Source organism: Prosopis cineraria, unplaced genomic scaffold (assembly GCF_029017545.1).
Source record: "Prosopis cineraria cultivar Desert tree isolate PC_DT_omini unplaced genomic scaffold, ASM2901754v1 PC3, whole genome shotgun sequence".
Lineage (NCBI taxonomy): Eukaryota > Viridiplantae > Streptophyta > Magnoliopsida > Fabales > Fabaceae > Prosopis > Prosopis cineraria.
In genome coordinates this window covers 2318-140296 of record NW_026555334.1, presented here as the reverse complement: position 1 = coordinate 140296, position 137979 = coordinate 2318, and the positions used below count along the sequence as shown (strand labels likewise).

At 31.3% G+C, this 137979-nt stretch overlaps 4 protein-coding genes and 2 long non-coding RNA genes across 8 annotated transcripts in view; 4 read left to right on the top strand and 2 right to left on the bottom strand.

The window, feature by feature from the left end:
* The first annotated feature begins 35170 nt into the window (after positions 1-35170).
* Positions 35171-47140, top strand: LOC129306632 (exocyst complex component EXO84C-like). Its single transcript, XM_054947313.1, has 7 exons — positions 35171-35411; positions 37714-37808; positions 38973-40014; positions 41261-41779; positions 42410-42598; positions 45957-46093; positions 46719-47140. The coding sequence occupies exons 1-7, from the start codon at positions 35316-35318 to the stop codon at positions 46966-46968; spliced, it is 2328 nt and encodes a 775-aa protein (XP_054803288.1). The 5' UTR covers positions 35171-35315; the 3' UTR covers positions 46969-47140.
* Positions 47141-50495: 3355 nt separating this feature from the next.
* Positions 50496-55671, top strand: LOC129305202 (uncharacterized). Its single transcript, XR_008591920.1, has 2 exons — positions 50496-51863; positions 54535-55671. It is a non-coding gene; the product is annotated as an uncharacterized LOC129305202 (long non-coding RNA).
* Positions 55672-68998: 13327 nt separating this feature from the next.
* LOC129306974 (protein PHLOEM PROTEIN 2-LIKE A9-like) lies at positions 68999-70830 on the top strand. Its single transcript, XM_054947809.1, has 3 exons — positions 68999-69188; positions 69555-69634; positions 70222-70830. The coding sequence occupies exons 1-3, from the start codon at positions 69144-69146 to the stop codon at positions 70574-70576; spliced, it is 480 nt and encodes a 159-aa protein (XP_054803784.1). The 5' UTR covers positions 68999-69143; the 3' UTR covers positions 70577-70830.
* Positions 70831-71653: 823 nt separating this feature from the next.
* On the bottom strand, positions 71654-87837 carry LOC129306973 (lecithin-cholesterol acyltransferase-like 4). The gene is made up of 11 exons (XM_054947808.1): positions 87382-87837; positions 86668-86759; positions 85725-85843; positions 84570-84705; positions 84342-84393; positions 76116-76216; positions 74464-74664; positions 73863-74020; positions 73728-73782; positions 72963-73016; positions 71654-72338 (listed from the first exon to the last, which is right to left on the bottom strand). The coding sequence occupies exons 1-11, from the start codon at positions 87620-87622 to the stop codon at positions 71925-71927; spliced, it is 1623 nt and encodes a 540-aa protein (XP_054803783.1). The 5' UTR covers positions 87623-87837; the 3' UTR covers positions 71654-71924.
* Positions 87838-98779: 10942 nt separating this feature from the next.
* Positions 98780-116475, bottom strand: LOC129306584 (uncharacterized). Of its 3 annotated transcripts, XR_008592232.1 has the most exons (4): positions 116111-116475; positions 115299-115410; positions 113272-113425; positions 112406-112835 (listed from the first exon to the last, which is right to left on the bottom strand). It is a non-coding gene; the product is annotated as an uncharacterized LOC129306584 (long non-coding RNA). The 3 variants fall into 3 exon arrangements; XR_008592233.1 differs by lacking the exon at positions 112406-112835 and adding an exon at positions 98780-98977 and having other exon boundaries at positions 115299-116475; XR_008592231.1 differs by having other exon boundaries at positions 115299-116475.
* Positions 116476-137792: 21317 nt separating this feature from the next.
* The window catches only part of LOC129304636 (uncharacterized), a 631-nt gene continuing 444 nt past the window's right edge, over positions 137793-137979 (top strand). The window contains 1 exon segment of the mRNA XM_054944359.1: positions 137793-137979. This exon segment is cut by the window's right edge and continues 88 nt beyond it. Within this exon segment, the coding sequence (XP_054800334.1) occupies positions 137902-137979 (78 nt within the window). The 5' untranslated portion in view covers positions 137793-137901.

The window sequence follows — 137979 nt, the reverse complement described above, 5'->3', positions numbered from 1 at the left end:
AATTTTAATTTATTACATAACCTTATTATCTACTAGTTTATTAGCTTTATTAGACTCTAGTAAATCTAAATGGACCATTAATCACTAATAAAATATTACGTTACTTAATTCCCACGTAGAGTTTGCTCAATTAATAAAATTTTGGATAAAATATCCAAATAATTCATATCCACTGTTTTAGCAATAAAAATTACTTCCAACAACTCAATTCATCTATCTATAACATCCAGAACTTCCCTCACTATCGAAATAACTAAAATTTGAATTTATGAAACACCTCAGATCTTTCACTGTCAAAAATTTAAAATAAAATCGAGAAATAAACTCAAAAAACCATCTAAAAAATTTATCTAGTTTTAGAGAATCTTAACTCACAGCAAAAATATCACATAATATGACCCAACCTTAAAATTGTCTCTGCCCCAGCGGACGTTTCGCGAACGCTCTGCCTCTTTTCTCTCAGGAACGCCGAACGAAATGGAACGGGGAAGGGCTAAAGACCACCACTTAAAAACATATCTGATCCCCGGCCTTTTTTTTTATACATAGCTAAATTGTGTTTATATATATAGATATAATATATATATTCAAAACCGATTAATTTATATTCAATTTTGTCCCCTTAATCCCATCCATATACACCCACATATGTATTCCTAAAGTTTCTAAAATTAAAAATTGAATTAATTAAATTTATATATTCTATGCAAATAATTTTTTGTCAAACATTAACATATTTATAATATTTTAAGCAGGAACAATATCTTAAAGAATTTAATTTAATTCTTTTAACCTCATTTATTTCTTCTTCTTTTTCTAAAAATATGACTTAAAATATAGTCCCTAAAATTAACCCCACATTAATCTCAATAAATTTCTAATTTATTTTAATGTGTTAGTTTAAATTTTTAGGATGTTATACCTACTATGGTCAAGACAATTTAAAAAATATCTAAAATCAAAGTTTAAGGCTACTATTATAAGTGAACTTCAAAAAACATAAGTCAATATAAAAAACCCTCTAGTATTGAAAAATAATTTCAATTACACATAAATTAACTAGAGAGTTTGAGAAGATAAGCTTAGTTTTATAGCGTCGACGCCTTCCCCTTTTCCGTAGTCATATCGTCTCCTGTAATGATATTAACAAACGAGAGTTAAATTAAATATCTTAGTAACCAAGAAACTTAATTTAAGCTTATTAAAGTATGGCATATATAAGCGAATAGGCAATTTATATCACATAGGTCAAATCACACATTAATCACATTAAACACAAGATAGTACGCCACATGATCAATGCAACTACATTACATCCTTTCTTATATCTTCTAAAGAACTTATGAGCTAACAACTTATATAGGTCTAGTTTGTACAACTAGATTAGCCTCGCTCTCCAATTGTGAGGGTCGTCCGACCAAAAGCTCTTGTACTCACTCTTAACCATAAGTTTCCCTTACTCAAATTTTAGGATATCATAAATTCCTGACCCATACCGTTCAATTCAGGATTAGTGATATTGAGCATCGTGCCTAACCCATGCCATACCTATAGGTTATTGACAATGCTAAGTATACATAATAATGAAATATGCCAACCACTGTGCCCAAACATAGTGGAGGCCACACCACGTGGATTTACTATCCTAATCTTCTACTATTTTAGGGTGAACTCCCACCCATCATGTACAAATATATATTCATGTGTAATATCTTAAGTTTTTTCATTAGTAATTATCAGTATTTTCAAGGGTAATTTAGTTAATTTAGATAAATTGTTGATTTTGTGTGATTTAGTAAGGGTCACGGGAGACTAATATGATTTTTGAATCCTTAGACAGCCTTAAAAGAGGGCTAGGTCGATATTCAAGCGGGCTATGGCACGGAAGGGAGTTTAAAATTTTGTGGGATGTTCTATGCCATGCACCGCGGCTGGCGTGTTGACGCCCCGCGCGCATGTGCAAAATCTGTACTTATCAAATCGTAAATCAGACTTAAAAAACAGAAGAGAGAAAGAAGGAACTCGAGAGTAGCGATGAATAGAGACTTGGGGCTGCTAGGGCTTGCTTCCAACGTGATTTTGGAGGCCTTTCAAGCTTCATATACATTGGGTAAGCCTTCCTTTTTTCTCCCTCTCCCTCATTGTGAGAAAATCTAGATTGGTGAGGGCAATGGAGGGCTTTGATTTCGGTTCTCTTATGTTTAAACTGAACACATTAGTTTATTTAAGGTCTTTGGGAGTTAAATCAAGTCTCTAACCCTAAGTTTATGAGTTTTCTGGTGATTAAGAATTTTTCGTAAGGGTTTGGACGAACCCTAAGTATAATTTGAAGATTTTGAGATAATGTGGGACATTGATTAGTGAATTTGGTGTGTCGGGATATTTAATAGGAAGTTTAAAGTGTTTTAAGAATGGTTGATGTTGTTAGAAAAGGAATTTGAATATTTTAGACACTTAAAACCTAAAGAATTCTGAGTTATTCAGTGTGATAATTGATTATTTTCATTTATCAGTGTAGATTGAGTATTACTCGAGCCATATTGTGCATGTAAAGCATGTGGGGCTAATGTTAAACCCACGGTAACCCTTTTGTGTGTGACAAAGGGTTGAGATAACAAAATAATTTACACTGATTAATTATATTGCCTAACTATTTGTGAGTAAATATGTTGATTTAAACTTGAGATTTGGTAATCTTGCATATTGCGAAATGTGATTTTTGGTACATGAAGAATCTATTTGCAAATTATGAAGTATGATAAAAATTATGTATATGAATGAGTTGAGAAATTCGTATTGTATATGTGACATATATGTTGAGTGCGGGCATGATTATTTTAGGGGGTAGGAGTTCACCCATAGAAAGGAATAGTGGAAGTCCATGGCATGTATCTTCTTAGTGTCTAGTGAGGCATGATATTAGAGATTTTCTCTTTAATATCTATGCGGGATACGGTGCTGAGAGTAACGATCCTTAGCATCAATGATACAGTATTAGAGTAACGACACCCCGATTCATGTGCGATGGGGGAAATTGTAGTTCAAAAGTGGGATAGGACACCTTTGATGGGGTGATTCTACCACTGAAGGTGAGCTCGAATCATTATGAATGTGTACTTGGTCCAGGAGCCTATAGGTTCGGTCTAGGTGATACGGAGGCTCAGATGGTAGAATGATCATACTAGTAGTAAAAGATAGATGCTGATGAAAAGAGTATGTGGTGATACGCTAATTGTATATTTTGGAAGTTTCTTAGTTTTACTCTCTTATAGTTGTGCATGTTGATCATTAATAGTGAATTATTCTGTTACTGAGATGTTTATCTCACCCTGTGGTTATATTTTATAGGTGAGGGCTCCAGTAAGGGCAAGGGAAAGGAAGGGGCAATTGAAGAGTGAAAAGTGTGTAGTATAGATCTTCCCCTTTTCTCTTTTGAGTTTGTAATGAATATTGCCACTATATATTGCCAACTTAGGAAACATGACATTATTTTTGGAAATCATTTGTATGAATTTATGATAAATGTGGGTATCTTGGGTCCAAGATTGATGTTGTGGATTAAGTGTGTGCTTGACCAAGTTACACTTACATGTGATATATATCTCAAGTATTTTGAGTGCCAAAATGACCAATTGATCTGTGTGTTAGAATTTATCCACCCCTTTATGTTGTTGTGAATTGGGGTTTCAATGGTCATTTTAAATGAAATGCTTAATTATATGTTATGATAGGACTTTTATGTGGCGTGTGGTCCATTTGAGGTAGTCAATGTGTCTTTGAGGCTAATGGCATTTAGTATTATGAGTTGGACACCTTGGTGTGTGTTTTGTGTGTGAAAACAAATCATTTTGGGTTCAGGTGTTCATCTTTCAAATTGATGATTATTTGAGTGTGAAACTAGTGCCATTGGCTAGAGGGTTTAAAGAGCTTCGTGTGAACACTTGAACCGATCAAATCAAATGTCGGATGGTGAAATGGCACACTCCGAAAGTTTAGAGGGCTGTCATCCGCCGAGGCAGGTGCGACTTGCTCTACGATGGACGGACCAGTATTTACTGGAAAATGGCGTTTTCAACCTAATTTTGACGTGGTTTATTTCCCATGCTTCCGTACTTATTCTAAATTGATTTTTAACCATGGTTTGAGCTCAAATAATATTTTTAAAAAGGATTTTCTTTGGATCCCAATGATTTAAACTAATTATCTTTAAATCTTTAAGTTGTGGTAACTTCTTTAGGGGATTTTATTTAATCCTAATTATTACAAGGATGTGCGAGTGTTGTCTTAGTAACGTTAAGGCGAACATTACATCACGCATATCTCAATAACTCAACACATTCATAAACAAAACTTGTAGGTTATCACATAGCCATAAAGCATTTTTATCACTATTAGGCTTGTTTATCACATAACATTAATTCAAAGTCAATATATTAACTAACATGTCTATATTACCTATCTCAAGCCAATGATGACTTAGTATAACTTACAATTGCAAACACCATGATATACAATAATTAAATTTTTCGATTACCTCAACTCTTAGTTTACTAACAAGAGTACCCATGAGGTCTTAGCCACGGCTTAAAGATTGTTGGCTACAGCTAAAGGGTGGTTGAGAGCATTTGACCACAGCCAAAAAGGAATTGGTTACAACCAAGTCTTTATTAGAAGTGTTGGCTATGGCTTATTATGCTTTAGCCATAACTAAGTATCCCTATTAAGCAAAAATAATACATTTTACTTCATTTTGACTTATTTTCAACTCTAATTAATATTCATGCTTCCTAAATACTTTTTACTCTTATTTATAATATTTAAATAACCTTTTAAACTTGGTTTTGAGATGAAATAATTAATGGGATCCTATCTCTACATGATTTTCCTTACTTAACTTTTTAAGTTTTTATATTGTCAATGTTAATCTTTTTTCTTTCCATGAGATCTTTTATTATTAATTAAATTAGTTAAAATTATTATGGAAGTTTTACCTTATGATCAAGTATATGCTAATTATGTGTTTAAGAATTAGAGGTTTTACAAAGTTCCTCTCCATGGCACATTGCTTATTTATGACAACACTGTAGCTATCATTTGGTAACAATTAGTGCGATCTTCTAACATGCCCCGTTTCTCCGTCTGACGTTCGATTGATGCGATCTAAGTATTTATAGAAAGCTTTCTCTTAACTCTAGCTAATAACACTGGTTTTATAATCAAATTATTTTTTTATTCAAAAATAGACACCCATTTCTCAACTCACTCCTTTTATAATTTACGCACAACTTGGGTATTTTAATTTCATTTCAAATATCAAAAGCCCAAATTACAATTTAGACTACACTTAATATGTAACACCTAAATTTTTTTTTAAAACAATTTAACTCAATCATGGTTGAAAAGTGTCTATCATGATAAACAAAAGTCAACTTATTTTATTTTTTTAAACAATTTTATAATTTAAAACACTACCATGGTAGAAAAGATTAAACCCCTTTTTAAATAATACAAAATAATTTTATACAACTAATATATATTTACAACTATAGTTGGGTTACAGCCACCCAACACATTTTATATCAATAAATTCAATATAAAACATTTTATAATTGGCTTAAGCTAACACAATACAATATCTCTGATAAATTTTTACTTCCCACATGTCATTAGGCTAAAACCACATTTTCCATCCTTATACTCCCAACAAGTACAAACCATAACCAATAATTAACAACTTAATCAATTCCCAAAACAAGCCAATTATTTAGCCTCATAATCATGCCATTTCAACCACCCAAAATAAATCAGAGATCAAAGTTACAGTCATCCAAAGTGTACTAAAAGTAGAAATAGTTTAAACGGTATGATTACATCATTACATTCATATAATTGTCAATAAACAAAAGCCCTAGTTGGGCAATATAACACATTCAAAATCATAAATCAAATACCCAAAAGAGATAGTGGATCTATGCCACTAAGCCTCAGGGATTCCTCCACGTGCCACTCGTGGCTCTTCTCCTAAAAATTGTTAACCACATAATGAGACTCAAAAGTCCCAGTAACCAATGTCAATTTATGATAGTATATACAAACAGTTAAATTTGTGCTTGCTAAGTAGGGAAACAACAATCATATAATTCTAACAAAAATACAAGAAATGTTACAATGCATAACAAACAATCATTCTTATTCCCCTCCATTAACCTTGAGCCGTAACCCTCACTCAATGTTAAATTATTCGACCAAAGGTAGATTAGCCCGAGCCTTTACAAGCCACCTATTGAGCTCCAATAGGGGTGTACCACGTGGTATATAAATACAAAAACAAGAAGAAGTCTCCCAACACCTTTTATAATAATCAAACAAATACATAACAATATTGTACAATTATACAATATTGCAATTTTCTTATTTTCAACAATATTACAACATAACATCCCACTTGGCAAAAATACTTCAAAATGCATATTCACAATTTCACAATTTTTCCATAAACATAACAAGGTAATTTCTCAACAACACTTCATAATTTTCTCAATAATCACCCAATTAACATGAAGCAACATTAATCACAAATTAAAACATGGTTACCTTGTGGCTTTTTCAATAAATTATTCCTTACAATTTATCTTCCACCACAATCTTTACTAATAACACAATCTACAAATAACATATTATTTATAAATATTAGTTTCAATTATTAAAACTAATAAAATAACTCTAATAATAGAATTAGAGAATATACAATAATTTTTAATCTCAATCTTAATACAAATCTAGAGTTAGTACTATTAAGTAAAATTTCTAGCTCCTCTTTTAGTCATCAAGAAACATTAATAAGCTAAAATCAACCTCTAAACCAATTTTTATTATCACAATTTTCCTTTTTATTTCATAAATTCGCACTAAAATACCCAAAAATTAGAAATTGAGTCTCAAGCTTAGAATCATCATCCTATAGCCATAATAATCTATTTCTCATACCAAATAATCATCTAAACCTCAATAAATCAACATATATTTTCATATTTAATAAAAATCTAGCCTAGGGTTTGATCTATAAGTCTCAAATTCAAAGCTCACTAATAAATTTATACTCTATAATATTTATTATACTACTAACAACCTTAATAACCACATTTATTCAATAAAAATTCATCCTTCTTTCAAACTCTAAATTTTCTACCACCACAAAATCTGAAACCAAAGAAGAAGGATGATTAACAAAAAATTTTAAAATATTTTCTTAGTCTTGAAAAGCTTAAAATCTCACCTTAAATATCTTATTAGAAAGTCTCACCTTTAAAACGTAGCTTACAGCACCGACAAATCGTGCACTGTTGCTTGTTTTGTTCGTGCGCGGAAGAGAAGGAAAATGAAAGGAAAAAAGACATTTATTGATTTAAAAATTACATTACCACGTCCCTTTTCCTCTCATTTCTTTCTTTGTTTTTTTTTTTTGTGATTTGCCTCACATACGGATACCAAATCCATTGCCACTCCCTTTTCATTCTTTTATTTTTTTTTAATATACATACACCTACACACAACCGTGGAATGAGCTACCTCCCTTTTATATTTTTTTTATTTCTATATATATATATATATTTCATTTCTCAATCTCTCTCGATTATATTTTTTTTTCTTCTTTCCTAATAATAATAATAATAATAATAATAATATAATAATAATTTCAAAAAATCTTAAAAGTATATCTTAAATTAATCCAATAATTATCTTTCAAATAATTTACTTACTTCTAAATGTGTTCCAAAATTTCTATTATCTTAAATTAACTATTAAAATTTAAATATGAATGTTATACAATAGACTATAACGGACATGTGTAGTGCACCATGCCACACCATAGCAAATCCAACACATTTTCAATACTCAATCTCTTAATCATAAAAATAGGAGAGGGAGCCTCAAATTCATAATCATTCAACAACAATCATATTTTACTCACTTCTTACTTACACTAATATTTAGGCCCTTTATAAATTTTATAATTTAATATATACACAATCTAGGGCCCAAAATACATAACTTAACTCAACATTCACATAATGCAAGTAAGTAAACATGGATTATCCAAGTTGACAATATCATGCAATTTATACATATAACATTCAAAATAAAAATGCAGCCTATAGATAGGATAGCTAACCTCTGCCTCAAATTGTTTACCTCAATTCTGACTAGTGAGCTAATTCATATAATATTAAAGAGAGAGTAGTGAGTACAACTACTTAGTAATTAAAGTATGCCTAACTTATATTAATGCATGTCAATTAATTTAGATGCAAATGGTAATTCATTATCATACTTATATCATTTTAGAATGTTCAAAACACATGTTAGCAATCATCAATGGTGTAAATTTATGAAATGACAACATGATAGCCAATTTTCCACATTACAAGGCTAGTTAATTACATGTTTTCATCACAAGGGTCATAATACAAATAATCATATGCCTTTTTAGCACAATATGTACGATTACACCTCCCTTATATCCTCTTTATGTTTTCGATATGAAACCGTGAGTTATTACACATTAAGATTTTTCATGTGATGAGGCTACTTTAGCTAATCATGCGTGAGAAGTTACCCGACCAAGGTTGCTTAACTTACTTGTGGATTGAAATTTCCTTTAAATCTCACATTATAAAGTGTTGTTCTCCCTAAACTAATTTCCTTGTTAAACAAATGAAAATTAGAGTAGGTTCAAGTTCCTTATTACACAATGGGATATTCCCTTATCATACAAGTGGGACAATAAAAATAATAATATTCAAGAAAACTCTCGAGCTCTAATTGTAGCCTCATTACATAAATTTTAACTCATTACTCCTCTTCCTAGGTGAACTTTAGCCATATATGATCATAAAATGCATAAAATACAATATTTCATAGCATGCAAAATTAGTTAATATTCAAGCATGCTTAATTTCATCATCATACTCACTTGTATATGTTTATGACATAAACACATAATAACACGTTATTGAACTTCACAACATATTACATCATTAAACTCTTTATTGTACACATTCATTGAACTCATAAAAATCACATATCATCAAACTCCACTTCACAAACATTTATGGAACCCCACATTTCACATATTCATTAAACTTCATATTACACACATATCATTGAACTTTATTTAATACATGTTTATTTCAAAACTTTCTCTTATTATCATGGGGAGATTACAAGTTCATATGCCATACTTGCATTTCAAATAATTTTCACATATTTCAATTATAGTATATAAACTAAGAAAATTAATCAACACACAAAAATATAAGAGAAGTTTTCCTTAGTTACTTCAAACCTTTGAGAGATCAAAGGTTTACCTTTAAATTATTCACTTTCAAAGTTTCACAAAGCTTGAATGGTGCCAATAAATCAAATATGCATATATCAAATAAGTATGACTTCTTTTTAATTAATAATTTATCATGCAACCTTATTTTCTTTCTAAAACTTTTCAAATTTGTAAAACATATACTAGCACATATATTATTTAGCATACTCAAAGTATCCACTTGTGAATAGCTTTACTAGCTAATAAATAATAAAAATTATCTAATTACCTCAACCTTTTTGTTAATAAAAAGGTTACCTGTGGCACATACTTACTACTATCTCTTCTTCAACTTCAACAAGATTCTCAATACCACAATCCATAATAATAAACACTGTCAATTTCTCAACTTAATATAAGTACTTTATGGTTAAAAGAAACCCAATTTTCACCAATAACAACCCATAACCTCACTACTGGAGCTCATCCAAATTACATTTGGCCCACAACATTACCTTTAATTGCCATAAAGCATGATCACAACATATCTCACTTTAACAAGCCCTAAAACCCTAAAATTAATCTAGGGCTTGAGCTAACTCCCCTCTTTAATCACTACATCTCCTAAAACCATTTGCCTTAAGTCCAAGGAACTTAGATTACTCTATTGGAATCACATGCAAGTCTTTAAGCATGAATCTCTAGCTTTTCCCACTTATATCAGAACTTCTCAATTATATGGTGTAAATGAGATAATATGGGTAGAAATAATTCAAAGGAATATGAATCAGAGTTTAATGCATATAGGTCCAATTATTCCTTAATTGCTATTAATTTTCTCTATTAAAAAACTTTTTTAATTTATTATCATCAAAACTAGGGTTCAATTTTAATCTTGAATAATTTCACTTAAACTTTGAAAGCACAAATATATATATATATATATATATCATAAGTCTAACACGTAACTTATCTAATTTTCTAAATATCAAGAAAGGTATATTAGGATTCTACATTTTCAATGAGAATATGAATAAGGGTGAAGTTGCAAATCTATTTATAAGAAATTATGTGATGAATTATTAGCATTTTTAATTAAGTATGATGCAATTTTACCCATAAACTGTAAAAAATCATGCAAAAATCCTCAATTCATAATGAAGGCTAAATGTTCTTTAAATATCACCAATTATGCCACATGCAAAGGAGTTAAGGGCAAAAATATCCATAATATATTATACTAATGTGCAATTTTTTCCATAAAACCTAAAAGATGATGTGAAAATCCCCAACTTAAAATGAAAGCATATGTTGGCAAAAATTGACAGTGAATGTCAAAATAATTAAAAATTTTTGGACCTAAAGTGTAAGTGAGAAAATACATGTATTCAAATTTATTCTAACACAAAATTAAACACAATTTTTTTATTGCTCACATATATTCTCTTATTATAGACAATTTTATTTAAGGTACAATTGAAAACTAAATATGAGCATCTTTTTCAATAGAGATTAGGCCTTGATTTGTCACACTGTCAATGACTAGCACCTTTCGCTAGACTCAACCTTCATTAGTTCTAAGCACAATATTTTATTTTGTCACACTTCACAGCCAAGAAGGAAGGGAAGGAGTTATGAGCTAACTTTAGCAACAAAGAGAAAGATGCAAAGTTTCATGTTTGCACTTTGAGTCAAATAAACTATCAATATTTTCGACATTCATAGTCAATGTTTGATAATGCGTATATTTGTTACTTATTGGCAATTTTTGTACCATTTCTAGGATTAATTGTGAAAATTGCACTATAATGTATTACTTTATAGATATTCTTACACCTTAACCATTTAGACATGGCATAATAGGTGCAAGGCTGTGTATACTACTAAGCAATTAAGGCCATTGCCTTAGGCCTCCAAAATATTCACTATATCTTGGACAACCATTCATTGTTTTTTTTTTTTAATTAAACATTAACATTAACTACATATTTTATAAAGAATTTATTGCTTGCATAAACCTTATATAACTAGCCATTATTTTTTTTCAATAAAAATTAATGTTAATTACATCTTCCCATTAAAAACTTATTGCCTCACAGTTCACTTTCACCTATTACTCTCATTCTCAATATCAGTTAACCATTCTCTAATTAGAAGGGTAATGTCCATAATACTATATTAAAAGATTAGACTCTTTTTCAATTATATATTACTTATAAAATATTATTAATAATACCAATAACAGTTGCTACTATTGAATGAAGCTTTTCAAAACTAAAATTGCTTAAATATTATTTAAAATTAACCATGTTACAAAATATACTAAATGGATTGGTTATATTATTTATTAAAAGTGAAATGTTAGAATTATTTTACTATAAAACTTCAATATTTGATTTCGTAGCTTGAAAAAAAGAAAAAAATATAAAAATAGATAAATGATGATATATTAGCCATTAGGCCTCTTAACTAATTTTGCCTTCGGCCCCAATATTTTTTCACATAGTGGGACCTACATCCTCAACGAATGTTTTGATGGGTTATCAAATGTAAGTGGACTTAACTTGGTATGGTGAAGAATCTCACATCGGGTAGAGTTGGACTAGAGAAAAGATATGTAAGTGAAAAGGACACATAAACTCAATGCCTTAAAGTTTTGGGTTAAAATGTAGTATTATTCTCACTTATATGTATTCTCTTAGAACCATTATTGGGTGGCCCAACTGTGTTCTATCATCTTCTAAGGTGCTTCTCAAGCCCAACAAGTAGTATCATCACTTGGTTCTAGGAAGGGACCCAGTGTGAAGATGGTGGAAAAAAGCCTTGGAAGCCTACAAGTATTACTGGGCTGGGCTATTGGTAGCAAGTTGGCATCTTCAATATAGGTGAATGGTGGGAGCATATTTATATGGTTAATGATGGATTCACACTTGAGGGGCAGATTGTAGAGTGGACTTGGCTTGGTGTGGAGAAAGCTCCTACATTTGATAGAGTTGAGCTAGAAAATAGGTATATAAGTGAAAAGAACTCATAAGCTCAAGGTCTTAAGGTTTTGTATTAAAATGCGGTGTCATACTCACTTATACGTCCTCTTGAAATCATTGGACAATCGAGTTGTGTTCTCTCCTGTTTCAAGATGCTCCCCTAACCCAACACGTTTGGCATCCATGACAAATTGGGAATTTTCGCACCATTTTTTAAGAATCATATGCAAAATTACACTATATTTAAGTTTTTTTTAAATAAAAGGCCCCAGTAAATGGTGCAAGGTACAACAATTAAATCATATCAAAGTTTAAATACTTTTACAACCAACAGATAGATCAACACAAATTGTAAGGTTTAAAGTTTTGCCTGAAGCCTTATGAGTAAATTAGCACATTTGTTCTCGAGCTAAGGATGACACTGTCTCGTCATTCTATAAAGATAATTCTGTTGAACTAATAGTAGCAGGTATCTTGCATTATATCCGATTCCTTAACCTGTACCAAAAACGCTGTCCAACTTATGAAGCTTATTTTAAAAAATTATATTTATACAATTTATAATCGGTTAGATAAATTACATGAGTTGCATAAATAATGACAGGTCATTTGCTAATAAACTTTTTTTTTTTTTGAATTTGGACTCGAATCCACGCGATATAGGAAATAAGTAAATGGCAACTCTTAAGAAACATTGTAAGTTAGAATTTTCGATTGTGGGTGAAACAATTTCGTTTTAATTAATTACAAATAAAACCCAAAGTAAGAAATGTTCTAGTTTTATAGTTGGTGGCTTTATTTTATTTTGAAAAATTTTCTTTTATTTAATAATAAATAAAGCTCTAAAGAATTATCATCTAGTTCTCGTTTTTTTTTTTTGGGCCACTCGCCATTCTTTACTGTTTGACAAGGGTTTCAAATGTTGGCTTTGTACTGTTTGTCAGCGAAGACGAGTGGAAGCAGCAGGTCTGGAGGGGATAAACCCGATTAATTTTGGGTCGTTTGAATTTTAATTAGGTATAATAGATTATAAAAATAATTGATTGATAAATTTTAATCATAATTGATTATGTTATAACGTAATTTGTTTGGATATTCATGCTAGTAATTTTTTTAAAGATTTAAATTTTATTAAGAAAAAAAGAGAAAAAAGTTTTGTTTTAGTTTTATTAAATTTTGTGCCTTTTTTGTGATTTTTTTCTTAAACTTTTTATGTAATTTACTCATATAATTTTGTAACAAAAACATGCAGAAGTGGAGAAGCTGAGATTTGGAGTGTTGGGAAAAAATTAATTTTTTGGGAAAAATCAATTTTGAAAAAAAGTGGATGTTTAGATAAATTATGGCTTAATCAATTTTTTTGCCCCTAAAATGGATTAAGTCCTCAGTCCAAACAGGCAGCTGGAAGACTAGAATTATTTGCGCATGTACACATCACAAAAAAGAGAAAGCCCAAAATATTGAACTCGTACCAAGACTATTGTGGGTTTGGGAAGATTAATCTATAACTCTTTTTAATTTTTTTCAATTTTAAATCAGATCTCCATGATTTATTTTATTTTAATCAAGTTCTTATAATTTGATTGATTAAATATATCAATTCCTGAAATTTAAAATTATTAATGAATGATTGATTTTTACAAAATAAAAACACTTTTAAAATTTATTAAAAAATTGATTCAATACTCACATTTTTATTTATTTTTGTGAAAATTATATATATATATATATATATTCATATAAAAGTTATTTAGAAAACATAACCTAATTATATAAATTTTGAATTACAAAAATTTTGAAATTAATTCTAAAATTATACAATCTTTTAATAAAATTATAGAAGCCCTTAATTTCATTTTTTAAATAAAGAGAAAATTAAAGGCTTTTAATAATCAATGGCTAATATATTTAATCTATCAAACTATAAGGGCTTAATTAAAATAAAATACTAGTATAAATTATGCATTTGACATGGGACTTTCTAGATGAGTTGGAAGGCAAACGATATAGAAAATTCATGCAATGGTATTTTCATATTATTTTCATATCACTATTCACTTTCTACATCAAGTGGAAAAGGACTCCATGTAAAAAGGTGTTTGTGTTTTTTTTTTTAAATGATCACTTTCTACATCTGTAACATCCTGATTTTTTATATAATAAAGAAATTGTGGAATTTAGGTTTTAAGAAAAAAAATGATAATAATAAGAATTTATATTATTTGAGGTTATTTAGAAATAATATTATGGTTAGGTATTTAATTATGAATTTAAAAATTTAAATTTAAAACCACATAAGCAATATTTAGTTAAGATATAATACATAAATAATTTTTTTTATGTATGTGTTGAAAAAAAAAGAGAAGGTAGAAGGAACAAAAAAAAAGGGGTGGAAGGTTGTTGTTTCTAAGTCCCACATTGGTTAGATGAGGGAAGAGAAGAGGTGCCTTCATGTATAAAAAGGAGGGGGTGTGTGTATTAGGAAGCATGAGAGGCTAAGATGCAATTTAGAGAAAATTGTAACTTTTGGCCCAAAGGTTTGAATAATTAAATTCAAACCTATAGTTTTTTTTAATATAATTTTGAGACTCACAATCCCATTTTTATATTATTTTTCTCTCTTCCTCTCACGTTGCTCGGCGTTTTCTCGCAAGGGGGGATTATTTTCTTTTTCTTCAGGTATATTCTAACTTTTCTGTTTAGATTAGCATTTAAAAATTTATTTAATTACAAAATTAATTTTATAGTTATTTTCTAAATAATATTAGCTTTCTAGTGATATGATTATTTTGTAGGATAGAGTAAATATTTTGATTAGGATTTTTCTATAGGATAGTTAATCTGATGATATGATAGATTAAAAATATAGGTTAAAACTCTTAGGGATATAATAAATATTATAGAATATTTTCTTGAGGTTGAAACTCATGTTTAGGAATTTTTGAGTTAAAATCTAGATCTATATGGTTGAATTTATGTGGAATCTGTGATGTAGGGATAAACCTATGATTATTAAATATTTATTTAAGTATGAATAGGTATTTTTGAGGTTATAGAAAGGTGATCTGAGGCTTTAGGATAATTTTAAAATTTAATTTATTTTAGGATGAATTTTTAGAATATAGAAGGATGAAATTGTGATACTAGAAGTGATTTGAGAATTTAAAAAAATAGTTTATTAGGGTACGAGAATTTTAGAAAAGAATTTGGGAAGTTAAATGAGGCATAAATCTTAAATTAATGTTAATATGGATTATAGATCTAAGACTTTCTAACTATTTAAATTAGAGTTATTTATTTTAATGTAAAATTAATATATAGTATTGTGAAATAATTATGTAGATTATATTGACAAAGATAGTGGTGAAAAAGGAGTTGTGAAGGGGAACTTGTTATTCAAGATACAAGGTAACAATTATTAATGTGTTGTGATGGGTGTGTTTATGAATGGTTATGTGTTGTTTTGTTGTTTGGAAAAAATTATGAATTATTGAAATAAATACTGTTATATACTTTTGTGAAATCATTGTCAAGTGGGTTAAAAATTTATTTTGTTTATCATGATGAGATATTATTGTTCGGATATATTTTTGTTTGGATATTTGAATGATGCATGACTCGTCAGGGTATTTTAATGTATGGTGTTAATGGGAATTTCTGTTCGGTTAATTATTACCACGTGGTAAGCCCTCATTGGACCCAATAAGTGGCGTGTCGCTTGGTCCAACTCACCTTTGGCCGGGTGATTTGGCGTCCGAGCATGGCGAAAGGAGGATATAAGGTGCAGTCATGCAATTAAATACTTGTTCGGTTTGTTTGAAAATATTGTTCGGTTAAATGTTTTGTGTGCCCACTTAGCAATCGCATGATTAGTTACATCCGCATGCATCATTATATATTAATTTTTAGTTACTGGGACTTTTAAGTCTCATTCCCCGTGGTTAACATTTTTACAGGAGCGAGTCCGGCCGAGAAAGCACCAGAGGTGTAACTATGGTGTATGAGACACCATCTTTTACGTTGCCGCTTATTTTAGATTATACAATGTATCTTGTGCCAACTTAGGACATATCTTCTTTGTGAAGCATGTAAACTCTAATCCTTTTTATTAAAAGTATTTATATGACCAAGAGGATTATGTCTGTCCCTCTTGATTCATGACCTGATTTGAATAACATGCTATGAGGATCCTGTCTGTCCCTCATGGTTCTAATTGCTTTTTAAGATATTTTAAGACCTGTGGTATATTGTCTTGGATGTATCATGGTAAGAAAATTTTCTACCATGATAATGGTTTTAATAATTTGCGAAAAATCGGTCTGTAAATTTGAGGGTGTTACAACATCAAGTTCATGAGTGGCAAAGGACTTGATGGATAAAGTTCTTGTATTTTTAAAAAATAAAAAAATAATTACTTTTTTATCAGGTGGGATGCATTTAATGTAGAAACTATACTTTCTACATCGGATGAGAAGGGACACTGTAAAAAGTTTTTATATGTTTTAAAAATAAAATAAATAACTATATTCTACATCAATTGAGATTCTACATTAGGTGGGCTTGATGTAGAAAGTATAGTTTTTACATCGGGTGGATCTCACGCAATTTAAAAAGATATTTTAAAAAAATTAAAAATAATCACTTTTTATATCAGGTGTTTTGATGCACCTGATCTAAAAAATATTTCAAAAATGCACTAGTTCCTTTAGTTTTTTTATTTTCAATTGTCTATACAATCGTCTCCCTCCTTCACACAATCATCTCCCTCTCCTCCTTCTTGTCATCACCCTCCTCCATCCTCCCTTAACCTCCTCCCCCTCCCTAAATAATAAACTTATAGAAGCCTTTAGTTTCATTTTATAAAAGAGAAAATTAAAGGTTTTTAACAATCAATGACTAATATATTTAATCAATCAAACTATAAGAACTTGATTAAAACATAATGAATTATAAGGACCTAATTCAAAATCATGTAACACTATGAGGGCCTGTAGATTAATATTTTCTATAAACTTTACAGAGGAACATAAACATAAAGGAAGGAAAAAAGTCACAAATGTAGGAGCCACACCATCCAAGAGGTGGCTTCTAAAGATAGCATTCTCATAACACAAATCAACAATTTTTTTTTGAAAGAAAATCTTGTTTATGCATAAATAGACCATACCATTTGTTGGATCATCAATTAAATGTAATTTCTTTTTCTTGGCAAATTAGTAGGAGTGTACGAACCTCTTCATCTAAGTTCTTTTTTTTTATAAGAGACTCTCTATCAAAGTTTTTTTGGAAAATCTCAACCAAAGAATCCTAGACAAACTTGTTCACCAATAAGGACCAATTAATTCAAATTTAGTTTTACAATCCCTAGGGTCCTAAGTAAAATTAATTATGATGGTGAAAATATATATTTTCCCTTAATATTTAAAATAAAAAAAAGTGTTGGCCCTCTTTCAATTTATAATGTCCGTTTTGACATTACCACAATTCACTACAATCAATCACCATGTTGGTAATTAAGAGTTATTAAGTCCTCCTAAACTTATCGTAATCACAGAAGAATTAAATCAATTAAATATTTAAAATACAAGTGAAAACATTTGACATTTCAAAAATCTTTTAAATATATAGTTTGAGCTTAAACTTATTGATATTTAAAAGTTAGGAAGCAAGAAATATAAATGGGAACAAATCATAGGAAAACCAGACCAAAAATGTGATTTTGCACATTCTAGCACATATGTCATTCACTTGTAAACAACTTTATACCTAATAAATAATATAGATTATCTAATTATCTCAACTCTTTTAATATAAAAAGGGTTACCCATAGCTAACGCGAGCTCTTACCACTTCCTTACCCTTAAGGAAGTCCTAACTACCAAAACCTACAATATAAAGCACTATATGATAGTTTATTAACTCAATATAAGTACTGGTTAGCTAAATTTCACTAAATTTAAGAACTTAAAACCCATAATTTCTACAACCAACTCACCCCATCTCCTCTAACTCCCTCTAAACAAAATCATGCCTTTAATTAACTTGTACGATTTTAAAACCTTAAAATTTAGTTAAGGTTTAATCAAATTCTAACCTCCAATCACTACATTTTACAAAATCATTTGCCCTAAGTTCAAGAAACTTAGATTAAGCTATTAGAATCATATGTAAACCTTTAAGCATGGATCCCTAGCTTCTCCAACTCATACAAACTCTTATCCTTCCTAAATCTCTTGAAAATGATGATGTCAAAGTGGAGAGGAGAGAGGAAAGGCTTACCAAAATGCACAACAATCTGAAGAAACTTTTGGTATCCTAACTTGTCAAGTCTTAGCAGACCCTTCCTTTTTCTTCTCATGTCCCCCAGTTTTTAACATTTTCCTTCTGATTAACCTAATACACAACTTATTAACCAAGTTAATGTATCATGCTCCATGGTGTAGTTTATACTTGTCATGGTGCATAGCAGATAGCACATAATGTGCCATAAAAGTTTCTCTTCCAATCTGACCTTAAACTGCTCCGAACTCTTTTCTAGCCTAACCTTAAAGCTGCCTAATGATTTGAAACCTCCATCAGTAATACAAAACATGATTAAACATATTAATCCACTGATTTTCTAATTAAACCCTTAATTAGCAATTAAACCCCAATATAAAACTTAGGATATTACACAATACGCGTCTCCACTCTCGACACCCACACCTATCATCTTCAACCTCACCTAACTCTTCACTTCTTCAGTCCCATTCTCCTCATTTGGTTATCAGAGTATAAATCAAATTTCCTTGCTTTTATTTTATTTTGTCCCTCCTCTTTTCTTGTTCCCATCTTTTACATTTCGTTCCTATGTTCCAAGTGATTCTAAGCCTTTTTATGGCTTCTAAATCTACACTCTACCTTTAGTGTCATTGCTGAGAGGTTTGCTTGTTTTAGAGTTTGATAACCCTCATATTTACATATATTTTCTACTCCAAAATAACTACTTTATGTATTTAATTGAGTCATTTAGCATCTCTCATGCATATTTGCCTAAGTGTAGTTTTAACTTGCATTAAGGGCATTTTAGGCATAAAATTAATTGTTTTTCTATATCTTCGTTTTAAGCATTGAGATTATATCTTTTAATATGCCAAGATGATTGGTAGAATTAATTTTCTTTCATTCAATATAGGTTGAAAATTATTTAAAAAATATTCACTTTAAGGTTGTCTCTTTAGGGGGTTTTATTTTGCTTTGACTTGGCTAAGCATGAGTGCATATTTACAGGCTTGTCTTGGTTTACATTTTAATTCACATTCCTTTAATTAATATTCACCTAACTTGAGAAACTATTCTTACCTAAGTCTATAAGGTCACCCTTGTTAAATCACAATTATCTCTCAAATCATAGGTAATGAAATGACTTAGAATTTTGATAAAAAAATAATTAATTAAAATTTAAATTGATAGTAGAGTATTTTAATGATTGATACATACATATGTATGTATGTATGTATGTATGTATGTATTTGCTAAGAGGAAAAGTTGGCTTAGTGGAGTTTATACCAATTACTCATCTTATAGGTCTCAAGTTCGGACCATCTTAGGGTAAGAGGATAATTTTTTTCCTAATAGTCAGGAAAAATTACCATTATGCCCTCCTCATTTAGTCTAACCTTTTTTCCTCTCTCCTTATATTTCTCTTTCTTTTCAAAACACACATTTAAACTAGAGAAGAAAAAAAATGGAATCCTCCATCATCTCCTCCTTCATCTTGTATCCTCAATGTTGCTAGTAGGAGAGTGTTTAGAGCTCTATCAATCGCTACTCTATCAAGCTCATGGTCTCTCTTTTCCTTCCCTGTTTCAAATCATTAAGGTCATTCTCCCTCCTCTGTCTAAGTAAATGTGTGAGCATTCAAATCTTCCTCCCCTTCACTTTTATTACTATTTGTCACCAGTGAAGACTATGAAAGCTCTGTCGATTCTTTCTTCTCCCCATAACATGTAGTAGAATTAAGTTTTCTTCCCTATTTTGCTAGTTCTACTGCCTTCTTCTACTTAGGTGTCGTGACTGCCCAAGGTGAGGAGCCTTCAATTCATCATCATCTTCTTGTTAGCTTTGTGTGTGTATGAGTGTGTGTTCTACAGTTGCTACGCTGTGTGTAAAGTTACAGCATTTTTAATATGTGTTTTGCTGTTAGCATGTGCTATTGTAGGGAGGAGAAAATTCAAATTTAAGCTAGAAATTTGTATTAAAGCTTGGTAATGGTATATATGGGTTAGAATTTTTAAGCTAAATTGATTTTTGTTTGGATTGGTTGATATTGAAGATTTGGTTAGGATATAGTTGGAAGAGAAGAGCTTAGATAGGATACTTGAGATTAGTGTCTATAAGATGTTTGTTAAAATGCTTGTCAAAAAAAAATTGAACTTGATGTTTAATATTTTGAAATTTCATTAATTTTTGTGGAAAGTATAGTTAGCTTAGATGTTATTAATCTATGAATTTAACTTGAAATTTGTAAAGGAGATTGGATTATGAAATTAATAATATGTGATTATTTGAATTCTTGGAGATGAATAATTTGTTGGGTTAAAATGATATGAGAAATTTAGAGACTTAAAAAATAATGAAGGATGAGTGATTGCGATTGTACTATTATAGTGAGAGAGTTTATTCATCTGATAGAAAATCTATTAAAATTCTATTACATTTGATAAGGTCATTAGAAGAAGAGCAAACTTGATTGCAATTGTAAGAAGGAAATTTTGGAACTTAGTGATATATCAAGTAAGTAAACAATGTTCCTTAATAAATAGAAGTGATGATATGTCTATTACTTTATTTATTTATTTACTTATTTACTTTAATTGTTCTAAACATATCTTTTTAACAATACATCATAATTGAGCTAATTATATGTAATTAGCTTATTTATTATTCAATTTTAATTATTTAGGCATTCTCATGGCATTTGATTTTTCTTAAAAATATTATACATGCATGAATCAGATAAATTATAGGTTACAAAAGTTATTTATACTTCATAATTAAAGAAAAATTTTGAACTATAAGGATTTCTAGACTCCATGCATGACAAAAATGTTTGTAGGATTGAATACAGAATGCTGCTTATTAACGATAGTTTCATTAGCCTTTAGTGTGCCATGACATACCTAGCTAGCAAGGTATATTGGAGGTACTAGCCCTATGTTACGGCCAACATATGTGGAAGGGAGGATGTAATTTCATGGATATAATCAATGCTCGTTATTTGTGAGCTTTATACTTACATTTGTTTTTTGTAGCTTTGAGCCACATTAGATGTTACTTACTCCCGTGGACTGTGTGTCTATACTTGTGATTCATTCTGTTTAGGTCCTAATAGAAAAAAAGTTTTTCAAGTTATATTTTTGCTCTTAAAAATTGTATTTTTATGATTTGTTTTGTATAAAAGATATATTTCTAAATTATTGATTATGATTCTCTATTTTCTCTTTTCTATTTTTTCTACTCAATTATCAAAGATAAAGTGTGTTGTTATTTTCTAATACCTTCTGTAATTAGATAAGTCTTTTGTTTCTTATTATATATGTTTATGATTATCATTTCTATTTATTAATATTATTTAGGGATGTTATTTACCAAAAGAATTTTTAGTCTTCAAATGGTGGAAGTGGACTTGTTCTTCAGTAGACCTTATGGGACTCCTTAAGATAAGAAGTATTTTATTACTTCAATTACATTATGGATTAATGTAAATATTTAAGCATTTTTGTTTTTATTATAGAATTTCTCCACAAATCATATAGGCAAGATCCTTAGTTACATTATATAGGATTTTATATGTATATATTGTATAACTTTGAATGCTATCTAGATGTTCTTTTTGGTAGGTTATAAAGATTTCAGGAAGTCTAGCTTAGAGCAGGGACTCTATCAAAATTTCTACAACAAGCTCACATATTTTATTCCTGTTAATAATTGTTTAATATAAAAGATAGTGTACAATAAAATTTTAATTAGTGTGTTAGATCTATTAAGAGTTTAGGCTTATGGAATATGCATTTTCTTGTATTTTAGGTAATCTATCAAAGCTTAGGTTTTTCTATAGTTTCGTGGAGCAAGTGTTCTTCAGTGGGATCTCAATTATCAATGTGAAATCGAGCATAATTATAATTGAGGCATTACTAAAGGCCTTATAGGTTTTATAATTTTATTTTGTCTTCCTTGATTTCATGTCTATATTATTTTTACATATATAAATAAGTATGTTAAATGTAATAATTTCCATGTTTTTTTGGAAGAAATATGCCCTCGAGGTCTCAAGTGCACAATAGTAGGTCCATTAAAAATGAAGCTTCTAATAGAGTACTTATTTAGTCTAATCCTTTACCCCCTGAAGGTTAAGGGCAAGGTCAAGCTCAAGGTCATGGAAAGGGAAGATGCCGGGTTGGTAGAAGTACTAGACCTCCCATAAATGTCAATCCTGAGGGTGAATCAAAAGGTTCTTAGTCTATTAAAGTTGCTACATTGTCAATTCCAACTACTAAAGAAGGACCTCAAGTGATTGTTGAAGAAAATGTTGCTAGAGTAAGCTTGATAGATTTTATTAAATTGAAACCTTTCACTTTCTCTGGATCTAATGTTGAAGAGGATGCAAAATAATTTCTTGATGATATTGAGAAGCTTTGCTAAGCATTTGGATGTCTTGATAAGCAGTATGTTGAGTTTTCTATTTTTCAATTGAAGAATATTATTGAGATATGAATCCGATCAATTCATCTAGGAAGGCAAGCAGGATATCCTCCTATGTTATGGGAGGAATTTAGAAAAAATTTTCTCAACCGATTTCTTCCACAAAGTGTTTGAGAACAACGAGTTACTATACTTGAGACATTGAAATGCAGTAATATGTCTATGCATAGTATGAGTTTCTTTACATAAAGCTTTAACGTTATGCACCTTACTTAGTTTCAATAGAGAAATAACAGATTAAAAGATTTATAAGGGGGTTACCGTTACATATATATTGGCTTATGTTTCCACAAATGAGTCAATTTACATCATATGCTGATGCAGTGAGTTGTGCATTAGGGTTAGAAATGAGAGAGATGAGAGAAAAAGAAGAGGAGTCCGCTACTTAAATAGAGATAGATGTAACATCCTAAAGGAAGAGTAATTTATTCAAGGGAGAATGACCTCAAAATCAACATCATTCAGCACCTCCACTATTAAGGCTATCTATTTTATCTTCAGCTAATACTTCAATATAGAGATCTAGCTCTAGAAATGTCAATCAGCATTCACTTGTGGATTTTATCACTACTTCTCTCCTTAGGTGAACTTTTGCTATAAATGATCATGCCACACACACATCAACACATAGTATGCAGTTCTATTGACATTAATCACATCATATCATGCTCATCACAATTTATTTCTATCATACTAAACACATATTTCAATTTGCAATTAACTCTTATGTTACTCATTTCTATATGTACACGCTTTTATTCAATAACAACAATCTTGTAAGCATACACATATGTACACATCATTTTCATTGATTTCAACACATCACAAACACTTAATCACATTGTCATATTTTGCATCAAATGTTAGTTTATAAACATCATTTGGTTTTAAAATCATTTAGTTTAACATATAATTAATCAACAAACAAATGCATAAACCAAATTTTCTTCAGTTATCTCAAACTTTTGGGAGGTTAAAGGTTTACCCCTTAATTACCAACACTTTCAAAGCTCTCCTTAAGCTTAAATAGTGCTAAAGTATGATTAAATTTAGGGAGAATTTCAATTAAGGGCCTAAAAAGACACATAATTTCTGGTGGGTCCCTAAAGAATCTAAAACTTTAGTTTAGTCCTCTAGGATTGAACTAAAAATAACTTGAATGCAAAAAAGATGAAAATATCCTTCTGTAAACAAAGAAAGAATTAGCATATAATAATGAAAGAAAGAAATGCGCATGAAAAGGAAAAGCTCAACATGCAGTTCTCTATTTCTCAGTGTTCACCTTAGGGAGGAGTGGTTGGTAAGATTCATCACCCACGAGCCCATAAGATTCATTCCCCACCTTCTTCTTGATTATGCATTCAATATAACGTGATTCTTCCTTCTCCATGTAATTTGATTCGAAACAAACAAGACTGGTGTCGACTAAGGATGTTTTTGGAGGACGGCTTGGCAGTGATGAATCATGTGGAGGTAAAATACTATCATTTATAATGATTAGAGGCATTATCTGTTAAATACATATATGGTATTGGTATGTGTATGGGTATGGGTATGGGCATGAGTGTAGGTTTAGTATGGCAAATGAGCATAGAATAGATCAATCGATTGGCATGAGAGAGTTAGTGTTTTTAGTTGATATAAAGCGTTAATGTTAAAATTTGCAAATATAAAGCTATTGGGTATTGAAAGTTCTGTTATTGTATGGTGAATTGTTAAAAGCTTTATAGTATATTGTTAACATTATAATTCTTATTATAAATTTATGATTTCGTCTAGTACTGATAAAGTAATTGGAGTTAAAATATTAATGATATACAGGTTTGTATTGTAAATTTATGTTGTTAATATTATAATTCTTATTGTTAAAAGCTTTATGTTATGTTGTTAATATTATAATTCTCATTCTCACATGAATGTACTATAGTAGTGCATAAAGCAAGCAAATTATGGCTTATGAAGGTCGACCACCCTATTATAGCAAATGAGGAACGAGTCTTCAAATTGGCATGTCATAGTTTCATTTTAATTTTCTATCAGATAAGGCATGAGTCAACTTCATGTTCATATTAGTAGATCCATGAAGATTTGTCTCATACTAGTGCTTGTCACAGTTTGTGAACAATTTGAAATTAGTTGTTAATAATGTAAATCTACTTGTAAATACAACATTGTGAAGTTGTTATTGCCTTAATGATTGTTTTTACTAATGTAAATTTGTTCCTACTTGTATATGAACATATAAATTATGATATAACACTTGTCAAATTGTTTCTCTCACTTGTCAATTTTTTGTGTGTAGACCACTGGTAGTTATGATATAAAAATATAGAAGTGTTCATGGACATGTAAAGTGATTTTGATTATAATTTAAAATTGTCTTGTTATACAATGACTTGCTTGAATATTGATAGCTAGAATGTATTAACAAAAATATTATGGCACCTATTGATTCTATTAACATGGATTGGTATGTATTCATCTTGTAGAGAATGAGTATTAAAGAAATGGATTATTTCACATGAAGAGCATTTTTTTTTGATGTAAATTATTTTGTAATATCACAGTTGCAAAATCATAGATTCTTTCATTTTCTCTCTTGTTCTTCAACTTTCTTTCTAATCTCTCTCTCACATCTCAACTAAATTACACAAGACCACTCTCATTCTTCTCCTCTCCTCATCTTCGTCCCATCCCTTATGACTTTATCAAGATTAAAGCTTCAAATTATTGTTGAAGATGAAGTGGCTCGGCCTAGTGAGGATCACCATGAATGCTTTAAAGATGAAGATTGAAGGCTAGAATCAACATGGAATCCTAGAGAATGGATGATGTGGAATATGAATCAAGAGGCTTCACTTGGCTAAGACATTTCTAGCCCCAGTTTTTCTCATTTGATTCAATATTTTGATTCTTAGTTTATAGTTGATACATTATGGGTTTGCAATTTTAGTTGGAATTCATCTCTACTTGAAATGAGAATGCTTGTCTTGGAATTTTCTTTTTCGATGAACCCATGCTACTCTTTTGGTCAATAAATGAATGCATTGTTGTGCACTTATCTTATTGATTGTCTTGGATTTTTACTACATAGTTGTGTATTTTGAATCCTTACCTGGATTAGACAAAGTTTTCATAGTCTTATAATCTCATTTAATCACTCATTTGTCATGGCTTACTAAAAGAGGAATGAAGAGATACTTTGTCAATTCTAGACTTAATAAGGAAGTTGAACTAAGACCATTAGTTAATGCAATTAGGAAAATGAACTAATTAAGTAATCTAGATTAGCTGACTTGGAGATATTTTCAGCCATGAGGGGAATTAATAAAAGCTCAATCATAATTGAAGATAATAATTCTTTCACACATCCAAACTCTAGGGTTCTACTATCATTTATAAGGAAACTTATAATCACTCATTTGCTTTATTTGTTACTTCTAGTTTTAACCATTGTCACTTAGATAAACACTTGAATCAATCTACTTGGTAACTTGTAACACTTTAAGTAACCTCACAACTAATTGGCTTAGCTCATTGGAAGATGACCTAGGTTGTGCCCCTTGCTACATTTAAGGTAAACTTACTATTTGATTTTGTGAGCATAGCAACATTGCTTGTGAGTGTCACAAATTGTAATAATAGAAGAGAGATGCCCTACATACTCTCTTTACCTTTAATTTTTAGCGTTGTTCTTTGATTAACCATAAAAAAAGATCTCTACCAAGTATTGTGTTAAACAATAAATTGACTTTTGGATTTTTTTTTGTTAAGTTGTTCGCATCAATCTTTATGCTTGAACTTTTTGTTCTACTTATTTCAAATCTTTTAGAAAATAATACAATACTTGTTATGTATTTTGAGCCTTCTAGATCTTCATGGTAAGCAATTGAAAAGGATATAGCCTCCATTTGATTTTAATAAGAATAAATTAACTTAACAAGTGCAAAAAATTAAAATGTTTATGGAGAGCAACAAGTATCTTGGTTTGGAGAACAAGTGATCATTTACAAAAAAATAAGACTCCATTCAATTTTTACAAGAATAAATTCCCTGATTAATAAGTATAAAAATTAAAATGTTCATAAATAGCAACAATTGCCTTTGTCTGGTGGACAAGTGATCATTTGCAAAAAAGCAAAGATCCATTCTATTTTAACAACAAATAATATTCTAATTAACAAGTGCATAAAATTATGGGGAGTAACAAGTGTCTTGATCTTGTGAACAAGTAACCATTTACAAAAAAACAAGGCTCTATTTGATTTTAAAAAGAATAAATTCCCTAATTAACAAGTAAAAAAATTACAATGTTCATGGAAAGCAAAAACTATCTTTGCCTAGTGAACAAGTGACCATTCATGAAAATGTAAACTCATTTCCATTTTAATAACAATCCATTCAAGTTTTAATAATTTAAAAATAGCACTTGTACAATTGAGCCTATCCTATCAGTTTTTAACTTGTTAAAACTCGAATGGATTGTTATTAATTTTAAATGTATTGTTGTTATAATTTAAATGGATGCTTGTTGATGAAGAATTAGCACCGGTATAATTAAGCTTATTTTATTAGTTTTTCTAACTTATTAAAACTCGAATTGATTGTTGTTAATTTTGAATGAGATATTAAAACGTAAATGGATACTTGTTAATGAATGATTAATACTTGTACAATTAAGCCCATCCTATTATTTTTTTTACTTGTTAAGGACTAAATGGATTGTTGTTAATTGTGAATAAGTTATTAACAAAACCTGAATGGATACTTGTTGATGAAAAAATAACATTTACATAATTAAGCTTATCCTATTAGTTTTTCTAATTTGTCAATGATCGAATAGATTGTTGTGAATTTTGAATAAGTTGTTGTCAAAACATGAACGAATACTTGTTGATAAATAGCTAACACTTGTATAATTAAGCCCATCCTATTTCTAACTTGTTAAAGTCCAAACAAATTGTTGTTAATTTTAAATGTGTTATTGTTAAAATTTGAATGGATACTTGTTAATAAAGAACTATCACTTTTTCAATTAAGTCCATCCTATCAATTTTTCTAAATTGTTAAAGCTAAAATAGATTGTTATTAATTTTGAATGAGTTATCAAAATGTGATTAGATACTTATTGATAATTGTTTAACACTTGTGCAATTAAGCTCATCTTATAAGCTTTTCTAACTTGTTAATGGTCGAATAGATTGTTAATTACAAATGAGTTGTTGTAAAAAACTGAATAGATATTTGTTGATAAAAGACTAACACTTATATAATTAAGCCCATCCTATTAGTTTTTTTAACTTGTTAAAGTTTGAATGGATTGTTGTTAATTTTGAATAAGTTATTGCCAAAATTTGAATGGATCCTTATTGATGAATGGCTAACACTTGTACAATTAAGCCAAACGTATTAGTTTTTAACTTATTAAAGCTCAAACAAATTATTGTTAATTTTGAATGTATTGTTGTTAAAAAGATTAAGGTGCAATTTTATCATTAAATTATTCTTGGAAGAGCAATGTTATCCTTAAACTATTCATTATATCAATGTTGCTCTTACACTAATCAAATCAGAACAATATTGCCTCTGCCGTTTAAACATCTGTTACTATAGTTAGTGGGACCTACTTTTTATGAGTTAAAGTACAATTTTGCACCTACATTATTTTTGAAGGAGCAATGTTGCCCTGACCATTTAAAAATTATAAAATTAAATAAAAATAAAATTATAATAATATTAAATATGTATATAAATATAAAATTATAATAATATTAAATAAAAATAATATTAAATGTATATATAAAATAAATATAAGAAAAAATTTATAGTATGTTAATAAAATATCATAAATTAAAAATATTATAAATTATAGTTTTATAACTTATCAAACATAAGTAAATTTTGATTAAATTAGATATGAATAGACTCAAAAATATCTATATTTGCTCCTATAATTATCAACCAGAGCCATCGTTAACAACTCAATTTGGACCAAAAAACTATTTTCATGATTAAGCTAGATTGGATAAAAGTTAAGTCGTTATTAAGCCATAAACTAAAGTTAAATTGGGAACCGGAGTGATTTTCAAAAAACCAAACGGTTTTAAACATAATATTAAAAAAATCTTAATTTTTTTAAAAAATAGAAAATTTTAAAAATTAAAACCTACTAAAAGCCAACTTTATTTTGGAATAATTCACATATATAAAATATAATTTAAAACTAATTTTTATAAAGATATTGATAGTTATAGGTGCAAATGCAAATATTTTTGAGTCTACTCATATCTAATTTAATCAAGATCCACTTATATTTAACAAGTTATAAAATTATAATTTATATTTTTTCTTATATTTATTTCATATATACATTTAATATTATTCTTATTTAATATTATTATAATTTTATTTTTATTTAATTTTATAATTTTTAAATCGTGAGGGCAATATTATTTTTTTGAGAATAGTTTAGAGGTAAAATTATACCTTAACTCATGAAAAGTGAGTCTCATTAGCTATAGTAACGGACTTTTAAATGGCGGGAGTAATATTACTTCGATTTGATTAATTTAGAGGCAACATTTCTATGATAAATAATTTAGGGACAACATTGCTATTATGAGAAAAGTTTAACGACAAAATTACTCCTTAATTTTTATTAAAAATTAAATAAATATTTATTAATAAAAAACTAACACTTGTAGAAACTTAGATTATAAGTTTAAGTTTATATATATATATATATAATTTTTTGTTATGTATAATTAAAACAGCCTATTGGTTCAGTGACAATTAACTTTTTTAAGTGGTTAAAAAGTTATGGGATTTGGCCGCTTTATCAATTCTACCATTTTACACTAACGGCTAATGTTGGTGGTAGTAAGGGTGATGTTTTTAAAATTATTTTTACTTTTAGAATCAATTCTATCATTTTATTTGAAAAGTTAATTTCATCTAATCGAACAATAAACTGATGTAATTTTAAAATCTATTGATATTTAAATGGTACTCTTTCTGTTTAAAAATATAAAATATTTGTAATAAAATTTTATTTCTCAATAAAATAATTACTTACTTTTAAACTAACTCTATTTTTTTATATTTATCCTTATTAAATATCTTATAATAAATATAAAGATATTTATTAATAGGGATACTTTTAAAAAAATAATAATTATATTTTAAAAAATTTAAAAAAATTTATATTTTTAAATATTTAACTTTTTAAAAATGTTATATGTTTGAATGGATGAAGTATAAATTTCCTTTAACGTTCTTTGATTGATTTTTTCGCATGATAGAATGTCTAACGTCATCACAACTTAAAAAAAAACAAATCTAATATTAAAATGATTTTGTTTTGAGCAATGATTTTAAAGCCGGACCGGACTGGACAGTCGGACTGGTCCGACCATCGGTCGGTCCACATTCTGGCTCGACCAAAAGGGAAAAACCATGTGAGACATTGAGCCGAGTTGAGCTGGCCAAAATCGTCAGTTGGGCCGCGAACCGGGTCCGATTTTTAAAAGCCGGACGGTTCTTTTTTTTTTTGCCCCATATATTTTAAAATTCAGAGCAAACCGTAGACGCAGAGGCATACCCCACACACACTCAGCTCGCAGCTTGTAGCTCGTAGGGCAGTCACGGTTTCAGATCTCTCATCTCTTTGAGCTACAAAGTCACGGTTCGGCACTGATTTTTTGGCTTCTTATTCAGACTTTCAGATCACTTTCACGGTCGGCGCATTTGGTTTAGCTTCCTGTTTCATTTCTCGGTTTCATGGTTTCAGTTCAGAGCTACGAAGTCACGAACTCATGGTCGACGCATCTGGTAAATTTCTAATTTGGGATTTGATTGAGGTTTCTGTCCTGATTGCTAAGTACTTCTCTTTAATTTTTATCTTTTTATTTTGTGTCTCCATTTTTGATTATTTATGGTTTTGGATGAAGTAGTATTATATATGATGTGACTTAGAATTCATGTATATATTGCTCAGTAAATTGCTCCAGTAACATGCTAAAATTTTGTGAGTGTGTCTGTGTGTGCATACTGCATACGAATGCTCAAATTGAAGACTGAATCTATGTTAGTTATCTCTCTGTTTTCATTGCTCTCGTAGCCTTTTCTTTTCGCAGAACTTACTCAAAATCTTGTATAGGAGTTTTAGTATTCTCTTTACTTTGCTGTGTGTTTCTCAAAGTCTTTTGATTATTGAGATGAATCCATAAATCCAATCTATCACCACGTGTTCTTTTCATGTGGTGGGAAATGAGTTGGAATTATGATTTCATGAACAGAATTACCATAGAAGCTTAATGTGTTTTGTTTTGATTTCCTAAAAAATGGAACACTAATGACTGAAAATGAATCATCAGTGTCCATTCTGCAGACACAAAAAAATAAAGTAAACCATGTTTGCATGGAGTAGTCCTTTAACAACATAAATAAAGACTGTTTATATCTTCTTCTCTTCTTCACAAACAAGTATATGGAAGAGGGCCCTATAGACAAAATATCAACCTTGCAGGAAGGTCATATGCATTAGTGACTTTAGCCATTCCTGTTCGACATACACCTTGTCAAGAATAAAGATACAAAATCAGTACATGTCGATAATAAACATATTACTTCTGGAGAACTCATCAGTCATGCCACTGAGTCTGAGACAACACTATTTATCAGAGATGTTTACCAGAAACAAATAGGATTACTAGCATGTGATAAGAATAATGTAGTTAATATTCCAACTAAAGCCTTAAACTCACAAAAGAATTCAAAAATTATATGCTGCAGTAAAAAGTATTAAACTTATTAATAAAGCCCTAAGCTCACATATTATCAACATTAAGCACATAAAGAATTTTTTTCTGAAGCAATTAAAAAGAAAATATGATTAAAAATACCAGCATCATACACCCTTCTGTAAGACCAGGTCCAGCTGTAGCATGCAACCCAGGGTTGCTATGTGCTTCGTCCAAGTTCTGTAGACCAAGAAAATAAGTGATTAAAAGAGTAAGCTATGGTAAGGTCCCATTTTATTTACTAAATGTTCAGTTCAACATGATCAATAGCAATGGCAAATACATATATTTTGGTCAGCACTCAGTAAGAACAATAAATACATACTTCTATAAATTATTATTTAATTTTTTATAACAATTTTATGATAACTAATAGAGGAATGATTAAGCACGTGAAATCAAATTTTCATTGATAACTATGTTTAAAAAATAAAATTAATTTTGCGCATCTTCATAGTTGTCGTGTCAAAGAAATATATCCATTGTCTTTCTGATTTCTATCTGCACAATTTGAGATAAATAACAGGGGCAATTGGCGATGTATAGCAACAGGGGCAATAAGAAAACCAATATATTTCATGAACAGAATTACCATGGAAGCTTGATGCGTTTTGTTTTGATTTCTTGTCAAAGCAGCTTTAATGGGGAATGTACTCAGCACATACACTTTTTCTTTGAGTTTCGATTTCAAGCTTCCCACTGTGATTTCAAGCTTTAGATTTTGCTCTTCTCCTCTCATTCTCTTTGACTTTGGCAGTGCGGCGGTGGCTTTCTATTTTTAGCTTTATGCATTTTCTTTGTCTCTTTGAGCTTTGATTTTGTCTTTTAGGCTTCAACTTTGATTTCTAGCTCTTTTGCCACTGTGACTTCACTGAATTGATTAGGTCTTTTAATGACAAATCTAAATTTTACCTTGTAGAAAATGACATCTGAAAATGCTTCAACTACTGCATCAACACAATCTGTTAGAGCAAAGATAGATCCTACATAGGAGCATTGTGCTGAGGTCAAGCTCCCAGATGGCAAAATTTGCCTAAAATATTTGAACTGTGCAAAAGAATTTGCTGGTGGAGGGATTTATAGAATGAAACAACATCTTTCTGGAAAGAAAGGGGATGCAATAAGTTGCAAAAAGGTGCTTGCTGATGTTCGCTACCGACTCTAAGAAAATTTAAAGGAGATTAGGGAGAATAAAGGCAAAAAGCAAGATAGTTATGAAGAGGACAATCCATATGGCCCTAATGTCACACCATTAGAAAGTCATGATGGAAATTCAGAATAAATTTCTACTCCTCAATCTCAAACCCTTAAGGAAATTCAATCACAAAGTCAAACTCAACTTGGAAAAAGAAAGGCTCCTATTGACAAATATTTTACACCAAGAACAACCTCAGGAGTATAGCCAGGGATACGAAGTGTGCTTGCAGGTAAAGAACCTATATGTAGGGTAGACATGGCTTTTGCTAAGTGGATGTATGATTGTTGTATTCCATTAAATGTTGTCAATTCAGCATTCTTTCAACCTATGATTGATGTTGTGATTGGCTTGGCAACACGTGCATTTACGGTGACAAAGTTTGTTTATAATCATGCCTTTTTGCTTGCTTGGCTGAGAAAAAGAGAAGGTTGGATTGAAATTATTTGCCCTGGGGTGACACGCTTTGCTACTACTTTTATTGCATCTTCATGAGCATAAACATGATTTGCAAGCCTTGGTAACTAGCAAAGTATTTTTTAAATTCTAGATACTCAAAAGGAGAAAAGGCAAAAGATGTGACTTTAATAGTGCTGGACAATCAATTTTGGAATGATTGTAAAATTATGGTCCAAATTGTTTCACCACTTATTTGGTTGTTGAGGATTGTTGATGCTGATGAGAGGCCTTTACTTGGGTATGTATATGATGGCATGTACAAGGCAAGAAGAACTATCAAGAATACATTAATGAATAAAAAGCCCTTATATAAGCCTTACATAAGGATTATCAAGAAAAGGTGGGATTCTCAACTTTGTCAGAAGCTTCATGCAGCAGCTTATTTCCTAAATCCTGTGTTCTTTTATGATAAGCAGAGCTTCTGTAAAAAGCCAGAGGTTATGGCTGGATTTCTTGATGTTTTGGATAAGACAATCACTTCTAACAAAACCAAGTTTGTGCAAGAAAATTTGTTGTATCAAGATAGAGTCGATAGCTTCGATCGTTCCTTCGCCATTTCATCTTTAAACTCATTGCAGCCAAGTAAATTTTAATGCTTTTTCATTTAACTTTAATATTTTTTAGTTTTTATAGTTCTTACTTATGTTTATCTTTGATGCTAAATTTTGCAGATGAATGGTGGAAAATGTTTGGTGATAGTGCACCAAATGTTAAAAAATTGGCAATGAGACTCTTAAGCCAAACTTCATCTTCATCTGGTTGTGAAAGAAATTGGAGTGCTTTTGAAAGAATACACTCTAAAAAAAGGAATAGATTGGAGCATAAAAGGTTAAATGATCTTGTATTTATTCATTACAATCTTCGTTTGAGAAATAGGTATATTATTTAATTATAGCTAAACTTTGTTTAACATAGGTTTAATTATAAGTTAACTTCTAAAATTTTAATACTTTGGTTATGTGTTTTAAAGTTTATAACAAGAAAAGATCTTTTGATCCTATTGATTATGAAAGTATTGGTGACATTGAGTATTGGATCATGGAAGATGAAGATTCTCCCACCCTTAATTATGATGAGATAGAAGAAGCTATGCTTTATGATGATACAATAATTCCACAAGTTTTTATCAATCAAGATGAAGGTTTGATCTTTGATATTTTTTAGTATTTAGTCATGTTATTTTTTTTCTTATAATATGTATTACTTATTAATTTTAATATTTGGTTTGTTACATTATTTAATAAAGGTAATAATGAAGGAGGAGGTAATGAGGTTCCGTCTGGGGGTGGATGTTCAATCATGGAAGGACTTGATTTGAGATCTTTTGTCCAAGAAGATGTTGAAACTTATAGTGATGATGATTTGCGGGAAACTCATGCTTGGCTTAATAAGGATTCACCAATCTTTGACAAATCATGAATAGATAAATATGATGTTATGCTTGTTTAAATTGTTGGTGTGTTGTGTTGTGCTTTGTTAGTTGTTATTTTGTCATATGTTAAAGTTGAAGTTGATTATTTATTTTGATATTTTATTTATTTAATGTTTTATTTATATTATTATATAAATATATAATTTTTAAATTTAATTATGATGTCACTGGTTTGGTTCAACTGGTTGTACCATATGAACCATGCATTGCTAGCCTCTCTGATTCAATATTCGATCCGGTTCTAAAAAAACATTGGTTTTGAGTCTTGGCCTGTGCGCTCCGCTTCATCACTTGCCTTCGTCTTGCTCTGCTGCTGCTGCTTGTGCTCGCTGACCCAGAAACGAGATCATCGTTAAGATCTGAGAAAACGGAAAACACAGCAATGGAGAGTAGCGAGGAAGAAGATGACTTTCCTTCCATTGAAGGCATAATCCCGCAGAGCAAGGTTGACTCCCTCTACCAGTCCCACACTGAAAAGGTTTGCTGTTCTTCTAACTTCTTCTCCAATATTAATCTCTTAACCGTTCATTTAGCGAGTGCATTAGCTAAGTGTTAGTTTGCGAGAACAACGAGTTGAACATTCGACGTAAAAATTAGAATTTTTGGTTGATTATTTGATTTGTCGTGTTGCTGTTCACATGGTCTGCAAACTAATGGGGGGTTTTAACTGCCTCCCAAATTTACTTTCCTGTATTGTTTTTTAGTAAAGTTATTGACTCTGGTTCTACCATTGAAATGGAATACTCATCGTTTCGGATTAAATGCTATCTCTTTGAACAACGCCTTTGATGTTTCATGTGGTTTGGCCGAAAGCATTGGGTTGTCTCTCCCTTATTATGGACAAATCCCAATATTTTTGTTTTGATATATTTGCTGGGAAATTCTGATAACCAGGCCAACCTGTAACATTTCATCTGCATATCCAGCGCCAATGCAGGTGGGCTTTGTGCTACATTCAAGCCATGGGCACATACTCCAATACCATCTTCAACACCCAGGTTGTACAGTTGCAGCTGGGATTATAGGGGAGTGCTCTGGTACCATGTGATAAGAACTTGTCTTAAAAGATTGGGTGGGATGTCTCGAGCCTTAAGTGTCATTTGTCTTGATTTTTTTGCCAATAAAGGATATATAATCGCTTACTGTTTTGAAGTTCGACCTCTGACATGACACCCCCTGGGTGGCTTCCCTTGAGATCTGTTTTTGACTATGAGCTCTAGGTAGCCCTTTCTTAGGTCATCCCTTCTATGTAAGGGTGTGAATTTTATAGCTCAGGCCAGCGATACACATGAGATTCACTACTCTATGAAAAAAAGTCCCTAGTGATCTTTATCCACAAGAGATGTCCAAGACATCCGAGAAAGAAAAATACCCCTTTCAATATAATTCACGTGGCTTTTTAATTAAGCCAACTCTCTTAAACTGCCTCACAACCTCCTATCCTTCTATTAAGGAAGGATGCAGGTTGATTTTGAGGGGTAATCCCATCAGATACTGATCTTCTTGAGAAAAAGAAAGAAACTGTTCGGAAACACCATATTGAGGACTTGAATACTCCGCTCCTACTAGAGCTCCAAAGTATACCCTTTAAAACCTGAGCATTCCTTTTCGACCACCTACACCATAATACTGCATATTTCCATAATGATTTATCTCCTTTTCCTTCCAATTTTTGATGACACATTTGTCCATTTCACCCTCAAAATTTTGGTAGTTTGCTATGGATTTAGATAAAGGCTTCATTTTAATTTTTGTTTTCATTGTTTAGCAGAGATGGATTTATACCTAAACATATGGAGGGACAAAAATGAAAGCTACATAACCTTTTCGCCTTTGGGAGGGGGTGTTTCTTGCCCCTCTCTAGAAATGTTACTTTGGTTCGGGATTTAAGCTGTAAACTTATGCTTATATGGCCCTGCTCAAGGCCTTTTCATCTGAGCAAAACCTTATTTTGGATTTGCCATAAATGATAAATGTTGTCATACACGATTGTAAATAAAATGAGTTATTATTGTTATTTTTTTTTTAAAAAGAGTTGCACTTGAGCTTCTAACCAGGCATCCCAATAACTTAATGCATGTAGAGCTGATGTACATGGTCATAAAAAGTCACTGTTCTTGCCATCAAGGAAACCTATTTTCTGATTTTTGTCTAGTTAGGTAAATACTGCGATAAAATAAATCAACTCATTTGAGAATTGTTGATATGTTTTTGATGTTTTGCATCTATACAGATGGAAACTTTTTTATGAAGAGTTGAAATTATAAAATTATAATGTCTTTCTTATAGACTACAATGAAAGTCCATCCCATTTTAAATTTGATGCCTTTAATGTGCTTTTGAAAAATTGATGTGTTTTAATGCTTTCAAATTGTGTTGTGTAGATATAAATAAAAGTAGAGATTTGTTAGAGAAATTATAGCTATGATTGTTTGTTATGTTCACTAATGACCGTTATCCTTGGATAAGTATAAACAGGGTCTAGGACTGCATACCTATGACGTTATTGCGCTTACTGACAGATTAGTCAATAAAACTCTGATTTCTCCTTCTATCTTCTCTATATTCTCTCTGTCCTACTCTTCTCTCTCTTCTTATCTTCTAACTGCATCAGTGGTATCAAATGGCTTCACCTTGTAGTCTGCATATTGTTAATCTCCCTTTAATGCTTTTTTATTATTTGTTAGGTGAGTTCATTTCTAAGGATTGAATGAAATGCATAACCATCATAATAGCATGGTGAATTTATATTTAGATGTGATGAAACTTTATCCCTGCAGGGGATTAGAAAGCTTTGCTGTGAGCTCTTAGATCTGAAGGATGCTGTGGAGAACTTATGTGGCAATATGCACTCAAAGTTCCTGTCTTTCTTGAGGTAGTATATATTATCTTCATTACATTTGTCTGAATTTCTTCCATCTATTCTTTCTAATTAGTCAGGTGGCATCATTGTGCCAACTGAATTTGATGATGTTACCCAATAAGGTATGCCAGAAATGATGTCTAAATTTTCTGCTAGATAAAATCATTTTCCTGTCACTCCTTATGTATGCACAAGACAAAATATGCAATATTCATTATGCAGTAGAAACAGAAACTGGCAATTTCAGCTTCTTGATTGGATTAGGCATGCATATGGTTCAATTTTTTAACTTTCAGAGTTTATGACATAATGTTTCCTATAGAAAGAATGAGAAACCCATTGAATAAATCATGATCTTTAATGTTTTCCCAACAAAATTAGAATGCCCATGAAAATTTTTTATATTAAACTATCATTGTCCAGAGGAAAAACCACAGTGCAGCACTTTGGTTTATTTGCTTTCACTCTTCATGATAGTTATCTTGAGGTATGGTGATGTATTTTAAAATTTAATGTTAGAGTACATATTATTTTCTGAAGCAAGAATCACAGTGCTGGCTTAGTATGTTGATAGTTGATGTAATATGGAAGCCTGATTGAAAGATGACTTACAGGCTGTTACTTTTTAATTGTTTTATTTTATTTTTATTTTTTTAAGTTTCTTTAGTTTTGTTGAGAAATAACCATTCTAAAAGCTTAATGATGCATGTGTGAAATGGAAGAGGGGGAACCTGCAGTTAAAGTAGGGGTTTTAGTGAGGAATCGTTCTATTAGTGCTAGAGTTTTTGTTTTGGGGCCGTTAACAGTCTGAGGTTAATATGGGTGATAAAGAGGGAAAAGGGATTTTACCTGGCACAAGAATTTTGTTGATGAATCAATTGGCACTGAATACAATCTGCATTCCTCTGTTCCACCAAAGCTGTTGGTAGACTTGAGAAGTGGACAAAACAAAAAGCCATGTGTACCTTTTAGTATGAAAATTGATTTTCGGGAGTGCAGTTAATGACAATTGAATTCTTGATTGCCTGATATTGCCAAAGCCATTGGAAATCTCTAGCTGTTAGAAAGGGCTCACAATCTTGAACTTCTTTATATCAATATTTCTAACAAAGCCAATGCCTGAACTGTAAAGAAAGAATTGAATTATCTTGCTCTGTTTTTTTGTGGACTTTGCAGGATATCTGAAGAGGCAGTGGAGGTAAAGCATGAATTGATTGAGCTGCGAAAGCATATTTCAGCTCAAGGTATTCTAGTACAGGATTTGATGACTGGTGTCTGCCATGAATTAGAAAAATGGAACCAGTCAAGCAATGATTTTGATCAAATTCAGCAAGAACCTGAAATATGTGAACTTCTTGAACCCTTAACAAATGAAAGACATGACCACAAAACAGTATTTTTGGAGAACATTGATGTTCTCTTGGCTGAACATAAGTTGGAAGAAGCATTGGAGGCAATGGATGCTGAAGAAAAGAATTGTGCAGAGCTAAAAGGCTCAGGGAACTTGTCAGATGAAGTTTCCTCATATAAGCTGGCTTTCTTGGAAAGAAAGGCAATGCTTGAGGACCAGCTGGTTGCAATTGCGGAACAGCCTTCCATTAGCTTTCATGAACTGAAGAAAGCCTTGTCTGTTTTAATCAGACTTGGAAAAGGACCTCTAGCAAACCAGCTACTTCTGAAATTTTATGGGTCTCGCCTCCAAAAGAGGATAGAGGCCTTGCTTCCCTCTTGTTCTCTATGTCCTGAAATGTTTTCTTCTACACTAGCTAGGCTTGTTTTTTCTGTAATCTCAATGGCAACAAAGGAATCTGCTTCAATTTTTGGAGACAATCCTGTTTATACCAATAGAGTTGTTCAGTGGGCAGAGTGGGAAATTGAATATTTTGTACGATTGGTAAAGGAGAACTCACCCCCATCTGAGACTATTTCTGCCTTACGTGCTGCAAGCAATGGCATTCAAGCTAGTCTGAACTATTGTTCAATGTTGGAGTCCCAAGGACTGAAAATGTCCAAGTTATTGTTGGTGCTTTTGCGTCCTTCTGTAGAGGAAGTTTTAGAATCTAATTTTAGACGTGCTAGAAGAGTAGTTCTTGGCTTGACAGAATCTGATGAGTGCTTCCCATTGTCACCACAATTTGCATCTTCGTTGTCTGCAATAGTATCATCATCTAGTAGCATTCTTGTTGACAGTGGAATGCGTTTTATGTACATAACCAAGGTCAGTTGATTTCATCATATAATATGGCTAATCAAATAGACAATCATTTAGTTTATATGATGTTTGAGATGATACCTGAGCCTTACTCTTTCACAGGCAAGAATATGTGAACATTGTCATAGCACCAGTAAAGCCCTTGTCTTCTGTTTTCCCCCTCTTCGTTTTGCAGTTTCCTCTTGTTATTTCTGTGAGGAAGAGGAGCTTTACAATAGACGTGATTGTCATCTCAACAGAGCATGCAGCAGCGCATTATCTGAACTCCTAAAAAAAAAAAAAATTTCTGTCATTTGCTGGAAGAATTTTTTGTCATTTAATAAAATAGAGTCTTGACATGCTAACTCAAGCTGGCATGATTATCCAGGGCTATCGTTCCTTAAATAAGTGTGGTTTGGGTTTCAATTCCCAGCCTTTATGTATTGAGCGAACCTTGTTGGGAAGGGTTATTTTGACAATATATCAGGTTTTAGTAATCCTTGATAGCCATTCTCTCTGGTGCTTATTTTGGTTCTTCCATAATGCAATAGGGATGGTTATTGTTTTATATTTTTGGATGCTTTACAAGTTACAAGTGTCAATTCTAGAATTTACGTTGTGAAAGTTAGGTTAATATTTTGTCTTTTATATACTTAATGAATAATGCATGTATGTTTTATGGATTCATTTCCTCTACTACCTTGTACAAAAACGGAAAATAGCAGTAATGATGCAATGAATTATTTTTAAGATTGTATTTCTTTATGTTGTTGCCTTCACAAACTCAACTAGTCTAGGATGAATAGTGGTGTGTATTTATTAGTGATTGGATTTGGTAGTCATATCTGTTGAGATAACTCTGGGTAAAATTCCTCATGCATTAGGAGATTATCTTTGTCTAGGGTTTATTATTATTTGAGGGTCTCAGTTATCTTTATCATAACATTTATGAGTTGTGGTTAATTTCTATCTTGAGATTATTATAAATAATAGAAGAGAGTGGCTGCCACCGTTTGTTAGAGTTCTGCATGTGTGTGAGCCTCTTCATTCATCATATTTATGATCTTTATCTTGAATTTTACTTCATAAGTTAAGAACCCCCTCAATGTGTTGGCATTTACAGTTGTCAAGTTTTAGTTTGACTGTCTGTAAGCAAGTACAGGAGTGAACCCTTAAATGGATGCCTCTGATTGAACTTGCATGGAAGCTTGCTTCACCCATTCTCAATTGAAATGTAAATGCTGTATTCATGGACCTATGGTGCAATTTACAGGAGATAGTGGGACAGTTGATGTCGATGGCCATTTTGCATTTTGGAGGAAGTGTACTGAGTAGAATTTCTCAGCTATTTGATAAGTACATGGATGCTCTTATCAAAGCTTTGCCAGGTCCTTCTGACGATGATAATCTTCTAGAGCTGAAAGAGGCTACGCCTTTCAGAGCTGAGACAGACTCAGAACAACTTGCAGTATTGGGAGTTGCATTTACTATTTTAGATGAACTGTTACCAAATGCTGTAATATCAATGTGGAAGCAACAAAATGAAAGCAATGAACCAAAGAGTGCGAATTCTGAGACTGTTGTTCCTAACACTAGTATAGAATTGAAGGACTGGAGAAAACATCTTCAGCATGCTTTTGACAAACTTAGGGATCACTTCTGCAGGCAGTATGTGTTGAGTTTCATTTATTCACGAGAAGGAAAAACTCGACTGAATGCCCAAATTTACTTAAGTGAAAACCGAGAAGATCATTATTGGGACTCTGAGCCTCTGCCTTCGCTTCCATTTCAGGTCATTACTCTTTTTCTTCAACTTTAGCTGTGGAACTTGTTTTGTTCTATAATTTCCTTTATTGTGTTTTTGATGGCTAGATGTTCTCTTTGTATGTCCATACTTACTTTTTGGTGGTATTGAATATTGATTCTTCTTTCTTCTTTTCCTTTATCCACTTCAATTTTTCAAATGGTCTCCATCTCGCAACAATTTTGATGCTTGTGAATGAATAACTGGTGTCTACATTGTGTTTATCATGATGAAAAAGAAAAGGCCTATTTCATACATGTTACTGGTTTTATCACGTTTCTTGTGCAATTATGAGTTTTTAATTAGCTTTTCGCCTTAAGCACAATTTTTATTTTATCTGATAGCCTGTAGGTGATTTTTGAATAGTAATTGAAAAATGGGAGCATTTTGACTGAACATCTTTTATTTACTGACTCCATCTTTTATGAAGCCTGCACATAGAAAATTTGCTACTTGAGATTATATTGCAGGGTTTGGGTGGTCTCACCGGAAGATTGTCCAAATAAGGATTGAATAGAGATGCATTGGATTTGGATAGGGCATTAAATTTTTTGATTGCTATCTTTCCGATCAAAATTAATAATTGTTATCTTGTTGGTTTGCTGCTGATATGTGCAGGCATTATTTGCAAAGCTTCAACAATTAGCCACTGTGGCTGGAGATGTGTTACTTGGGAAAGAGAAAATACAGAAAATTTTACTTGCTAGGTTAACAGAGACCGTTGTAATTTGGTTATCAGATGAGCAAGAGTTCTGGGGTGTGTTGGAGGATAATTCAGCACCTCTACAGCCACTTGGCTTACAGCAGGTACTTTTATCTCTAAAAGCTGTCTTTCTATTTTCTTATCTTCTTGAACTAGCCTTAACCATTTCATTGTCATAGATTATTTTTATGAATAATTATGTTATTTCATTAAACTTCATGGAAAATGCAAAAAAACAAATCCATTAAACTTTGGGTCACATGGAAATATGCCCATAAACTTTGATAGCCGGAAAATAGATAACTTTTTTTTTTTGGTTGCCCACCTAGTATCTAGAGCTTCGCCCTAGCTAATTCGAATCTGACTTGCTTCGCGTACCTAGCTATGTTTGGTGAGTCTCCCAGCAGGGATTTTTTGCATGCACAAGATTCAAACTCGAAACTTTACTTAAGCGGAACTGAGTCAATTACCACTCGGACCAACTCTCGTTGGTAAATAGATATCAACTTTCACTCTAGAAAATAGGTATCTATGACTCTGTCTATTTTTCCTTTAACACCATCTCTCCATTTGCCACTTCAAATTTGCCAATAACACCCTGAACCAGAACAATTTGCCGCATAATTTGCAAAGATTTTTTTTTTTTTGGAGTATGAGATAACTTCATTATGGGTGAAATAGATAGAAGGACCTTTTTTTTTTTATTTTTTTGTGAAAGTTGAGGGACTTTCATCTATTTTCTCATTTTGAAAGTGGGCCCAAAGTTCAATTAACCCCCCCCCCCCAATTTTAGATACAGCTGGAATATTCTTTAAAGTTAGATTTACTATGTCTTTGCCATCTTATTGGTGTTTGAGTTGAAGATTCATACCTTAGATTGGGTCATAAGCAATGTTTGAAAAGCTGAACTAGACAAGTTGGTTCAACTGGTTGGACTTGGAACTAGTCTAGTGTCCAGTCTGGTATTGGTTGTAAAATCAAGAATAGGTTGAATCTTTAGGAAACTGATGAACCGTGAACCAGTCTTTAAGTTTGAAAATTTTAAATCATGTTTCTAAGCTGTCTTTTATGCATATCTATACACTATAAGTATTGAAAAAGAAAGACTAGTGAGAAAATGTGCATGAAATATGCGTCAGTGTGTATTATAAAAATATATTTTTGAAAACATTAAACATTTTTGCTTTATTGAAGTGAATGCAACCTCTAACCTTCTTGCCTTCCAATTTTTATATGCTAATAAAATGATATTTAATAATAAAAACGTAAAAAAACTATTTAAACTCATCCTACAAATTTAATTTTGTAAAATAATATTCTATAAAATAATAACTTCAATGTTATATTTAACATATAAAATTTTAAATATATTAACTTGTTGAAATGGATGTGGGGTATACACATAAAGATAAAATTCAAAATGAGTATATACGAGAAAAAGTGGGCATAGCATCTATTAAGAGAAAAATGATAAAAAATCATTTAAGATGGTTTGGACATGTGTAAAGAAGACCGTGGGATATATCGGTGAGGAGAATGGAATAGATAATTTTGAGCCATGTTAAGAGGGGTAGGGTAAAGCTAAAAAGAATACTTATAGAAGTTGTTAACTGAGACATTTAAGTTAATATTCCTAAAAGCTTGGTAAATGATAGAGCACAATGACGTTATGCAGTGCATGTAGTCAGCCCTTCGTAATGGAATAAGATTTGTTGTTATTATTGTTGTAATTATAATCAATTTGACCACGATTCAACTCTGGTTGGATCACAGACTCACAGTCCAACCTTAGGTTCAATTGGATGGTCCAGTTTTTTAAATCTTTGTTGAAGTTGCCATATTAAAATCCATTAGTTTGACTCATATGAGCTTTATGAATATGGGAAGCTTTTGAAGTTCAGAAATAATAAAAACGTAAAAACACTATTTAAACTCATCCTACAAATTTAATTTTGTAAAATAATATTCTATAAAATAATAACTTCAATGTTATATTTAACATATAAAATTTTAAATATATTAACTTAATTGTTGAGATGGATGTTTGGATATATACGTAAAGAGAAAATTTGAAATCACTATATGCAAAAAAAGTGGGCATAGCATCTATTGAGAGAAAAATGGTGGAAAATTATTTAAAATGGTTTGAACATGTAAAAAGAAGATTGCGAGAGGTATCAATGATGAAAGTGAAATGAATAAGTTTGAGCCCTGTTAAGAGGGTAGAGGAAGGTTAAAGAGAACACTTATAGAAGTTGTTAACGGAAACATTTTAGCTAATAACATTCTTAACAGTTTGGTAAATGATAGAGCACAATGGTGTTGTACAATCTATATAGTTGACTCTTCCTCATGGAATAAGAATACTCCTTCTTGTTGTTAGTATAACTGGTTTGATCATGGTTTGACCTTTGGTTCAGTGGATTGTTTAGCTTTTAAAATCTTAGTTGAAGTTGCCATATTAAAATCTGTTAGTTTGACTTATATGAGCTTTATGAATATGAGAAGCATTTGAAGTTCAGATGAACAAGTTTCTTTTTCCATTTTTTGTGTCTACCTATTCTCCTAGTAAAGATAAGGATGGGCTCGGCCCTTGAGCCTAGTTTCTTGAAAAATGGTTGGTTTTTAAAGCTTAGCCTTGAGCCCCATAAGCTCGTTTTATTTTTTAAAAAAATTAGAAAATGAAAAAAATTCAATAAAATAAATAAATATAAATCCAAATATAAAATTTTAATCAAATTTTAAAATGAAGATAAAAATCTTCCATGCAGATTAACCTTATCCAATCCTATAAATACAAAAACTTGTGTATTACAAAGTATAATATTAATCAAAACCAAGAAATAGACTTAACAAAATAATCTTGTTTAAGAATTAGTAAAAAAAAATCTATCAACATTATGTTAAAATAAATGGCAAAAAACTAACATCAATTATTTTGATAGTACAATACTTGCATTGAACGGATTGAAGAGTGTGCAGCATGAGTGTGCTTAGGGTTTTCTTTTTGGTGCTAAGCTGAATGGTGCGTTTAAAATGGGGGAAGGAAAAAAAAAAGAAAAGAAAATAGGGCTTGGAAGGTTACTTGATCTTGAGTCCTTTTTTTTTAGGGCCTATTAGGGCCAGGCCTTGAAACTCAGTTTCTCCCAAAACATTCCAATTTTTCAAGTTTGAATTATTATTTAAACAAGAGTTTCAGGCTCGGCTTTTATTCTTGATTCTATCTTCTAGGACCATTAAAAATTTCTTGGGGGACATTATACAAATGCCATTTTGAATTTTGGAAGACTTGTAACTTTATAGAACGTATTAACTTTTTGCGAGCTCTTGTGGCAACCTATTCCTATGATCAACATTAATTTTGAATTTGATAGTCTTTAAATGTCACTTATGTGAGTCCTTAACTATCGTTTTCCTGTTGTTTTTACTGTCATCTGAGTCATAATTGACTTTCTGTGGCAGTTGATTCTTGATATGCACTTCACTGTTGAAATCGCAAGCTTTGCGGGATATCCATCTCGACATGTGCATCAAATAGCATCAGCTGTAATTGCTCGCGCTGTCAGGACCTTCTCTGCTAGGGGCATAGATTTACAGAGGTATTCGTCATTTCTTCAGCCCATGCTCTTCCCTCTTTCCCATACTCGTTTTCTACTGGATGAGGATCCTCACATGTGATGACATAATATCAGTGTCATTTTAGTTCATCTCACATTTCATTTTCACTTAAAAAGTAAATCAACAGATAGAACAATGCCACATCAAATTTCATTCAAAATTTTGCCTTGTTAAACACTGAGTATTGAAAATTTTAGTTATCATCATATATGCAATCCTTTTTACTGGTTGTATTTTTAATTGAAAACTAGATGAGTGGGTCCCACGCATTGTATGAAGCATGTTTATCGCATGAAATTCAAAGAATGAGCGATTTGTTATCATATTTATTGCCATCCTTTTTATTGGTTGTGTTTTGACTGAACTAGATAGATGGGTCTCTTTTGTTGCTTTGAGCATGTGCATGCATACTGTAGAGAGTACAAGGAACGAGACGTATTCATGTAGTTTATTACAGATTCTATAGTTTATTCTGATATTGATCATGAGATGTGACTATAATAATACGATTATGTGATGTCTTCACGTAAGAGGAACCTAACCTGGTGGTCTTCCACTGGGGTCTGAGAATCTGACTGCTCTCAATTGTGTTTGATTTCTGGTTAGTGCACTTCCTGAGGATGAATGGTTTGTGGAGACAGCAAAGTCTGCAATAAACAAGTTGTTGCTGGGGGCATCTGGGTCTGAGACATCCGATATAGATGAAGACCACATAATCTTAAATGAAGAACTTGTATTCGATTCAGACTCTGCGTCATCCCTTTCTTCTTTGGAATCTACAGAGTCTTTTGCTTCTGCTAGAGCTAGCATTGCAGAACTGGAAAGCCCGTCTGGCCTGTCTGATGCGGAAAGCTAATTAAACTTTTCTACTTGGAAAGCTGATCTGTTTTTAACTTTCAGATTGAAATACATCGAGTTGCGATTTGCGGTGTACTCAATAGGATACATAAAATTTGGTGTAGAACATAAATTTATAGGCTAAATGATATCACAAGCTAGAAGGCTATGCATGCATGAATTCTCCAAAAGCTTGCCTGGAAGACATAGTAACGGTTATGAAGAACAAAAAGCATTTGTCAGTAAAAAGATGGAAAAGAGAGAACGAAAAAGGAAAAGACAATAGGGTTAAAGCATTTTTTTTTTCAAAAATATTTAAAGGTGAATTAACACTTTAATCCTAAAATGATAAGTCAAGTCAAATGGTCAGTATGGCATACGCTAAATATATATAGGTAGATCATGATGAAATTGACAGGTTTTTAATGGAAGGATGAAAATACTTCTTGAAAAATGGTTTAGGGGAAACATTGTCCCACTTAGTACAAAGAGCCTATTGCTCCTTGAAAAAAAAGGGGGGGTGTAATTTAGGAGTGAATTAGCATTTTAACACTACAATAATAAGTTAGGTTGGATGGTCAATGGTGCTCGAATGCAATATATGTAGGTAAATCATGGTGAAATTGATGAGTTTTTAATATAAGGAAAAAAATTGTTTATCAAAAAATGGTTTAGGTTTCTTAACAAGACTTAGGTGTCCACCGTTCCTGAAAAAAAAATTCAAGGACAAATTGACACTTTAATCCTACAATAATAAGCCAAGTCAAATGATAAATGGACCTGCATGTAATATGCATATGCAGATCTTGGTGAAATTGATAGGTTCTTAATGAAAAGATAAAATTGCTTCTCAAAAAATAATTTAAGGAGAACATTGCTTCACTTGTCAATACAAAGCATCCCTCACTCATTGAAAAAAGTTTAAGGATAAAAATGATTGTTAACATCTTTTTTTAATAAACATCAAATATTTATATTAAAAGATAAAAGTACAAGATACAATAAAATATTAGTTAATAATAGAATGCACTACTGGGATACAAGTTGGAAAGCTTTGGATGATAACCTGAATAGAGGGAGCAGCGACGACGAACGATGATCTGAATAGAGGGCTTCATGACGCGGGTGATGATCTAAACATAGGAAGTAGCAATGGCAGCGCGAGTTGGGGGAGAGGGACAACAGCACGAGCGGGGAAGATGAAATCGCACGAGCAGCCTAAAAAACTTCGACACAGATGATGATCTGAACAGAGGGAGCCAGGATGGCAGCATGAGCTGGGGAAGAGAGACGGTGGTACGAGCTAGAGGAGAGGGATGACGACTTGAATGGGCACATTACCAAGGAGCAGCAAAGAGGGAGGGGCATTTTTAGATTATCATATTATAGTATGGTAGATTGGTCACAATGTAACAATATAATACTCCTCCCCTCGTTATCCCCCGATTTTGGAGGGTTTACCATCCAAACAAGGAGAGAGGAGCAAAATTCCTCCCCTGAACCAAATAGAGAGTAAGTGGGATAATGTTTCTTCTAAATCATTTTTTAAGGAGCAATTTTATCCTCATGTTAAAAACCCATCAATTTTACCATGATTTATCTACATGTATTAAGTGTGGACCCCATTGACAATTTGACCTAGCATATCATTGTAGGATTAAAGTATTAATTTACTCTTGAACTTGTTCCCTAAAACGCTAGGCACTATGAACTCTTGTTCAAATAAAATTTAATAAATGTTTTATTTTTATAAAATCTTGTTAAAATATTAAATATTTTAATATTTAATAATTTTAATATTATTATTTATAAATATTCATTGAAAAATCTATAAATTATCTTTTAAATATTAACAGTTCAACTGTTTTTTCATAAATTTATAGGTAATTTATAAATTAAAGTAATTTGTTAATTTATAACTCTTCTTTCAAAATTAATTAGTCCTCCTTCAAAAATTTGTATATCTTAAAAGTTAATTTATAAATTATGCGTGAAGATTTATAATTAATAATAATAATATTTACAAATAATAAGAGATTTTTATATGAAATAATGATATTAATTCAAAGCATGAAGGGAATGAACAAACTTTGCAATTGTCTAATTAGAGTAGCGCAATAGAAATATGCTGGTGAATTATGAGAAAGATCATTATAAGTCACATCAATCACACATTCTGGAGGTTTTATACTTGGTGCAAAAAATAGAACATTAAATGGGTTGCGCGCGCACACACACACGTGTGTATGGATATATATATTTTAAAATAAAAGGCTACAGTGAACGTGTGTAAAAGATGAATACAAATCAAATCATGTCAGATTTTATGAGAAATATGCATCTTGGAGGTAGATGATTAAAAATAATATGGTTTAAATTGTTTTGAGAAGCTTGATGAGTGAATAAGTTAGCGTATCTATTCGCTTTTCCAAACATGTAGTCAAAGGTAATAATTCAGTCTTTCATGACAAACTAATTTTATTAATAGTTTTAGAGATTGGATGATTATCAAGGAGATTAAGTTGAATAAGTAAGAGAACCTTTATTGAGTTAGAGTATATATTGATATTAGAAAATCATGCATTCTAAATATAATATCTTAAAAAAATCAATTAATTAAAATTAAAATTTGAGTGAATGAATTTAATTTATTAATTTTGGGAAGGAAGTGTAACAAGGTGGATATGAATAGAGCTGTCAATTAGGGCCAGCCGCCGGCCCTTGAAGGGCCAGGGTCTAAACGGGCTGGCCCTAATAAGCTCGATTGCATGTCAGGGTTTCATTTGTTAAGGCCCGGCCCTAGCCCTCAGGGCCTTGGCCCTATTTTTTTAAAATTATTTTTTTAATTAAAAATTATAAAAAAAATATATTTATAATCATAAAAAAAGTTATTATTCATAAAATTAAGTTTAAGAAAATAAATTTAAATCAATTTACACCACAATAGTAAAGAAAACTAAAATATTTAGGTCTAATATCAAATAGCAACATCAAAGTGAATACCAATAAAAATTAAACTTAGTTAATATTATCAGCTAAATCTTAATAAATAAATGATGGATGAATGAATGCATTTAATATGTTCATTTCTTTGAGTTATGTATTTAATCTTTTATTTTTTTATATTATAATTTTTTAAAAAATTATAAACGGGCCTAAAAAGGCTGGCCCTTTTATTTTTGGCCCTTTTAAGCCCGATTTATCTTTTTAAAGGTAAAATAGAAGCCCGATCCTCAATTTTTTTGAGCCTAAAAGAGCCGGCCCTACAGGCTCGGCCCTAATTGATGGCTCTAGATATGAGGCTTAGTGAAAATTATCATTGCTATTAACCTTGGTCTAGTGGAAATTATCAATGTTATTAACTTTGTACAGAGTTCGAATTTTCTAGCCATAGGCGGTGGAATTTTTTTTTAGTTTCTTTTAACTATGTGAATTTACCTTATACCTCTTTGTTATAAAAAAAAAAAAAAAAACGAAAACAAAAACAGCACATCAATAAATTTTCCTCAGCCTTCCTTTTACTTCATTCCCGATTCATTATAGAGAGCTCAAGAGGAAACACACGTCAGTCGCCCCCTTCGGTCTTCCTCCTTCATTTCTCCTCGTCAATCCACCTGCGGCCGGTTAACGGAGGTGCGTCCGCCGTTGCTGCTATGGAAGTCCACTAGTCTTCTCCCTCTTCCAAGTTTTTAGTTGTCAATCTTCTTTCCTCGCCATCTGTTGTAGCGGCACCGCCAAAAGCTTTTTCCTTCTTTGTTCGAGCCATCTTTGTCCTATTGCCTATGCTCAGTCTTCCATTCTCCCTTCCTCTAGCTTGATTTAGTGTAAGTGTGTTTGAAAGCTCTCTTCCTTCTTTTACGATGCTCATCCTTGTGTATGTATTTAGAATTGTAGCAAAAATTGAAATTTTCCTCTCTAATATCTTGCTCTCTAATCCTATTTGAAGCTTGAATTTGATTGTTGCTAAGGTTTAATCAAGCTGTGATTTAAACTTTAAGGGTGTATTTTGTTAGCTAGTTTCATTTGGGTATTTATAATCACTATAAAAAATAAAATTAATTATTATTATTAAAATTAGAGTTATTTTCTTGTGGAACTTGGGTTTGAAAATACATGGATAGGAGATTTGAAGGTTTAGAAGCTTAATTCAGTAATTCGAAAGGTAAATGCGTGTTAGGTGTTTGTAGAAAGGTTTAAAAGAGAATTATATTTTAATAATATAATTAGTTGGGTTAAGATGATATGACAAAATTGGAGACTAAAAGATCATGAAGAATGCACTTTGACTTGTTTAAATAGATTATGGTTATATTACTGTAGCAAGAAAGTTTGTTTAATTTGTAGAAAATATGTTAAAATTCTATTATATTTGATAGGATCATTAGAAGAAGAAAAAAAAATGATTGAAGTTGTAAAAAGGAAATTTTGAAACTGGATGATGCATTAGATAAGTAAATAATGTTTCTCAATAATTAGAAGTAATGGTCTTTTTCTTATTTTATTTTTCATTTATTCTAAATAAATTTTCCTATTATACCTTTATAATTAAGTTGATTTAAAATATATATCATGTATATTATTTAAGTTTATTTATGCAATTATTTTTAGGGTATTTTGTTTTTCTCAAAAGTATAATACATATATGGGCTAGATAAATTACTGATGAAAAAATCATTTATACTTTACAAATTAAAAGGTAATTTGAACTATAAGGATTTTTAGACTCAATGCATACTAGAAATATTTTATGGGATTGAATATAAAATGTTAGTTGCTAATGATATTTTTGTTAGCCCTTGGTGTGCTATGGCACACTTAGCTAGCAAAGTACATTGGAGGTGCTAACCCTATGTGTCAGCCAAAACGTGTGGAAGAGAAGATGGGATTTGTGGATATAATTCACGCTTGTTATTGGTAAGCATTATGTTTGCGCTTGTTTTTTGTGGCTTCTAGTCATGCTGAATGTTACTTGCCCTCATGGATTTTATATCCATGCATGTTTTTCATTCTGTTTAAATCCTAACAGAAAATAAGTTTTTCAAGTTATATTTTTGTTCTTATGAATTGTATTTTTATTTTTTGTTTTAGGTAAAAGTCATATTCCTAATTTGTTGATTATAATTCTTTATTTTTTCTTTTCTATTTCTGTTACTTAATTATTAAAGATAAATTGTGCAGTTATTTTCTAATACCATCAATAAATAGATTAGTTACTTATTTCTTATTTTATATGTTCATGATCATCTTATTTATTTATTATTATTATTATTGTTATTAATATTTGGGGACGTTATTTATTGAAAAAATTTTAGTATTTAGATAGTAGAAGTGGACTTGCTCTTCAGTTGATCTCATGGGACTTCTTAAGATAAGAAGTTTTTTGTTACTCCATTCACATTGTAGATTAATGTAAATATTTAAGTATTTTGTTTTTTCTCTAGAATTGCTCCACGAATCTTATTGGTAGAGTCCTTGCTCAAAGCGTTTTGGATTATATGTACATATATACTGTATTAGAGTATAACTCTAAATGATGCTTGGATATTCTTTTGGTAGGTTGTAGAGATTTCGAGTAGTCCAACTTATAGGGAAGATTTTACCAAAATTTTTACAATAAGCTTGAATATTTTGCTACTGCTAGTATTTGTTTAATACAAATGAAAATTATATGATAAGATTGGGTAATTAAAACATTAGATATTATATGAGTTTGAGTTTATGGAATATGAGTTTTCTTGTATTACAACCGGTCACAATTTAGACATTTAGGGTGTGACACTAATAAAGTTAAAGTTCTTCTAAAATGGTCGAGAGTTCTGCTGTGGTGCTAGGTTGGTAACTAAGGTATTTTGAGAATCTCTTAATCCAATTACCTTTGTCATTATGCATGATTTCACCACAGGATGCAGCTCTATTGGAGCTGATAGCTCCGTCGATGTCAAGACGGATCCAACCTAGATCTGGAGGTCTTTATTGTGTCTCTAATCTTTTGCCATCATGGTTAAAGATGTTAGCTCTTGATTGGACCCTCATGTTATTGACAGCTTGCTAGGTATTAGAGAAGGCAATGTCAATGTCTTGGTTGATATCCTCTGAGTAGATCTTTTTTGTAACATTCAAATGTCCTAACAGATTTGAGCGAAAAGCCTTTACTAAGGGATTCTTCTTGTGTTTAGGTTGTCGGCCTTAACTTTCACGTTTTAAGTTGTCCAATCCTGCATAGAAAGGGAGAAGAAAGTAATAAGTTTTGAATGTTTCACAAGTTCAATCCAAACATTACGAGCTTTTTTACAATCTCTCAGAATATGAATAGAAGAGTCAGGAGGGTTACATTCAAAAGTACAAGTTCATTGACAATTAGTACTCCTTTCAATATAAATGGAGTTAATTTGTAGTTTGTTCCAAGCAAATTTTTAAAGGAAATATTTAATTTTTTTATAAGTAGGCCACTTTTAAATCCTAATCCAAATGTTGAAATTGGTTTGCTCCTTTTAAGAGACCATAGCCTTGATAGCTTATTTGACAGAGAAGTTCCCATTAAAGAAAAGTCTCCAAACTGGGACATCGTCATCTCTATGAAGATTGGGTGGTTGAACAAGTGCAATTTGTCTTATCACCTCAAGATGAAAGTGATGATTCAGAAGGATAAAATTTCATCCCCCTGTAGAGTCACAAAGATAAAAAACTCTTGCATGAAGGATATGCTCAGTACTAAGAAAAGTGTATTTAACAAGAGGTTCCAGAAGAGGGGGCCACTTACTATACTAGAATGAAATTTGGTCTCCTTTCCTAACTTTCTACCCTACATGAGCCATGAATTTATCCCAAACTTTGTATATATTATTTCAAGTGTAAGAGAAGGAGCTAGGTTTATAGACCATAGGACTGGGATTAAGACATTTATATTTGTCGTGGAGGATCCTGACCCATAGGCGATTTGGTTGAGTGATAAGATCCCAGCAAAGTTTTATGATGAAGGTAATATTTTGAGACTTAAGATTTTTAATGTTGAGGCCCCTATTAGATTTCTCTATAGTAACACAAACCCAAGAAAGAAGATAGAGTGTTTTGTGCCTATCAGAAGAGTCCTAAAGAAAATTTTTAGAGCTTCTTTCAAGTTCAACCAAAACATTGTTAGGTAATAGCATTGTGAACACTGTATTTTGTCTGGACATTTTTTAAAATGATAATAAATAACCAAAAAATATAAAAATATAAAAATAAAATTTAATCCTTTTTAGGATTATATTTTAAAAAAATAACAATAATTTAACAAAATTAAACAAAATTTTACTTAAATCTTCAAAAAAAAAGAAAAAATCTCTCCCAAATTATCCCAACCATTTAAAATATTAGAAACTAACTTTTGAGAGTCAACTCTTTTTAAATTTCTTCTTTTAAATTTTATTGTCTTCTAAAAAAGATATACTTGTTTAATTCAAGGTCAGATTTTTTTCTCTAATTTTTAAAATTAATAAACATGATTAAAAAGCAAAAAAAAATTATAATTTTTTTTAAATAATAATATATATATAGATGGGTTAAATCTTAACTCAACGGTTCCAAAATCTATCTGCCCGGTCAGACGCAGAACGAGAAGGAAAAGGTAAGAGGCAGAGTAGCATCGTACATAGAAGAAGAAAATGCACAGAACAAAAGGAGGCCACACACGCAAGACTGAGGAAGTCAGATGTCACACGCAGAAAAAACAGAGTCAGACGCCGAAAACGCAAAGAAATAGAGATGAAGAAAGAGAGACAGAGAACGAGAGAGAGGAGCAGAACGCGCGAACAAATACTAGAGTCACAGGCACAGAAGGAGAGTCACACAGAAATGAAACCAGAGCAGAAGGAAAATGGCCTTCGCCGGCACATCAGAAGGAAGAAAGAAGAGTCACGTAGAAATGAAAACTAAAGCCAGAGAAGAGAGAGCTTTTGGCACACGCGCAGAAATGCAGCGGAAGAGAAGGAAAAAGCAAGAAGCAGAGCAGGTGAGTAATCATGCATCCCTTCTATTCTCTATATATGGCTGAAAAAAAGAGAAAGGAGGAGGGGGGACGAGCTTTTCTTTCTCGGGCTTTTCTGGCTGGAAAAAAAATAGAGAAACAGAAAGGGGAAGACGACCGAGAGATTGAGGGACGAGTGTTTTTTTTTTTTTTTTTGGAAAAAAGAGACTGGGAGAGGAGGAGGAAGAGACCGAGAGAGAGGAGTTTTTTTTTTCCCTGAAAAAAAAAGAGATTGGGAAAGGAAAGAAACTGAGGCAGAGATCAGGGAGGAGGTTGCTAAAAAAAAAAATCAAAGATTCTTGGTCAGAAACGGTGAGATAGATTTGGGATATTGAGAGGAAGAAGACGTGTTACACACAGGTTCTCTAACATGCTTGCTTCTGAATTTGGAATGTTTACATTTAATCTCAGTTCATTATTTCCAAACGAATTTCATGTTTAAATATCTATAAGCTTTGATCAGTATTGGGGACCATGAAAAATTCTGAACAAGAGGTTGACATATGCCTGTGATTGATCGTTTAGATGCTTGCATTTCGTTAGAAGTTTTGGATATCTCTGGTTTTATTTGGTGTATCTAGAAGTGTTCTCACGTATGAACACTGTAAAATTTTTACATATGTTCTTGTATGGCTTGATAGTTGCGATCATATTTCTTTAGGCCATTCAAAAATTGCTATAGTTGCTATTCTGATGTGATGTATACTCTTTGAAATAGATGGATAAGCTTTCCTATCCCACATTTTCCAACTCTTGAATGAAGATTAACGTGATTGTCATTTTTTAAATAAAAAATCAAAAAGAGAGTGTGAAAAAAAAGGATAAAGAGATCGTAAATAATAATTTTTGCTTGCTATCATGACTAGCCTAATTTGATTTTAGATGCAATCTCATCTCAAATAATGAAAGAATTAGTGCAATTGTTAGACAGGGTCTTTAAATATGTTTTTAGCATGAAAAAGCATATTAAAATGTAGGGACATGATTTTTCATCTCCATTAGTTCTAGGGTCCTTTACATGTATGATTTCAATTATTATGACGAGCCTATTTTATAAAAAGTTGAGGGGAGAGAATTCGATTCTTATCTAATTAAAAAAATATAATAAAATGAATAAGAGAATATTTCTTTTTAATTATTTACTTGTCGTGTGAGATTTTAAGAATTTTCACAGATATTTAAAATGATCATCTATTGTGTAATCAATAAGATTTTGCAGGTATAAATATTCAATTTATATATATTAAACAAAGGTTTCAATGATCCACCATTAAAATTAACCATCTTTTTATAATCTAAATAATTTATTTAAGTTTCATGTGAAATTTTAAGAATCTTCGTAGAGATTTAAACTAATTATATTATCGTGTGAGATAATAAGTCCTCACAAATGTAGTGATTTTTAATTTTTATAATAAATAAATGATTGTTGTAAATAATCATATAATACATAATTTAAAAATTAATTAATCAAATTAATGTATTTAAATTGAAATCACATTTACCGATTGTATCTTTTAGTCACGTGAGGTTTTTGAATCTTCGTAGACTTTTAAGATCATCGTATTATCATATGAGTCAATAAGACTCCGCAGATATAACGATTAAGTTTTTAAAATATACATATATACATATATATATATATAAATTATATAATTAATTAAATTAAATATGCATTTAAATAAATTTAATTCCTTTATCGTGTGAGATTTTAGAATCTCCGCAGATATTTAGGATAATCATAATACTGTATAAGCTAATAAAGCTTTGCAAGTATGATGATTAAGAGTCTTTAAAACAAATGTATACACACTTAAAATATATTATTAATACTTAAAACTATACATAATAATATAAATAAATAAATTAAGTTGCAAAATGCTTTTATTGTGTGAGATTTTAAAATCTCTATAGATATATAGAATAATTATATTACCGTATGAGCCAATAAGGCTCTGCAGGTATTACGAATAAATTTCTGATCATAAAATATAAAAATAAAAATAAAAATAATTTTTAAACTCTTTTCTTTTCTTTATTTCAAAAATTTAAAAATTGAGAAAATAGTTAAAACTAAATCACTTTTTGCAATTTAAAACATACATATCAAAATTTGAAAAATTTTGCAATTTAATTTCTCTTCAAAAAATATTTTCACCAATAAACTTTTAAGCCCAAACTACGCAGACTTTGATCTCCATCACAGGGGCCTCAGAGTTGGATTCTGAGTCAAGTTCTCCCTTGTAAATAAATAAATATTTATCACTTAATTCTTATCATTTTTATATCAAACACATGAATATAAAAGGGATAATTAAAATAATTTTAAAACCATATTAATATAGTACAATAAGCTTCAGGTAACCGTTCTTATGAACAAGTATTGTGGGGTACCTAGCACCTTCCCTACACTCAACTGACTCTCGAACCTATTTTCTATTTTCACAAACCATCCTTATCCTCCTTTAATTAGTTTTCCAAGATTTTGCCTCAAAATTTTAGTGGCAATTTCTTGTTCATCTGGTTCCCGCTGCGAAGGCCGAAACCTCCGCTCATGTGTCGTTCACGTTGCATTTTTCGGGTGCAACAAGCATGGTCCGCGTGGTGTAGCTAGGGATGGCTACGAGAACATAATTAATAAGGATAGCTTTGCCTGTGATGTTGAGAAAACGATTTCTCCAATTAGTAAGGCGAGAGCAAGTTTTGTCAAGTAAAGGAGCAAAGGTCAGCTTGGATGCCCTTTCATGAATTAGAGGAATACTAAGATATTTTTCAAGGTTTCCCGTGAAAGGAATTCCCAATTCAAAACTAATATGAGTAGCTCTATTAATATTGACATTTCTAGAACAAAAGAGCTTTGATTTTCCAATGTTAACTTTTTGGCCTGAAGCATTACAAAAGTCAAGGGAGGCATTGTTGAATAATCATAACTTGGTTAATGAAAGCCTCTACAAAGAGTAACAGATCATTAGCAAAAAAAAATAAATGAGAAATTGAAGGCACATTAGTTGTAACTCTAATTGGCTTTCGTTCATTTTTTTTGAATGGAATTGAGAATACAATAACTAAAACGTTCAATGCAAAGGATAAATAAATAAGGAGATAGAGGGTCTCCTTGTCTAATGCCGTGAGAGGGAGAGAATTTGTTTGTTGGTTCAATATTCCAAAGAACTCACACGAGAAGTAGAGATGGTGACTGTAATTAATTTTTTAAAATGGTTATTCAGCTCAATGGAATGTAGAGTATCATCAATGAAATCCCATGAGAGTTTATCAAAAGCTTTCTCAAGGTCAACTTTAAGAGCCATAAAACCTTTATTCCTGATTTTGTTTCTCATGGAGTGAATAATTTCTTGAGCAACAATGATATTGTCACTACTCTACTGACCTTGGATGAAACTGCACTGAGAATCCCCAATAAGATTGTTCATACATTGATGTAAGTGGTTGGAGAGGATTTTGCTAATTATTTTGTAGCTAACATTGCAAAGAGATATAGGCCAAAAGTCCTTCATGCAAGTCGGGTTTTGATTTTAGGAATGAGTGTAATGAAAGTATCATCCATCTCACTAATGGTGTTTGAATTAATGAAGACCTTTTTAATAAGTTTAAAAATGCTGTTTTTAAGGTCATTCCAATAGGTGTGAATGAAACCGGCGTTGATACCATAAGGGCCTGGAGCCTTGAAGGCTCCAATATCAAAGGTAACAGTCTTAGTCTCCTCTTCAGTCACCTCCCTATAGATGGATTGGAGTTGAATGGCACAGAGAGGTGGAAAGCTCTTATCGCTAATAAGTTTGGGTCTTTCATGAGCATCTTTCTTAAAGAGATTGTCAAAGTAAGAAGCAGTCATGTTTTTAAGAATAGTGGTCCTAAATTTAGGTATAATCATCAGCTTTAAGAGATAAGATATGGTTTCTTTTCCTTCTGATGATAATAGAGGTGGCATGAAAGTATTTAGTATTTCAGTCTCTCCAATTCAACCACTAGCATCTATATATGTATATATTCTTTCTTTCTTTTTTTGGCCAGATATATGCATGTATTCGAATTTCCCGGCAAATGAATTAAAATAGGCAGATTTCAAAGGGAGGGGGGGGGGGGGGACTCAACGTGACTAGACCCACCTCCATGTACAAGTGTCCATGACTAGATCTGCAAAGCATCGGGTAAAGCCGCCATAACATAATTCTCCAAAGTCCAAACTATCGAAATCCGATAACCATCGTGTCATTCCAAAACTTCACACAAGCGCCATCATTCACATTCCAAGCCAAGCCCGGGAGGGTCCAGCCTCGTGATCCTTCCCTTCTCAGCCATCCTTGGATATAAAATTTATAACAAGTTAATGAACAATGTGCAACTCATACATATAATTTATATAAGAATATACATGGTTCAAAATAAAACGTGAAATATTTAGTACGTTATATTAGTGATAATTAAGTCATAAATAACAAGAAGAAGTACATTGGTCTCCCATAATAGAAACATAATTACACAATAGTCCCATGAAATCTACACATGACATGACACAAAATTCTAATTCTCTAAATTGTAAATAAGTTTTAACATGCCATTACAAAAATTCTATTGATTCTTAAAAAAAAAAATTATCTCATCCAACATGGTGGCTGATGCTGAAGCCACTACCCCCAGTCACTTGCCGATTGGACATTGGCGGTAAGTGAAATATTGTGAAGGACGGTTATGGTAAAATTTAAACTCATGATCTCTTGAATCTCAGAAGGTAATGTAGCTCCAAAATCATTAATATCATTTTACTTATATATATATATATATATCTAGTTTTATTAATTTTAACCTTTTTTTTATAATTAAATTAACAACCGTCCTATTAAAATTCACAACTTCTTTTTTGGTGAAAAAAAAAATTTCACAACTTGAGCAGTAGAAACTAATAACTAGTCTTGTGAAATTTATTAGTTATTTGCATACCAAAAAGAGGTTGCTTGTACTTTTGTCAATAACTCCATTGACAAGTGTCTTACTAAAATTTACAATTTTAGTATATCAAATTGAGAACTAACTTTTTAAAATTAATATTTATAATTCTTTATTAAAAACTTTGGAGACTAATAAATATTTTGCAAACACAAATCAATTCATTAGTAGTCTATTGACTACATTATCTTTTGAAATTCAAGAGGTTGTGAAGTCAAATCATACTATCCCACCATCATCATCCTTCACTATAGTTTGAAATTCAAGAGGTTACTTTTTTTTTTTTAAGAATTAAAGGTATTTTTGTAACTGCATGCGAAAACTTATTTACAGCTTAGGGATTTGGAAATTTTAATTTGTATCATTTATGAATCTCATGGGACTATGGTGTCGTTATGTTTTTACTAGGGGGCCTCTGTAGTTCTCCTCCTAGAGTGGTAGATAATAATTTCGCAAATAATGCTTTTACAATAATAATCATATTGTGCCTCCTAGAAATTAGTATTTTCATGTGGGTTTTTTCATTACCATTTCTGCCTTTAAACTTGACAAATAAAAAAACATGAAAAAGAATACACGAATTTAAATTCAACTTTTCAATGATATCTGATGTTCGTCAGATATCATTAGAATATGGACCCACACACTCTTGAGAATATATAAATATAATTAGTAGTTTGGCTAATGCCCGCCACATGCGCACACAAATTCATTGAATAATGTCTTTTTCCTTTTTCGACTGAAAAAATAGATAGAAATAAAAGTTGAAGATATGATTAACAGGGGTGTAGCCATAATTTAAGAATGACGGAATCAAGATTAAAAAATATATATACTATAAAATTTTTATAAATTTTAAGAGTCTGAAAGTATATAATATTTATATAATATAAAATTTTTTTTAAAAAATTAAGAGAGTCACAGCCCTTGTTGGTTCTCCCTCCTTTTGCCACTAATGGTTAACAAGCTTATTCGATTTGAGGATTGAAGTTATGAGAGGAACGAGACCTAAAATTTCTAGGTTTGGAATTTCTTGAAGTTTTTATTTCTTTTAGCATAATAAGTAAACCCCACTGATAATAAAAAAAATTCTTTGAGAAATTGAGGGCAAAAAGTAAGTCCCTTGCAACTATAGTTTGAGGACTGACTTGATGTGAAGGAACATATCAGAGGGTTAGGCTCGTCCCAATCCTTTTGATACATACCAGTTCCTTGATGAAGATACATAAAAAAAATTTGTCAGGATTCGGACTTCTAAAAAGGCTTTGATTTGTTGATTTTTAATTGATTTAAGTTTGATTTAGATTTACTTCAATTATAAAATCTAAAATTCAATTTATTAACAAGAAAAACGAGCTAAAGGGCGAGAAATTGCTTGACAGAATTAATACCCCCACACCCTGTCTCATGGAGGTTATGTTAGAGCTGATGATATATTGATGGCAGAGAAACAGAAGAAGAGAGAAGAAGAAGCTAAGTCTGATCCTTCCATACTCCTTTCTCTACCATCACCTATTTCTCGAGAGGAGAAATAGAGATATGGACATCAGTACAAGAAAGGAGGCTATATAAGTGAGATAGCACGGGAGATTGCCGAGAGGATTGTAAGTAAAATTATTATTCCTTATCCCTTTAAATTTCTATACAATTGTATATATTATTAATTAATATTGTTATTTTTATATTATAGGATCCTCTTAAGGAGCAACAAGCCCAAGGAAGCTTCATTCCAGAGGGCAGAAATGATATCTTAACGGTTGCTATAAGCAAGCCAGAGCATCTAGGTCGTGTGAGGGGCGTTGGATATGGTATGGGCATTAAGGACTACTTTAGAGCATCTGCACGTCCCAATTTAAGAGGTGTAGTCACTAGAGAAAAGCTTGATACATTAATATCCACTATGAGACAGTAGACTAAGGGTGAGTTTGAAGCTTTATTTGTAACTCGGCTTCTACAAATGAAAGAGCAAATGAAGGAGGAGATGATGAGCATGATGAGCTCACGACAGGAGACAACTGTTGAACCAGTTCATACGTCTCCTGCATTTCATAGTACAAAAGGGAGTAATGTTCTTGAGCGTGTGTTAGAGGGTCCTTCTGGTGACAACATTGGTGAATCGTGTGAGATATTTCTAGAAGATCCTGATAAATGCTTGGTTGCTCTTGGTAGCATCTACAGCTTGGGATCAACCATCCACCACAAGCAAATTCAAGATGATCAAGTAAGAGTGGTAGTTGCAGATTCAAAAGTGCTAGATGCTTTGGTTCCATTCTCTACTGATGAGGTGAATACTGTGGTTGAAGTTGTTGGCAATTTTATCCTATGGCTCAAGAGACTTGTGAATCTAGTTCAAGCTGTGGTACGAAATTTCATGAATTTTTATTATGTAGCAACTTCATAATATATGTTTTTTATTAACTATTTCTTGACTTTTTATTATGTAGAAGCTGTCCTCGTCGAATCTCCCGAAACTTCCACAACCCTCGTTGACTCCGTATTAGTGAATGATCTTAATGGTGTATGATTTATCATTCAAATTCAAGAGTTTAGAAATCCGGAGGTTGTGGGTAAGAAAGACATGATAATGACAATTGAACGGGAAGATTTGATTCGACTTCTGTCAAATAATTAGCTTATCACACCATACATTGAATTATTTATGATGTAAGTATGTTTTTCTTTAATATAATTGCATTGTTATAAGTAAACTTAATCATCAAGTTTAGTAAACTAATATAATTGCATTGTTGTAGGTACCTTCATCATTTGTGCATTACATCGGGCAAAGGTGATAAATTTGGATTTCTTTGCCCTCATCACATGACAAAGAAAGGTAATACTCCAGAGTTAAGGGCTACGTACCTTCAATAAAGAATATGTGAAGTCAAAAAGGACATTTTTTATGGCTCTATATGTGCACTCATATGGATCAATTTTATAATTAATAGTTTTTTTAAATATAAATTTATTTTAACTTGTATCATACTTAGTAGGGACCATTGGAGTTATTTATTCTTTCAATGAAGAGTAACACTGTCATCTTTTTATGCTCCCTCCATTACAAACTTGGGAAAGAAATGAAGAAGACGATAGACTTGTAAGAATACTTTTACTAAACTATTTAATTTAATTTTTTAATATATTTACTAACTTAGTGATCTTGATCATAGGGCAATGAGAACATATCAAAATGTCGTCTTACAAAAGCATGGACATGAGCTCAAGGATCCTACATGGGTTGAGCCAAAGGTGATGATATACTTTATTAATATGTTTAATTATTAAGATTTCTTACTAATTTTTTATGATTTGTTCTTATACGGAGTCATAGACAATCGGTGAGGATGAACTTGTGCGGTCTATATGTCATGAGACACATGCTTAATATTATCACATTAGGCATGATCAAATTTACAAAAGAAGTAAATATATTTTTAAAAGTTTTATTTTGTTATGTTATTTGAGATTGATTAATACGCCTATTTTATGAATCAAATTTTAGATGTTTGACAATTCGAATGCATTTCCTGAAGCTGAAATTAAAGATATCCGCATATGTTGAGCAACTTATTTTGTGGAGAACTTGTGAGGTTTTTTGTTACTTATAGACATGTTTTAATGTTGATAGTTCACCCAATTTAGGCAATTGTTAGTCTTTCTAATAGTTAAATAGTTTTGTATTGTTGATAAATACATGATAAACAATTGTAAATGAATTGAGCTGTCTGATTTGGCAATTTTTATGCACAGGAATGGCAATTTTGACAATTTAAACAATTGTTAGTTTTTTTAATAGTTAAATAGTTTTATATAGTTGATAAATACTTGATAAACAATTGTAAATGAATTGAGCTGTCTAATTTGACAATTTTTATGCATAAGAATGAGTAAAATTGATAAAATAAATATAGTATAAAAAATTAAATACTTTTTACACCAGTTATTACCATAACCACTGTAGAATATAATATTTTTTATATCAATTATGGTAATAACTGGTGTTAAAAGTAGACTTTTAACATCTGTTGAAAGTTTAACCGATGTTAAAAGTTTAAGACCGGTTGGCAGTCCAACCGATGTTAAAGTTTCACTTTTAACACCGGTTAAACTTCCAACCGATGTTAAAAGTTGAAGTAAATTTTTTTATTTTCTTGTATATAATTTTCAACATCGACTTTGTAACTGATGTAAAAATATTAGTTTTATATTGAGTTTATAACCGATGTAAAAAAAAGGACTTTTTACATTCTTTGGAATAACATTGCCTCTTTAACTGTTGTAAAAAATCATTTTTGTATTAGTGTTAGTTGCTACTTGGTAAGCACATAATTACTCCTGAAATTAAAATTAAATTCATAAACTTCAAACAAGCTATTTAATCGCTTTGACAAGAGAACTACGCCGACAAACTTATATGTGTGTGTATGAATATTTCACCTTTCATTAATCTAAAAGAGGAACTATTTTTTTTTTTTTTGATAGGAATCTAAAATATGAACTTTAACTATGAAAACATACGACACTAATCAGTGGGGTTCTTGATTGATGTCGGTAAAAGTTGATTCCACAGAGTTCTTAGTGATTATCTCGGAATATTCTCCATGTCATAACCAACGGGCAGTTCACCATTTTTTCCGCACCAGATATTGAAAAGCAATGGAAAAAGGATCTGAAGTAAAGTAATAATAAAGCTGAGGCTGGCCGTGAAATCTGATTCTATATACGCGTTTGAGTTTTCTGGAATATATCAGTTAATGTCATTTGTCAACATCGTCTGAATGCTAATCTGTGGCCATGGGTGTTTGATAGGATAAGATCAAGAAGATGCCAGAGCCTATGATCAACTTTTCTTGGAATCCGTTTTCTGCAGAACAAAGTCAAAACGATTTTCAAGCTCCTGATTTCTTCCATTCAACCAGCAGCTTCTTGAATAAACTCTCACTTAAAAAAAAAAAAATAACAGTGGATTTGGACTAAAGAGAATTTATATTTAAATCAAATCACACATTTAAACATAAAAAAAATTATGAATTTAGACCAATTCTATTTCAGATTATAATTTTTTATAATTTTAAATTCTTTTGACATCCTAATTATTTAAAATTTTAATAACTTTAGACATCTTGTTCTCTTCATGTTTTAACTATTGATATCTATATGACTCTTGTATTTTTTCTTATCTCTTATCTATTAAAAAATAGAAGTAAACTCACATTTTTTTAATTTTTTATTTTTATTTCAAATTTCAGCTCATCTTTCTTTTCATTTAAAATTTTTTAAACTATTCAAATAAAGAATTTTAAATATATGGATTTCAAATGTGATATTTGAAATGTAATATTTCAAATATAAAATTTAAATTTATCAATCCAAATGCTATCTAAAGTATTTTTTAAGAGGTTAAATGTTAAAAATATAAGATATTTTTAATATTTCAATATATAACTAATGTGTTTTTTAATACCCTTAATAAATAAATTAGTAAATATAGAAAGATATTGTAGGTTTAAAAATAGTTAACTAATTTATTGGGAGTGCAGTTGGGTTAATAATTCCTTACACTTTTTAATAGAAAAAATATAATTATTTTATTTGTTTATATATGTAATTAAGATGTTCTAGTGTGAGTTATTTTGATACCCTTGCTTAATATGATTGTCGATCGTATTTTACATGAATGATGATGGTGAATAATCGTGGTAAAGGTGTGGCATCTATTTACCTCAAAAAAAAAAAGGTGTGGTATCTGGCCATCTTAATTAAAATAGCTCATAGTGATAAGGATGAGATTTAAATTATATTTAAAAATGATTGTGATATTGTAGTGGTCTATATAGATATACATCGGTAGAAGTTTGTGCTAATATACTTCTTTTGTTTTTGTATGCCATAAAGTGATCGAGCTCGGATCACGAAGTTTACAAGCACTGAAATAAACCTCGAAAGCACGAAGTAACTGGCAGTGCTAATATATTTCTAATTGCATATATAAATTTACTTGGTTGGATCGAATTGGTATCAAGAGTTGGTGATAATTAATTAATAATATACTCACAATATAATACCAGTATATATAATAATAAGAAATAAATATGAGAGTTAAAGTGATGTAATTAATATGTTTTATATATCGTAAGTTAATATGAGATATACTTTTATTTTATATGATTATTAATATATAGTATATATTTCACATGGTAGATGAATGGTGATCAATAATAACTCAAGTGATAAGGATAAGTATTCAGGATTCAAATCCTCATAATGTTTTTTAAAAAAAGAAAAGAAAAGGAAAACATGATTGTGATAATAGAGTGATCTAAAGATAGAAACAGAGGTAAGTTTTATCAATAGTACAGAAAAAATGATTTTTAAACCTGGTAAAAAGATGACTATTCAAATCAGTTATGGAATCAGTTTAATTTTTTTTTTCGACACTTTAAACCGCTTTAGAAAGTTCTAAAAAAGAACTCTTCTAGACCAGTTTTTTATTTAATCAATCTAGAAAGTATTAAGCCCAATGGTATTTAAAATTGGATTTGAATGGCCTATAGACACGTCATTCGTACTACTTGCAAAATACCAACTGCCTCTGTTTTTTAAATTGTATCCTCGATCCAGAAATGATGCTTTAATTGATTATTTTTCTACCAATCTATTGAATCAGACTTATCATTGGGTTCATATATCTAGGTGCAGAGAGTGCATGAATGGATGGAGTTGGTATGAAGAAGTGATGATAATTAATAGTACTCATAATAGTATGATATAACAATAAATATGAACAAATAAATATGAGAATCAAGAGATGTTATTAATTGACATGCTATTGCTATGATGATATATACTTACATTTGATATGATTATTATTGATTGATATGGCCAGGAAATATATACATACATATATATATATATATATATATATATATATATATATAGCTCAAGTAGTGAAAATAACAAAATGTGATGAGTCGCATAATATTCAAATCCTCAAAATATTTAAAACATGGTTATGATATTGTCGTGATCTAAAGATATAGAAATAATAATGGGACGTTTCACTTGTCGAATTTTACACACACGCACATAATGCACTGACACATGTTCACGTGTTGGGATCCATCGAGTTGGCATAAAAAAGTTATGAGAATAGTACACAAAATGTAACAATATATTAGCAAATTGAATAAGTAAAATAACCAATTAAATTTGGCATGAGTGGTGGCAGCTCTTGTTACTTAAATAAATGGTTAAATGTTTAAATTTCAACATGAGTGGTGGCAGCTCTTGTTACTTAAATAAATGGTTAAATGTTTAAATTTCAACTTTTGTATATGTAATAATTTAATTGAGAGAAATCTTTTCATTTTTCTCAATTACTTTGAAGGAGATATTTTTTATATTATGAGCCTATTCTTTGTGTTTATCAAAACAAATGTATTAACAAATAAATTTAGAGTTATTAATTTTTTATTTTTCCAAAACTAATTCATATAATTTATACAACGATTTGCATTCAACTAAACTAAGCATTGCATTAACTCGTCATACATTGAGTCATCCCACGTGCAGCTTATACAATGCACTGAATAAGTAGAGCCATGTATAGTCGTCGACTAAAATTAATTGGTTTGAATGACCAACAGACACCATGTTCTTATATACTATATCATATGCTGTGAATTTGCAATTGATACATAGGAATGGCATATGAATATTTCTTTCTTTTTTTTTAATTAATCTAAAATTTTAAAGAAATTTACTATACTAACAGTTACAGCATTGAGAGAGATATTCGTGGTTGATGTCGGTAAAGTTGATTCCATAGAGAAATACAATTCTACATTGATATGAATGACCACACGTGTCGATGCAGAAAGATAAAATTCTAGTGGCCTAAGAGAAAAAGAATTTCTCCTTAAAGAAGATATCTGAGAATATTTCTATGTAATGCGCATCACTCAACCAGAGGGGTACGTACATTAAAAAAATATATATAAAAATAATAGTTGAGAATAAATACGAGGGTTACAATTCAATACTAATTTAATATTTTCTTTTTTTCTCAGCCCTTGGTTTTAAGGATTAATTATAATAGTCAAAGGCTTGAAAAATCGTATGAGTTCCAATAAAAATGTGAATGATAAAAAATAATTATCCTCTTATATCAACAAAGCCTAATTTCTTTCAAAGTATTGAATGTTGAAGGCAATATTCCTACCAATGGCTACATGGAAGAGGAAAACCGAACCTCTAATCACTTATTTAGGAGAAAAAAAATCCCTACAACTAAATATTAATTAACTTTATACGAGGCATTTGTTTGAGTAGTATAAAAAATTTAAAATTACTAATCTTTTATTTCAATTCAAACCTTCAAAGCACGGATATAATGAGGACGGTGGGACGGGAAGAGGAAGAGGGTTAAAATTAAACGGGAAAAAAAACGATAGTTAATATTTAAAATAACTAAGGTAGATTGGGGATTTGATCTTCTATAAGGAATTGTAATAAAAAAAAATTGTTTGGATTTGAATCAAATCCAAATCTATAAATTTTATGTATTCAATTAATAATGGATTTGGTCCAAATATAAATTCCTACCAATCCAAACATAACATTAGTGTATTAATATTATTTGTAATTATCACGACACACAATGGTAGGTTATACTTGTCAATTGAGATTCATTATTGTCTTATCTTCAATTGCAAGAACTTCATAGTTAGAGGAGATCCGGATCAATTAGACACAAGTACACAACTAGTATTGAAATCTATTTATTAAAACTTTTGGTTTAATAATCAAAGTTGAAATTATATTTATACGTATTTTTGCATCACAACTGTCTATTAATTCTAAACTTTGGTATAAAGAAAAGGAACCTTCATTTATTGAAAAGTGGACGTCACTTAGGGATTGGATTCCTTTGTTGTCAAGTTGTATGTTTTGTTAAAAATATATTCTCTCTCTTTTTTTACGTGCAAGACAGCAACTTTATTCTTGGCGTTGTGATGAAACACGTTATTCTCTTCCTCATCAACCCTATAAAAACCTAATTCGCTGCATGAACTTCCATCAAATTTCATTCATCATCCAAAAAAAGAAAGCACAGATTGACGAAGTGAAAGAAGACAAAGAGCTTTGAATTTACAAGAAACAAGAAAGAGGAAAAAGAAGAAGGAAGGAAGGAGCTAGGTCGCATATACAGAGCTGGTTTCAACATGAAGAAGCCTCATCACATCGCAGACTCGAACTTGGCAAACAAGGTAAGTATATATGTATACTTGCATACTGATTATATATATATATATATATATATATTATTCTAAGAGTAAATAAGATAAATCTTCCCTAGTTTTTATTGAAATGACCCAGGTGCGTTCTCTCTTTCTTTGTATTTAAAACGAGAAAGAAAATTGTATAATTTGAACAAAATCAACGAAAGATTTTTGACTAGTCTTACTCTAGTTGAGAGAAAATTATGTATTCTTGAAAATAAAAACATAAGAAGATGCATATTATTAAGAAAATCTGGGGAGAGTAGTAGCCCTAACATTTAGATGGGAGATTATAATTAATGAATTATATTATGCATGCATGCACTGATGGATATTGTAAAATTAATAATGCAGATTGCTGATAATAAATGGGAGATTTGGCCAAAGGGACTCAACATTGTTTGGGGAGACGACCCTCGATATTGGAACCTTGAGTGAGTATCGTATTGATTTATTTTTCTCATTCTATTAACTTTTTCTTTTATAAAACATCAAATCTTAATTAATAGGGACTGACAGAAAAATATTCACAACCTTCATATCTTATAATTTGTTATTCCGTTTTAGTTATATTTTCAAAAGAAAAAAGTACTTATTTTTCAAAAAAAAAGTAATAGCTGATTTTTAGTTGTTAAACTTCACTAATAAAAAAATTTACCCAAAGTTACTCATAGTTTGCTATTCCATTCTAATCATTTTTCTAAAAAAGTAGTCATTTTTCAAAAAGAAAATAGTAACTAACAAAAAAATACACCTAGAACAACTTATAATTTGTTATTCTATTCTAATCAATCACTTTCTCCAAAAAAAAGAAAAATAGTCATTTTTCAAAAGAAAATAGTAATTAAATCTTTGTTGTTGGATTTCAGTGAAAAATTTAAAAGAGGAACAAATATGTCATTTCACAAAAAAAATCAAGCAAAGTCCCCTGGATTAAAAAATAATTATCATATTTTACCTAACTATCCCAATCGTCTCTCTTTTTAAGGAAATAAATTTCATGAAATGAATGAATTTTCAGGAAGGATCCGCATGGGAACGCGACACTGATACAAGTATCATGGCTAGACGTATCAGGTTCGGTGGAAGTTCCCAAAGGCAAGTACCGAGTGACTTTCGAAGTGCAGCTGAAGCCGGACGCCTTCGGGTGGACCGGAAGTCCGGTTCTGGTGATGGCCAAGGTGGGCAAGAAGGGCCAGTACCAGTACTCGGAGACCACTCTGAATAACGACGCCAGCAAGATTTCGGTTGATGTGGAAGTGCGTGACACTAACGAAGAAAAAAAGATCTACTTTGGACTCTATGAAGTGTGGAGTGGGAAATGGAAGGGAGGGCTTGTGATCAAGAAGGTCAACGTGGGCCCGCCTAATCCATGAAAATCGAATCTCTTTTAATTCCACATACGTCTCTCTCTCTCTCTCTCTCGCTCGCTCGCGTGTGATTCTGGCCAGGGAATGCCAGCTGGATGCTTTCTTTGTTTGCTCTAGCTGAGATGAGAGACCTAGTATGATGGGGAGAGAATATCAGCATGAGCAATGTAATAACGTGTCTGTTTTACTTGTAATGAATAAGCGTTTGCAATTATACTATATGAATATATTTGCAACACGGTATATATATATATGTATAATATGCATGTGTCTACTATTTCTCCCTCCTCTCTAGCCTCCCTCTCTCTCTCTCTCTCTCTCACTCACTCACTCACTCACAGTCACACACGAGAAACAATTTAAGTGTCCTTTATAAGCTGTCGCCTCCAAGTTTATACACTTGGAAATCTTTTATGGTTTTGGTTAAAACATACTTTTGATGTGAGAATAGTTTGGCTTCTAAAGGTGTAAAAACATGTTTGCTAAAAACTGAGTTGAGAAGCCAATAAGGTGTGGCACAGATATCCGGGTTCCTTGAACATATATATGACCGGAGTTTGATTCCTAGCCACGTATAACAATTTATATATATATATATATAGAGAGAGAGAGAGAGAGAGAAATACACGCCTAAATAAAACCCCAGTATCTCGAAGAATTAGTCTCCGGCATTCACAGGATATATCCTAAAGAAATCCCAAAAGGAAAAACCAAGTTGAGAATACTTGAATATTTGATTACATTAAATTACCATTTAAACTGAAAAATTATTGCGTGAACCATGAAGAAGTAACAGATCGCATCACAGCGCACTTGAGATCTATCAAATTTTTGTCCAAGTGCTAAGATTCTGACCAGCCTGGAAAAATAAATGTTCGAACTAGATTGCAAGCAAATCAAATTTTTTTTTTAAACAATGTAAGTAACGTTTTAAATAAATAAATAAATAAAATAACCATTTCTCAATGCATTACACAAGAGAAAAAGTGCTTATATCCTAATGAAGAAACCGCGCATAACTTCCGCAGAAGCTAGCGTTCGGTACCTTTGCTTTCCACTTGGAATATGGAAAGCACCATGACATGCCAAACGAGAAATTTGAGCTTCATATAAGCAAACCTCAGAAATTTGTAGATAACACATCATCTCATATACCAGACACGAGTGTTGTGTCAGAAAGATGGCATATTTCTCACGTATGATACATTCCTTACATATACATATACCATTACGAGAAATATGCCAACATCTTCACAAGAATTTAACCTTTATACAAGATGTCACCAACTTACATAATCTGTACAGACATATTACCATCCACATCCACCGCAACACATCAACAGAAGCTGATTTATCAGACATCGACTGAGACAGTTAACTCGTTTAGTTGAACATGCTGCTCACCGTTGTTGCCAGATTGAACAAGGACACTGGCCAGAACATCAGAACAAGACAGATTAGCTCCTTCATGTGAAACAGTGACAGCGCTCAAAGAAATCTTGTCGGCAGAAAGGCTGTATTCAACTTGGTGATGAGAAATGATTTCCCATTCCCCTTTAAGGGATGCTACTTCTAGATCATTCTCTTTGTGCTTCTCCATTTCAAACGCAGTGGGCAGAATCACATAATCATTAAGTGGGTTGTAGTATGGATCTGGATCACCCGCCTTCAGCCAATGCTTGAGAATCCGGAACACGTGATGATCACAGAGAATACCCCGATGTTCGCCTGGGACTCCAACCCTCGCCTCTGCTTTGAGCCCATCAGCCTGCAAGTGAAACAAGGATGAAGTGATATTGCTGGCCAAAATCACACTAACAGTCAGACGTAGGTTGGGAAATCATGAAATGGTCATGGTCATGGTGACCACCGGCTTCAACAAAAATACGATGCAATAATGAATACGATGGTCTCATTGCATCAGTAACAAGTGAGATGATAGCTGACGAATGGATATGACAGTTGGCTAATGTTTGGCACATGCAAAAATACTTTCTAAAAAGGAAATAAGAAATGCATCTAGAAAGAGAATGTAATAGATGCATTTCTCATTTTCTTTCTAAAAAAACACTTTCCTACATTCCAAACGTTGCAATAGAACCTTGTGATAATCACAAGGGTACTGTAGTAATAATTGTGAAGAAACATGTGGGCATTAATAATTGTGAAGCACATCTTCAGCCTAGCAGATGCTCATCTTAACAGTAACCACGGATTACTATCTGTAAAAAAGATGAAATCATTGAAAAGGTACTGACATGGCAGGATTGATTAACCTATATTACAGAACATCTTATCCATCATAATCAATGAATAGTGGCCAAAACTAATGCTATTCCAGTAGATTGCCCAAAAAATATTGCAAATAATAAGCATGTCCAAGTTGGCCAACCTTAGCTGATTCTGCTGGTACTGTACCATCACCATCAACACATATGTATTTGGCCTGCAAATAGTTTTTTAAAAAAAAAAAAAAAGTCACCATTCACAAATGGAAAGGAAAATAGATTACTTAGCAGAGAGTTTGGGAGACAAATTGAATGTAGTTATTACTTTATTTTAATTAGTTAAAGTACATATTTAATTCTTTAACTTTATATAATGCTTCATTTTGATCCCTTAATTTTATAAAGTCTATTTTTAGTCCTTTCACCTTGACACTATTAGTTTTATTGACAAAAAATTCCAACATTGAACTTTTAAATATTGACCAAACATTTTCAAACATTATTTTATTAAGTTTAATTTTTTAAAATAGCAATGATTGGCAAAGAAAAAAAAATATTTGAAACTGATGATGTTAGGATTAGAAAATTTAAAAGATGCTTTACAAAAATAAGGGACCAACCTAAAATGTTATATAAAATAACAGGACCAAAGGTACACTTTACCCATTTAAATTTAATGTTTTAAGTACATTTATAACCACGTACATAGTTATTCAAAAAAATTCAATCAAATAAGTTCTCAGAACCAAAGAGGATAAAACGATGCAGATGGAAAACTATCCAGAGTTATTTTAGCTACTTGCACAGATAAAACATGTAGAGTAAACTAGATCAACCGACATTGCATGTGTCAAATTTACATGCATAACCTCTGCACCATAGACGTGAAATTCTCATCAGGAAACAAATATTGGTACCAAAGCAATGACCTGAAAATAACGTAGCTGTTGCAGATCTGAGACAGGCTTCTCCCCACTTCCAAAGCTGCAGAATAGTTATTTAAACTTTATAACGAGTTTTTGCTGTAAACTGAATATCATCGAAAGAATTGTTGGAAGCATTACCAAACAGTATGAGGTGTCTCGAGACCAATCCCATAAATATTGTAGAATTTGACTTGAGAGGGAAGTTTAGCACCAGATAAAATCTTGCGCGTTTCATTTGCCCATTTCAAGATCTCCATGTTGAAAGGAAGGGGCAAATCCTCACCATCATAGTTAACCTAGATCGTGGTTTAACAATATTATACCAACCTAAGATGTACTGATAATCATCCTAGACCTTGAATGAATAGAAATACTTCTAGCTGTCAAAAGCATCATAGTAACTACACAGCCTTTCTTTAACAAAACCTTGGTATTGCCAGTTTCATTCTTTCCTTTCACAGAAATAAGAAGAGTAAACATTTTTCCTTGAACACTGAAAGATCACAGGACAAAATCCCTAGTATGACTTCAGTTTTAAGGGGAAAAAAAAATCTCATGTTAAAGACATCATTACTTGTTTTTCCATTACAAGTTATTCACAAAATTCAATATGATTTGTAAAGTGAACATGTATCACATGATCCAGACATCAAAGTACAGATAATAATATAGTTAATTAAATTCATGAAAGCTATCGAGATTGAATTTCTTGCCATATAAGATAAAGCAGATAACTCACCTTGTTATTTGCAAGAGATTCCTTTATAATTTCAACACTATGTTCTGGATGATAAGACTCCAGAATAATATGAGGTTTCCCATCCGAATTATGTTTCCCATCAGAATCATGCTTCTCACGCCACAGTTCTAGAACTGGGATGTTTTCCCAGTGAAAACCAGGACAACCCATAAGTTCATATAGAGATGGACATTCAATCAGCTGTAACATTGTAAGAAGCTAATCAATAATTTTAAAAATTTCACAGCATCAGAATGAAAGAAAGACAAACAAAAACGAGACACAAGTAAATCCGATCACACAAAACAAGGCCAGGTGTATGACATTGCCTCAATCATTTCATGAAAAGATAAGTTGGAATAACCTTAATAAAACAAAGAACACACCATCCAGCAAATATACACCCAGTAAAAATATAATTGTATAATTAATTATTCTTAAGTCATCATAGCAACTTATTATTGACTACCATGTTCACAGCTATGGACGATATCTACAAGTCAAAACCCTCATTTCCATATCTTCGTTAGTTCACACCAATTCATATATTCGTTTTCAATATCAAAATACATAACAGAATGGTCTGCAAACAATTTGTGTTTTATACGTCATATAAAAAAGATCTTATCCCATCGTTGCCTATTTCATCACAGAGAAACATTGATCACTTAGCACTTCTACAAACATAGGAAAACTTCATATTTTAATTATATCATTCATTTGCTAGAAAAATAATAAAATAATGAGCTTTTATGTTTGCAACAGTTAAATCATACTCATTACATTAGCTGTATTAAAAAACTCTACCCACTTGGTTTACCCAGAAACTTAGCCAACTTGAATCTTGTTTTCAAACTTTTTTTTTTGTCAGTTTGATAACTCAAACAATGTTTTTTTTTTTATTGATAACAACAACATATCTGTTTTAAGCAATTCTTTTACTCAGTTTTTCAAACAGAGTTCTCTGCCTTCTGCATTTTAAAGACGAAGAAAATGACTTTTTGTTCATTGCTTTTGTAAATAAATTTACAGTCCAAATCAATCAATCATTTTTTCATAATATTCTAGATATTAAAAATAATTTTTATGCTATAAATTATAAACTTGAATCGAAGGAAGGAGCCTTTTAACTCCAAAATCTTCAAATTGAGTCTTGTTGAAACATTTTCAGACAATGGCCATATGGCCTAGTGGTGTGAGGTTATGGATTCAATTCCACTTGCTACTCTATGTAATGAGAAAAGGGGAAAAAAAATTCAGGATACATTTAACAGAAATTTTCATGAATATTTTTCTAAGACTGTATTCAAAAACTAATAGACATAAACAGCATCAAATGGGTCCATTACATGCTATCTATAGGATTTTTTGATGAAAGATGAGACAGTTTCATCAAAGCCAAGTCATATATTTCATCTCATTTATAACCACATCATCCTGTCAATGTAGAATGGTCCACTATGGCAGTGTTAACGGTTACACGAAAAAAATAGAAGTGCTAAGTTTCCTAAAGTTTTGCATCCAAGACAGCTTGTGATAAGTAACAATGATGACCATAAAGGAAAGACAATTCATCTCAAAAATTTTTATAATTAATGATTAAAGAGTAAACTCAAATTTAATTTTATGAAATGCAAATAACTGATCCCTACCAATTGGTGCATGCTCCATTTTGAAATGAAGAAATTCTGCTCCCACCCCTCGACAAATGACATTCCATTTAAAAAGGTAGAATTGACGTATCCAGGTGCACCTGTCGAAAAATGCACTTCACTGTTATGCACTTGCAATTACAGCTATTAATTGAAGATGGCAAGGCGTCCTCCAAAAGAAAGACATAATGGGAAAAGGTAAAGCATAAATAGGGATATATCCAATTTGACAACCTCCTAAGGAACTGATGAGCTTCAATCCATAGGACAGCCTAAAATCAATGCTGTCCGATAAAAAAAAAAAATCAATACTCAAGCATTATTTTCCAGCCAAATACCTGAAGCTTGCACGATGATTAAGAAGCATGGTGCTAATCCCTATGACCATGTTTACCTCCCAAAACATTGAAAATGAAAGAACAGAAGAGCCCCATGTTTTCTGAGATTTGAAGCAGCTTAATTTACTTAACTATGAAAACTAGATAAAGAAAATAACTTAATTATCTTGCGGATGATCCAAAGCCATCCCAAAGAGTCAGCTGTGGACCATACAATATGCTTGACCACTCTAAAGAGAAAAACAAAGCACAAGATCCTTAGCAGCACACCCAGGTTTGATTCTTACTCTAGCCCTTCCCCTCTCCAAGCCCCTCCCAAAGCCTCATGCCTCCTTCAAAAAATAAATAACAACATAACAAGCCTTATCCCACTACGTGGAATCGACCACATGAATTGAACGACGCCATTATACTATATCATCAACCAAACTTTTAAGAATATTTTTAATTAGGTCTCACTCAACAAACTGAATAAATGTTTTCTTTGATCTTCCCCTACCCCTCTCTATAATGCTCAAGATTATCCGTTTCACTTTCCTCACCGGTGTTTCTCATATTTTTCTCTACACATGGTCAAACCATCTCAAATGATTTTCTACCATTTTCCCTTCAACAAATACCACGCCCATGTTTTCTTATAAATTCTCATTTTGGATTTCATCTTTTCATGTATACTCTCACATCTATCTCAACATTCTCATCTCTGCTATTCCTACTTCTTGCTCATGCTGTCCCTTTAAAGCTGAACATTCACTATTATATAACAATAAGTCTCATAACAATTCAATAAAACTTTCTTTTAAGTTTATTAGATACATTTCTATCACAAATAACTCATTTACCCTTTCTCCAATTAAGCCACCTAACTTGTATCCTATAAGCAACATCCTTATCAATTTTCCCATCGTGTTGAATAATAACTCACAAGTATCTAAACTTTTTAACTTCAAGTATAATCTGATCTCCTAATCTTACTTCCAAATTACTACTGACTTCTTATCAAAATTGTAATGTAAATATTGTCTTACTCCCACTCAAGCAAAAACTCTTCGAGTCCAAGATTCTCCTTCACCACTTTAATTTATAATTAATCTCTTCTCTTGTATCCGCAATAAAAACTACGTCATTCGAAAAAAAGCATGCATTTGAGGATTTCCTCTTAAATATATTCAATCAAACATTTAGAACACGGTCAGACAAATAAGGACTCAAAAATGAGCATTGATTATGAAATAGAATTATTTAGAAATTAATTGAGAATTATTTACTCCAGATTTTCAAGGATATAATTATATTGGGGGACTAAATGAGAACAAGTGAGTGTTTTATTTTTTGTTTATTATTTCCTTTATTATTTTGATGTACAAACAACTGTAATGTGTATAAATTTCTCCCTAATCTAATCCAATTCCTACATGGTATCAGAGCAGGTTGACTCTAACCTGGAAATCGAACACGATCACATTCAGCCAGAAGGAGGGTCTCAGTCGAGCAACCCGAGACAGTCTTCCATGGGTTCCGACACCAAGATCCCTCACTCATATCTATGGTGGAACCCCCCACAAGTTGAGTTCTGCCAAAGGATTGTCTCTCTTCCAGTCTGACAAGTTCAATAGACAAAACTACCGTGAGTGGGTCTAAGCAATTCGACTTGCTATTGGTGGTCGTGGTAAGTTGGGTTTCATCACAGGCGATTCCAAGGCACCGAACAAGTCAGACGTGAAGGCAAGGTTGAAGTGGGAGACAGAATTCAATAATGGCTTCATGGTTGGTCACGGCTATGATCCCACAGGTTTGATGCACATTCATGCTCTTGCCGACAACAAAAGACATCTAGGATGCTGTTCGAAAATCATACTCGGATGGTGAGGATAGTGCCCAAATATATGATCTAAAAATTAAAAGCTGGCATCTTCAAGAGTTTTGGCTGGAATTGGTTTCAATATGGTAGGAGATTAATCTCATCAAAGAGGACGAATGGTCTTGTGCTCTTGATGCTGCAAGATATAAAAAACGGATTAAAGATGAGCGTGTGTTTCAGTTCTTGGCTAGGCTTCATCCTTCTTTAGATGATGTTCGTAGCAAAATCTTGGCTCGTTCACCATTACCCTCTACCAGAGATGCTTTTGGAGAAGTTCATAGAGAGGCTTCTCGCCAAACGGTAATACTTCCTGATCCTATTCCAAAGTCTCCATCTAAATCCTCTACACAGGTAAGCAGAAACCTTGATCAAGGTATGAAGGAAACAAAAGGGAAATTATTGTGTGATCACTGTAAAAAAATGGGACACACAAAAGACAAGTGTTGGAATCTTCATGGAAAGCCTGTTGACTGGAAACCACGCAAGGGAAGGCACGTGGATATCAAGCAGCTCCTAAAAAAGCACCAGAAAAATCTGGTTCTATTCCTACAATTGACAAAGACCAATTAACCAAGCTCCTAGATATGTTGAACACTCTACAATGATCCGAGGAGCCTGCACAGTGCTCACACATTGCTTCTATGGCTAAACAAGGTAATGATCATTATGCTTTGAATGCTTCTTTCAATAAATCCCAATGGATTGTCGACTCTGGGGCCTCTGACCACATGACTGCAGACTCTACCCTGTTTATATCACATTGTCCATGTAGTAAGTGTGAGAAAATTGCCACTGCAAATGGAACGTCCTCCTCTATTGCTAGAAAGGGAAGCATTACTTTTTTTGATCTTTTACGTTTGGAGTTAGTACTCCATGTTCCATATCTAGCTTGTAATCTACCATCCATTAGCAAGTTGACTAAGCATGCCCACTGCAGTGCTCACTTCTTCTCTAGTCATTGTATTACTCAAGATCTCTTGTTGGGGAAGATGATTGGCAATGCTGAGGAGTATGATGGGCTATACTATCTTTATGAATCAACCATGAGTAATCTCTGGTCTCAAATTCGATGTAATCTTATATCTACCTCTGAGAGTAATAATCTTTTGTTATGGCATAAAAGAATGGGCCATCCCAATGTTCAAAACTTGAGTCGCTTGTTTCTTCAGTTTTCATCAAATAAAATTTCTACTATTCATTGTGATACTTGTGAATTAGCCAAACACCATCATCCTTCTTTCCCTCGTGCTGAATATAAAGCCTCAACTCCTTTTTCAATTATTCATAGTGACCTATAGGGTCCTTCACGTATTCCCAACTGAACTCAAGCCAAATAGTTTATTACCTTTATAGATGATCATACTCATGTATGCTAGGTTTACTTAATAAAAGAGAAATCTGAAGTGCCATCTATATTAATGGAATTTTATACCATGGGTTTTAACCAATTTCACACCTTTATCAAAACACTCCAAACGGATAATGCTACTGAATACCTGAACAGGACCATAAGTGATTTTCTAAAAATGAAGGGCATAGTTCATAAAACTTCTTGTGTTAGCATCCCTCAACAAAATGGGATTGCTGAACATAAATATAGACACTTACTAAAAGTTGCCCGTGCCCTTGTGTTGACCACTCATATGCCAACATATTTTTAAGGCGATGCCATCCTTACTGCCACTTGTCTTATAAATCGAATGCCGTCCAAAGTCTTATCCTATGCCACACCACTTGATCGCCTTCATGAAGTTCATTCTTTACAATACCTTGAAACTAATCTTCCATTGAAAGTATTCGAATGCTCTACCTTTGTCCATCTACACTCTACTTCTAAACTTGAACCCAGGTTCGTCAAGTGTGTGTTTATTGGTTATTCTTCATCTCAAAAAGGTTATAAATGTTTTGACCCCTCTTCTTGGCGTCTCTTTGTTAGTCATGACGTTACCTTCTCTGAAAATGAACCTTTTTACCCATCTCCTTCAACCCAAAGGGAGTCTTGGAGTGAGTTTCAGTCATTTTTTGAGTATTCTCCTGTTCCTTCTATTGATCTTACCCCACCTAAGCCTGCATTTGTTCCTGACTCCTTTTTTGAACCTGTGTCTGTCCCTGACTTTTCTAGTCCAAAAACAAGAGAAAATGCAAGCGCAGAGGACAACAAGGACACAAGTACCATAGAAAAAGAGATCATAACTTACAAACAGAAGAAGAAGCAAGGTACTAAGTCCTTGATTCAAAACCAACAAGAGGTTCTATAGAAGGTGAGAATATCACTGAAATTGTGGAAGTAGATGATGACAGGAAGGAATTTCAGAATGATCTGAACCTACCTATTGCACCCAAAAAGAAACCCAGATCCTATACACAACATCCTATTCAAAAATATATGTCATATGAAGCATTATCTCCCAAGTATCAAGCATTTATTGCCAATTTAGATGCAGTTAGTATCCCATATAACATTCAAGAGGCCCTGAAATCACCATAGTGGAGAGAAGTCGTCTTTGAAGAGATGAAAGCATTGGAGGAAAATGGGACCTAGGAAGTTGTGAATAAACTAAAGAACAAGAAGCTTGTTACCTGCAAATGGGTGTTCAACCCAAAATACAAAGCCGATGGGAGCCTTGAGAAATTGAAGGCACGTTTAGTAGCCACAAGATTCACACAAACATATGGCATTGACTACCAGGAAACCTTTGCACCAATTGCCAAGTTAAACACCATTAAGGTGCTATTATCTATAGCAGCCAACCTTGATTAGCCCTTACATTAGTTGAGTATCAAGAATGCCTTCTTGAACAGAGACTTGAAAGAGGAAGTGTATATGACTCTGCCTCTAAGTTTTGATCAAGGAAGAAGTGATCAAGTGTGCAAGCTAAAGAAGTCCTTATATAAATTGAAGCAGTCACCAAGAGCATGGTTCAATAGATTCTCACTAGTCTTGAAGTCTCAGGGCTATAATCAAGGATTATCTAATCACGCCATGTTTGTCAAAATGGAAGGAGGTAAAAGATGTGTTCTCATTGCGTATGTTGATGATATAATCTTTTCTGGGGATCACAGTGAAGAAATCATGAGAATCAAGGAGGCTTTAAGTCAGGAATTCAAAGTTAAGGATCTGGGAAAGTTAAAGTATTTCTTGGGAATAGAAGTTGCAAGATCAAAATAGGGCATTTATGTGTCCCAACGAAAATATGTACTTGATTTCTTAAAGGAGACAGGTACATTAGGGTGTAAGCCTGCTGAGACACCCATTGTTGTTCCAAAGAATGATGCAAGGCCAAGACAGAAGAAGGAAATTCTAATAAAGAAATTGAACTAGTTGAAGAGGAGGAGGATGAGAAGGAAGGAAAATTAGCTGATAAAGAGAGATATCAAAGGCTTGTGGGAAAACTCATCTACCTCTCCCACACATGACCCGACATAGCCTTTGTAGTAAGTATGGCTAGTCAGTATATGCGTGAACCAAAGGAAAAACACATGGAAGCAGCATATAAAGTCCTAAGATACTTGAAAGGCACTCTTGGAAACGGTTTGTTGTTTCAAAAACATGAACAGGGAACTATAGAAGTTTACACTAATGAAGAATGGGGAGGACATCACCCAAACAGAAGATCTACCTTTGGTTATTGCTCGTTTGTATGGGGAGATCTAGTCATATGGAAAAGTCAGAAGCAAAAAACTGTCTCCAAAAGTAGTGCTGAATTAGAGCTAAGAGCACTGGCACAGGGCATAACGGAGGAAATATGGTTACGAAGAGTACTTGAAGAAATTCATGTTGAGGTAAAACTACCACTGAAATTGTATTGTGATAATAAGGCAGCCATAAGTATGGCTTTAAATCTAGTACAGCATGAGAAATCAAAGCATGTAGAAATCGACAGGCACTTTAGTAGGGAGAAGGTAGAAGATGAGATCATCTGCTTGACCTTCCGTAACAACAAATCTCCAAGCAGCCAATGTGTTGACCAAGGGGTTACATAAACCCGCTTTCAAAAGTTGCATAAGCAAGTTGAACATGATTAGCATCTACAATACAACTTGAGGAGGAGTGTGAAATAGAATTATTTAGAAATTAATTGAGAATTATTTACTCCAAATTTTCAAGGATATAATTATATTTGGGGAGCAAATGAGAATAAATGAGTGTTTTATTTTTTGTTTATTATTTCGGTGTATAGTCAACTATAATGTGTATATATTTCTCCCTAATAATGGAATAAACATGTTATCTAATCCGATTCCTACATTGATATAGTCCAATCCTTATAGGAAAGCACTATGTTTCACTGCCAAACATTATTATATTGATTGCTGCTCCTTGATACACATCTTGTATCGCTCTAATGTGGACAACTCAAACTCCTTTTTTTTTCAAGGCTTTCCAAAAAATTTCTCTTAATACGCCATCAAAAGCTTTTTCTAAATTAATAATAATGAAAACAATGCGTAAATCTTTACCCTTGTTTTGATATTTTTTCCATTAACTCTCTTTACAGATAAATTACTTCTGTAGTTGCCTTACCTGACATCAAACCAAATTGATTCTCAGAAATATCAATCACCAATCTCAACCTATGTTCAATTACTCTTTCCCACAATTTCATTGATTCTTAAGGAGGCATAACAACAAAACACATGTTCCTCATACTTGATGGGCGCATTAAGAGTAAAAATCAAAAGCAACAAGAAGTGGTAAACTCGAGAATTAAGTACAGCAACAATAACAAGCATTATCCCAGTAGATGGGGTCGATTACTGGATTATATGACGCCATTGTGTTTTATCATTTATTAATTATAAAAATATTATTAAGTAAAAAGCCATGCTCAACAGCTTTCAAAAATATTCTCTTTAACCTTCCTCTACCTTTCTTGACCGAGCTTAAAGTCATCTGTTCCCCTCTTCTCACAGATACCTCCTGTGGTCTTCTTTATATATCTCCAAACCACCTCAAACGATTTTTTACCATTTTCCTTCAATAGGTGCGACGTCCATTTTTTCCCATATACACTCATTTCAGATTTTATATTTACGTGTGTATCTGCACATCCATCTCAACATTCTCATCTCTGTTACTCCAACTTTATACTCTTGTTGTATCGTTAAAGCCTAACATTCACTACCATATAATATTGCTAGTCTTATAATAGTTCGATAAAACTTCCCTTTAAGTTTATTAGGTACTTTACGATCGTAGATAACTCCTTTAGCCTTTCTCCAATTAAACCATCCAATTTGTATCCTACATGCAATCTTTCCATCAATTTCCCCATTATGTTGAACAATTGCTTCCAATATCTATATTTTTCCACTTGAGGTATGATTTGATCACCCAATTTCACTTCCAAATTACTACTGACTAACCTATAATCAAAATTACAATGTAGATATTCCGTTTTACTCCTACTCAGATTGTGATAGTTTGGACATCTTAATTTAGGGTATCACAGTCACAGAATAAGAAAGAAGCATGAAGAATGTCTTCCCAGGTACACACTCTTTTTTCCATGCAAATGTAAAGACTATTTTGTAATGCAAAACTCTATGGAAATTGAAATGAGAAATGAAAAAGAAACAAAAGTGGATGAACCAAAAAAAAAAGTAAAAGAAAAAAAAAATACAAATTAGGAAACAATTATACTAATAACAAATAAACCTTCTTACAACCCCATTAAATAAGCTTTTAGCTTTTAGAGTTGCAGCAAAAGCAATTGAATTGAATTAAGTAAATATCAAGTTACATTAACTATTCACTATTGAATAACCTTTCACGCTTCCTTCTATCTCTTTCCCAAAGCCACACGCAAGATCCTGACCATGTTCTATTTTTATTTATCAATCATTTTGTAACCTCTGCACGGCCATTGTTTATGTTCCCAGCAACAAATTTAGCCTATAAACATTTAATATCTCCTTCAAAACAAACAGTCCCTAGCTTGACAAATCAAATTGAAAAATGCATAGTGTGATTTCATTCAGTATCAATGCTGGTACCTCTGAGCATATATGAGATCCGTTACTTACCCTGGAATGGAGCAGCAATCGCAATCCAATTCTTAACATATTTCTCAAAAATCTGTAAAACAAAAGGCACAAACTTGTCAATTTTACCTAACATCCATTAAAAAAAAAAAATCCACAATACACATCCACAGACCACAAGCTGACAGACAAATTAAAATATTACAGAAAACTGTAGTGACAAATAGAAACAAACTCATACAAATTTAAGAGGCCAGAGGGATTCTTTACATCATTATGCAAGCACATGAAACATTTCACCAAAAGGCCACCCATAGAATGACTTATGATGTTTATCTTTTTCCCTCCCGCAGCATTGTACACTGACTCTAATTTTGCAGCCAACTGATCTAAAGTTTCCGGAAACCTGCACCACAAAAAGTGGTACAATTGTCAGAGCACTGAATTTAATCTTACTAAAAAGTAAATACATATTAAAGAAGTTATCCATGAATAAATTGCCGATCATACGATCAGCAAAACAGAACCCAACAGATACATATTAAGAATAAGAAGTCTGATTAAATAAAATTTTGACAAAATTACAAGTTCAGGGACCCAAGTTGAAGATATTTACATTGAAGGGGCTTAAGTTTTGAAATTACTCTAAAGGACCCTTAGACCAAAAATTTAAAACGCACAACCTTATAGTTCAAACCACAAGTTAAAATTTTTTATTCTAGAGTCCCTAAAATGATTTTCAAATTAAGGCCCTTCAGTTTAAATATCTTTAACATGGGGCCTTCAGCAGTAATTTTCCCCTTGATTTGCAGTTACAATTTAGTTCTGGCTAACTTGCCACACAAGAACAGTAAAAAATTTTGCCACCCATCTTAAAAATAAAAATTTTTTCTTTTAACAGAAAAATTTTCCAGACGTATACTTCCAGTGGAACCAACAAAACCTGGAGAAAAATCATTAATCACCATAGCATGTTATCCTCTGTGATACTGTAACAGGTATGCATCAAATGAAAAAACAAATGTTTCTAATTATGCCTTTCAAGTAACAAGCTCTCTACATTTTTTGTAAGCCATTACATCCACCCATTAGGTTTGCATTTGAGGAATCATAATCTCTTTTTCATTCATAATTATAAAGGAAAAGAAGCACAAAGCCAATGGATCAAGAGTGCAGAGGTTCCAAACAATGCCTATAGCTTCTGTGCCAAACACAGAAGGATAAAAATCTAATAATCTAATATGACCTTGTATGAAAAGTATTATTGTAGAGCTTATTTAAAAAAAAAAATCCCACTAACTTATTCAGAGTGGAGTGTTGAATAACATTCTCTATCATGCCTCAACAAAGTGAAAGGAATTCCCCCAGCCTTTTAACGTATGACCATTATGATTAAACAGATTCAGTTTTCCAATGCTATGGCACCTGTTGCTTTGGCGAAAATCATAACCAAAGCCGAAAAGGGTCTTTCCCTCCTGAAACCCCCATTTAATCATTTCAACGATCATGTCATGGAAATAATAAACACATTCACGTCCAATTACCTGCATCATAAAATATGAATAGGAAGCAAGAATCAACTCTCGATTCATCTGGATTGTAGGATACACATCTAAGTTATAGACTTACATTAATTCATAGAATTTTGAGGCCAATTATGCCTATAAATACTTAATTTATCATAAAATGTAAAGTTCGCCGACAAAGTGCACTTTTCTTGTTAAATATATACTCCCTTCGGTCCTTATTATGGATACTTTCAATCGTTTTACGCATCTTAAGAAAAGTTAGTTTTACTCTTGATATCATAAAAAAGTGAGAGGTACTTTCATCTTTACTCTTGGTTTTAAATAATAATACAACTACATTAAATACCTTCACGCTAATCAAGAAGAGGTAAACTTAAAAAAAGTGGATTAAATATTACAAGATGCCTATATTTTGGATTAAAAATTATTTCTAAAAGGAGTCTTATAAATAAGACCGAAGGGAGTATTGATTAAAAAAAAAGCAATTCCACAGCATTTAATCACCATAAACCAGCAGACAGAAGAAACTACAGGCACCTGCTGTACATTCTCAATTTACATGGGCAAAAGCCTCCTCACATTCACATATGGATTATTTAGTTGAGGAAAAAAAGAGAAGCATATGCACATGCTAACTTTTATCATGTGAAAGAGAAAGGAGAATTAATGCAGAGACGTACAAACTTCATTGAACCATATGATCAAAAACATTAGCAGCTTGGAATGCTATGTGTACTAGTGTTCAAAACAGCAAATCATGCATCAAGAAGGACATAAACATGGAACAAAAGGAATGAAGGCGTCTTAATTCTATCTCAAGAACTACAATGGTGGCATACCATATCAGGGTCCAAAACATCAATTGCATAGAGTCCATATCTGTCTTCTGGAACTGTAATACTTGTGTTTGAATCCATAGAAACAGTTTTACCTGGTTCCAAAAGAAATAATTAGCGTTCAGCCTTCTGAATTTTAATTTTCATGTTGCACCGTCTTCACTTCTTCCATATAAACAACCAAATGATTATAATCCCCATGTTCCATTTTGTAATTTACTAATTCAGCAGTAACATATAAAATAAAAAGTATTAATCATATTCATTAATATTTTATTTACCCTAATACAACCCATTCGTTATTAATGGCATTCAGATAAAAGGAGAGAACGCAGACAAAGTTGCATGAACAACTGATAATATTAATGTAAAAAAGCATAACCAAACGAGGATGAGGAAAGCTGAGGAGACTAGTCTGAGTTGACCTCGACTTTCTAAATGCTAGGATAGTAAACCCAGGATATTTGTAGTGACATTAAATTACTATTTTGGATCAAAAAGTTATTAAGGGGAAAAAAATCGTATAAGCAGATAAGCGCCAAACGTACGCATTTTTTCAGTCAGCAAATTCAGTTCACCTATATAGTTCTCATAAAAGCTTAGTAGTTTTTTCTATCCCCACCCCCCAACTGCAAGCGTATAAAAGCTTAAGAAAAGAACGAAACGCTTATAGTGAACAAGACACACTTTCAAACTTAACTAATATAATTCGATTACCAGTAGCAGGATCAAATCGAGACCACAGCTTGGTCCGAAACGTATAATCAGCAGAGAGGATACGAACCCAAACCCTATCTTCTTTACCATTCTCATCATCCACAGCCTTAAGAATCGAACCAGCAATACCAGGCACCAACAGAACAGGGTCGAGATTGGGATTCACGTAAGGCTGGGGCTTCTTGATGAGGTTCAACCACAGTTCCACCGATTGCAAAATATCGTCCAACAGTACAGCCATTGCCAGGTGAAAAATCCAGCAAGTAAACAACGTCAGGATCACAAATTGCAATCGGATTCAGAATGTTCGCGAATGGATGAATGATTTTGAAACAGAATGGGAGAATGGACAGGCAATAGGTGGAACAAAATGGGAGATAATCGAATTAGGGTTTGGATTTGGGGCGTAAGACGACGAAAGTGAGAGTGAAGATGATTAGATGACAGCACTCATGTCAAACGGGACCACCCACGGTATTCTAAAATAATAATAATAATAATAATAACAACAAAGAAAAAGAAGAAGAGAAATAGTGACGTAGAGATTATGGTATTTTTTTTAGTAAGAAATTGAATATCATTCAATACTGTACAGACAAGAAACTAAAAGCAGATTAAAGGGAAACCTAAAACAATCATCATCCACCTCCTACAAATGCTTAAGGTGGTGGACGATCAAACACGGCGGTATTTTGACTTGTCGACCGTAACTACAATAAGTTATGAAAACAAAATACAATCAAGCGTGCGTTGGAATGAAAAGATTTTCAATTGAAATTAGGAAAAAATTATGTGATTATAATATGATTTATATTTAAATATTTTTTAAAAAATTTAATTAAATAAATAAAAATTTATTTAGATGATTTAATTTGAAAGCCAACTAAGTTATATAATGAAAAAAATGAATACAAGTTTTCTTGCATATATTTTAATGAAAAATACTTCCTCCGTTCAAAAATGTAAAATATTTTTAATCGAATCTCACCTCAATAAAGTAGTTACCTATTTTATAACTAATCCTATATTTCTATATTTACTCCTATTAAATAGCTTATAATAGATATAAAGTCATTATCAATAAGGGCACTTTTAAAAAAAGGTAATAATTATACATCAAAAAATTAAAAATGCCTTACATTTTTTAATATCTAACTCTTCAAAAAATGCATCACATTTTTTAACGGAGGGAGTATTAAAGTTTAAGTTATAATTAAAAAAGAAGATGATATATAATTTATTGTTTGTAAATTATAAAACTCTAAAATAAATTAACAAATTACAAAATATTAAATTATAAAAACTAAAATAACTCTATGAATACGAAGTAAAAAAGTCAATCTGAATCCAACGGTTGGAGTCTAGAAATATTAAAAAAAAAACAACTGGAATAATAACCGAATAAAGAGTTTATTAAGTTAAAAAATATAGATAGTAGAGGCCAAAATTATTCAATGAGCAAGAATGTCAAAACAACTGGACAGAGGATATGATTGTAATTAACAAATGATAGAAAAATGTAAATAGCATTACATGCTGACGGGACTAATGCAATGCCAGGAGCCAGAATCATTAGCTTCTGGTCTAATTAAGGTTTTAGGATAAATGCTCTTTTTAAAAAATTTTAAACCAAAACAAAAACATAATGAGGTTTAGAATCCTTAGAGTATTATCCAAACATACTCTGCCTCTATTTAAATTTGTTAAAATTACAGTTCTGCGTTATTTTAAATATATGCACTTTAATATATTTTTTAACGTGAATATTCCATTTAAAATTCTAAAATATTTTCTCTCCTAATTAAAATATGTAATAAAAATTTAAAATTACCAATATACTCTCATAATCTAACATCTTTCTCCCTCCTATTTTAAAGAATATTATGGTCATATTTATATAAACATATCACAAAATATTAAAATTAGTAAACATAAAATTATATTTAAATTAATAAAATAAATAAAGTCATATTAATTAATATATCCCTCGTTATATTAAATTTATAATTATGATTATTTTAACTTTTTAATTCATTATATTTTTATTCATGTATATTTAAAATATTATTTTTATCAACTTATATATTTAAAATTTAAAAAATTACTATATAAATAAGTTTATTTAAATGAATCTTGAACTTGTATGCTACGTAGATAAGTTTATTTATATTTACTATTATTTTTATGAACTTATATATTATAATTATTATTTGGAAACTTAAATGACTCTTACATAATATTATGTTAAATAGGAGTACTTCATTTGAAAATATATGATTTAATGGTTAATGGAAATTGAATCTCTAAAATAGAGAAGAGGCATGCGTAATATAATTTTTTATTTTAATGGAAGTTTATTGAAGTTTTAAAAATAGAAGAGAGGCATTTGTAATTAAGGTAAAATAGAGGGGGCTTGGTGTATATTACTCTAAACAATAACAAGATTGAAGCCTTGTGCCCCGTGAGCTGCGCGGGATTTATTTTAAGATTTGTTTCATAATTTTTTATATCTTTTGCTTGTTTTAATGTCATTTCATATTTTGGAACTTACATGATATCATGATATATTTTTGTAATCGATATAAGTTGTATGCATGATAGATTTTTTTTTTTTTTAGTTTCCTAGAACAACTTCTATGGTGTTGGTTTCTTAATTATTGATATGATTGTGATGTGATTTATTTAAGTGTCCTTCCTTGTTATAGAAAGTATTGAAAGAAGGAAAACTTGATATACTTGCAAGAACAAAGATGTTCTTATAATATTTTTGTTTTATGTTAGCCTTATAACTCAAATCATCATTGTCAAAAAACACTTTTTGTTGACATCAAATTACATTTAAATTTTCTCTTCCTTTTACAAACTTGGCTAAAATGTTTTTCAAATCTTCTTTTTCATAGGCAAGCATTTCACAATTGGAACATGAAAAATGAGTTTGATTTTCTAAAACTTGTATCTTTTTCTTTAAAGACTCATTTTCTTCTTTTAGTTTTGAAAAATCATTTCAACAATTACAAATCACTTCTTTGTTGAAATCAAAGTTTTTGCCAAAATAAGAGACTCATTATAGAGTTCATTAAAAGCATTATGTAATTATTCAAAAGTGAGCCAACAGGCATGGTTTAGCTTCTTCAACATTACTTTGCTCATCTTCCTTATCACTATCTCCCTCAATAGAACAAAGTATGTCTTTATCTTCTTTTTCTTATATATCTTCCCTTTGTTTTCATGCTCCTTCAGAAATAGTGAACATTTCTATTTGATATATCCAGGCTTTTTGCACTTGAAACATATTGATAAGCCTAAATGTTATATGTTTTAATAAGTTTTGGTGCTTAAATTGATTAATTGTGAATTAGAATTGAGGGAAAAAAGATGTATTGTCTCACTTATTGTCTTTATGCAAATTTCAAGAAAAGGAGCAAATAAGAGTGAAAAATGGATAAAAGAGTGAAGTCAGAACCTTATGCTCAATATGGTTCCAATAATCGTAGATTTGTTTCAATAGGATTGTGATTAGCCATGGAAGAAGATGGAGGGAGAGAGTTGTGCTTTTGTTTGACATTGGTCATAAATGAGATCAGTGCACTTCCCAACCATGACAAGGTAAAGTTTGTAATGTCCTGATTTTCTAATTATATGATTAGCTATTAATTAAGGGTGGATTAGCAATTAATAAATGATTCAAAATTTGGATAGTTATTTGAAAATTTGACTCCTTTGGATGTTGAATGGACAGATATAGGAGGAGGAATTTCATCTCAAAATGAAGTGTGTGCGCACGGTGAGAATTTTTCTTGCTATGCTACATATCATGATTGGTGCTGCTTGTGGCACGGTGCAGAAAATGCAAGGGGAGAAGTAAAGAAGTAGAGGTCTAATAGGGCAAGAAAGCTTGAGAGCTTAGAAGGCATTTCCTGACTGGTAACTTATCAAGTAAGCTCCATATAGCCTTTACCTCCAATTCCATTATAATTTCTCTTAGTATGAGTTATAGAGGAAATGAATCGAGAAGATTTAAGAGGTTTGTTTCTTACCCTATAGTAATAAAAAAGTTTTTGAGAGTTAAATTAGAGCTTCGTAACTAATTTGGAGTTGAATGATAGAGCTTTGAACCTCTAAGCTCAATGCAACCCTAAATTAAAAGGAAATTAGGAGTGAAATTGTGTTTGTGCAAAATGGGATCATTTGATGTGATATAAAGTGATAATTAAGTGGTATTGAGCTTAGATTAACTAAGTAAAAAGAAATAAATGGCTAGTTATGGCTTTAATTGATAATTAGTATTTTTGGTTATTTGAATCAATTGACTAATAGTGCTAATTGTAAGTAGATTGGCATATACTATGAGTAAGTTGTGGGAAAAAGCTTGTTGAGAGCTATAATGGTAATTGAAAGTCTATGAATAACCTTTCTAGTAACAGAAGGGTAAAGGTAATTGAATAACTTTCTCTGTTTAATCATTTATTGTAACTGTGTGAAAGTATGCTATCTAGTATATGAAACTATTTTAAACTGAGCATGTTTTGTGGCATGACATGGTTGTTGCATAAAAATGGATTTTGATCAAACAAACAAGTGAAAATGTGTGATTCTATACTCTATACATATATATTTGTATGTACGGTGGTGAATATGAATTTGTGACTGGTACTAAAGCATGATCATAAGGGTGGGAGTTCACCCATAGGGAGAAATAGAGAAAAACCATATGCCATTATTCTCTTTAATGCCCAATGGGGTGCGGTGTTGGAGAATTGTATCTCCTTAGTGCCTTTTAAGATGCGGTATTAGAGATTATCTCCTTAGTGTCTATTGATGTGTGATGTTGGAAATTCAAACTCCTTAGTATTAATGTGATGATTTGTTGGAATCAATGACACCCCATTATGTGTATTGGGGGAATCTATAATTTAGAGGTGAGATAAAGTACCTTTGGTCGGATGATTCTATTATTGAAGGTGAGCTCAAGGCCAGTGAGTGTGTGCATTAGTCTAAGGTGAGAATATGGTTCTAGATCGGGTTGATTCAGAGGTTTAGATGGTGTTGATCATGCTAAACATTATATTAGTGGTGAATTATATAATAAGTTGTGAAAGTGGTGAAAGTGTAAAGTTATTATATTCATATAATGTTATGAGATGAAATTGATACTTAATACTATGTTTACTCTATTATGGTTGCATGTGATAGTCAATAGTAAAAATTTATTTTATTATTGAGATTTTTATCTCACCCCGGTGGTTATATTTTATAAGTCAGAGTAGTGATCAAGGCAAGGAAAAAAAGTCAGGACCGGCATAGTGGTGTCGTGGCTGTGTAATCTTCGAGCTTTGTGTAATAAACATTATTTTTGTGTATGTTATATATAAGTTACCCTAGGAAATTGCATGCATGTTTAAACTTGTGATTTGTTGAGAATTGTAGTGATTTTATGAATCTTAGCCCATATATAAAAATGTGTGGTGAAATGAGTAATTAGAGCTAAGATTTAGTCGTAAACATGTTGTAAATAAGCTAGTGGTGATTATGAAGTGAATTTATGGTGATATTATAGTGAAAATGGCTAGATAAATGTTTTTGTGCCAAGTTGTAAAAAGTTTGTGTTTGCGAAAATGAGCTGTTGAATGGCCAAATTGTGATTTATATGAATTTGTGCTATATAAAGTAGTCAATTAGGTGTATAAGGTCCTTTTAGACTTAGGTCAAGGCTTAAAATAGATTGATGAGATAATGTGAGCGATTTTAATGCTTAGATGCGCAAAATTTTTTACACCTATGTGTCTAAATTTTGATCAGACCATTAAATCATATACAATCATTAGTTAGCATCATATTGCAGTACATGATACAAAGAAGGTCAAGGCATATGGCTTTGTGCCACATGCTGCGGCGCATGTGTTGCATGTTGTGAAGCGTGTCCCATAATTTGACCTTATTTCCTTATTTTAAAAGCACACAATGATTGATATGAATGCATATGATTTGTTTTCACTATGCATGGCTCTGATATGTTAAGATTTTGATATTTTGCAAAATAAGTCTTAGGCCTAAGCTTTTCAAACAAAATATTTAAATGCACAATTTGGTATGTATGAGTGGTGATTGTGTTAATCCTTTCCTATATCTAGTGTATATAGGGAAAGGTTATAAAGCCAATACTAAAAGTTGATGTCTCTATCCCAAACTAGTCATGGAAGAGCTTAGTGTATCCAAAGCAGCTTGTGGAAGAATGGACCCAGGGAAAAGCTTTGCTCTTTGTTTAGATTCAATGCTTATGTCACTCATAGTTGGGAGGACCTTGAAGATACAAATAGAAGAATAGATCATTAGTCGCAGACAAGAAGGAAGATCACTCGTCATTCACCTACAGAAGATGTAAAGGACAAGAGGATGCTCGTTGTTTCCTCTTGCATGGATGAGCTATAATGCAGCTTGACCACAAGTGAATATCACTCTAACACACGTGGCTAACATAAAAGTAAAATTAAAATGAATGATTCAATCGTTTTAATGAGGAAAGACATAATTGATAATTCTAAATAGGAGGGGTCACAAAGGGGAGTGGAAAAATTTTAAATAAAGCCCTAAGGTAGTACTTTATTTGAGCATCCAATTTTAACAATGATGCTTTAGGAGTTGAATATAAACTCTGAGAGGAAGTCTTGTGATCTGGGAGCTGAACCTCCTCTCTCCCTTACTTTTATATATGATTAAGCTATTTTATCTGGGATTTTTTATAGCTATGATTTCTTCTAGTTTCTAAGTTTCCAGTTAGGGTAGAGATTAGTCTGCCTAGGATGAACTTACTCTTTAGTCTCTTTCTTTATGATTGTTATTGAACTTGGTTTTTATATTTTATGAGAATTTGGTTACAATTATATTTATTTTCCTTGTTCTTGTTTCTAATTGTATGGCTAGCCACTATATGATTTACTTGTGGGTTTGCTTGATGAACTGAAAGGAGAAGAGTGAACCTAACTTTAATTGTCTCTTAATGATATGATTAGAGGTCATGAGATTCAATAGAAGCTAATCAAACTCTATTTGAATATGAGCTAATGTATTGGAAAGTAATTTAGGCAATTTAGTAACGATTGTCACTATAATTAAATAGGAATAATTAATTAAGAGTAAGTTATCCTAGCAAATGAATAGTAATCCTAGCACTTTGTAATTAATTTGACAAGCTCATTTATTCATTGCCTTTGTTTTATTAATTCCATAGCTTTAATTAGTTCAATTAACCTCTTAATATTTGCTTGCTTGTGAAATAATAAAGATCATTGATTTTCTTTAGGTTCAACACCTAAAATACTTTAGAATTTTTATTGCTCCAATCCCATACACTTGCGAGGGCAATTAAATTTTTGGTGTTGTTGTTAGGAAAAGCATATAATTTTGTTGTTTTTTGTTTCTTTCCTTTATTTATTTATCGTGCTTTCTTATGCTTACTAGATACTTCAAAATTTTAAGTGAGTTTGAATTAAACCCAATTAACTTTAAGATTGAACATTCCTGTAGGAAAAATCATAAAGAGAAGTGGGAGAAATCTAAGATGGTTGAAGTCAACAACAACAATAATGACAACAATAACAACGCTCTTATTGGCAAGCGTTGCAAAACATCACAGTTCCTCACATTGTCTCAAGCCTATCCTTGAATAGATTAACTTCTCTTGCTCAGAATTGAGTTCAAAGCACTCTACCTGAATAGCCTACCTTAATTTCATCAGGCTATATAGCTGAGGATGACTTATCTTTCAATAAGAGGTTTTATACTATTGTTACCTTATTGCCTCTTAATGAACTGACTGAAGATGAATTCAAGATGAAGTGCTTCTCTCATTACTTAAATGACCATATGAGTAAGTAGTTGCTAAACTTGCTAAAGGATTCATTGACTACTCATACAAAGGTATACAAGGCTTTCATGTCTCACTTTTATTTACTCTATTGAACTGAAGAAATAAGGGAGAAGATTTTTCATTTTTCCTAAATGTTGAGGGCATCGTTTTATGAAGTATAGGAACATTTTGATACACTATTAAGACAATGCCCACACCATAATTTTACCCTACTAATGATCATTGATAGTTTTTACAAGGAGCTATTTGTGGTGCATCAAACCCAAGTAGACATGGTGGCCGACAGTTATGGTAGCTAAACTATTACTGATTAAATGATAAATATTTGTGAAATGCTACTTAGAACTTAAGGCAAAAGGTAGATAGTCGATAGAGAGCTCAACCTCATAAGATAAGAGCTGGATTTGTTGTGATTACCCAGTTAGAAGAACTACACATGAACGTTCATAACCTTGTTTCTCATACACTATTTCTATTTCCTCTTTTCCTGTTAATAATTCTAACGATGATTATGGTTATATGTTAGATTCTTATAATGAGCAAGTTGAAGAAGTAATTTTTATAGGAGCTAACCAACACTGGTTTAACAATCAGGAGCAACCTTACAACCCATATGGCAACACATATAATAAGGGCTTGAAGGACAACCCTAACTTCTGTTAGAAAACTCGTGAAGGCACCAAACCATTAAGCTTCAATCAATAACAAGAGAGACTACTTATGCAAGTACTCCATCCTTTACCATCCGATACGAACCCAAAGTTCTCCAAGCTAGAAAGGATATCTTTAAGTTGTGCACCACTTAGATGAATGCACATACTTACATCGAAACTATGGTAAAAAATATGGAAGCTCGACATTAGGCTACCCTTAAAAACTTAGAGACCTAAATGAACTAATTGTAAGTAAACTCTCTCTGATTGACTTTATGGGCAATTTCTTAGCAACATAGAAATCAATCTTATTTAAGGGGTGATGGTCATTATCCTACGGAGAAAAAAGGAATTGAAAAACTTAACTCCTCCTAAGATAGACAAGAAGAAAGTCTTAAAGGTGGGAAAGGAAGATGATGCACCAAAAAGGGTTTGTGAGCACCTACAAGAAATTTCACCATTTGGTTTGAAGCCTTTTGTGCCACCCATTTCCTCCAAACATGCTCTCAACAAAAGAAAATATGATGTTAATTTTTAAAAATTTCTTGATATGTTTAAAAAATTGCATTTTAACATTCTTTTTACAGAAGCATTAGGAAAGACTCATCCTATGCTAAGTATTTGAAAGAGATAGTCTCAAATAAAAAGAGACTAGAAGAATTTGTTACAATTGCTTTGACTAAGGAATGTAGCACAATCATTAAAAAGAAGCTCCTGTCCAAGCTAAAAGATCTAGGGAGTTTCTTTATTCCTTGTACTATTAGTGATCTTAATATTCATAAATGTTTATGTGATTTGGGTACTTTTATTAATTGTATGCCTATGTTTAGAAGCTTGGGGATTATTGACTTAAAGCCAATTAATATCACCATAAAAATGATTGAATGATTTCTGAAGTACCCTTAAGGAGTTGTGAAAGACTTATTGGTAAAAGTTAGTAAATTCTACACCCCTATTGATTTCTTAGTGTTAGAATTAGAAGATGAGATAGATGACTCTCTTATCTTAGGTAGACCTTTTTTGCTTACTAAGGGTGCTTTACTTGATGTCCTTACAAATAAATTAATATTTAGGATTGGAAATGAGAGGGGAGAATTTTCATTTGCTAAAGCTGTTGAATTCCCAATTATAGAGGAGCCTTGTTTTTGTAATGATCTTATTGATAAACTAGCTTTCCATCATTTTACTCAAATGACATATGTTGACCTTATTAAAGCATGCATTGCATTGAGCATTAAAGAGTTAGATGCCAATTAAGAGCATTTAAAAACCTTAATGAGACTTGAAGATGTCGATTATGTATAACAATAACAACAACAACAACAACAAGCCTTTATCCCACTAAGTGGAGTCGGCTACATGAATTGCAAAATGTCATTGTGCTTTATTATTTACCAAGCTTTTAGAAATATTATTAATTAAGAGATCGCATTCAACAACTTCTAAGAGTGTTCTCTCAGGCCTTCCTCTACCTCTCTTAATATAGCTCAAAGTTATATGTTCCACTTTTCTTACTAGTGCCTCTTGCAGTTTTTTTGGTACATGCCCAAACCATCTTAAACAACTTTCTACCATTTTTTACTTAATAGGTGCTACCCTTACTTTTTTGCATACACACTCATTTCAAATTTTATCTTTATGTGTATATCTGCACATCCATCGTAACATTCTCATCTTTACTACTTCAACTTTATGCTCTTATTGTCCTATTAAAGCCTAGCATTCACTACTATATAACATAGCCAGTCTGATAGCAGTACGATAAAACTTTTCTTTAAATTTATTAGGCACCTTACGGTTACAAATAACTCCCTTGAATCCTATGTGAAATATCCTCATTAATTTTGCCATCATTTTGAATAATGGCTCTCAAATATCTAAACTTTTTCACTTGAGGTATAATTTGATCTTCCAATTTTATTTTCAAATTACTGTCGACTAGTCTTTTACCAAATTTACAATATGAATATTTTGTCTTACTCCTATTCAGATAAAAATCTTTTAACTCTAATGTCCTCTGTACTATCCACCTTAACATTACTAGGACAAACACTCACACATCATTGTGATAACTAGGATTAAATAAAATTCTCTAAAGAAAGTACTACAACTCAAGGATTTAAAAATAATTAGTTTAAAATATTAGGATTCCAAGAAAACCCTTTTATTTTAAAACATTATTTGAGCTCAAACCATGGTTAAAAATTGATTAAGAGCAAATACAGAAGCATGGAAATCAATTCACTTCGAAACAGACTAAAATAAGCCTTCTAGCCTTAATTTGGTCGGTCCGTCGCGGCACAAGCTGTACCTGCCACTATGAATTGCACAGATAGACGAATCCCTTAAGGGCATCTTGCATCACGGTGCAACAACTACGTGTCGCGGCGTGCACCTGCTGTCATGACAGCAAATGGCTCCTCTCCAAACTTCTGGAACGCGTCGTTTCACCATCCAACATTTGATTTAAGTGGTTCAAGTGTCCACACAAAGCTTTTTGAGCCCTCTAACTAATAGCATTGGTCTCATACTCAAACAACCATCCATTTAAAAGATGGACACTTGAACCCAAAATGGTTTGTTTCATAATAAAACATATACTATGGTGTCTAACTCACCATACACAATGCCATTAGTTCCGGAGACAACTTGACCACCTTAAATAGACCACACACCATATAATAATTCAATCATAACACACAAATGAGTAATCATGCTCAAAATAACTACCAAACTCCCAAATGACAAGAAAACAATAGGGCAGATAAAATTCAACATACAAATCAATTTGTTATTTTGACACCAAACACTTGAAATATATATATATATATATATATTGTAAATATAACTTGGCCAAGCACACACTTAATCCACAACATTAATCTTAAACCAAGATACACACACTTATTACAAATTCATGCAAGTGATATCCAAATAATGTCATGTTCCTAAGTTGGCTATATTTAGTGACAATATTCATTACAAAACTAAAAAGGAGAAAGGGAAGAGCTATACTACAATGCTCTTTACTTTTCAGACATTCCTTCCTTCCCCTTGCCTCTACCGGAGCCCTCACCTGTAAAATATAATCACAGGATGAGATGAACATCTCAGTAACTAATATAGCTCATCGAATGTTTATTACCATAAATAACTATGAAAAAGTATCAAAACTATAGTAATAGCAAGTATACCATAATTATGAGATAAGTGTATCTTTTCATAACAAAACACATAGTTTCACACTAGTATGATCATCTAACTACCGAACCTTCATTGCTTCTAGACATGAAACCATAGGCTCTCCTGGATCAACCACTTGTTAACCCAAGCACACTTTCAATAGTAGAAATACTTAGCCAAAGGTAATCTAACCTACCTACAGACTATAGTTTTTCCTTCTTCACACACTTGTGATAGAGGTGTTGTTGATTCCTAATTACACCCTAACGAGTACTAGGGAGTTGCCAAACTGTCCGGATGACTTATGGTAACAGTCCTATACATTGTTGCACTGGATGACTTATGTGTCAGCCTGACCATATGAATTTTTCACTCACACATCTCCACACACACATATCTCCACATATCTCGGATGAACTCCCATCCCTTATGATCATACTCTTTCAGAATTTTCATTATTTTACATCACATTTTCACATCACAAACTTATATACATAATATATACATTTCAATTAGAAATAATAACCACTTACAAAACACTTTTTCATGCTAGAAATTATTTACGATGTCAAATTATGCGTAAAACTCTTCAAAACCACAACCTTGTCATTTACAATTACTTCTACATAGTTATAATAGTTAATAACTACAATAAACTATATGGCTACCTCAACCCTTTGTCACATAAAAAGGGTTACCGTGGCTCAATGTTAGCTCCACACATTCTATACACACAAAATAGCTCAAGCAATTCTCAATCTACACCAATAAGTGACAATTGTCAATTATCACTTCGAATAACTCCAAATTCTCTAGGTTCTAAGTGCTTATAATACTCAAATTCCTTTTCTAACAACATCAACCATTCCTACATACTCTAACCATCCTATTAAACATTCTAACACATCAAATTCACTAATCAATGCTCCACATTGTCTCAAAATTCTCAAATTACACTTAGGGTTTGTCTAATCCCTTACCAAAATTCTCAATCACCATAAAACTTATAAACTTAAAGTTAGAAGCTTAATTTAACTCCCCAATATCTTAAATAAACTAATGGGTTCGGTTTAAACCCAAGCAAATCGAAATCAATCCCCCATTACTCCAACATAAAAGAAGGAGAAGAGGGAGTGTACAACTTACCCAATGGTGATTTAAGCTCCAAATGCCCTCAAAGTAGCCCAGGGATCATGTCTTAGTAGACCATAAGCTTTCCTTCATTGCTTTCTCATTTTTCCTTCTTCTCTCTTATGTTTTCAGTCTGTTTTCGTGATCTGATAAGTGTAAATTTTGCACGTGCACCGTGGCGCGTTGACATGCCCATTGTGGCGCATGGCACAGAAAGTCTCACATTATTTTAAACTCTCTTTCGTGCTATGACCCGCTTGAACCTCGACCTAGCCCTCTTCTAAGGCTGTCCAAGGATCCAAAAACCATATTAGTTTTCATAAACCTCACTAAATAACAATTTATTTAAATTGATTAAATTACCCTTGAAAATACTGATAATTACTAATGAGAAAACTTGGGATGTTACATCCTCTTCCATAACTTAAGTTTATAATTAATCTCTTCTTTTGTCTCTGCTATAAGAATTATATCATCCGCGAAGAGCATACATTTAAGAATTTCCCCTTGAATATATTTGTCAAAACATTTATGATTAAATTAAATAAATAAGGACTCAAAGATGACCCCTGATGTAGTCCAATCTTTTATAGGAAAGTCCTTTGTTTGACAACTAGATGTTCTTATACTAGTTTTTACCCCCTCATGCATATCTTGTGTAACTTTAATATAAGCAATCTATACTCCCTTCTTTCCCCAAGCTTTCCAAAGCATTTCTCTTGGTATACAATCATAAGCTTTTTCCAAATCAATAAAAACCATGTGTAAATCTTTATCTTTATAATGATACTTTTCTATTAATCCTCTTAGTAGATAAACTGCCTCTATAGTCGATCTTCCTGGCATAAAGCCTAACTGATTTTTAGAAATACTTGTCTCTAATATTAACCTATGCTCAATTACTTTCTCCCACAATTTTATTGCATGGCTCATGAGTTTAATCCCTCTATAGTTAGTACCATTCTGAATATCCCTTTTATTTTTATAAATAAGAATTAATGTACTTCTTCTCTGGTCTTTAGGTATTTTCTTGGACTGTAAAATAATATTAAATAACTTTGTTAACCATCTCACTCCTTCTTTACCTAAACATTTTCTCACTTCAATAGATATATAATCAGGTTCGTTGGCTCTACCATTTACCATTTTCTTAAGAGCTTCCTTTACCTCCTTATCACGTATTATTTGATAGAATGACAAATTTTATTCTCCTTCACGAGTTACTAAATCCTCCAAGTTACTAGACACACCCTCTCTATCATTGAAAAGTTTGAAAAAATAAGTCTCTCATCTATTTTTAATTTCATCATCTGTTACTAAAATTCTTCCCTCTTCATCCTTTATACACCTTACCTATTCTAGATCTCTTGATTTTCTTTCCCTACTCTTATCAATCTTATAAATGTTTCATTCTCCTTCCTTTGTCTCAAGGCTCTTATAAATTCTTCAAAAGCTTTAGAACGAGATTTACTCATACTCTCTTAGTTTCCTTCTTAGCCATATGGTACCTTTCCTAATTTTTCTCATTGTTACACAAATGTATGGCCTTAAAACAGTTCTTCTTATGTTTGATTTTGTCTTGCACACTGTTATTCCAATATCAAGACTCCTTATCTCTTGGACCAAAACTTTTTAATTCTCCTAAAACTACTTTTGCAACTTCCTTTATCTTTTTAGCCATATACTCTTAGAAGATGTTAGCACTTTCCTGAGATTCCCAAATTTCTTTGTCCAAAAGATTCCACTTAAAAATATCTTGTTTTTCATCTTTTACTAATTCTTAGTGTTACTACTTGTCGATGTTTTTGAGTTTTACTCATAATACACACATCAAGGATAAAGACCCTATGTTGTGTCATTACATCATCCCTAAGAATCACCTTGTAATTTTTATAAAGTCTTTTATCCGTGTTCCTAACAAAAAAAAATCAATCTGTGACCTTAAGGCTCCACTTTTGTAAGTGATGAGATGCTTATCTCTCTTTGAAAAAGTATTGGCAATTTTAAAATCATACACTAACGAGAAATCAAGAAGAGTTTGTCCTTTACTGGTTAACTCTTCAAAACCAAAACCACCATGTACCCTCGCATACTGACCAGCCTCCTTCTCGACATGCTCATTAAAGTCTCTTCTAAAAAAATCTCTTTGCTCTATGGTATGTGTTGAATCAACCCTTCCAAGTCCTCCCAAAATAATTCCTTAAGACTGGTTTCTGTCCCGACTTGAGGCGCATAAGTGCTAACAATATTAACAGTCTCATGTCTAACTATTATTTTTAAGGAAATAATTCTGTTTCCAATTCTGTTAACTTCTATAATATTCTTCTTTCACTCCTTATCAATAATGATGCCTGCTCTATTACGTGTGCTTACTTTTCTTGTATACTAAAGTTTGAAACCTTGAATATCTTTAGCATCTTCTCCACGCCATTTTGTTTCTTGCAAGCATATGATACTAATTTTCCTTTGAATCATAACCCTTATAACCTCTATAGATTTACAATTTAATATCTCAACATTCCAAGTACCAAATCTAATCTTATTCTCATGGACTAACTTCTTTAGACGCGTACATCCAAAATGAAGTGGTAGCCCTTGCTCATTTAACACTACATCTGACACCGATACAGCAGCTCCAACTCACTTATCACTATAGTTGAGCTATGTAGCGCGTTACTTATGAGTAACGACCTAGCATTAGCATTATAACGTCTATTATTCATATTCATGATAGATTCAACAAAGTTTTACATTAACTGTTGATGGCCTAACACAACTCTCCTCCTTTACCTAAGCTTGGGATCAGCTATAAAAAAAGGTAGAGTTATATTGATTATGTGTAACATCCTAGAAATTTAATAATGTTTATAAGGCTAATTAAGAAAAATTATTAATTAGAGATTCACTCAGGTAGATTATGATTGACAGATAATCGTTAGGTTTATTGAACCTTAAGTAGTATTAGGCTACATTATGCCTAGATTAATGGACCAAAATTGGGCCTCGCATGTCTATGTCATTAGCTGCTGCGAATACACAATGCGTCGTGACATATGTGTTATAAATTAAAATACTAAATTTATAAACAACCAGTAGAAATAGAAAAGATAAAGGGTAAGTGTGAGAGTGGCAATTTGGTTACGCAAGGCTTAGGGATTTCAACCTTTAGAGTCTAGTTGGAGCTAGAGAACAATAGTAAGCTCCAAAACTCCCTTATCTATATTTTATATGCATTTTCTAGCATTTTTAAATTGTTGGGGTTGTGATATGAAGCTAGGGTTTATTTTCACTCATCAATTTGATTTTAATGAGGTTGTTAGATGTTGTTTTGCATTACTAGACCATGCGTTGATAAGAGTGTGGTGACTTAGGTTTTAAAGTTAGGTTTGGAGTAAATCCTAGAACAATGTAAGTGAGTTAATTATAATATGGTTGTCTAATGATGTTGTTTAGACTAATGAGAGGTTAAATAAGCTAATTAGTAGAAGGTGGAAATGAGCTTAGGTTTGGTTAATGACCATAATGTGAATTTTAGGTTAAGACATTAATTAGGAGAAATTAATAATGATTGGTCATTTGATGATGATTAAATTGTTTTGAATGTAGATTAAACTTATATTAGTATACTTGGGCTTATTAGATGCTCAATTTGATTGATGCAGGTAGTCTTGGTTTAGTAAAACCAAGAGTCGAAGTAATCGAGAACCTAAATTCTTGTATTTGCTTGTTATTTGTGATTATGAGTTTTTGTGAAATGTTTACAATGTATTTTAATATGAAAATTTTATATGTTAAGTTTTAGAAAATAATATAAAGAGGGTGAATATGCTTTATGATACTAGGGAGATGGTTTGTGTGTGAATTAACATGAAGCTTAAGCATGTTGATGATTGTTGCTATAGTTAAGCATGAGTTTATGAAATTGTGCATAAAGAGCATAAATTGTATCTTTTGCATGATCATGTTTGGGTGGGAGATCACCTTAGAGAGAATAAAGACTTTAAATTCACATGATAAGCCTCCACCATGGCCAACCCACATGGTTGGTGTAATTATACTTAAATTACTTAGTACATTCATTATCCTTCAAAAAATGGCATGGGTTAGGTATTGCCTGGTGTCACTGGTTCCTATGGGAACAATGTAGATTGAGTGTTGTGACACCCTTGATATTTGAGAAAGGGGGCTTCCATAATTTGAGAGTAAGTGTAGGCTCTTTTGGCCAGATGATGCCTCACAACTATAGAGCTTAAGCTAGTTTAACTAAATGGATTAATCCTATTCATAATAACATTCCATGGATTCACTCAAAAGAAATAAGGAGAGTAATAAGGTGGTGTATTGATCATACATGTCATATCTATCTTAATTGCATCCTTGAGGACTTGGATAATCTTGATTTAAAATATGTCAACTTTGCAAGCTCACATATTGGCTCGGTTATATGTCTATCTCACCCCCATAGTTTAACATATCACAAGAAAGGATTAAGCTAAGGACAAAGGGGAAGGCTTTAAGGCTAAAGACTAGTAACCTATTTGTAATGTCTCTAGCTTTATATTTTGTGTAATTTCAATATATTTGCTAACTAAGGGTCATCTCATGTTATGGATAAATGTGGTTCCTATATACAAATTACATGGTGAAAGAATCCTCATCCCAATTTTGAAGTCGCTTGATGAATGCTTCTCACTTGCCAATTAGTGATCTTCTCAGTTTTCAATTAGTGATTTAAGTTAACTAGACCTAGAGTCATTAACTCCTTCTTATTAGTTTCTACTATTAGGAGTGAAGAGCTAAAGTTAAATGGAAGATAGAGGGAAAAAGAAATACCAAGTTCTTTCATGCCATGATCAATAAAAGGAAGACCAAAAATCATAATCAGAGGCTAAAAAGAGTTGATAACACATAGTCAGAGAACTAAGAGGAGCTTCTCAATATGACTTGATCTTATTTCAATTTTGTTTACTCATCATCCTCTTCTTTGAATATATCTCTTCTGCTTCAGGAATTTGCATATCATGACCTCTTTTCCACAAATTTTGGAAAATGATTCTAGGCTACTTGATACTTAGGTCTCTTAACAAGAAATTAAAGAAGATGTTTTTCAATTTCTTAAAGACAACTCTCTAGGTCCTAATAGTTTTCATGCCTCTTGCTTTCAAAAAAAATTAGAATCTAATTAGACATGACATTTTTCAAATGATATCCTCCTTTTAGAGTTATAGGCATAGCCTTACTATGTTGGATAAAACCTTCATCATCTTAATTCCTAAACATAATAACCTTGTTATTATCTTACATGATCTTAGATCAATCAGTCTCTATAATGTCACCTATAAAGTTTTCTCTAAGATCATCAACAATAGACTTAAACCAATAATGTCTAAGCTATTCTCTCCATTTCAAACTACATGTGTGAAAGGAATCATTGATAATATCCTTATAGATGCAGATCTAAGGTATCAAGTCTATTAAGCAAATGGTAAAAGGAAGAAAGTAGCTTCTTAGAAGATTAACTTCTCAAAGGCTTTTGATAGAATCTCTTGGTCTTTCATTGAGGCAGTCCTTGTTAAGATGAATTTTTCGTCGATACTTATTCAACTAATCTTACAATGTATCTCCACTATATGACACTACTGTCGAATAGCATCAAAATTAATAAAACTAGATTTTGCAATAAAGCGTAACCTAGGTCATCTCCTTAAGAGTCAATAGAGTAACTATTTGAATTATGATTATAAAAAGGTAAATAATGGGGGTTTTTTATGATGAAATTAAAACTAAATTAAAATTAAATAAATAGAGGAAATTCAACTAAGAAAATTATCAAGCACAAGTAGCGCAATCTAACTCAGTTACCTAAATTTAATCTTCCTCGTTCACAAATTAAATTAATTTTATTTAACCTTATTATTCTAGTTTTATTATATATTTCTCAAATTATCATTCAAGAATTAAACAAGAAATTAAGTTATAGATTAATTGAGATCTCCTTTAACTCACAACCTAACAACTGTTCCATATTAGCCACACCAAAAACAAAGCATGGATAATCACCCAAGTTAGCCAAATTACTCTTTTGTTACTATATCAATCAACTATAACAAGCAAAACCTAAGATAAAATTTATAATCCAAAAATTATGCAATAAAGCTACTTTCATCAGTAATAACAATTAAAGCATGAAATTCAGAGGTAGTGAGAAGAAGAGCAAATTGAAATAAAGCTAAAATAAATTTTCTTTGAATATCAAAGACTCTAATTAAAATTTAGGATTATAATTTGTGATTGATCACATTAAAAAATTAGTTATTTATAGAACTAAAAATCAAGAAACATGAGATGAGAAATTGATTAGCCATCACTGAAAAAATTGAAGAAAAAAGTGAGCCACAGTCACTGTTACGCTATTTTTTTTCCTCATGATGCCTTCGTCCAAAAATCATCCAAGTCGTCTCTTTCATTTATATATATAATATATATAAGGCCATGCACCTTTTGTGCTGCGTCTCTTCCAAAATAAAATAAAGTCTAATAATTTACTAAAATGATAAAATTATCCTGAATAACCCTAATTAAAAACTACACTAAAATACTCAAAATAAATTTAAACACAATTTTAAAGATTTAATTATTGATTTGATCTCCAAGCATGCCTAAATTCTTCTTATCCAAAATATTCTCTATCGATATCTTCTAAATTGAATCTAAAAAATCTACACAAATAAAATAAAATTAAATAACATTTGTGCACAAATATTAAAGATATTATTTATATTTTAAAATCTATTACTCTCTGAGGCATTCCATTTTGAAATTATAGTTTGATCAATTTTTCTTAATCTATCATAAATCTAAGTGATTATTATATAAGAATCTTGTAAAAGACCATGTATATCCTACAAGGCTTTTTCTCTTCCCTTATATGCTTGACTATGGGTCAACCACATACCATATTCTCTATATAAGTTTCTTCTAATTTCATTAGTACTTTTGTCTATAATATACCTTAAAGCACAAATAATGATCAATGATGTTAAATCTAACCTTAATGGGTGCAAAACAATAAGGTTGTTCTATGCATTGTGGAAATGGTCATTGTTGAAATTTTTTGCCTTTAAAAACTCATGATGTTCTCCAATTGAATATGTTGTAATATTCCATGGATGGCCCTCAACCTTGCACTTCACAATAAATTTTTTTCATAATATTCTTCAAAAACTTGTATGAAAACTTGTGCAAATACTATTCTTGTATAAAATTGTCTAAAGGCTGCCATATTGGAATAAATTTGGCCTTTACATACAAACAAATCCTTCCATTTCATTGAATTCATTTCAAGTATTGGCGTAGGCACTACTTATATAGCACACGCTAATGGTGAGTCTTCAATCTTAACATACAAACTATGTAGAGACAAAGAGCCTCCATTCTAACCTCCTAATAAATTATCTATCCTATAGAAAATATCAATCACAACACATTAATAGTACAACATTTTAACATTATCTACACTAATAAAAATAATTAACACAACTCACACATGTTAGTTGTCAATTAGGTCATTTATTGATGCTTCTGCAATGTTATTTCCATTTTCCACCATATATACATGTCCATATTCTTTGTTGTACTTAATTAGCTATTCTACTCCATTGTCATCAACAAGATCTATAAGTATACTTCTATCAAAGCTTATTGTGAATTTCATTTGACTTTCACTACTTTTACACCCAATAATTAGCATGGTTCTATTTCATCTTGTCAATAGCTTCAGAGTCATCACCATTGCTTTCCCTCAAACACTTAAACCTTGTAGTCTCTTTTTCATGTTTGCAAACTTTTCCTTGGAGGTCCATTATCTCATACCTTAATCGCTTTAGGAAATGTAGTCCCTTTAGGATGACGATGGTAAATCGATGGTTTGGAACCTCTTGTTTTTCCCCAATCACTCTCCATAAGGATGAAAGTTATCACCAAAATGTTAGATTTAAGAATACTATTGCTAAATAGGAAAAAGGGAAGACATGTGTAAAGAATATGTTTTGCCAACTCCTCCCTCCACTACCTCCTCATCCATTACCTCAAATCCCATTCTAAATCTTCATGATTAGCTAAATAAAAGAATACTTGCCCTATTTGTCATCATTACTGCTAAGACCAACAAGGTTGATCTTGAATTCTGATGATATCACGATGGTTGCAATGATCTCTCAGCTTTTTTACTTCCTTACTACTAATCGCAGCCCATAATTGCAAAAACATTCACTAAAATGTCCACTGCTTCACTCTAAGGTACATCTCACTCTAGTTTCAGTTCTCAGTTTTCTTCTTCAATTCCATCCTTAAGGTTTTCTTTCTTTGGAACAATGGAAAATAATTCAAGGTTGATAAGAGTTTAAACTTTTATATGTTAGCGAGTTTGGGATAGTTGAATTTTAATTGGGTCGGTTGCATAAATGATTCTAAAGTCAAAGAATATAATGTAAATAAAAACTATTGAGATTGACCCTTTTGTTCCTACAACTGGTTTTCTTAATTTTATGCTTTTGGTCACAACTGCACTAAGAAAACATGCTTCACTACTTATAAATATAACTCTAGTGAGATTGTTGAAGAGAGTATTACAAATTAGTGCAAACATGATATGTATGAATGATTTAGTGACAAGCATACATGCTTATAAGAATATCTTTGAAACTACAAGAAATAAATCATATTTTTATCTGTGAGATTGCAAATAGAGTAATAAGAATTAGAACAAACAAGCTTGCAAAGTGAAATATTTTTGTTGACTGAAAGTTTGCTATTAGAACAATTATTTGATCTTGATTTTTATACCCGAAAGTGAATATATATCTAAAGGAATAGAAATTGATTCTTTAACTCATTCTGCTAATAATTGTTGTGTAAACATCAACTCTACATCCAATTTGTCTTTAGAGGAAAAGGCTACAAAATTTATTCAGAGTGAGATTTAGATACAGTTAAAGGTACATCAAAATTTTAGTTTCATATTACCATAATGAAGTCCTAAATTTATATCTTTGACAAAAGCATTTTATGATTTGGTTTTCAATATATAGATGTAAGGTTTACTAAATTATAAGAATTGATAGTGAAGCCATTTTTGACAATTAACACAGGTTGAATAGGCAACTTTCACATGAACTATAATTTTCATTTCACGTTATCTACAGTTTCAAACAAGAAGGAATGATCTTGAACTCAATTGTTTCTCTAATTTGTTACTAGAATGTTGTCTTAGGTTAGTTGTGTGTTATTATAGTTTGTGTTTTCGGACTAATGGAATTTTGTACCTAAGCTAATTCCATCCTTGTATAATGTTGGTTGAAATGGTTGATATATTCACCTCCTCATTTTCCAATCTATGCAAAGATTATGTGCTAAACACTTCGTTCGATTAACTTATTTGTTTCCTGTTGTTATAGGCTATAGAAGTGTATAATATATGATTGTTGGGAATTTCTACTCAACACCATTCAATGAACAAGTCATGTCGGACACATTGTACTTATAGCCATCTCCCTCATTTGTTTTTTTATATAGGGTAGGATATAATTTAACATGAGAATGATACTGTTCTTACCCCTATGGTATATTTTTTTAATATAGGGTGCCCTATGTTCTTTGGTTATAGTTTTGTTTGTACTTGGCAAGAAGATAGACCAAAGCTATAGGAATGAATATTTCTTCATTAAAATTATTCTTGTTTATTCTCCCTCTTCACATTTACTTATTTTTCAAGGACAATTCAACTATCCTCCACGTTATATTGTTGAATTTGCATCATTTATAGGCTAGCATATACTTAACAAGAGGAAACTTATTGTGAGTGTTCCCAATCTTTCATGATAACTGACAATAATTACATATAACTATAAACAATTACAAATAATTACATGTAATTTTAACAAACATAGTGCAAGCTCATGACAGTAACTCTATATTTCATGATAATTATAAATAATTACATGTAATTTTAACATACAGAGAGCGCATAAATTAATGTGCAAAATTACATGTAAGATCTAATAGAATCCATGTAAAACACACATAGAGAGACCATGCTATTGTTAGTATCCCTAAATTCCATCTAAATGGCGGCTGATTTAATGTAAGACAATCTATGAAGAGCATCGTGAACATGCCTAAGCAAAAATTACACATAAGATCTAATAGATTTCATGTCAAACAAACACACAAGATCATGCCACTGTTAGTGTCCCTAAATTCCATGAAAACGACCCCTAATTTCATGTAAAACAATCTATAAAGAGATTCATGATCATGCTTGAGCAAAAATTACAAGTAAAATGTAATGGATTCCATGTAAAACAAATACACAAAAAGCATGCCACTGTTAATGCCCCTAAATTCCATGGAAACGACTACTAATTCCATGTAAAACAAATTTATAAAGAGATTTGTGAACATGCCTAAGCAAAAATTACATGTAAGGTAAAACTGATTCCATGTTAAAAGAAAAACATATAGAGAACATGCCACCTTAAGTTAGAACCCTTATGCTCTAAGTCAAAACATACCATTGCACCTTACACCTAAAGTCAAAATCCTTACACCCCAAGATAAAATCCTTACAGCCCCAAGCCAATTCCCTTGCACCTTGCACCCTAGGCCAATTTCCTTGCACCTCAAGCCAATCTCCTTGCACCTTGCACTCTAAGCCAAAATACTTGTACCTGAAGCCAATCCTCTTACACCTTGTACTCTAAGCCAAACACTTGCACTTTAATTAAGCCAATCCTCTTCCTATTTTTTTGTTTTATCCTCCCTTCTTTGTTTTTTTTATGTTTCATTTCCATGTTTATTTATTCATTTTATTTTATTTATATTTTTTCAAAATATTAACTTGAAATTATATCAAGAGTTAAGCTCAATAAACATCTCCTAATTAATTTAATTATCTTCACATGTTCTTCCTAATTTATATTAACTCTAATTAACTTTCTAAATTTAAATCGGGATGTTACATATAATTGTTAAATAATTTCTTCTCCCACCTCCGCTTTAACTTATATGGCATTTTTTTTAATCTAACCATCAAGTTTAAGTGTCAAATAAGATCATTTTTGTGGTAGTGTATGTTTGCTTCTAAAATATATAGTAGTTAAAAACATTTATATATTAGCTATATAGCCTTTTTTAGCTATGATATTGATTTCTTGTAGGTTCAATTTATGAGTGTAAAGAAGAATATATCAATACATCATATATGCATAACATATATATATACACACACTCACATACATACATACATATATATATATAATATTATATATAGAGATAGAAAAATTTCCTATGTCACTTTTACAAATAATAGTATCTCTACATCACTTTATCATTGGCTTCCTATGTCACTTTATGTCGAAAAGTGACGTAGATACTATTATCTATGTTTCTTTTAAGAACAACATAGATTAGCCAACTTTTTATTACATCTAAAACTGAGTTCCTCCCAATATTAATGTAGATAAAGCCACATCTACAAGTGATGAAAAAGTCATATGTCCAAGTGAGAGATACTAAAAAATTGAGAATCTTCCAACTAATTGCGTAAAATGTACCTTAACGACCAAAAGACCCAAAAAAAAAAAAGATAGAACTGTAAAATATATATTATTCGGTGTCCTAAGCTTCGAACCAAAATTAATTCTATATCACAGCGACTATATGGCGAGTGGCAAGTTAAGTTGAATCTCCAAAGAGCCAACTTGGTAATTAACGAACCAATTTAAAAAGATGCAACATGCAGGCTAGAATTCACTAAGGACCTAAACCTACACTACTGGTTGATGATTTATGAAGAAACAATTCAGCAGCTACCTAAAATGCACTACTTTAAATTTTGGTTTAATATATGGAGAATTCAAAATTAGTCAAGAAAATAAGAACTTCTCAAGAAACAATCAACACTTGATGGTGTAGCTATCCTAATCCACCCAAATTTTCCATTTAGCACTCCAAACACATAATGAAACTCAACATTGTTCAATCTCATGCATTTTCCAGCAATTTAAGAATTTGTATAAGAAAATCATTCCAACAAATATAATTGCATCCATTGAAAGTTACTTAAGTCTAAGAAATTATCAACACACAACTCAATCTAGAGTCCAAAAATTACATGAAATTGAATATACAATTGATCAATTGAAGAGTTAATTCCATTCAATCACACATATTAGATATCCCTAACATATATATGGAAAAATTACACTTAGGCACAATTATACACAAATAGAATGAGAATTATGCTTAAGAAAAAGGACAAAAGAGAAGAACTAATCTCAAGAACTTAGCTCTGTTTGAATCCTTGAAATGATCTTCAATTAAATATATGAATTATCACCTAAACCCAAAGCCATGTTTAATTTACACCCTTGGATCAACTTGAATTTGCAGGACAATTTCTTGGCCCTTAGATACTTTAGCTCTCACTTTGGAATCATCAATTTTTCAAACTGGTAAACTCCACCATTAGATCATTCACTCATGCACCTTTTAATCGATCTTGACCTTCCATTTAATGCCTTACCCCCTTGGCCTCTTAACCCGTTAGAAGTTATTACTTTCTACACCAAATATTAAAATAAAATCAATGATGAGACATTTATAATATTTAAGAATAGGATAATTAATTCAGATAAAACCCAAAAGTCACGTAAATTCCAATTAAGCCCATGAAATCAAATAGTTTACAATTGATCCTAACTAAATATCAAATAAATGCTAAGAGCTAAGAAATAGGAGATAAAAAATACAAAATTATGCTATGAACCAACTATATATCTCACAGAGTAACATATATACATATTTGTGTTTTATCCCAAAAAAATACACGTCACAGCAAATCTAGAAAAAAAAAACTGTTAAGAAAATCAACGTATATATAATACTCATACAACGTATATATGAAGCCTTAATTAATATTTTGCATGACTTTATTTTCAACTTTTTTTTTACTAACCAACGACTATGCCACATTAGTTTCTACTTTTTACACAGTACCTTTTATATCTTTGCATTTCTTGTCTTGCTCATCGCTGTCTCTTCAATCTTGCAGGTGACACCTTGCTGCCTTGAGGCAGTACGATACCAAAGAGGCAAGGGTGGTACGTAAGTGACAAACCTCTTTCTGTTAGTTTGTTTCAGAACAATTGTACTGGATACAAGAGAAAAGAAGATAGTGCAAAGATACTTCTCTTGAAGAATGGGGTCAAATACAATATTTAAAAAAATCTAAAAAAGAAATCGCGCTATATATTTTTAAACTCTGAAGAATGCATTTCATTTCTTAAACTCCATGTAATAATGAGAAACATGCAGGTTAACTTGAATCCTAACCATATATGTTCCTTCTTAATTAATGGAAGATCAGTAGTGGAAACAATGTGCTCTAAGTATCCATTGTTGACCTTCCTTTCATAATGACAAGCCAATGTACTTTTACTTTTTTGAAATCTCTCAAAATCAAGCCCAAGTTATATGGTTGCTGGAAGGGGAGAAAAGAAGAAGAAGAAGAAGAAGAAGAAGAAGAAGAAGAAGAAGAAGAAGAAGAAGAAGAAGAAGAAGAAGAAGAAGAAGAAGAAGAAGCGTCTGAAGCAAATTTTTTGAAGCTGTACGTCTCCTGCTTATGCATGGACACATCACTTTAAAATATTAAATCTAACGTTGAGTTTGGTCGAAAAAACAAACTCTAAAAAATGTAAGTAATTATCTATCTGGAAAGGAGAGAAAGATAAGCGTAGTATAAAGGTTTAGTCATGCATCTGTGCCTACACAACATGAAACCTATATATATTGAAGTGAGAAACTTCATTTTATTATTATTATTATTATCATTGTCATTATTATTATTATTATTATTATTATTATTATTATTATTATGTTGTCTATGACAGATACTTGCACCCCTAACTTTGTTCTGCGTAGAATTTTCTTTAAATTTACTGGCTACTCAATTTTAAAGGTGTCTTACAGTTTTTTTTTTCGGTCATAAAGTGTTTTTAACTGTTATAATCTCTATTTTTCTCCAAAAAATAATACTAACCCTAATATATATATATATATATATATATTGCTAGATAGATCAACATATATTTATAGCATTAATTTTTAATAAATACGTTGAAACAACAAATTAAAAGAGAGATTGAAGTAAAATAAATTAATGTATGGAAAGTAAAATACATACACGCGCGCACAACACAACACATATCGCAGTAGGGATTAAAATAAAGTTTGTCTAACCAAAATGCAGCACAAGCATGGCAACGTCAAAACTTGCGTGCGAGCTGGCCTAACCCAAAATTAAGGCCGAAAGGAAGAAAGGAAAGAAGAAAGAATTGGATCTGATTTAATTAGGCTATTTATGTGAGTGAGTTTGAAACTCTAGTTGGTTAAATGCTGAATGAATAAAATGAATTTAGCAGTACTGAATGGTAAATTCAACAGTGTGTGAGAGTATGTACTTTTGTGTGTGTGTGTGTGTGTGTGTGTGTGTGTGTGTGTTGTGTGGAGGCTGAGTATGTCGAATTGGACCACATCAACATGTGCCTACTATAAACGTTGCTTATTTATGTTTCAGATTCATCATCATGTGACTCACAATAAATGTTCCCAAAGAAGCAAAATAAAGGTGGATGAAACGGACACAAGCGAGAGTATTTATTGCGCTTAAAAACATTAAATAATAGTAATAAATAAGAAATTACTATATTATTTCTTCAGGACAGAACACTTTCAAATTCACCTAACCACACATGCATGTACAGACAAATCCGTTTGCAGTCATGGAATCTTCAATATGGCAACTACCCTTTAACTTTGTCTTACATATATATTTTCAAATTTCCATCATTAATGTCAGTATCTGTCTGGTGTCTACCCATATGTGTCTAGTTTCATCCTCCATTTCTATATAATTATATTTCCAAAATGGATATCTAATATATAATAACATTGTCATCTAGCTTAATACCGAAATATTTAAGAAGGAGAGAATAAAACATGAAAATGTGAAAGATAATGTATACCTTATCAGATAATTGATGAATTGGGGGCATGAGAGCAATAATCCCAGAGAATGAACTCAGAAGTTGAGAAACGGATCTGTTGGTATTTGAGTGATTGAAGCTGCAAGATGACCTGATGATGGAACCTCATCTCTTATAATGACCAAGTTTTCTCTTCAATTAGTAGTCGTATTAGGATTTAACTTTATCTAATTCTAGGAAATTAGCTTGCCTATCAATTATAAAATCCACTTCAAAGGAAAAATCATTTGGTTTGTGGATTGAGAAATTAAAGGTGTGGATGTAATTTACCGTATACTCTTATTATCATTATTTAACAGCCTTGATTATTTAAATTAAAGATATCATTGGAATCATTTTTAATTTATCTCGTTAATTTTCTTTAATTATCTTTTCTTTTTCATACCCAGTAATTGTGGATAACAATACGACTTAATTATTAAAATCCTTCTAAATATTTTGAATTATCACATCCTCATTTGCTCAAGCTTGCTATATCCTTTCCCAGTTAATCAGAATGCCCCAGCAGAAAGAACCAAATCTAGGACATTAACGAGATCTGTATATATATAGGTGTGTAGCTTCTCGCTGACTGATTAATCTTTTCGATTTACAAAAAATAACTCATTTATTTTCAGAAATCCATGTGGCTTAACTCATCTCTAGAAGGAATTGAAACTAAATATACGTACCTCTTGAACACAAACTCTAAAATCCACCGTCGGAACGAATATTGAATATAGAATTTTCTCCCACTAACTATATAGATTTAGATAGATATTAAGCAGTAGTGCGGCAGGCAGGTTAATTACCAGATCATGCTGGCAGCTTCAAGCTCTCAGACCAACAAGTTGTGAATTGAGTGAAGAATATCACCAGCGAGGACGAAGGAAGGAATCCTATATTTGGTGGCGTTTGAGGAAATCAGATCAATGGAAAACAGAGAGAAGGGGATAAGAAACATAGAAATTGAGAAAAGAGAGATAAAGCCGTCTCGTGATTCTCTGATCTCTTCTCTTCTCAGGGCGACGATGATGGATCCCTAAGAAGGCTTTTTATTCTGTGACACTGTGCCATAGAGAGAGAGAGAGAGAGAGAGAGAGAGAGAGAGTTGGTATTTAATGGTGGGTTTGGTCCTTCCCTTTCTTCCCTTACAGCTATTTTGACACTGACTCCTTCCCCGCTCTCTCCCCCCATCACTCTGTAGGTTTTACATTGTTGAACTTGTAATAATTTAATCTCAAGGGGACCACTGCTTGTTATAATTCATAAAAATGGAGAATAACAAAAAACAATGGAGAGAGAGAGAGAGATTTTGTGTTTTGATAGAGTGGAAAGGATTTGCTATCTCTGAGTAACGTCATGTTGATGAATTCATTTTTTTTAAATACAAAATAATTATACTAAAAGAGTTATCTTAATTGAGCTCAATGTATAATGCTAAAATATGACTTTAGGATATCAGATAATTATGCACAAAAATCAAGAATAAAAGAAAAGGTGGACAACGAGAAAGTATAGTTCATTACTTAAATCTAAAAAACGTACGCTAAAAAGAATAAAAAATGTAATTATTATCTAGAATTAAAATTATTAATTATGAGACTTGATATTAAATTTTAGAAAAATTATTAGTAATATTTTAAATGAGAACCTGATTTCTCAAAATGTGTTGTAGCTGGTGATAGTTTTGAAACATGGTAATAAATGTTATTAACTTCATAAAAATTTTGATTCTAGAATAATATCATTAGTTTTTAAGGTTATTTAAAAAAAATTTGTTGCTTTACGTCCTAGATATAATTTACCCAAAAATGTGCATGGTTTGATCTCATATTTCTTAATTTCCTTCCTCACATGATGTTGTCCTCAATCCAAAGAAATAATATATATATATATATATATATAAACAGACATAAAAGACAAATTAAGGAAGCCGGAAAAATGCAATTTCCTATTGAAATTAGAATTTTATTATACCGGTAATGTTCTAGGTCCAGGATATAATATCATTTTATTAAACAACTACTTTAGGTATTAAATCTCGTGAAATATAATAAGAAATTATATCAAATTCCTACTGACCAAGCATCATATTGCTTCAATAAAATATTCAGTATTCTCTCCCTCTAAAATTTATAAAGGACATTTTTATTTACTTCACACGAATTATAGAAAATAGTTAAAAGTGATTTCTATCATTAAAACGGTAACAAAAAAAAAATATTACTACATTAAGACTACCTTTTATCTTAATTATATTTAATTTATTTTTTATATAATCTCTCCATACAAATAATTAAAATATTTTGTGTAAATGAAAGATTTAATGCTATTGATTTTATGCAACTGTTCTTTATTTTAGACCAACACTAACTGGTAAAACTTCCTATATTTTCAAGGGTAGAGGGAGTGATTCACTAAACAATATCTTTAGAATAAAATAACTCTTTACCATATGATGCTATATTGAATACCAACCACATACAAACAGTTCATATAGCATATGATAAAAAAAATAAAACTTCAATTAAAATTTAAATGGATTATCAATTAAAATTGAACATCGGGAAATTAAAGGATTTTTTTTTTTTAACAAACAATAACATTATAGTAGTTAAATCATAAACCTTGGGCCCGCCAAAATAAACACACAAATTTATTGCTTCTCATGCGCTGCAACTGTCACATGCATAGTGTCTATTAGAACATAGAGGGAAGACATCGTCCTTCAACCATAGAAGCGTTTCTGTTCACTAAAAAGCTTCAGACACACACTTTTGCCCTTTGGGCTCACATTTGACCAATTTGATTTAATTTAATCTTACCCCAAACATCTATTAAAGATCCCGTCCCCATGTGATTTGAGACTACTAATAACTTCTTCGTCCACTTTATACAGCCAACTTAATTATTTCTCATTAATCAGTATTCAAACATTATTGAACAAAGTAGCTATAATTAATAAAACTAACGGACTGTAACTAAAGAAGAAAAAAAGAGAGGAAAGTAAAGGGAAGAGGTTGGTGGAATCAGTTGTCCTGCAATTTTTGTCTTAAGCTCTGGAGCATTTAGTTGACAAACAATGACATATGCTCTCACACACCCAAATGGAAGCAGAAGGACCACGCATGCACCTTTAAGTAGCGTTCATGTGTGTGTAGGCTAAGGCAACTAGTGGATAAGAATCACATGGTTTTGCTTTTGTTATTTTGCTCAATCACGCTTCAATCTTCCACACTGATTAAGGGCCCTGTGTCTATCTGGTGGTTGTCCATAAAACCCTTTTTCTAGTCTTGTTCCCTTGCCTTTACCAAATACGTTAATTAATTATATAGGGTTTGCTTTCAATCACCACCAATTAATTAAATCACTGCATATAATATATATTCATAACAAAAATCAATAATATAACTTATGTCATTATTTTTAACATATGACTGCATGATTTTAAAAACAAAAAATCTGATTTATTATTAGGGTTTCTGTTTCATTATTTTTTTTTCCCCATGCATTTGGTCCCACTTTGAGGCTCTGACTCCTTTTATGATAAGATGTTTCTGATGCCTATTGCTTTTCCCCTCAACATCATCTCCCTGATTAGGGTAAATATACATAAACCCTAGTTTTAGACAACCCTTCCCTCCCAACAAATTACCAAACACATTAGGGTTTCCCTCTAAATTTATTTTCATGCTTGCTTACTCCAACCAACATGCGCACACGCGCACACATAATATTCGTCGAAGATAGAAAAAGGAAAAAGGATAATTGTTTTTGTAAAGAGAAAAATTATCAATTTCATAGATAGTATAATTTTATATTATTATTTCTCTGAATATATGTAAAAAAAAATTCAATTTATTGCATTTCCCCTTTTGTCCTACTATCGGCCTTTGGTTACATACATTTAATTAACTCCTTTATTGATGGGATGTTTCTAATTATATCTATTCCTTTTTCCCTCCTCATTAATCTCAAATTTTGATCCCTTGACCGTCTCCCTGATTTGGGTAAAGATGCATTTTGAAAAAGTAAAGCCGTGCTGTTTGTCAGGGGTAAAAATTTTTAAAAAGTTGTGCTGTTTGGCATAATAATCAAAAATTTTATTATTTTCTATAGCAATTCAAAATATTTTTATTGGCCAGATGTTTGGATAGTAAATAAATAAATTTTTATAATCTATATGTGATATATATATATATATATATATCTAAATATGATAAGCTGTTGAAAAATTTATGATATATACTCAAACATGAAATTCAATTTTTGTTTAATTTGATTCTTAATTTTCTGTTAGCACTACTTTTTTTTTTGCTGGTTGCTACTTTGATATAAAAAAAAGGATAAAATTTATGACATTTTTAAGAGGAAAATTAACGTGAAAGAATTAAATTTCAACAAAAGAATATTTAGTTAAAATTTTATTGCTTTCGTAGCTTCTTTCTTCATTTTCTTCATACATAAGAAATGTTTAAAGCTCCGGAACAACATTGTACATAAGATAAGAGTGATACATTTAATGATTTGTTCTTACTTTTTGTTGAAATAGTAGTGAAGACAAAGGTGCAATGAATAGGTAAACCATGTTGTTACATGATTTATGCCAACTTTTCAATACGAGAACATACAAACTTTTATTCATTTTATTAATTATAATTAACATCTCAATATATGCACAAATAGGAGAATAAAATGAAATTGTATGAGATTATTTAGCAGAGAAAAAGTGAATAACATTCATTAAAAATGCATATCCTATCTCATAAGAGAGATTGTATAAGATTAGTTGGTAGACAAAACGTGAGTAACATATATTAAAATATCATATCTGATAAATAAGGTGTTTATTTTGATGTGAAGATTTTATTAGTAAGTAATCTCAAAGGAAATCTATAAACACACTTTTAGCTGTGAGATCTGCTCTGCCATTGATAAACTATTGAAATTCAATTTACCTAAACTTTCAATTTACTTTTTAAAAAATGCACAAATTTTAGTTGCAGTTTTTTTTTACCTGTTTGCAGTTTTAACTGCAACTAATTAATCGTACAATGAAGTAGTCGGAGTTACTTGCTTGAATATATTCCATCCAATATTGTGGCCTAATTGTAATTAGAATATCACACTTAAAACCAGTGTCTTTATTTAGTTGTGGTATACAGTTTATTATTGAAAACTTAAACAAATGGCGACGATTCATAAATTCTTCCTCTGTTTGACCAACAAAACTTATATACTTTCTCTAGTTTCAAGCACAAGACACACACAAACTAATGAAATTAATTATTTAAATAGCTAAGCCAATTAAATTTGAATAGAAAAAGATATTTTTTAGATTTATCCTTTATTAATGATTAGCATTCCTATTTGTGAATCTCAAATCTCTTTCATACTTTATTTAATAAGGGGTATTTTAGAAAAAAAAATAAATGACCAAAATAATGTCTAAATATTTTGAAAGCATGTCTACTATTTTGGGCCAACAAAACATCTCAACAAGTGTCTTATATTTGATTTTAGAAGGAATACATACAAAAGTTGTATATATTTATATATTTGCTTCTTCTGATATCAAATATAAGTCACTTTTAACTATGGAATAAAAAAAGGTTAGTTGCCTTATTAAAATGATCTTAAATTAAATAAATTTCTACTTTTACCTCTAACTAAAACTATCCATTTAATATATATGAAAGACATACCTTGAAAATTTACAAAGGGTATTTTTAAAATATATGTATATATATATATATATCAAATAACATTTCCAAAAACTTATGTAAAGTGACTTATATATAGAAGCAACAGCTCTCAACCATCCAATGACAGCTTTGTTCACATGCCACATGCTCAAGTTGTTGGTGTATGTTGAGTGTTGATAATGATAATGATATTCTAACGATATGCAGGCCACGCCGACTAAATATCAATATAATAGAGACGCTTCAATACAACTACATGCAGTATATGCTTTTGATTTCTATTTAACAATAGATATAGTACACACTCCTCTCTGTGTGTGTTATTCACTCAACCACTTAAACTATTTTCAATTTTTCTTTTTACATAGTAGTTTTTTTTTTTGTTTGTCAAAGAATATAGTAGTCTTTTAACTGAAACGTACGTTCAAGTTGATGCTGAAGTGTCAACTGTCTTTTGCATGGTACTTCTCATATTTTAAGTTTTGGTAATTTGATCCCTTTACGGCTCAAAACATGAAAGCGAAGGAATTAAATAGGCATTAAATTTTATATGTGCGTTTATATATGCAAACTGAATATTTTTATAAGCTAAATATAGTTGTGAGTCATGAATAGTACTGTATTCAGTCCTTAACATAAGACAAATTTGAAAGATTTTATTTATATGATTCTTAATATAAAGTAAAGTTAGAGTAATTAATTTTTTTTTTCAAGTTTGCTTATTATTTACTCCCTTCATTTAAAAATGTAAGGTATTTTTAACTGAATCTCACCCTTCAATAAAGTAATTACTTATTTTCAAACTAACCCTGTCTTTTTATATTTACTCCTTTTAAACTCCCTACAATAAATATAAAGTCTCTATCAATAAGGACACTTTTGAAAAAAAAATAATGATTACACCTCAAAAGATTAAAAATGTCTTATATTTTTGAACATTTAACTCCTCAAAAAATAATTTACATTTTTGAACGGATGGACTATTTATTATGGTTTGAATTCATTAATAACAATTTAATATAGGATCCTAAACTAGCCCTATGGGGAATGAACTTATCACCTTCCCCATATAAGGGGATAACTTTGCCAGTAGGGCGATGCACTAAGTGCAATTTAATATAGTTAGTGATTGCAAAGAAAGGTAAACTTAAAAATTCATATTTTTTTATAACAATTTTGAAGATATACTCCATCCATTTCTACATACAAGAGAAAATAATTATATCATATAATTTAAAAAAATTAGTTAACGATAATAATTGTGTTTGGAAAATAAAAAACTGGATTAAAATATCCTTGTTAATTAAAATTAAAATATAGATGCATTTGTTGTTTGTCTTGTGAATGAAAATGATGAACTTTATGAGAGGTATATAATTTAGGAAAACCATAATAAGTGCTGATTAAGATATGTAATTTTGCTTATAAGAAATACAAAATAAGAGTGATGCTCCTTTTATCCTAAATTATAAGACATTTTTAGATAAAATTTTACATATCAATAAATCTCATTAAATACATTTAATAACCTTATCTTTCTGAAACAAAAATACAAACTTTAAAAAATGCCCATTATTTAATATATTGAAAAGAGAAGAGACAAAAATTAATTATAGAGAAAGAAAGGGTAATATAAAAATTGGTATATTTAATGAAACTTTATTTTACTTAAAGTATCTTATATTTTGAAATGAAGAAACTCCTTCAAAAGTATTATATAATTTGGGACGAGGGAAGTAGTTTTTTTTTATATTTATCCTTTTCATTATATTTTTTTTTAATATTCCTTCACACATGAGATATTAAATAAAAGACATTTTTTAAAATTTATATTTTTATTTTTAAAAAAATAAAGTTGTAAAGTGAATATTAAAGGCGTTCTGTTTGTCTGGGTGATTTTCTCTAAAAATGTTTTAGAATTTGAGATTGAGAGAATATTTCTTGATAAATGTAAAATTAATTAAACTTATTTTATATTAATAATTGGAGGAGGGAGTATAATTTATTTCTCAAAGCCATTGGGATGGATGCGCGCCGTATAATGAAATTAATTAAATGGAATAAGATGAAGAGAGCGACAAGTTGTAGAAGAGAACAAGAACGGTTGGGAGGCGCATGGACGGATGGCTTTTGACTTTTGGGATTAGCGTGAGGAGCATCGGGAAAATGAACAGAAGGTATTGTCTCGTGCATGTGCGCTGCCTCTTTTTGGTACCATTCATCATGGAATCTTTCTTTTGAAGCTTCCAAATGGGCCAAGAGACATGAAATGGCGTGCGAGCGCGTGAGGAGATGGGCTTGAACTAGTTTTCACCAAGCCCACCATAATTGGCATCCTTAATGTCTATTTTGAAATGCAAATTCTTTTGTATTTAATTTTTAATGACCTACTAACAAGATTGGATCTAATAAAAAAATTAATTTTTTATAACATGACCAATTAAAATTTAAATTTTTATTTAAAGAGATGCTCACATTTAGTGCCCTATAATATTTTAAATAAAATTATCTTTAATAAGAAAATACTTGTAAATAAGCAAAAAATTTTAATGGCATCAACTTGTTTATAAAGCCCAAAACAAATTTTAATTATTTTACAAGTTTTAGGTGCCTTAATTAATTAAATATGGCATATTAGGATTTAGTCAATTATCTATTTAGGAATTAACTTAAAAAGCCCAATATCTATTGAATTCATTTAAATCAGATCAAATCTGATTTGAATGGATTATAAACTAACCATATCCCTTTAATATCTTTTTAATACCCGCACCTATCATATCCTGCAAATTATTTAAATTACAACTCTTTATTATTCTATAAGACCCACCTAACCTGAAATCATTAATTATCTTATTATATCCTTATCACTTTCTTTTTCCTAGTTAGTGTCTTGAGTCTAGAGTCTTGTTTCTTATTTAAAGGCAAGCAATGTACGTTCACTTGATAGATTTCAAGAGAGTTTATTCAGCCTGCTCCCTTGTATTCTTGAGAGAGGATAGTAATAGACATAAGAGGTTGATTGACTCTTCCATCACGTACTTGGGATTCTTGAGCCACTATTTCCATCTGGTGCTGGGTTTCGTATGCTAGTGTTCTTGAACGTGTGTTCATTTTGTTCTCAGTTTCAAAATCACTATTTTCTTTCATCTTATTGATATTTTCTCATTTGCTTTGCTTCTGGTGTTTTAACCAATTCATAATTTTTGTCTTTTCTAAGACAAGTTTCCATTTGGTCTTGATCAATACATGTAAAAAATTTGAGTTAAAGGTGCATTTTTATTTTGGAAGTATTATAATTAAGCGACACCTTAATATTACAAATCTCACATTGGGGAGCCTCATAAATAGTATGGAGTTTATAAATTTAAAGGGTTCTTCTTATTAATAGGCTAGTTTTTTAAGATGAGCTCTTTTTTTAAGCTTGTATTTATTACATTAACAATGTCATAACTACAAACCCTCCAAATAGAATTCACCTTCAAAAGGCACCTCATTAGAGAGAGGGTGTTCATTTAACTTATAAATCATACTTCACTAATATAGCCTCCTCATACCATCCAATTAGATATTTGTTAGTTAAAAAAAGTTCTGTTAACCTTACCTGTCAAATAACAGTGTTGTCACATGTTACAACTCATGCATCACTATATGGACTTGCTAACGCGGCATCTATCAATTGGAAAAGAAAAATCTTTTAGCCTGTATTAGTGTCAACATAAATACATGCATGCCTTGGTTTAAAAAAAAATGGAGAAAAGGAATAGATTACACTTGGCTTGATAACTATTACAAGAAAACATGAAATCTGCGACGGGAAAAAATGCTTCGTCTTTTGTTTCTATTTTGAATATAGTGAAAAAAATTTCAAATAAAAAAAAAGATGAATTGAGACTCAAATAAAAATAAAAAATAAAAAATGAAAAGTTTAATTTTATTTTTTAATAAATAAGAAATAAAAAACAGAGTCATAGATATATCAATGATGAAAATGCAAAAAGAATAAGATGTTTGAAAAGTTATTAAAATTTCAAATTATGAAAATGTAGGGAAAATTTGAAATTATAAAAAAAATTGTAATTTAAAATAATCAAATTCATAAATTTTTGTGTATTCAAATAAAGAATTTGTTTTAAATGCAAATATAAATTCAGATATTCATTAATCCAAACACACCATTAGTGTTTTTAGCTCTAATGAGTTGTTAGCACAATTGTTGGTTTGTAATGTTACTTTGGGGTAGAGACTTCTAATTTTTGTACCAACTTGCATTGAGGTTGTTTGATTAATTACCCTTTAAGTTGTGTTCTGGAATTTTGGAATTATATGCTGAAATTTTGAACCTCTTGAATTATTAATTGTTTTCCCTTAATTTAATTATGCAAGTGAGTCATAATCATGCATTTTGTGTTATTAAAGGGTGAATTAAAATCTCAATTGGACATGATTACGTCATCAATGGGCAAGGGCAATAACTTGAGGTAATTAATTAAGCTAATTAGGTTGGTCTTAATCACAATTAATCGTACTAGGTTCACTAATGACCAAAGTGTGTGTAGTTTAATTAAGTGAGTTTAGGGATCCCTAAACCATTGTGTGCCTAATTAAAGAGATAGAAATTAATCACTAATTGATAGGGTGAATTCAATTCCTAGGGGGCAACCAGAATCAATTTTTTTCAACTCCAATCACATTCGATTCCTTTTATTCAATTTAGCTTGTTTAAGAAATCCAAAAAAATATTTCCAATTCTGAGCACTTTTGATTAAATTTTACGTTTTTTTAGTTTTAAAAATCCAATTCCAAAATCCAAACCTTCTTGTTTTAATTTAGAATTCAATTAACTAAGTAAACTTCCACATAAATTGACCTAGGTTGCCCACTATATTTTATTAGTCATAGTTTTATTAATTTGAGGTTGAAGTTTAACATATTTCTATTAGAGACATTTTTGTTCTAGACACAGTTAAAATTAAATGTGAGCATATTTTTCAATGAGAATTTAAACATGTAGTGTGATTTGATCTTCTCAAGTGTAGCTAGGGATCGTGTAGCATGGCCTAGTTATGATTTTGTCTGATTGCCAAGCCCAAAAAAGTTGGGCAACTTGAGCACGACATGCTAGCTAGTTGACTTGGCCGAATCATTAATTTAAGTATCGATATCAATTATCAATAACATAGTTTTGCACCAAGTGGGTCTAGACTCTAACAAAGAGACTTCACAATATGATAAATTAATATTTGAATTTTTTTAAGAGAAATGTTACATTTAATACTTGATCCTATCTCAAATAAGACTACATTCAATGAAAGGATACCTGTAAGTAATAAAAAAAATATTATTTTATAAATAAATAATAATAAAATCAATATTAATATATAAAGCAATTCGCATTCTCTATAATATTTACTCCATCTGCTCAATATTAATTATAAGGTAATTTTAAATAAATTGTACCCTCTTTCTCTTTATTGTTGTTTCATCACTTCCAAAACCTAGCCACCATTCAACCTTTCCTTCAATTGCTTTTGTTTCTTCAACTCAACATCTTAAATCTAAAATAGGAAGGGGAAAATGGAGAGCTGCATCTTTCTTGTCTCAAATCGCTACTTCATCTACTCTAAACCCTAATTGCTGCCACAAGTGCCGTCCAACCTCTCCTTCAACTACTTTTGCATCTTCACCAATGCTCAAAGACTTTGGGTTAGCATTCTTTTCGTGAATGGAGAGCTATGTCTCTCTTCTCCCCAAACAACATGCTACATATCTTCTAAACCCTAGCTACTGTAAGAAGTGTATCTCAATCATTATCTTCTCAATGACTTTGCTTTCCTTCAAGACTATCAACGCAGTGAGAGAAAAATGTTGCTAATCTTAGAGATCAATTGCTCTGAGGTAAGTTTTGGGCTTTCTAGATCATTCCTCTTTAAGTTGTATCATTTATAAGTTTAGGGCTCTGCCTTTAGGGGAAAAGCTTGTCTTCCTAATCTTGAATTGCAATCCCTAATTAGGATTTATTGGAAATTACAAAGGATGATTTCAATGATTCAACAACACAAAATTTCCTTTTTGCTACATTTTTAGTATGAGTAGGATTTAAACTACATGCTCTTTTATGGTTCATAGATGTTATTATGATATTTCATCACCCTAACTCCATGGAAGCCAAATATCATCCATCATGGCTCATGGTATAAAGAGGATTCATTAACCATTATGGCATGATAGCTTCTTGAATCCAACTCCCAATATGCATAACTTTCAACTCAGTCCTTAAATTAAGGTAATCCAAGTTTCTAAATGTAGATAATTAAATAAGCTAGCTAATGGATTTGCCCTTATAATGATTTGATAATATATAGGAATTTTGGACACTAGGGGCCATACCAACTTAGTTACACACTAAACAATCAACTAAATGTCTAAATCCTTGTCCTTTAGCCATTAGACCCCACAACACAATATAATCATACTCAATTGATGCATACAATCATATCTTGCCATCTCTTCCATAAAATATCAACATACAAGCAAGAGTCACCTCCCAAACAAATATATCAAGGTGAAAAACATTGAATCCTTTCAAATATATCCAAAGTGTAAGATATTGAAATTAATTTAAAGACTTAGATTAATTAATTAGATGATTTAATTAATTAATTTAGTTAATTTGAAAAAATTATTGGGTTTAGATGGCCATTTAGGCCTATTGGACCCTTTAAAGTGTTAAAATAAGATTTAAGGGGCTTTTAGGCTGAATAAAAACCAAAAATTAGGCTTTAAGTGGAGCTGCCCATTTTGGGTTGTTCATCGTGATAAACAATATAGCTCACCATCTTCGCTGCAATGAATATGAGAGACATTTTAAAATCATAAAACACAATCATATTTTATTTCAAAAGAGAATTAGAGAGTGAGGCTGAGAGCAAACACTTGGGCTCTATTAAGGTTTCACATTAGTTAGTCTTAGAAGTGTTTTGAAGCTTCGATAACCTTGGGTAAGCCTTTTTTTTTCTTCTCCTACCTCCTTTTCACTTTATTTTTCTAGTTTATAACTTTGGGACAATGAAGTCCAAATTGATGGCCAAGCTATAGCCATCAAGGTTATTTAAATGGGTTGTTTAAGGGTTATTTAATGCTTTTAACATTAAGTGTGAGTAGTTGGCAGCATTTAATGCCATTAAAGAGGGGTTTAAAGTTAACCCTAATATTAAATAATTAGGTTAAACTAATAAGAGTTAATGGCTATATTTGTTAGGCTTAATAGGAGTTAAATAAACTGATGGAAGTTAGTTTTAGGGTTAGATACTCTTAATCACGCTTAGTGATAGATTAGGCCTTAATTATGATCAAGGGTTAATTAATGATAATTAGCCATGAATATTGTTCTGTGAATACAGTTGTAGATTGATTGTATTTAGAGTGTAAGTCTAGAGTAGCTCCCTTTATAAATCTAAATGTAACTCTTAACGTAGCAGCCAAAAAGTAGAGGTAACAGGAAAACTTATAATTGCATATAATTGTATCTGTAATTAGATTTAAATTGTTATGTGGATTTGTGCCATTAAATGTTGACATGGTTTTTGCAATGAGATAATGAACATATGATTGTTGCTAAATGAAAGTATGTCTATAGAACTACTTATTGGATGATTAATTTGATTAAGACATTGTGTGATGTGAAGTATGAACTATGAGCTTGGATTGGCTAAGAATCTATGACGTGGTGTATGAGCTAAAGTGCATGATTTGTTGTATTTATATGAATTGGAGGAGAGCATGACAAATTGTATGATTATGGTCGCATAATCTAAATAGTATGCAAGTATTAATTATATATACTTACTAGCCTTCAATGTATGCATGAGTAGAATACATATGAATAATTGAATTAGTATGAGCATGATGGGTGGGATTTCACTTTAAATTAGTTAAAGATTAGTATAAAAAAATCTACGTAGTGTAGCTTCCATTAATTTGAAGCACAATGGTAGACATTTATATTTAAAATTGTCTATAGCTTATAAGTATAGTATTAGTTGGGCATAATGCTTAGTATCACTAATCCTGGACTAGACAATATAGGTCAGGTAACATATGACACCTTAAAATTCAAGTAAAGGGAACCTATAGTTTGAGAGTGAGTGTGAAAGCCTTTAGAAGGGTGATCCCTCATAATGATATAGTGGGCCAAACTTTAGTCTCTTGGACTAGACTTATATGAATGATAGCTCATGGGTTCAACCAGATGATATAAGGAAGAATATAAGGTGGTTGCATTAATCATAAGCATTTATATATGTGAAACTAAATTCATGTAATGACTTGGTTATTATGCTATTACTAGCCTATTATGCAACTATCATACTTTAATACGCTTTCTTTAAGTCCCTTGATTACTGAGATTGTTTAGTCTCACCATTATTATTTAATGTTTTCCTATGAAAAGATAAGGTAAAGGGAAAAGGAGAAGTCTTATGAGCTAAGCATTGGGGATCCCACTTGTATAGTCTCTAGCTCTTGAAATTTGTGTAATGTGAACTCTATTTGCCAACAAAGAACAATTTTACTCAATGTCTATCATTTATTTGCATATGAGCCTTGGATGTTTAATTTGGGCAATGTTAGTCATGGCCTTACATTATGAAAGAAGCCTAAATGCAAATTTGTGAAGAATTAAGGTATATTACCTAGTATAGATTGATTGTCGTTTTTATTATGAGTAATTGTGTATGCTTTACTTAAGTTTGGAATTGAAAATAATTGTGAGGAGAGATACTTGTGTGATACTTGAAGCATAAATGTTGGTTGGGCATTATTTGTTCAAAGATCCTCATTAGGTATTGAGATGTAAAAATATCATGATTAGTCATTAGATTGTTATATTTTAGTGTTTAAGTGCTTGAATCATCTTATTTGTAAGCTGCACAATTTAGTAGGTATTTTAAGAGTTGAGTTCTATTTTTGTCATTACTATGCTAATAACGTGGGATTCACCACAGCGGACAACACACTTGGCTACGAAGAGCATGCTTGCGAATGTTGGCCACAATGAGTAAAGTTGTAGGCCGTAGTGAGGTAGATGCTGTGCCCCGGGTCATAATGAAAGTGATGTTGGCTAGGGTGAGTGAGTCAACTTGGAGTTGGCTATAGCGAACTGGCCCCGTTTTCCCAAAATGATAGTTTGACCCTTTTATCTTTCCTCCTTGATACTTTCTCTCTTTTCCATGCTTCTATTTGATAGAAATACTTTGATTTCTAAAAGAAAACATTTATCCTTTCAAGTATTTTTAGGTTCTCAGATTCATAGTTGTACTTTACTACTGCTGTTGCTATTACTACTATTAGTAGTAGAGTTAATGGGAATTAATGATGGAAGTCATTACATAAAGTCTAGACCAAAGGTTAAAAATAAGTTTGATAATCACATTCTTACACTTGCATGCAATCTTCACCCATAAAAGATCTCAATTAGAGGTTCAAACCATAAAAAGGCCAAACATTAAAAATACCTAAGTCAGCAACTATGTTATAACACAAGAATATATAGTTCAACAGATACATTACCCTTAATAGTATATTCAATATTACACACTAAAATAACTAAATACCTTTACACATATTAATAAGTTGCTCAAGCTTTATTAGCTTCCCCCTTGCCCTTATTAGGAGTCCTTCCTAAAAATATTAAATAATAGAAAGTGAAATATAAAATCTCAACAGCTAAGATGCATATATTCAAGCATATATAAGAGTGACAAGAACAAGTATGTAAAGTAGGAATTTCACAATTAATAATCATCAATTATTCGTGCATGTATGTGAATGATATGTAATACATATGATCATGCATCCAACCTTATTAATCTTCTTATATTTTTTGACCAAATCTATAAGCTATTATGCATATAAGACTAAATCGTGTGACTGAAATAGCCATGTTATCCAATTATGAAAGGTCACCTGGCCAAAAATTTTTACACTCACTCTTAGACTATAGATTCTCTCTTTTCTAAAAAACTCAAGGGTGTTATAGGTACCCATCCTACTCAATCTCCCTTAAGAAACTGATGATATTAAAGATTGTGTCCATCCCATGCCATCTTCTAATGAATGATGACAATATTAAGCACTTTTAATTAATTTTTCCAACCATCATGTGCAAATCTCAATGGAGGTCACACCATATAGATTTCACAACTCTCTTCTTTCACTTTAGTAAACTCCTACTCGTTCTTAATTATGCAATTCAACTCATGCTCAATGACATATTTTGCCAAACTTATGTTTAATGAGATATTTAGTCATATACATGCTCAACATAGCCATGTACACATGCTAGTGCTTGATAATACTCAATCTAGTCTCTTTTCTACTTTCATGTCATACATTGATTCAAACATAGTACTCACTCAATAGTACAAAATCCTACTCATATTAATTCCACATACTATCATGCCATAATCATGCATGACTCAAATACAAGCAATAAATATGTACAAAAATTTAACTCTTGATTACCTCAACCCTTAGTTACTAAAATAAGAGTACACTTGAAAAGCCAATGGAGCCTCCAAACAAGCACACAAGCTCTAACAATCATTAATCTACAATTAGAACTATCAAACAACATTAATAGCCAATCATCATTAATTAGATCTAATCAAAGTCTAAACCATAGACTCCTATTATGGTCATTAGTTATAATATTAACTATTTCTAATTTCCATTAACTCATTTAACCTCATGTTAGTCTAAATATCACCATCAGACTTACCAATTAATATTAGCTTGGTTATTAGATTTAGGGTTAACCTTAACCAATCATCAACATCATTAAAACACTCCCACCAACTTAGCCTAATGATTAAAAAATTAGTAAAGTGTCAAACAATCCCATTAGAGTCAAAAACTTGGGTAGAACTCCACCGATTCTTAAATTCTAACAAGAAACTCCCAAGAAACCATCAAAAATACACAAGAGAAAAAAGAAGAAGGAGCTTGGATATTTATCTTAGTGATCTCAAGCCTTAGGAATCTCCAAAATGTCAAACTCGAAAAGCCCTGGAGGAGAAACATCACTTTGCTCTTGAAACCCCTTATTTTCTCTTTTGTTTCTATGGCTAAACATTAACTAAGATTTTAAGATCTGTCAAATCCACTACAGCACACAAAACACAAAAAGGGAACCTTAATTTACCTCATAAATTTAGGCTTAAGATGGCCCAATAGCTTCCTAAGTTTCATGATAATGCCTCTGTAAGGTCCAAAGGATTAAATGGTCATCCTCCTATTGAAATTAAATCTATCTAGGCCTTATTAATTAATTAAATTCCTTAATTAATTAATTAATTAATTATAGGATATAAATGTTATTTCTTACCCATAAAAAGACCAAAATAAGATTTTGATCAACTATTATATTAAGGGACTTAATTAGTAGTATAAGTTTCTTATAGGGTTCTTATTTATAATTTTATAGGTCCTTTTCTATAATTTTTAGGACCTTTTTTGTAAATTTTTTAGTCAACTAACAATTAAAGTTAACTTTTTTAATGGCAAAGTACTTAATGCACTATTTTGGAAACTTAAAGGGGAAAATTATACGACATAAAAGTTTAGAATATCAAATGCTTTTGAGTAAATAGTTGAAGGGCAAAAATGCTCTTTAACTTAATTGTCATGGCTTGCATCTTCAATTTCTCAGAGTTTGGTTTAAATTTTATCAATCTTAATAATTATTAGCTGCTTGATGGTAAAAATATAGAGTATCCAGTTTTATAACAAGTGGAAAGAATGTGTCCCTCTTGTATAGGCACTGGAGATTTGCCAAATATTGTAAAACAACTTCTAACCTTTGATCTTAAGTTTTGGTCTTCATTGTGGGTTCAAAGTCAATTAGTGTTAAATATCTTGGCTACTCTAGTAGATTATTTCCATTGCAGTGGAAGGTTGAAGTTTTGAAGAGGTTATTCTAGAGGAGGTTGTCTTGTGTCAAAGTTGGCCACAATATAAGGACATGGGTGATAGTTTCCATATGAATAAATCATGATAGTTTCCATATGAATAAATCAAATAATGTCAGGCCTATGAGCGAAAGAAAAACTAAGTCACTTCATTTGGGTAATAAGATAAACAAAAGAATATCTTAGTTTTTTTTATTCCATATCTACTACTATTTCAACTACATGTGAGCCAAGTCTGATTATTGTTATTCTTGATATGGGTTTTGTGTATGCAATTATAAAGGACCTGGTTTGTAGCATCAAACAAAAAACATTCATGCTTTCCTTATTTTTTTTCTAGTGAAAAAGCTTCATATTGAACCTTAGTTTTGATGATTACAAAATAGCGAATATTTCATTTTCCATATAAATGTGTTTATTGGAAATATAAGATAGTTGGGACTATATGCTTAATCTTTGACATCTAACTAAAAATCTAAGGTCCCTTCATTCATTTTTGTGATCCTAGTCTTAAGATAATTATTTGAGTTATATTAAGTTCTTTAAAAGGTTTCATCTTAATTCATTGTCAAATTCTTGTTGCTAATATTTTCATTCTCATACCAATATGTTAACCTCATATCGATACTTCATCTTCATATCAGTATCTCTATCTCATACCCCTATATTATCATTATTCTGATATGAATCCTTCCACCATTTAGCCTTTATCTTTGATCATTTCATCATATCAATATAACTCACTCTTATCACTCATTCTCTTTTATCTGTATATGTATAGTAGTATGAAGGAGTTCTTAGGTTATAACTTTATTACATCAATATAACTCTTGATCTATCACTGTCTTCTACATAAAGTTATTCAATATATTTTCTCTATACCCATATAGTACTCGTGTATCTTCTTCACTAGATGTTCTTGCTAATATCGGTGTCATATATTCATACCAGTATATCTTTGAAGTTTTAGCTATGTTTTTCATTCCTTTTATAGAGTGTCTCAAAGATAACTCGTGTCTTAACTATTTTTAGCTTTTAAGAGTTGTGTTCATCTTCTTACCTATCTAGAATATTTTCAAACACAGCCTAGGGTTTGGTTAAATGCTTATCCAATCTTTTATTGATCTTTATACTTATATAACTTTTCTCTATCAATATTAATCTCTTTTACCTTTTGTTAAAACATTTCATGCATATAATTGTTACTTTCCTTAAGTTTTTAAAACCATGCAACATTGCCAAAAAGCGCTGTTTTATTGGTTTAATGTACAAGAAACTCAAAATGAAGGAGGATGAAGTCTCTAACTGCTAGATTAATGAGTCTAACAGATCATTTCCAAGCATCAATTATAAATACGAGTATTTATGGAGATGGTGAATTAATGAACTACTGAGTTCATACACGAGCTTATATATTCACTTATTCACCTACTCTTTGTTGTAATATTTACTACACTTGAGCTTCATTGATTGTATATCTAAGTTTCGATAAAGTTTTCAATAGTAGTAGTTTATTATTGAACTTATTTTGTCCCTATTTTATTTACATGAAACATAGAAACTTAAGCTCAAGGAGCTTAAGAGGATAAAAGATTATCTTTATAAGAGGGAGAGTTACAAACTTAAAGAGGAGTATGAATTGTACCGAGGTTACTAAGAGCCCGATTTAATCTTGGTGGAGATAGTGAAAAATTTCAAGTATATCTTAGGGATTGAACGTAGGCTCAAATACTTAGAGTTGAATCAGGACAAACACTCTGTGCAAAGCTTCTCTTCCCTTCTTAACTTATATTCAATTTTTGTATTATTTGCTTTAAATTTTATTTAACCTAATCCACCCCCTCTTATGTAGATTTTACACTTCCTTCCTACCTCCTTTGTTTATTCACTTCATGCAAAAATTTTTCAAATCCTTCAAGAGAAAAAAATTTTGTTTTGAACTTCTTCTTTCAAAGCTCTCATCACATTGCCATGCTTTCTTCAAATGATATTTTCATGCTTTTCAACATTCTGGCTTTACTCTTCTTCATCTCGATTCCTTTCTAGAGAAGCAATCTTTGGTTCTCTGGTCTCTTATTTTTATTTGGGCCTTTTTTATGTGTGATTGTAAAGCCTATCTTATAATGGATCAATATGCTTTTCTTTCATTACATTTATTGTTCCATTATGTTGATATTTTGGTTTTGACACATGAAATTTAGATTTTGTGAGTTTGAATTTGTTATTGTTTCTCTGTGGTTTAATGAAATTTGATCTTTCTTGAAAAGAAAAACTAAATTACAGTCTTCAATGTGTTAATTAATTGTCTTTTTTATTACACCCTCTTTTTATGTTTAGACTTATTATGATGTCTCAATGAGAAAATATCATTAATTACACCTAAGATTAAGACTAACTTTTAGAAAAATCTTATTAATTATATGCTAAAGGGAAAATTGCTGAAAAAAACTTGACCACAAATTTAATTGCTCATAATGAAGTGGAAAATTTTATAAATTGAGGTCCTTCAGTGGCATAAATTTAGAGCCTGAAATGACCCAAATGCCCTAAGTATAACCTCTCCTCTCTCATTTCCAGCATTCATCGCGATTTCGAGTGGCAGCACTTTTACCTCTTCATTGACAAAATGCTATGTTCATGTGTAAGACCTGGCTTTACACCTTCCTCCTTACACCTCGTCTTCAACATCAAGACCCATTTTGATTCTCCCATTGAGTTGTCCTACTAGTAGATGCCCGAGTTTGAGAAGAAGATCAATTCTTTGCTTTAATCAGTCACTACCTAGAGGATTGGTTTTCTCGAGAAGATTCACCTCAAACAATGATATATTCAAATATAAGGAAGCCAAATTGCATTTCCTTGAAGATTGCATGCATATGGTGGAGGAAGAATGACATATGGTTAAAGCCGAATTTGTATTCAATATAAAAATTTGACATTAAGACATTATTTTCATGATATACATAAGGATATTTGAATATATGGAAGAAAATTATATTTCATTAAAAATTAATCACATGTCATGTAAGAAACATTGCATATTCTTCCATAGATATCCATAAGAGATATTAATAAAGAACATTCAAATATACATGGAATATTCAAATTTATGGAAAAAAATTACACTTTGTTAAATATTGCTTGCATATTGTGAAAGAAATATTGTATATACTTCCATGGGTATCCATAAGCAATATTAATAAGGGGTATTTGAATATATATATATATATATATATATGAGATATTTAAATATATGGAAGAAACTTGCATTTGGTGCTTATTATGAAAGAAACATTGCATGTGACATATTAACACTACAGGACTTTATATTTTAGTGCTCAGTAAATTGCCACCAAATGACCTTTGGCAAACCTTATGCTTCATGGCTCAATCTTCATTTCCTTTTCTTTATTTAAGGGTACTCTCCAAGATATTGACAGCAACCCTCTAGCTTGTATCAATTTGAGGGACTTGGCTTCTCTCCCCTCCTCCATTTCCTTTCCATTAACTAAAACAAAATCTGTACTATTCAAAATTCTATGTAGACAAAATTTGAATGTCTAGATTTAAAGTTTTTATTTTTTATTTATATTTATATTTTATACTTATTAAAATTAACATTAAATTTTTTTAAAAAATAGTCTAAATTTAATTTAGAGGGTCCAAAAATTAACATTAATTTTTTTATAAATTGATTATCTAGATTTACTCTGAATGGTTTAATTTAAATTTTTTAACTTATAATTTTTTATAAAAATATTTTTTTTGGAAAGTTTCAATTGAGAAATTATCTTTACTTTTAATTTTATGTTTATCAAAATAAAAATTTATAAAAATTATATAAAAAATTAATATTAAACCTGAACTGTCTAGAATAAATTTGGATAATCAATTTATAAAAATTGTAAAAAATTTTAAAATTAAATTGAATTGGACATATTAAATATGGACTATCTAGGTTCATGATAAAATGAATTTATTAAAATTTTAATTTTAATTTTAATAAGTATAAAATATAACTATAAATAAAAAATAAAAATTTTAAATTTGGACCATCAGATTTAGTCTCCACCAAATATGAATGGTTTGGATTTTATTGTAAGTTAGTGGAGAGGAAATGGAGGGAAATGTTAGCAGAGAGAAGCCAAATCTCAATTTGAGGGACTTTTGGGTAATTAATTTCATAATCAATACTTTTTAGAAAGAATCACATTTAAGGTCATAAGCAAAATAATTAAATGTAGGTCCTTTCAATTCTAAATTAAAAATAATTTTTTTTAAAGATAGGAATGCCCTTAATTTTTCAAGTATACGTTGGCATATTTATTACCAGATATTAATTTATTCATAAGTAAAGGTTCACATATTTATTAACATAAGTTTACATATTCACTATTACAAGTGCACATAATCACAATAGCATATTTATAATTATAGTTTCACATATTTATAATTATATGTTCGGTTTACAAATTAGTAAATATACAAACATGTTGTGAATATATAAATATATACTTGCAAATTAGTGAATATCTGGTAATAAACATGCGAACATTTACTTGTGCTCGGGACTTTTTCATCAATAAAAAATTTATTTGCAAAGAAAACCTTTAGACAATTGTTTTAAAATTGAAAGGACTTGCACTGTAATTATTTTACTTTGGATAGCCCGCACTGTGATTCTTCTTACTTTTAAACAATTTTCGCTGTTTTTTAACGTAATATTATTTGAAAAAATTATTAAAAATATTTGGGAAAGAATATATTTTATTCCGTAGAGATCCAACATCGTTTTTATGCGATGATCCTCCTCCAAACCCAATGTTGACTTTCAGATCAGCTCCAAGGCCCAAAAAAGAAAAAAGGAAAAAAAAAAAAAACCCCCCATTTTGGAGATTCTGAAGCTATACAACAGCAGAATCCTCCATGAGATCGACAGAGATGTTATCCGAAGCTGCCTGCGAGCGGCTGCAGCGAGCCCTATTGGAGTGTCATCGGCGGGTC

What these genes read in the sequence shown, in the direction of transcription:
- LOC129306632 (XM_054947313.1), top strand. Translation starts at nt 35,316, where the DNA reads ATGGAGAGTAGCGAGGAAGAAGATGACTTTCCTTCCATTGAAGGCATA. An exon ending in ACCAGTCCCACACTGAAAAG is followed by an intron (nt 35,412 to 37,713) that starts GTTTGCTGTTCT and finishes TTATCCCTGCAG; the next exon opens with GGGATTAGAAAGCTTTGCTG. An exon ending in AAGTTCCTGTCTTTCTTGAG is followed by an intron (nt 37,809 to 38,972) that starts GTAGTATATATT and finishes TGGACTTTGCAG; the next exon opens with GATATCTGAAGAGGCAGTGG.
- LOC129306974 (XM_054947809.1), top strand. Translation starts at nt 69,144, where the DNA reads ATGAAGAAGCCTCATCACATCGCAGACTCGAACTTGGCAAACAAG. An exon ending in ACTCGAACTTGGCAAACAAG is followed by an intron (nt 69,189 to 69,554) that starts GTAAGTATATAT and finishes TTAATAATGCAG; the next exon opens with ATTGCTGATAATAAATGGGA. An exon ending in CCTCGATATTGGAACCTTGA is followed by an intron (nt 69,635 to 70,221) that starts GTGAGTATCGTA and finishes ATGAATTTTCAG; the next exon opens with GAAGGATCCGCATGGGAACG.
- LOC129306973 (XM_054947808.1), bottom strand. Translation starts at nt 87,622, where the DNA reads ATGGCTGTACTGTTGGACGATATTTTGCAATCGGTGGAACTGTGGTTG. An exon ending in ATGTTTTGGACCCTGATATG is followed by an intron (nt 85,844 to 86,667) that starts GTATGCCACCAT and finishes TTTATGATGCAG; the next exon opens with GTAATTGGACGTGAATGTGT. An exon ending in GAGACACCTCATACTGTTTG is followed by an intron (nt 73,783 to 73,862) that starts GTAATGCTTCCA and finishes ACTATTCTGCAG; the next exon opens with CTTTGGAAGTGGGGAGAAGC.